Source organism: Notamacropus eugenii, chromosome 1 (assembly GCF_028372415.1).
Source record: "Notamacropus eugenii isolate mMacEug1 chromosome 1, mMacEug1.pri_v2, whole genome shotgun sequence".
Lineage (NCBI taxonomy): Eukaryota > Metazoa > Chordata > Mammalia > Diprotodontia > Macropodidae > Notamacropus > Notamacropus eugenii.
In genome coordinates, this window is record NC_092872.1 from 722,670,179 (window position 1) to 722,803,136 (window position 132,958).

Here is a 132,958-nt window from a genome sequence, read left to right on the forward strand (position 1 = left end):
CAGAGAGGGATGATAGAAGAGAGAGCAGATTGGTCATAGGGGCAATTAGAATGCTTGGCGTTTGGGGGGGGAGGGGATAAAAGGGGAGAAAATTTGTAACCCAAAATTTTGTGAAAATAAATGTTAAAAGTTAAATAAAAAAAAAAAGAAAAAAAGAAAACAGATCAAAAACAGATTGCAGAGGATTCTTTGCAGGTGCCCAGATGAAACTCCAGGTCACAGTTTAAGCCACAAGGGAGCTTGGCCCTGGTCACAGTTCTTTTTTTTTTTTTTTTTTTCCTAAATATTTTATTTTTTCCAGTTACATGTAAAAACAACGTTTACCACTTATTGGGTTATTCTCTTCCTCCCTGAGATGGCAAGCAGTTTGATATAGGTTACACATATTCAGTCATACAAAATATATTTCCATATTAGTCATATTGTGAAAGAAAACATAGACTTGGTCTCAGTTCTAAGTCAGAAAGGACCACTAGTACTTGCCACTGCAGGAGAGCAGGGGACCTGCACAGTTTCAGGGCCAAGAGGAGTGCCTGAACTTGTGGTGTTAGGAGTATAAGCTCCTTCCCTGGGTACAGAGTACAGGCTGGGAGAACAGTGGCCACACCTCTCTTTAGACTATACTATCTTGGAAGAACTGAAAAGTTACAGAGGTTCAGAACTAGCTCTGAAAACAGCACAAAAAAGCCTGAAGCTTGGGACAGAGCCCCCTCCACTTCAGAGGAGAGCCCAAATGGAATATAAAATCAAAAGTCAAGAAGTAGACTGGAAAAATCAGCAAATAACTAAAAAAGAACATTGTACACAGTAACAGCAACATTGTGCAATGATCAGCTTTGATAGACGTGGCTCTTCTCAGTAACACCGTGATCTAAGACAATTCTAAAAGACTCATGATAGAAAATGCTATCCACATCCAGAGAAAGAACTATGGAGTCTGAGTGCAGATCAAAGCATGCTATTTTTATTTTTAGTTTTTTATTGCTTTTTCCCTTTTCTTCTGTTTCTTCTTTCACAATATGATTAATGTGGAAAATGTTTCACATGATAGCACATGTGTAAGGTATATCAGATTACTTGCTATCTTGGGGAGGGGAGAGGAGAGGGAGGAAGAAAAATTTAAAACTAAAAATCTTATAAAAATGAATATTAAAAATTATACGTATTACTAAAAATAAAATACCATTTACAAAAAATTAAAATAGAGAAGATAAAAAACTTTTTAAAAAAGAAATGAGAGTGGTGCAAGAAAATTATGAAAGGATAGTCAGCAGTTTAGTAAGAAATCCAAAAAATACTGAAGAAAATAATACCTTAAAATAGAATTGGCCAAATGGAAAAAGAGGCATAAAAACTCACTAAAGAAAATAATTCCTTAAAAATTAGAATTAGGGAAATGGAAGCTAATGACTCCATGAGACATTAAGAAACAAAACAAAGTAAAACAAATGAAAGAATGAAGAAAAATGTGAATAGAATCTCCGCAGGCTCAGGCTAGACACATAGTTGTGGTTTGCCCACCACTGAGACCAATCTAGAGCTATGAAAACTGTACCCAAGTGAATCAATACTGTATGCTTGTTGAAAATCCACCCCATGCTATTATCAAGTAAACCTCCTTTTATTAACTTCCATATAGTTTAGGAATATTTTATGAACAGGTAACTGGGAAAACAATCTTTGTAACAAGTTTCTGTTAAAGGTCTTATGTATAAGAAATAAGAAGGGATTCAAATGTATAAGATTAGGAATAATTCCCTAGTTGATAAATGGTCTAAGGTTATGAACAGGCAATTTTCAAAAGAAAACCATGTTATCAGCAAGCATTTGAAAAAATGCTCTAAATGACCCCAAATTGGAAAAATACAGATTAAACCATCTCTAAAGTTCCACCTCACACCTATCAGATTAGCAACAATGGCAAATGTTGGAGGGACTAGGGGAAAACAATTATGTTAATCCAGTGTTGGGGTAGCTGTGAATTGGTCTAGCCATTCTGGGAAACAATTTGGAACTATGCCCCAAAAGTTACTGTCATGAGTAAAATTTAACAAGAAGGGTAAATTGAGGCAGTTCTCTGAGCAAGATAACATTGGGCATACTGCCTGTCCACAAATGGGTCAATGGATTGCCTCCATTTTATGCAGAAGCCCCCAAGCAAAAGGAGAGTTCCTTTTTTTTATAGGTTTTGGGGAATATGGAACAAAGGAAAAACAGGGCAGTTGATATCACAGGATTGAGGACAACATGATTAGTTACAGAGCCAAGGTACAGAAAACAATACAACTTTTTGGAAGTCTGGTAATGAAGGCTGGCAACGATCCCTTCGTTCTCTTCTGAGAGTCCAGGTACAAGACAGTGGGCCAAACTTCTGGACAGGAATCCAGGCATCTCTGAAGGATAGCTTGGTGGTGTCAAGACATTAGACCCAATTCTTTTGTGTTCATACAAATTCCCCAAAGTCAGCTAAAGTCCTTGAGGCAAGGAACAGAATAGGAGCAGATTCTCATTGGTCAGTTCAAAAAACACAGAACCCTGATGCCTTTGAAGTGTGTAGAACCCAAGGCAGTTCTCCATAGGCTTAAAGAGATTTTTTTAAAGACCTCCTTACCTTTAGTGGGCTCAGGGTTTAAGAAAAAATGCCACGTGGATATTCCAATGCAGTCCATGCACTGGATTCTCTGCCAATGTACCAAATTATCTATTTTTTTGGGTAGGGGGGCCACATTTCATGATCTAAGGTTACCAGAGGAAACTTTAATTAGAAACACATAAACTACAGTCAATACTCAAGAAGGAATTCTTTCTTTACCCCATTCCCTCAAACACCAAACCAAGCCTACAATAAGCAGTAATCTCCAATAAACTTTGTAATATGTTCTCTGCTGGATTGATATAACTCTGGGTTTGGGGGCAATTGAGATTTTTACCTGTACATGTGGACTTGTATAAGATCCATGCCTTATATTTATTAATTTTTTCCTTGGTGATATTAGGCGAGAAAATGAAAGAGCAATTCTTAGACCTACCCAGTACCCCAGAGAATAGTTCTGAATTGGGTATATGGACAAGGTGTTTTTAAAAGTTCATTATGACTAATTTGATGAGGTCAGCATATTTTTTAATAGGAGAAAATACAATGAGGAAATAGCCTCTCAAAAGAGTAAAGTCCATCTGGCTTTTGTTTCAAACTAGATCCCTTGCTGCCTACCAGATATTGCACTCCCCAAATAAATAATGCTTCAGAACTTGGAGGATGGACTATTTACCTTCAAAGTCTATTTTCTAGAAGTAAGTAGCCATGTACATCTTGTACACAGGGATGAATTTTCACCCTTGGACTCAGATCCAACAAGCAGTGGGCAAGAAAACATTCCACCATTCTGTTTTCTATTTTAGTATTTCTGGCTTGGATCCCACCTTCTACAAGAAGACTTTCCTTCCTTCATGCTGGTGCTGCTTTCCCTCTATTGATTACCTCCAACTTATCCTATATATGTCTAGTTTGTACATAGCTGTTTGCATGTTATCTCTCCCATTACACTGTGAGCTCCTTGAGAGCAAGGACTGGGTAGTTACCTGATTTTTTTTTTGGGGGGGGGGTCCTTTCTTTTATCCCCAGCACTTAATTCAGTGCCTGATACATCATAGGCACTTAGCAAATGCTTGTTCTTGACTTTCCATTTCCTACCTGGATGCACTCCTGGACTTTTTCTATCTTGCCCCAGGAACTTCTTTATCCTGCAAGATCACATCAGCCTTGGAACTCACCCCTCTTCAGTAAACTCTCCTCAGGGGACCTTCCTCCTCTGATTGGAGGCTGGAGACCTCTCCTCCTTGAACCGCCATTTAGAAGGAAGCCCAAGTCAGCCAGCTCTTTGTTTCCCACCTGGCTACACTCCTCCTCTGACATGCCCCCACACTGAGTATTTTCTTCCCCTCCTTCTCCCTATTGCTTTTATGTGTTCTTTTGTATTGTTTTCCTCCCCATAAGATTGTAAACATCTAGAGGGCAAGGACTTGTCTTTTGCCTTTTTACGTATCTCCAGTGCTAGCACATAGTAGGTGCTTAATGTCTAGTGACTAATTTGACTTTCCAAAAAGTACTATAAGACTTTTAAATAAATAGTTCATGTTAAAAGTAATGTTGTTTGACCCGATTTAAAAAAGCAAAACCCTTTCACTCTATTAGTAACACCAGAGCCTATTCCAAAGTTGCTGTTGAAATCAGGGGTACTTCTGAGAATAGATGCAAAAGGAAAAAAAGTGGTTCCTTCAGTCATCACAGTAAGCAGGGGCTTCATTGTGCAGTTTGTTACCCTGTGTTTAATCTTAAGTTGAAAAGAGAAGCATAAGAAAGTTGTCGTTATTAAAGAAAAGAATAGCTATTTGCAAGTAACTGCAAAAGTTGAGAATAGGTATGATCTGATGCAATAATCCAGTGCTGGCTCATCCACAACTGGATATAATGGCCTAGAAGGACACATGCTCAAATCATCTGCTAATTCTCAGTCAAATAAAGTGACTGAATGGCCCTGGTCTACCCTGGAGCCAAAACAGTCAGACTGTGCTGGATGTTTATGGTTTTGGTTAAAGCAGTCGGACAGGGCCCCTGTTTCTGGCTCAATGTTTATTGTGAAGGTGAGAGAATTGAGGAAGCAAATACAGCTGGTGGAGGAGACTCGACTAACTAGACAGATGAGGTGAAACAAAAAAACAAAATCTGACCAAGAAGCGGTAGAAAGACTTATGGGTTTTTAAACATTTAATTGCTAAGGGTGACCTTCTGAAGTATGTACAATGCTGACGAAGCAGTCCTGTCCTGGACACGTTTGCCAAATGGTGTCCTTCCAGAAGCCAGTGAATCTAGAAAGAATCAATAAAGGTACACCAAGTTGCAATGTTGGGCATAAAGCTCTACCATCTGGTGACTGGAGCATGAAGTCCTGAAGCTTTCAAAGAAAATAAATGCTTATTTATGGTGTATAAGCTATGGACGTATATGAAAAAGCTCCTTTTCACGTGTCTGTTATATAATAATAGCAGTGCTAGTTAACATTTGTATAGAGCTCTCAGGTCTGCAAAGTTATTTGCATTTATTATCTCATTTTATCCTCACAACAACCCTGGAAGGCAGATGCTTTTATTATCAACCTCATTTTACAGATGAGGAAAATGAGGCAGGCTGAGGTTAAGTGACTTGCCCAAGGTCACACAGCTAGAAAGTGTCTGAGGATGGATCTGAACCCAGGTCTTCCTGATTCTACTCTGCTACTTAGCTGCCTCATTACATTCACTTTAAAAAAAAGGGATGTTAATGGTTTTGATCAATAATAAAATAAATATTATAACATAAACAAATAAAAAATAATAAAATAAACATTAAAACTATTATTTCAACATTTTAAATTTATACTTTGTATATGGTTTATAATAATCATAATACATTTATTTTTGTTCATCAGTCATCTTTCAGTCTGTGACCCCGTTTGGAGTTTTCTTGACAAAGATACTAGAGTAGTCTGCCATTTCCTTCTCCAGATCAATTTACAGATGAGGAAACTGAGGCAAACAGGGTGAAGTGACTTGTCCAGGGTCACACAGCTAGGAAGTGTCTGAGGTCAGATTTGAACTCAGGAAGATGAAGTCTTCTTGACTTCAGGCCCAGCACTCTATGCACTGTGGCGCCACCGAGCTGCCCTAAATATATTTGTACAAGTGTATTCTTAAGAAGTAAATACTCATATATTAGGATGTGTACTTAATTTTTTTTTTTTACTGATAGGGGTGCACCATCAAAAATGTTTAGAGACCACTGCTTTAAAGAATATATTTAAGTGGGAGAGGAGAAACCAGGGATGGGTAAACTGTGAAGCGGGTGCTATTGCAATGACAATAATAGCTGCCATTTATATAGGGCTAGGTGGGATTCACTACAAGAAAGCTAATTCAGATTCTTATGAAGGAGACAAAAACTTCCAACACACAAAGACCTTAACGAGGGGAAAAAAGTCTTACATATTAACATAGCCACGTACAAAGGTATTCATGCATGTACATACTTTATAGCAAGCAAAATGAATTCATTTACAGTTCTGAAAGTGGAGTCATAGCCCTTTCAAAGTAAACATATCCTTACACGTATCATAAGAAAGGCTCATGGATACCACAAAGCAGCTGCCATGAAATGAATTGGAGCTTTCACGGTTCAACATGCCCTACGATAGCAGGCAATGGCAAAGATTTGTCAGGGGTGCAGAGAATTTAGACAGGATGTTCTTGGAGTGACAAATTTGTGGGAGGTTGATGGAGCCAGGTTCTGGAGTCAGAGGGTCAGCCTGGGATTAAATCTTGCCTCTGATACTTAATACCAAGGAGAATTTGGACACATTCCAACATCTCCCTGGGCTTCAGTCTCCTCCAAAGTAAAATAAAGAAGCTGGACTTGAAGGCTTCTTAGATTCCTTCTAGTTCTAGGGCCCTAAGTGACATTAGAAGTGAAGACAAGGCTTCCATAAGCAGAGGGCGGCAAGAAAGCCCAAGGTGGCTTAAAGAATGTTTTCAAAGTGAAGGAACATATGAGACAAAGGTTCAAAATAAAAAGCCATTTGTCTTGAATGGTTTGTAGTTCCCAAGAGGTATAGTGGCAGTAAAGTAAGGCAGAAGGGAGGGTGGGTGTGCATTGGTGTGGGGCTATCTCTACTACCAACACCATCATGTAGGCCCCCAAGATCACCAATTTGGACTGTGGCAATAAGTTATTAACTAGTTCTTTCTCTAATGCCTTCTCCAATCCATCACAAAGACAGGTCAATTGGTGGCACAGACATAGAAAGACCTGAGTTCAAATTTGACCTCAAACATGTATTGTGTGACTTTCAAGTCATTGAACTTTTCCTCAGTTTCCTTATTTGTAAAACGGAGATAATAATAGCACTTACCTCACAGGTTGTATCAAATAAAGTTATGCATATACATATACATATGTATACAAATTAGGCTATACATATTTGTGATTGTATATACATAGACTTTTACATAAATAACTTTGTAAGCCTTAAGGTGCTACATAAATACTGGTTATTAACATATTCATTATGTTTATGCTTAAATCTGATCATTTCCCTTCCTCTGTTCAAAACCTTTCAGTGACTTTCAATTGCCTATCAAAAAAGTTCAAACTTTCCAGCCTTGGCAATCAGAGTCCTACCCAAATTGGTATCACCACACCTTTTGATCTCATCCTACTGACAGCCTCATCATTGAATTGTTAAAGCATTTCTATGAAATGCTTTTTAAATGAAAAGCACTGCCCTATGTGCTGGGTATTAGAAGATAAAAGTAAAATGGCATCTTCGTGGAAAGAGCTGAAAGGAACTTTGTGCTAAATGTGAGATCTCCTCAGTCTGGGAAAACTCTCTGTGGAAACTCCTTCCACCAATGAAGACTAGTCACTAAAACTTAGAGAGTTGCCTGATGGATTACGGGATTTGCCTATGGTCAAACAGCCAATATGTGTCAGAGATAAGAAAAGAAATCAGATTGACTTGACTCAAGGCATACTTTCTATTGATTACACCACACTGCCTCTCAGAAACAACCCTAGATGGTTTCTAATTTACATTTTACAGATGAGGAGTTCAACACCCAGAGAGGTTAAATGACTTGCCCAAAGGCACACTGGTAGTGAATTACCATTCTGGGTTTGGTCTGGGATTGGAGCCCAGTAGCTGACTCAGGAAGAAGTGCTGCCTTCTATACTCTAATTACTTTTCATACATGTACTATCTTCCAGACAAACCAGATTATTGACCAAGTCCTCCTAAAGCCCCATTCGATCCTGCCTCCAGGATGTTTCCCATGGTATTCCCTAGCCCAGTAACATCCTTCTCACTGCCATCTATGTTAATAAAATCCTGCGGTTTCTTTACATCACTGCACAAATAGCCTCTCCTCCATGAAGACTTCACCAATCCCTCACTGCCCTCATCCCCCAGATATTCTATTTCCCTGCTTAGACTTCACACACTTCTCATTGTATATCTCATACAATTATATATATATGTATACATTTATATATCTATATGTATGTATATTAGTTATGTCATATTTTCCGCTCCCTTTTACCCCTATGTAAGCTATAAATCAAGAATTATCTTTGATTTAATCTTCTCAAGTACTGAATACAATGTAATTTTAATTGCACCTAATAGCATTTAATAGGTATAAACAAGAAGGACAGAAAGGATAGAGTCATTTTCCACTCTCAAAGAAACAATGATGATGTAGTTGGTGAAAAAAAAATCTAACACCTTGATTTTCAGTATTTAATAAATGATGAATTTATGACATCTCCTCATTATAACAACCCTACAGTTCACCTCTAACATGAAGTCTCTGATGAGGGATGAGCTATATTCTTCACATTAATGGAGACTGTCCTCAGAAACAATTATTTGATCTGCAACGTATTCCTCTGAAAACTTTCCCAAACACATTATATCCAAAGGGTTTAGCTCCAGGACAAATTGTCTTATGGTCAGCTAGGTATGCAGGTCATTTGAAAGCTATCCCACACTCATTGCACTGGAAAGGCTTCTCTCCAGTATGAATTCTATTATGTGCATTAAGGTTTCCCTTCCGGCTGAAGGATTTCCCACATTCATTACATTTATAGGGTTTCACTCCAGTATGAGTTTTCTCATGTGTATTGAGGTTTCCCTTCCATCTGAAGGCTTTCCCACACTCTTTACACTTATATGGTTTCTCTCCAGTATGAATTCTTTGATGTATGTTAAGGCTTCCCTTCTGGTTGAAGGCTTTCCCACATTCATGACATTCAAATGGTTTCTCTCCAGTATGAATTATTTTATGTGTTTTAAGATGTTCCTTCCGGTTGAAAGAGTTTCCACATTCATTACACTTATAAGGTTTTTCTCCATTATGAATCCTTTGATGTTGCATAAGGGATGAGGTCTTCCTCAAACCTTTCCCACACTGATTACATTCAAGGTGTTTCTCACCAGTATGAATTTTCTTATGTTCCTTAAGGTATCTACGCCATTTGAAAGATATTCCACATTCATTGCACTGAAAAGGTTTTTCTCCAGTATGAATTCTGGTATGAGCAATAAGGCTCCCCTTCCTGCTAAAGACTTTTCCACATTCATCACATATATATGGTTTCTCTCCAGTATGAATTTTCTTATGTGTATTCAGGTTTCCCATCCAGTTGAAGGCTTGCCCACATTCTTTACATTTATAGGGTTTCTCTCCAGTGTGAATTCTCTGGTGTGCATTAAGGCTTCCCTTCTGGCTGAATGCTTTGCCACACTCATTGCATTCAAATGGTTTCTCTCCAGTATGAATTCTTTGATGTTGTATAAGGGATGAGCTTTTCCTGAAGCCTTTCCCACATTCATTACATTCAAAATATTTCTCTCCAGTATTTGTTTGATGTTGAATTAAGTATTGATTATTCCTGAAGGCTTTTTCATATTCATTACATTCAAATGGTTTCTCTCCAGTATGAATAATCTTGTGTACTTTAAGGTTTCCCTTTCGACTGAAGGCTTTCCCACATTCTTTACATTTACAGGGCTTCTCTGCAGAATGAATTCTTTGGTTTGCAGTAAGGCATGAGTTAATGTTGGAAGCTTTGCCACATTCATTACATTTACATGCTTTCCCTTGAGAATGTATTCTATGGTAATAAATAAGGTTTGAGTGGTAGCTGAAGGGCTTTCTGCATTTATTATACTTAGACATTTTCTTGCCCAAGGAGATTCGATTATGTTTAATTAGGTCTGAAAATTGTTTAAAGTTCTTTCCAAGTGTATCACATTTATAGGGACATTTTCTTACAGAAACTCTCTGTTGTGTATCAAAAACTGAGCCTGGGTTGAGCTTTCTCCACAAGGAGAAACTTGTTCCTTCATGAACACTTGGTTCATTTGAAGTTTTTTTGTGAGTGACTATTACTTGCCTGGACTGTCTCTTTTGGTTGCCTTTCTGCCTCTCTAACCTGATATCATAATGCCAAGTTTCTACTAATTTAGAATCATGGGGATCATTCTTTGTAAGTCTCTCACTGGATGTAAGTCTCTCATGTGTAGAAATACACTGCTTTAATGCTGACTCAGTGGTTTCATATCTTGTCTTCTGACCAAAGGAATCTGAAAGAAACAAAAACATGTCAATACTCACTGACTGCTGTACTGGAAAAAAAAATCAGTGGCTTCTTCCAAATTCTAGATTTTGTCTCCTCATTCATGGAGAATCAGTGACTGATCTGGAACAATCAGAAGATCTTTAAAATTGCCAGAAGAAGAAGAAGTCCTTAGCAAGTGAAGTTAGGATACCTAGACACCTAAGTGCCTAAATTTTCAAAAAATTCTGGAAATTAAAGACAGTTAAACTTGAAGCCAATTTCTGACAAAATTTAGGTACCTCTTTCTTATCAAATAGATGTCTTGTATGCCATCAGAAAACAAAGCATGGATTCGTAATACTTAGGACAATTTTTTCAAAAATAAGTTTTATTGATACCTTTTGTTTTTAACAACACAGACATTTCTGAGAATGCACCCTCCCTTGCCAATTACCACACACAAACTGAATCCTCCTTCATAACAAAGAAAAACAGTGAAGCCAAACCAACTGATACAGTGACCAAATCTGAAAGAGTATGTAACATCCTGTCCTCCTGCCTCTTTACTGAGAGTAGAGGGGTAGGATTCCTTATCTGTTCTCTGGAACCGAGATTGATCATTACAATTACTGTGAATCTGGCTTCATTTTAGTGCTCCTTTCATTTGCATTATTACAGACACTGTATATTTTTTTCCTGGTTCTGCTCATTTTACTGCGTGTTCATTAATATGTGTCTTACCATATTTCTGTGAATTCCTCCTCTTTGTCATTTCTTACAGAATAATGATAAAATTCCTCTGCACTCACAGAACACAATTTCTTCCACTGTTGCCCAACTGAAGTACAGTCAGTTTTAGTTTTTTGATAAAGCATCACAAAGTCATGCTATGGATATTTTAGCATACATAGGGTTTTTCTTTCTTTGACCTCCATGGGATCTCAGGGTCAATTTTATAGGAAGAGATAATGCAAAACCAAGTTCATTTCTTCTTGGCTGGTGAATAAGAGATGCAGAAATCAAGTGACTAGGTCAAAGGATATGAAATGGAAGTTTTCAAATGAAGAAATCCACACTATCAATTGCTATTAAAAATGCTCCAAATCACTAGTGATCAGAGAAATGAAAATTAAAGCAAGAAAAAAATGATCAGTGTGGGAGGGAGCTGAGAGAAAATAGGCACACTAATATACAGCTGGTGGAGTTGTGCACTGGTCAAGTCCCTCTAAGGAGCAATTTGGAATTCTGCCCTAAAAGTGATTAAATGGTGCATTTCCTCTGAACCAACAATACCACTCCTAGATCTATATCCCAAAGAGATCAAAGAAAGAAGAAAAGGACCTATATGTACCACAATACTATGTACCACAGTAGCAATTTTTGTAGTGGCAAGGAAGTAGTAATTAAAGGGTGTCCATCAATTGGGGAATATTTGAACAAATCATTGCAAATGTAATGGAGTAGTATGGTGCTGCAGGAAATGTTAAATGTTAAAGGGGATGGTTTCAGGGAAACCTAGGAAGGCTTGTATGAACTGATGTAGAGTTAAGAGTAAAGTAAACAGAACCGGGAGAACAATTCATACTACAATAACAATGTAAAGTGAACAATTTTGAAAGATTTAAGGGACTTTGATCAACACAATTATCAACCACAATTCCACAGGAGCAATAATAAAAAATAGAGGTGAGAGACTTGGTGCAGAATGAGACATATGTTTTTTAGACATGGACAACATGGGAACTGTTTTGCTTGACTATGCATATTTGTTTGAAGGTTTTTTGTTTTTTTCAAAGTGGGGGATGAAGGTGGAAGGGAGAGAAACTAGATTGTGGCTAATGGAAAAATAATTAAAATAATTTTCAAAAAAGAAATCAAGAACCTGCTTTTTATTGATTCATTTAACAAAATCTCTCAACATCTCTTTGTGGACCCTGACGAATAAATACATGTTGGCAGACAGCATAGTCCAGAGGATTTGCAGCCAGTTATTTATTATGTGTTAATTTTTTTAATGAATTAATCAAGAGTCTTGTCTAAAGGATTTTGATGATTTGGATTAAGTTCTCTAATTTTATTCCTCAGACATCTGTAGCTAAACACGTTCTTTCTAGTATTTTAATCAACACTTTTAATGAAATCAAAAACTTGTCAGTTCTGCTACTGATGTAAAGGTATGTGGGATGCTTCTTCTATAATAATAATTGTCATTACTGAAAGGCAGCCCAGAAGGCCGGCCTCAGATTATAGGAGATCTGGGTTCAAGTCCTATCTCTGACATATGCTGGCTGTGTGATCCCAGGCAAGCTAATTAATCTCTCAGTGCTTCAGGAAATTCCCTGAGACCATAAATGCAGAGAAGTTTGGAAGAAGGTGTTAGACCTGGGGTCAAGGCACTATATAAATGCTGGCTATAATTATCATTATTTGACAATGTTTAGGTTACAGAATGTAAAAATCTAACTCTATACTAGCAGGTCTTTTTGGTTTAGGCCATGACAATTTAAGGGAGACTCTGACAAACTGTACATACAGAGAAGTGAGTCCTAGGCTCTTGCAGGAAGCCACTAATTGCTATTCAAAATCAGCCTGAGGAAAAAAACGTGAACATCTGTGTAGAAGCATTCAGGAAGGTGGGACCAATAGGCAACTTGTCCTTACAGCCTCCTGCAAGTGCTGGAGAAAAGAACATCTCACGTGACAGAACAAGGACTCAATGTGCTGTTCCAGCAAGTGTGGGAAGCAGTAAGTGCTCTGCCGAGATTGACCTGGAGTGTCTGCTGAGGGCTCCTGGCCAAAGCCAAGAGCTCAAGGGAAGGCTGCTGACCCTCCTGGAAAAGAAGGAGAAGAGGCAAAAGAAGCCCTTCAAGTAAAAGGGCAGGGTGAAGGAAGCATTCCTTAAAAAGTTGGAAGAGAGGCTTTGAGATTTTTTTCTCAAAAGGAAAAGGATATAAAGATCCCAACCAAAATCCTTGTCTGTGTCAGGAGACTAGAAGATGGCAGACTTTAGAAGGGAAAGGTGCAAGGAAAGGAACAATGAACAGAGAGTCTGGAAGACATTGCTAAACAAGGAGAAGTTCTGGGCAAGAACTCAAAGGTCTTGGGGGCAGAGGTGACATCTCCACTAGGGCAGCCAGGAGATGGTAAGAGATCCAAGAGAAAGGGGCAGACTGGGGAGATAAAGAGCTGGTGAAGAAGGCAGGCTGCAGCTCTTCTTGCTTTTTCTCTTTAACATGTACTTAGCATCAACCTTGGCACAAAGTAAGCACTTAAGTGGTTGTTGATTTAACTTCTGGATCCCAGATTAAAAGTTACCACAGGCTTCCTTGCCAGAGAAGACAAGTACTTCAAGTTAGAAAGTTAGAAAGTATTTGCCCCAAGTCTTCAGACTCTAACCAAGGAGGACAGGGGGTGGTAGAGCACACTGGGTAGCTAAACCTAGATGCCTTTTAGGAGAATAGTTACCATAGCAGAAGAAAAAAAGCAGCCATGTTAAAAAGCAAATCTAAGACAGAAGCCAGAAATAAAATCCATGGTCTCAGATATTTATATAGGTACAAGCAATAAACAGGGTGACCAGAGACAAATGATATCACAGCTATCACCAAGAGTTGATGGGGTGGACCCCACAACTGGAAAATGGCTTTGGATCAAAAGATGAGTGCCTCTGCACCAGAAAAATGATCTGCTGAAGGGGAAAGACAGGGCAGCAGCTCTAGGGAGGAGCACAAGCTGAATCCCCATGCCCAAGGGCCTTGAAGGACAGCCCCCATCCAGCATTTCTGCTGCATGGCTTTTATTTACTTACCCAGGTAAGTGCTCAGTGAACCTTTTCCCTCTGCAATCCAAGGTGTTTCTCTCCTCTCCAACTGGGAAATTGTATTGGGTTTGGAAATGGGAAGACCTGTTCAGTGAAAAAGAAATGGGAATACGCTGAATATTTACTCTTAGACTTTTTTCCTTTAGGCCAAAGAACCTATGTCACATGGACCCAGAACACGGTATCAAGGAGCATAAAAGGCTATACCCTGTAATATTTCTCAGAAGTATGGGGGTCAGAGTTGACTTCATCTTGGGCTCAGAAAATTCCCTGTTAAAGAGAGGGGAACCTTTCCTTTTGTGCCTTCAGGGGCCTACCCTGGGGCTCTGGTGGAGAGTATCTGACCTAGACAAAAGGCAGGCAGGAAGTCATGGCTTCAGAGGTAGAGTCATGAGCTGCATGGAGCTTCACCAGGGAAGAGGGAACAGACAGACTCTATAGACTTTGCAACCAGCCAGAACTTGGCAGAGCAGCTCAGACATCATACAGCCTTTAGGAAGAAAAAATACAGACAGGGGCAACGGCCACATGATGATTCATGAGAAAGAAGCCATCCGTACCGAGGGAGACAAAGTTCTCATAGTTTTCCAGCATCACGTCCCTGTACAGGGTTTTCTGGGCAGGCGCCAACAGCCCCCATTCCTCCGGGGAGAAGTCCACAGCCACATCTTGGAACGTCAATGATACCTGTCAATGTCACAGTGTCAAATGTCAATGATCACAACATGTTGCTCACCCAGCAACCAGTGCTGAGTGTGGAGAAACATGAGGCAGGCAGAATGCGGAGGGACAGGGAGGGACGGGCTCTCATGGCAACAAGGGTTCTGAGTGCTCTGTGTCAGGTATTTCCTAAGGACTCAAGTACTCTGATCATCACTTTAAACTATATTCTGCATTGTACACATAACTATACCCCAGTAAATTCAAGAGTAAAGTAAGGGTAAATATGATGGATAATTGATAGAATTTATAGGGAATCAATATAAGTTTATAAGACAATAATTACTGTCCAATAGACAAAGGATATGCCTGGCTCACATAAGACAACAGAGTAAATTAGTGCTTTGAAAATTATCCAGCATCACCAATCATACTCAAATGGATCTGTGATCTCATCAGTCTGGAATTAATTTTTCCCACAATGCACATCCTACCTATCCAGGCTGCCCGGTCTGGGACCCTTCTCCAAGCTCTACCCAAAGCCCTCCCAAGGGGATTCAGCCAATGTGCTGATGGCTTTCTTTGATCTCTCCCACCGTACTCCAAGGGCAACAAACAGTACTCTGGCTGCCCACTTGCTCTGCCCACTGCACAAATGCACATTAGGAACACCAGTGCCACAGGAAACCTGTACAAATTCAGGTAGGTTCTTTAGTGCTCCATATATAACTAATCCCCAATGTAGGGGTATGACTACCAGACTTCTTGAAGGCAATACTGAAATATCTTAGGTATATTCATCAACAGGGATTGGAAAGTCTGTCTCCATAGCCAACAGCCCTACCATGGTTTCTCAGTGGGCAGGGAGACCTACATTAATGTCTATCAATAAGAAAATGCCCTTTAACCCTACAGGAAAGGTCTGTCTTGGGTCCCACTGACCGCTGACACTGGAAGGGTCTGTCCCAGGTCCCGCTGGCTGCTGATACCACTGGGACCACAGACACAGCTCATGCATCCTGCAGTCCAGAACTGCCCACTAGACCTCCACTCTTCAGTTTCCTGCCACAGAACACCACAGCCCTTAAGAACTAGTGGAAAGACTCCCTGGCAGCTGTCCTTCCATGTGGCCCTCACACCTCCCCAGAAGACACATGCTCAAGAGGAAAGTAGAGCAGGAGATGTGCCTCTCTCCTCCTGCCTGCACTGTTGACGCTCCCTATGGTGTCGGTGGGGATTCCACTGGCAGACAGGTGTGGGGTCGTGCCTGGCTTCTGAGACACTCAATAACTCATCTTCCAACACTCCTGGCCCCTCTCTCTGGCTTACTTCACCAGTGGGAATCCCTCCTACTGTAAATGTGGCTTCAAATAAGACCTTTGGGGTCTCCTGGGATCTGGCCCCCAAATCCTATCCTTGTACTATTGGCCTAGAGACACTCAGATTTGTAGAATACATCACAAGACCACAAACTTAAAGCTAGAAGGGAGAGCAGAGGCCCATGAGTCTAGATCCTTCATTTTATATATAAGGAAGCTGGAAGACATAGAAATTAAGAAAATAAGCTCAGGGCCACATAGGATTTGAAGCCAGGTCCTCCGACTCCCAAGTCCCATAGTGTACCCACTGCACCACATTGCCTCAAAGTGGTAATTCTTATCCTCTGCCCACCTTGAGCCTCACAAGGAATTTGAATTCTTAAGCCTTAGCAAGACTGCATCCTGGCTGGGCCTCTGGTTACAAACAGAAGGAATGAACAAGGGCTTGAAAACACCTTTGTTTTTCCTCCTTGCTCATCCACAAAAGGCCTATGACTCTAAAAAAATCACTGACCTCTCACATGACCCCTTCTTTGGACTGGTTATCTCCTTCCTCTCTGACAGCTCAGGAAGGCTCTTCTAGTGCATCAATGAACCCCCAGACCAAATATCCTGTCGCCTAGAGGATCCTCCCAGAAGGACCCTGGGTCAGGAGATGGTGCTGACTGAACAAAACCTGTCTCCATGACCCCCCATGCACACATGGCTCTGCCCAGGTCAGGGGTACTGTCTATGCACTTGGAAGCCTTAGCTGGGCCTTTCCTCTCCAATATCCACTTTTGCTATTGGCCAGAAGTGCAGTACGGACAGTTCCCCAGCAATTATACTTCTGAGGCACCTCTTTGTCGATGGAAAGATGTCCTCAAAACTCTTAGTGCAGTTAAGCCAGTGTGAGGCTATAGGAAGAGCCAAAGTGGGGAGCAAAGAGGCCTGAGCAGACAGGTCTGTGTGTAAACGTCTAGTAGGCTTTCACTTATTTTGTGGTCCTCAGCAAGGATAATTCTTTTTTGTCCTTGGTATTAATGTCCTTTGACCTTAGCACAGAAAGACCTGCTTGTATACTGTAAAACACATTGGATTTGGAGGGAGGGTGGCTAGGTCTGAATCTGATCTATTATTATTAGCTGTGTGATCCTGCATACGTCACTTGGCCTTGCTGGGACTCTCTACTCTGAAAACTGACCACGTTAGAGTAGATGACTCCAATGTGCCTTCGAAATCCTCATGCATAAAAAGAGACAGGATATTCTATGAAAAAACAGACTGAGGTTTAGGTCCATTGATATGAATAGTATGAATAAAGATGAAGGAAAAGGGAAAGAAATGCATCCACATTTTGAGAAATAAGATGGAATCTCAGGAAAGACAGGAAATCTGAACTCACCTGGGATCTGGCCATCAGGAATCCAGAAGCCACTCCTTTCTCTGTAATTCTACTTCCCTGGGGAAGGGCAGAGTCTTGAGAAGACAGAACTGAGGGAGGAGAAAGAAGTTACAAGGGGAACCAACCCTGCCTCATGACTGCCTGCCTGCCATGAACATCAAGGACGTGGGAGTCATGTAGAGCCCACATGGCATCATTCTGGAGAGGGTGACCCGACTGGTAGATTAGGAGAGTGCCAGGGATGCAGTTTAATTCATGCTCTTCTTGTGGACAGGATGGAGATCTGGGTTGGATAATAATAGGTGAGTTAAAAAATGGTTCAGTGGCTACACACAAAGAACCACTGTAAAGCACTCGGAGCATCAAGTACAGGATTTTCAGCCCCCTATAGTCACAGAGGGGAGGAGGATATCTTGTACATACATGCACATATATGCACCATGCATGCTGACACAAGATATGTATACCTATATGTATGTTTTAGGTCTTTTCTTGTTTGTTTTTTTTTAAAAGGTAAATTGGATTCTTGCCATATTCTTTTCTTGTTTTATTAGTCTGAATTTCCAAACAGCCGTTCAAGCAGGGACAGTTACATGGCAAGCTCATTAGGTATAATTTATTCTTGAAGCTTCTTTTTGATACCGATTTTCTACTAACAGATTTAAAGTGTCATATAAATGATGGTTATTATTAAGGGAAGAATGCTCCCCAGAATGAGAGAAGTGAGAGCCCTCACTTCTGATCAAGCCTCATCTGCAGTGTCAAGTTCCATCCCGAACACCGTATTTTAGGAAGGACGTTGGTAAACAGAGACACTGATGAGGATGTTGATGACAGAACATGAATAAGGTGTCTACAGGGGAGAAGATGGGATTCCTGTTCAGGTGCAACTTTGACAGGACGGATTCCGATGTCCCTTCAAACTCTGAGATTCTCAGATAATAGAGAGCCTCAAAATTATGCCACGTGAGGACCAGCTCAGGCAATGAGGGATGTTTAACATGGAAAAGAGAAGGCTTGGGGGACAAGGTGTGCCTGACAGTGCCTGTCTTCAGGTGCGTGAGGAGTTATGCTATAAAAGACAGATGAGTCTGATGCCGCTCGCCTGCAAGGGCAGACCCAGAACAGTGGGTGAACCTTGCAGCTGGGAGCAGAGGGTCACAGATTTAGAATGAGAAGGGACCTTGGAGGCCACTGATTCTGACTCCCTCAGTTTACTACTAAAGAAATAGTCTCAGGTGGCAAATGACCTGCTGTAGGTCACACAGAGGGGAGTGTCAGAAGCGGGATGAGAGGTCTTACTTCCTGCAAGTAGGCTGGACAAGATGACCTCACTGAGATTCTGTGATGTCATGCCAGAGCCATGTCACTCTATTTCTGACAGAGCTCTTGATAAAGCCCTGCTAGCTTTCTAAATGTTCACTAACCATTCTTTAATGAGCTAGGATGTTTAATGGGGCTCAAAGTGAAGCCTTCTGGCCTGTATTTTGCCAACTGTATTCACTTCTCATTTCAGAAAACTGGGACCAATTTGCCAATCCTGTAGTACCATCTCCTGTTTATAGGGTACGTGGGTTTGGGGGAGGGGGAGGAAGGAGATAAACACTGCAGTTGGCTTTATAAAGTGATCCCTTCTCTCTCTACCACTTCCTTGCACATCATCTCCTCAGAAATACCCCACACTAGGCACCTGCACTTCTCACCTCTCCCCTGAAGCATTAGGCCCAAGTCCTTCATAGGTAGAACCTCCTTGATAGGCTTTCCCAGGTTGAGTCTCCTCAGTCAGAGGGGCTGAACTACTTTGGTATCAGCAGCTCCTTCTCATCCGCATCTGCACAAAAACTCTGGTGAAAGGTTTCGGGGCAGGTATGTTTCCTCCTAGGATGACCTCTTGCATCCTCAAGCTTGTCCTCTAACACCTTTGCCTTCCTACGAAGCAGGGACTTGGGGGCTCCAGACTGGGCGTCTGTAGACTCCATCAAGGGCTGCTGGGACCACAGAAACAAGGAAGAGTCACCAGGAGGAAAGCAGCACCACTCATCCCACCTCCAGGCCTTGTACCTACATACAGCCAAACCCCATCAGCTTAGACATAAACATGTGGCTCATTTCACTGATTAGCCAGGGAACAAATATGTAATGGATATAATTACCAATCTTGGGCATGGAAAAGAGGTGAAACAATTTCTTCCTCTCAATGAAGTGGTTGAGGGGGAAGAATAAGGGAGGGGTGTATGGTTGAACCGGTTAACTAGGCTTAACTAACAAAGCCAAGCTAATTAAGCAGCAAAGCAAGGCCTGCGCAGCTATAATGCATTGAGAGCGTGGTAGACACAAAGGATAGGCTGAGGGGGAGTAAAGCATAAAGACAGGTGGGAGGATGGGAGGCTGTGTTCTCCTAGAAGGTTCTGGATCATGGAGGGGACCATGTGCGGGTGGAGTCAAGGCACTGATGCTAGGAGCTGAGGAAGCCCATGAAGTTGGAGGGCAGTGTGTTTGAGGGCACAGCAACAGCTGTGTTGATGCTTGAGAAGAAAATGGCAGAGACTGGGGTAGAACAAAAGATGATGAGCCCGTGCAGCACTGCCAGAGGTCGAATCCAGCCACAGGCACTTCCTAGCTGTGAGACCTTGGCCAAGTCACTTCACTCTGCCTCAGTTTCCTCATCTGTAAAATGAGCTGGAGAAGGAAAGGACAGACCAAGGAAACCCCAACAACACAAATGCAGGGGCTAAGCACTTTTCACAAGCATCACTTCATCGGATCCCCACAACAACCCTGGGAGGCAAGGCCTTTAGGATTTCACAGTTGAGGACACGGAGGCGGAGGGGAAGTGACTGGCCCAGGGTCACACATGTACAGGGTCTGCCTGACTCTAGGCCGGCGTTTCATCCGCCGCACCACAGCTGCCTCAGTTTCCCCATTTGTACCCCGCTGGCCCAGTGGTCAAGAGGCTGGAACGCTGCGGCGCTCTGCAGACCCGAGACCTCGGAGCCGGGCTGCGGGCTGCGGGGGGTCTGCGGGGGGTCTGCGGGGGGAGGACTCGCGCAAGGTCACATGGCAGGGGCTGCATTCGAACCCACGGCCCGGACCGCGGAGAAGGAGGGTAAAGGGACCCTTGGTCAACACCCCCTACCCTGCCCGCCCCGCCCCCCGAAACATACACCCTGCGCCACCCCGCCCTCGCCGCCCGGAGCCGAACACACGCGCACGCACACACGCGCTCACACGCACGCACGCACACACACACTCACCCACCCACACACTCACCCACCTGCTCGCCCTCCTACGTCCAGCTCCCTCTGAGTTACACTGAAAACAAAGGGATGAAAGCAAGACCCGCTGCGAGCTGCGCCTGCGCACACATAGCTCCGAACTACGATTCCCAGAATTCTTCGCCGGAAGTAGCGTGAGGGGCCGCGCACAGGCTTCCGGGAATTGGAGTCCTCCCAGTGGGCTCCTTTAAGGGGGGGGGGGGGGGGGGGCATTCTGTTAACCCTTTACTCACCGCCCTCCTCGACCTAACCCCTGAGTTCCCTGAACTTGAAAGAATGGACCTAGAGAGTGAAAATTGCACACTTAGATCTGCATTTTCCATAACAGGTCGAGGTAAGGGATATGATTGCGGCCTAGGATCAAGAAACCTCGTCCTCCTTTTAGACCAAGCCTCGCGAGAATATGTGCGTGATCCGCTCTGACGTCACAGCATCTGTCCCAGAAGAGACCCCTCCCCCCCATGTTTGCCGAGGGCTGTGTTTCTGGCTCCCGGGTCCACACGGCCGGCAGCGGTCCCTTTGTGGGGGAGGGGGTGTGTGGGTGTGTCAATGTGTCATTTTTACCACCATGAACGAGCACGAACATTTCCTGATGCAAAGAACGAAAAGAATACATTCGCACGTTAGGAAGTTGGAGTTATGTCAATTGCCCGATAGGAACACGTGGTGTCAATTTCAACCATGTGCTGGGGGGACTCATCCTTCCAACTGCTCGGACTTGATGGCGCCGGGAACAGCTTCCCTGGCATATTATTTTTAAGTCTATGAAACTGAGTCGCTCAACAAGCGTTTATTCATCAAAAATGGCCCGCCCGGTTCCTGCCCTCAAGAAGCTCCCAGTCTAACGGAGGAGACACCTAAGTTACACCCCAGGCTTCTTTATAATAGGAGGTTGGGGAAGGGATTTGGAGGCATTTTCCAGATTCTTCCAAGGGTGCTTCGAGTGTAAGTTGGCCAAGAAAATAAATGTATTTTTTAAAAGATTAACGACGTAATTTTGTTGACTAAAAAAAGAATAATTTGGTGAATTTATGTATTTAAAATTAGAAAAGACCAAATTGTTCCCTTTGTTCAAAAAATCAATAGAAAAACATGCAGCATTATTCCCCACCTCCCTGGAGGCTGGAGATCTTGAGCCCCTGGGTGTTGGGATAGAATATGAAGAATGGTCTGGGGCCAGCTAGATGTGAATTAGCTGCGTTCACCTCACCAATTAAAACAGCCCAACCTTAGAGGTGAGTGTATTACATGTTCCAGAGGATGGAGTCATATTTTTTTCTGGCAGTTCAGCCCAGAGTTGTTGGCTCAGGCAGGAAGAAGCAGGATATTAGTGCTAGAGTGGATGGTAAAACAGCTGAAATGGATAACAGAGTGTCAGCTGAAGCATGGTCTGCAGGGTCTGAGGAAGTTACTCTTCCACCTGTAACTTCCTTCTCGATTCTTTCTGTTCTTTTATTAACTACTGGTTTTGTCCCCATTCCCCACAACCCAAAATGTAGAATCTTAGAGGAGAGTATACATTTTAGTCCATGGAATACCAATTCTTCCTCTAACCCTAATTCCTCTTCTGTCTCTTACTTAGGTTCTTGAAGTTCCAGATAAATCTTTTGCCTGTAGATCTTTGTCCCTTGATTGCTCTTTGTCCTTTCTTCTAAACTTTGATCAGGTATCTTTATTTTAAGAAATAGCCTTTTTTTTTTTTGTCCTGGAGGCATGACAATAACTTATTTCATTATTTTGTCCTGATTTTATGTTTCTTATGTTTGTCTTGTTCAGAATGTTTATGATAGAATGCCTCCATTATCTCTGGTTTCTTTTGCAGGAGTCAGTCAATAAATCTTTATTATTCACTGACTTTGACTGAAATTCCTGTCTTTTATTGAAGGGACATAAGTTTCAGGAGTAATCTGTTTTGGAAGATATGTTACAGGCATATGTATGTGTGTGTGCATGTGTCTGCGTGTGTGCATGTGCCTGTGCGTGTGCCCGTGTGTGTGTGTGTGTGTGTGTGTGTGTGTGCATAGGGAATCTCATTTTCTTTGGTTTTTAGAATAGCTTTATCAAAAATCTCCTCTTGAGCTTTTCAAGTTGAATTTCTTTCTGTGGCTGAAATTCAAGCACGTATGACTTAAGTGTTTTAAGAACTGGGTATGGTAGAGATCTGTGGATGCTAGTAATTAGCATTTGACCATGTTTTCAAAACTTCTGGCTAGTTTTTTTTGTATTATCTCATGCAGTATAGAATTCAGGATTTTAAAATTCATCATTTTTCCCCCGGGTAATTTATTCTAGGTAGCTAACAGACAGGAGTGCTTATAAACTCAGATTGTTAGAACAGGATAAATAGTCCAACACAAGGAAGAATAAAAGTAGATTATCAGGTCTAAGACAGATCAACACAGCACACAGGATGGCTGCTAGGACAGGTTCACTCTTGATCTGGTCAGACAGGACACTAAAAAGCGGTTAATAATCTTACTTTATTCTAGTCTAGTTTTCTCAGAAGAGGATTGCTGATAACAGGAGCATAACTCCTACAGCATTCCCTAATCACCCTTCTCACAGGGGCTGGCGAGAAATGGGAGCAATTACCCCTGAGTCTCCATGGGGTCAATCGAGACAGGCACAACTTGTGCTTCCCAAAGTCCCCTCAAGCCTCGATGGGGGACAGTTGAGGCAAACACAGATTGCCCCCCAGCCTTGATGGGGGTCAATCAAGGCACACACAGCATTTGTGCGTTCAATACTAAGGGTTCCCCATTCACTGACCAGTGACCACCTGTTTTATAGGGCAACAGACAAAGAAGGCATATTGCCAGCAATAGCCTCACAAGTTTACATCACCTCATCCCTGCATCTCACTGCGCAGTTGCAGTGGAAGTTTGTATTATTTATTATTATAGAATGCTGCACAAGCATGGTGGAGATGTTTTGAACCATAATTGTGGGAACTCATATCTATCCTGGGAAACTGAACTCCAAGAAATAATAACAAAAATTCACTTTACATACACTAAAATCCACCTTACATATGATAGTTTTCAAAGACACAGTTGCCATGCACAGATCATGGAGATATGCTGGTACTGATGGTGACTTCCTGACTTTCCCTTGTCTTCCTGTCACCTGAGGAGGCCTGCCCATAATAGTATTGGGTAAGGAAGCAGGACCAGGTCTCCCTCACATCCCCCTCAGCCTCAGTCCATAGCTTCTGCCTCCAACCCCTGGTGGTCCCACATAGACAATGTCCTCTGCCCTGTCTCCGTCTCCTCCTCTGTTCAGTCACTCATTGGCAGTTGGCTTCATTCCATGTTCTGTCATGCTAAGCTTTGTCAGGTCTCCTGGTTTCAGGCTTCTAGGGCCCCTAGTATAAGTTGAGTGGGCATCTGCTTCATGCCTCCAGAGGTCAGCGCTCAACGTGGGGCACACACTGTTGCTAGCCATCCACCTATCTCCATGAGCACTTACCTACCTGTGTCTGGTCTTGTCCCCCACCAGCTCCTGGCTGCATCAAGTCCCCTCTACATGTGCTACTGACTAGAACTCCTACATAACTCTGACTACCCCAGGACTCTTCTAGTCCTGGACTAGATGGAAGACCTATCCTTTCGCTTTTATTCCTCACTTCCTTATCTAGAACCTTTTAAAAACCTTGTCTTGGGGAATCCTATTGTAGGGCAGATAGGCTTTGCCTTCACCTTATGAAACCAACAGAAGGTGCTGATGCTTCACCAGGCCCTACTGGGAAGCAAGATACTGGAGTATTTAAAATAAGAAATAAACTAATTGGATCATTTATTGAAGTAAAAATTCTTTAAAAGGTCAACGATTGTCCTTGGGATGTTGAGAGTCCAAAGCCCCAGAGCCTGGGGCACAAGACCCCTTCTTGACATGATAAAAAGACTAATAAAAGGCACCCTGCCCCACTTCTGGTGTTCTTGGAACCTTTAGGGTTAAATAAAGTCAAGTCCAAAGCACAGAAGACTGAAGACCAACCTATTCACTCATCAGCTGACAATCAGGAAGGCACCTTTTCGGGAATGGGCAACGTGAGAAGGTAGTTTTCTTGCCTTGGCGAGTTTATATTATGGATCTGGTTTATAGTTTTTTGTCAGCTCTTTGGCAGATTTTTGTTCAATGGGACTGTGGGTGCTGGGAGGCACAGGCTTGAAAACACTGGATAGTCAGTCAGTAAACACTTATTAAGCCCCTACTCTTCCGTTAAATAGTGCAAAGAAATGTAAAAGATAGTCCGTGTTTTCAAGGAGTTTACAGTCTAAGGAGGGCGACCATATACCAACAACTAAACACAACTAAGACTGTCTACTTTGTATGTGTGTATCTGTATGTCTATATATACATATATATGTGTGTGTGTATACATGTATTAATATGTACATGTGTGTATTGCATGATATATATCTATATATGATAAATTGGAAATAACAGAGGAAAGGCATTAGAGTTAAGGGAGAGATTGAAGACTAGTGAGAATAGGGATGAGAGAAGGGGTAATCTGTGGGAGAAGATAGGATGAAATGAAATCAATTGTGCATGTAGAGGGTTAAGCCTTGGCAAGGAGAAGGTCTACTTCTTCATGCAAGAAAGGTAAAGGAAGGGACAGTGATGGAAAGCATCAGTGATGTGAGATGTGGAGGTGGTAAGAGGATTCTCTTGGTGAATGACCTCAAAGTTTTCAAGGAAACATAAAGCAAGATTCTCTGCTGAGAAGGAAAATAATAGCTCCCTTCTCTCAGGGCTGTTATGAGGATCAAATGATATAGTAATTGTAAAGTACCTAGTAGGTGCTATATTTTTGTTATTCAGTTGTGTCTGACTCTTTCATGATCCCATTTGGGGTTTTATTGACAAAGGTACTGGAGTGGTGTGCCATTTTCTTCTCCAGCTCATTTTAGAGATGAGGAAACTCAAGGAATATGACACAAATTAAAGATACAAAATTATGCAAAACATATCTCCATATTAGCCATGTTGCCAAAAATAAAGCAAGAAATAGAAAGTAAAAAATATGTTTCAATTTTTGCTTGCAGAGGTTATAATTTTTCTCTTAGGAGATGGATAACATTTTTTGATCATGAATCCTTTGGGTCTATGTCAGATCATTACATTGATTGGAGTAGCTAAGTCTTTCACAGCTGATCGTTATTAAAACATACCGTTATTTTTTAGTTGTATCTGACTCCTCATGACCCCATTTGGGGTTTTCTTGGCAAAGATACTAAAGTGGCTTGCCATTTCCTTCTCCAGCTCATTTTACAGATGAGGAAACTGAGGCAAACAAAGGTGAAGTGACTTGCCACATTTGAACTTAGCACATTATCCATTGTGCCACTAAGCTGCTAAATATGCTGTTACTTTGTATAGTGTTCTCCTGATTCTGCTTACTTCACTTTGCATCAGTTTCCCATGTTTTTCTGAAAACATCCCTCTCGTCATTTCTTATACCACCATAGTATTTCATCGCAATCACATGCCACAACTTGTTCAGTCATTCCCCAACTGATGGGCATCCCCTCAACTTCCATTTCTTGGCCACCACAAAAAAGAGCTGCTACGAAGATTTTTGTACATACAGATCGTTTTCCTTTTATTTCTTTGGAATACATACCTAGTAGTGGTATTGCTGGTTCAAAGGGTAGGCACAGCTTTATAGTCCTTTAGGCATAGTTCCAAATTGTTCTCTAGAATGACTGGACTCTTTCACAACTCCATCAACAATGCATTAGTGTCCCAATTTTTCCACATCCCCTCCAGCATTTGTCATTTTCCTTTTCTGTCATGTTAGCCAATACGATAGGTGTGATGTGGTATGTCAGAGTTGTTTTCATTTGTATTTATTTAATCAATAGAGATTTAGAGCATTTTTATATGACAATTGATAACTTTGAACTTCTGCTTATATTATTTGACCATATCAATTGGAGAATGGCTCTTATTTTTATAAATTTTATTTCACTCCCTACAGTTTTTAATAATGAGACCTTTATTAGAGAAACTTGCTGTAAATTTTTTCCCCCTAGTTTCTTGCCTTCCGTCTAGTTTTAGCTTCATTGGTTTTGTTTGTGCAAAATCTTTTACATTTCATGTAATAAAATTATCCATTATTCTTCCCACAATCTTCTCTGTCACTTTTTTGGTCATAAACGTTTCCCTCATCCATGGATCTGACAGGTAAATTTTAAATGCACTCCTAATTTGCATATGATATTACTCCTTACGTCCAATTCATGTACCCATTTTGACTTTATCTTGGTATATGGTATGTGATGTTCTCTGTGCTAAATTCCTACCAAACTCTTTTCCGGTTTTCCCGACAAATTTTGTTAAATAGTGAGTTCTTGTTCCCAAAGCTTAGATCTTTGGATTTATCAAATGCTAGATTATTATGGTCACTTAAAACTGTGTATTGTGTACCTAATCTAATCTATTCCACTGATTCATCACTCTATTTCTTAACCAGTACCAGACTGGTTTGATTACCACTTTATAATGTGGTTTGAAATCTGATATTGCTAGATTGCCTTCCTTCATATTTTTTTCATTCATCCCTTTTATTCTTCCAGATGGATTTTGTTATTATTTGTTTGCTAGATCTATGAGATAATTCTTTGGTAATTTGATTAGTATGGCACTGAAAAATTAATTAATTTAGGTAGAATTGTTATTTTTGTTATATTGGCTCAACCTACCTACCTATCAGCAATTAATATATCTCCATTTGTTTAGATCTGTCTTTACATATGTGAAAAGTGTTTGGTAATTGTGTTCATATAGTCCCTGGCCTTGTCCTGCCAGGTAGACTCTCAAGTATTTCATATTGTCCACAGATATTTTCAATGGAATTTCCCTTTCTATCTCTTTTTGCTGGGTTTTGTTGGTAATATATAGAAATGATTATGGTTTTTGTGGATTAATTTTATGTACTACAACTTTTGCTAAAGTTATTAATTCTGTCAACTAGTTTTTTAACTGATTCTCTGAAAGTTCTCTAAATATACCATTATATCATCTGCAAAGAGTGATTTTTGTTTCCTCTTTGCCTATTCTTAGTCCTTTGATTTCTTTTCCTTGACTTGTTATGACTAGCATTTCAATTACAATATTGAATAATAGTGGTGATAATGGAGACCATTACTTCACCTCAGATCATATTGGGAAGGCTACTAGTTATGCCCATTACATTATATATGCTTGCTCTTGGTTTTAGGTAGATTCTACTTATTTCAAGAAAAGCTCCATTTATTCCTATGCTTTCTAGTATTTTTAGTAGGAATGGGTGTTGTATTTTGTCAAGAGCTTTTTCTGCATCAGTTGATATAATCATATGACTTTGGGGGGTTTTGTTACTGACATAGCTAATTATGCTGATAGTTTCCCTAATACTGAATGAGTCCTGAATTCTTGGTATAAATCCCACGTGGTCATTGTGTATGATCTTTGTGATATATTTCTGTATTCACCTTGCTAATGTTACTTAATATTTTTGCACCAGTATTCATCAGGGATGCTAGTCTATAGTTTTCTTTCTGTTTTTGATCTCCTTGTTTAAGGTATCAAAACCATATTTGTGATATAAAAGGAATTTGGTAGAACTCTTTTATGTATTTTTTCCAAATAGTTCATATAGGATGGGAATTTATTGTTCTTGAAGTGTTTGGCAGAATTCACTTGTAAATCTATTTGGTCCTGGGGATTTTCTTTCTTTTTTTCTTTTTCCTTAGGAGTTCATTTACAGTTTATTCAATTTTGTTTTCTAAGATTTAAGTATTCTAATTCCTCATCTCTTCATCTGTTCAATTTATATTTTTGTAAATATTCATCCATTTTTGATAGATTTTTGGCAAATAACTGGGTAAAATTGCTCCTAAAATTGCTTTAATTTTATCTTCATTGGTGGTGGCATTCACTCATTTCATTTTTGATATTGGTAATTTGGCTTTCTTCTTTTAAAAATAAAATTAACCAATGATTCATCTATTTTTATATTTTTTCATAAAACCAGTTTCTAGTTTTGCTTATTAGTTCAATGTTTTTTCTTTTACTTTCAGTTTTATTAATCTCTCCTTTGATTTTCAGGATTTTCTATTTTGGTGTTTAATTGGGGATTTTTAATTTGTTCTTTTTCTAGTTTTTTTTTAACTGAATTTCCAATTCATTGATCTGCCTTTTCTCTTTTAAAAAGAAATGTAAGAGATGTAAATTTTCCCCTAAGCATTGTTTTGTCCTCATCCCACAAATTTTGGTATATTGTCTCGCTGTCATTATTTTTAATGAAATTATTGTTTCTATTATTTGTTCTTTGGCCCACTCATTCTTTAGGATTAGATTATTTAGTTTCCAATTAGTTTTTAATCTATGTTTCCAATGTCCTTTGTTGAATATAATTTTATTGCAGTATGGTCTGAAAAGAGTACATTTAATATTTTTGTTTTTCCACATTTGGTTGTGAGGGTTTTTATGCCCTAGTTAATTTTTGTGAAGGTGCCATGTACAGTTGAGTCAAAGTTATATCCTTTCTATTTCCATTCAATTTCGTCCAAAGGGCTATCTTATCTAACTTTTCTAAAATTCTATTCATTTCAGAAATCCCCCACTTTTATAGTTTGATTGTTTCATTTTTCCTATATCTAATTTTACATATACATTTGACATTGACATCACCTCACTGTCTATAGTAATTAAATGCAGTTTCCACGCTTATCTCTTTTGATTAGGTCTATTTTGAGTTTCGCTTTGTCTGAGATATGATTGCTACCTCTGCCTTTTTTATCTTAGCTGAAGCATAGTTGATTGTGTTACAGCCTTTTATTTTAACTGTGCGTGTGTGTGTGTGTGTGTATTTCTGTTTTGAGCATTTTGTTTGTAAAACAGCATATTATAGAATTCTGGGTTTTTAATCCACTCTGTGATCTGCTTCCATTTTATGGGTCCCATTCATATTCACAGTTAGGATTACTAATTGTATTTCCCTTCATCTCAATTTCTCCTTTAATCCTTCTTTTTCTCTTTTTGACCATCTCTCCTGAAAAGTCTGTTTTGTTCCTGACCACTGCCCCCTTTACTCTGTACTCCCTTTTTATCACATTCCCCCTATTTTCTTATCCCTTTCCCCTTCTACTTCCCAGTAGGGTAAGGTAGATTTCTATATCTAACTGAGTGTGTATATGGACCCCTATGGGGGGGCAGTGGATAGAGTGCCCCTTCTGGAGTCAGGAAGACTCATCTTCATGAGTTCAAACTTAGCCTCAGACACTTACTAGCTTTCCCAAGGCAAGTCGCTTCATCCTGCTTGCCTTGGTTTCCTCATCTTTAAAATGAGCTAGAGAAGAAAATGGCAAACCGCTCCAGTACTATTACCCTATGGAGTCATGAAGTTAGACATGACTGACACAACTGAACAACAAACATGCATATAAAAATTCTTCCCTTTGTGAACCCATTCTTATGACTTACCCTGCTAGCCCCCCATTTCCCCCTCCACTGTAAAAGCTCTTCCTTGTGCATCTCTTTCACCTACAACAATTTCTCCCACTCTACCCCTCCCTTCCCCTTCTCCCAGTGCATCTCTCACCTTCCATTTTTTTAGATCGACTCCCATCTGTGCCTTCTATTATCCTGTGTGTGTATCTTGTTTGCACAGTTGTTTCCGCCATTAGATTGAATTCTTTGAACACAGAGACAGTTTTTGTTTTCTCTAGTACTTAGCATAGTGACCAGCACATTTGTTATGGGAGAAATACATCCTTTATGAGTTCACGTAGTAGTTAACTGAGGTAGAAATAGGTCTATTATAGTGAAAAAATAATTAAGGAAAAACACAGGCTTTCTTATCTTCAAGCACAGATTCAGGCTTTAGAGGGAAAAAAAATCAACCTGAACAAGGTTAGGATTCTCAAGAAGCTTTTTTACAGACAAAAGAATGCCAGAGTGACAGAGAAACAATTTGTTTACATATTGCAATCTCCCACATTTTTAGGCTATGAAAGTCAAAAAAGACAAGTTCATAACCCCATGTTTCTTTGAACATCATAAAAAGTGAAGTTACTTAAATAGAATCATATCTCACACGTGTGTGTTCGTCCTTCGTTGCTGGAGAAGACCATGCCACCAGAGACATGATGACATGACTTGCACTTGACTTTGTTTTGAGTGAGGGAGGGCTGTGCAGGTCACCAGCCTCACTTCTCCTCCAGAGCCATCTGAATCCAGTGACCAGATACTCATCAGGATGACTGGAGATGACCCAGGATGAGGCAGCTGGGGTTAAGTGACTTGCCCAAGGTCACCCAGCCAGTGAGTGCCAAGTGTCTGAGGTGAGATCTGAACTCAGGCCCTCCTGACTCCCGCACTGGTGCTCTCTCCACCGCACCACCTAGCTGCTTTTAAGAAGATTCTATAAATAAGGTTACAGATTACATTTAGAACCTTTAGGGGGTTCTCAATGGGCTGACTGAAGGGGAAGACAAGCAGGAGTCAGGAACAGCTGTAAAATGAGCTGGAGAAGGAGTTGTCAAACCCCTCCAGCGTCTCTGCCAAGAAATCCCCAAGTGGGGGCACCAAGAGTTGGTCAGGACTGAACAAAGTTTCCGCGTCGTCTCTCTCAAGCACGTCCCCTTCTCCTGGGGCCTGGTCTGGTGGCATGGCTGCTACCCTGGGTTGTCTTGGGCTCATCTGTAGCAAGCGGGGAGGGTCGGACTGGTTCCCGGATTTCACAGGCACATGCAGGGCCCGCTCCGCCAGGGGGCGCTCTGCAGGCCGGCAGGAGGCACGGAGCGCAAGCGGCCTTCGGGGCCCTGCCCATCCGGGTCGTGCGTTCAGGGCCCGCTCCGCCAGGGGGCGCTCTGCAGGCCAGCCGGAAGCCCGGAGCGCAAGCGGCCTTCAGGGCCCGCTGTCTCATCTCTGAAAAGGAAGCTGCCCCTGAGCCGGCTCATCGGTAGCGCAGTGCCCTGGGCGCCTGCTTAACTTAATTTTCTGTGGGCCTTTATGTTCCAACTGTTTCTAGTAAAAATAAAATTTCCCCCTTTAAAACATATTTGAAGTATTTTCCTAATTTAAAATAGAAGCTCCTACAAGGAACCACAGTTCTCGCACCTGTAAAGAAGGGGTTGACGCCTGCCCAGAAACCCTAGGCTGGAGTCACGCAGCGGGAGGGGAGGGGGGCCGGCTACCTGGGGACAGAAGTGACACATGCGTGGACGTGCCGCCATGGCCTACCACGTGGTGGGAGTACGCTCTTTCCATTGGCTGCGCCGCCGAAACTGCCTGCGTCATTTAATCTACTTCATATAAATTTCTTTTTTTAAGAATCACTCAGTATCGCATGACCTACTCTAAAAATTTAAAAAAACAAAAACTTTCCCTTTTCATAAATAAAGCGAAAGCTGGCCACTTCAACGGAGACATGGTCTGTCAATTCTCCGTCAAGACTTCCTGAACACGCAGCGACACCCAGGAGAGGACCCGCAGGCAGCCATTTTCCAGCCTCGCTTCTAAGATAAAAGTCGTAGGTGGTCCGGCTTTTTCGAGCCCTGATTGGACGAGGCCTGAGGAATTGTGGGAAATGTAGTTCTGGGAGAGCTCAGCGCACCCGCAGTTCTTGAAGTGAGTGAGGCAAAGCGGGTTTGATTATTCCTGCTTTTAGTTCCTGGCGGGCCTTTGTGCTGGTAGGTGAGTCAGGATGTGTGTGTGTGTGTGCGTGTGTGTGTGTGTGTGTGTGTGTGTGTCTGTGTGTCTGTGCGCGCATGTGGGCAGGGGCGTATGTGTGCAGGTGTGCCTGTGTGCAGGTGTGTGTGTGTGCGCAGCGGTGTGCGTGTGCAGGTGTTGTGTAGATGTGCATGTGGGCGTGCGTGCGTGCGTGGTGTGTGCGTGGTGTTGGGGAACTCAGGGAGGCTCCCCCTGGGACTGGGGGAGAAGGGGAAGATGTGCGAGAAGGGAAAGGGGGGTGTCCTGCCTGCAAGTGCGGGGCGGGAATTGGAACCCAGGACCCGGCACCCCAAACGAGTACGCCCTAAAGGAGCAGAAGGAGACCACCTCGCGTCAGCCGGACGGGTGCCAGGCGGGCTGCCTGTGACAGCCGGCTGGCCATTGGAGCGCGGGCCAGCCGCGGCCGGAGAGCCTCCGGGCTTCTCCTTCTGCCAGGGAAAGGTCCGCGTGCCTCGGGGGGCAGCGGGGCGCCTGCTGGGACAGAGGAGGGGGAAAGAAATGGGGACAGACTGCCTGAGCCACTTGGCAGAGATGGCACCGGTGTGTGTGTGTGTGTGTGTCTGTGTGTGTGTGTGTGTCTGTGTGTCTGTGTCTGTGTGTGTGTGTGTGTAATTACACTCTCTTCTGACTTTGGCAGCTTCTAGGAGGACTGGTCTCCTTCCTGACTTCATCTCATCCTTCAGGTCTGGCTTTTCAGTCCTCTGGAAGGAGGAGAAAAGCAGGGGATGACTTCTGTGCTCCTCACAGCCAGGTCCCAGGTGAGTTAGACTTTCTCCTTCCTGAAATGCCATCCCTTTTCTCAAAGTGTGGATACTTCTCTTTGCCTTGTCTTTTGTCTTTTGCATTCGGGAGCCAGAACTCTTTTTCGCACCCCCAAAGACTTTGGGCCATTTTGAGAGACAAAATAGAGTTCATAGATTTTTTGAGCGTGAAGGAATGTAATCCCCCTAATTTCATAATTCAGAAAACCATAACCTCTGGCAGTTTTCTGGGGAAAGCAGGAGTGGGTTTGGTTTCTAAGTTAGTAGCAAATATTGTCCAGTATTCATCAATTGAGTTAGAGCTACAAGGAATATTACAAGTCAATTAATTATCTAGTCCGATGACTTCACGTAATATATGAGGTAACAGACCAGAAGAGGCTAAGATGATTTGCCAAAGGTCACACAGTAACTAACTGGTGGAGCCAGAATTTGAACTCCAAACCCAACACAACTAGCCATGATTTATACTGCTATTTGAAGTGATTCTTACTCATGTTGCTGCAGTAATTGTGTATATTAGTTACTCTTATATCCCTCTCTGTTCGCTCTATCCTACTTCTTATAAATCTTACTCTGTTTCTTTGAAATCTTCATATTTGTCATTCCTTAGATCACAGTAACCAGTCAGTTCTTTGGAAATACGATTGCCTTTTTTTTTCCGTTGCAAATATCACTGCTACAATTTTTCTTGCATATACGTTTTTTCATTTTGTCAGTAAACTCCTTGATGGTAAAAAACAAACTAACTAATTGTGGGAGTGGTTAACTGGGTCAGAGAGTGTAAAGAGGTTTGTATATCTTGTGGAATTGCAAAGTGTTTTCTAAAATGGTTGGACCATCTTGCAGCTCCCGGGTCAGGGAATGTTTACCAGTGTTTTCATATCCCCCAAACACTAAATTATTCATCTTTGCCAGTTTGGTAGGTGTGAACAAAAAGGGCAGGGTCTGCATTTGTCTGATTATCAACCCTAAGGAGCTGGTATCTTTTAGGTGGCTTTCGAATGTCTGTGTTAAATCTTTTCAGAATTTCTTGCCGATGTCTTTTCCTACTTTTCTACTGAGGACAGGGGATTTAGGTGAACTCTTTGTAGACATTATATTTCAAACTTTTATCATTTACTCTGCACAGAGATTTTCTTGTCTGTATCTTTATTTAGGATCAGAGATTTTGAGCTAAAAGGGACCTCAGAGGTCATGTCCAAGCTTCTCAAGTTGAGGAAACTGAGGCCCAGAGAGAATAAGTGACCTGTCTAAGATCACACAGGTATTATCAGCCTCAGAGGTGGAATTTGAACCCAGGTCTTTGACTCCAGAGCAAATACTCTTTCCCCTGTACTGCTGTACCTTTTCTTAGTCTATACATGTACATTTTATTTGAGCAAAAAACATTTTATTCTCATTGAATTCAAGTAATTTAATGCCTTTTGTGACATGGTCTTCTCATTATGTCTGATTAAAAACTTATGCCCTCTTTGACCCTATGCTTCTCTTTCAACCCCAGTATCCTTAAGCATTTAAATACAGTAAGAAGATCCCTACCTGCCCACATATTCATATTACTACTTCTCTTTTTGTGGTAGTGAAGAACTGTAAATCAGGTAGGTTCTCATTAGTTGGGAAATGACTGAACAAATTGTGGTGTATAAAAGAATATTGATCTTTAAGTCATAATGAAATATAAGTATGAAGATTTTGGAGAAACATTGGAAGACTTGTAAGACTTGTATGCATTGATAAAGATAAAAAATATCAGAACTTGAGAGTTGGAAGGGACCTCATTGACCACCTGTTATTCTAATTTATTCCCCCCTTAGACTGTGAGTTCTTAAAGAGCAGGAAGTGTTTTGGTTTTTTTTTTTGTCTTTCTTTGTGTTCTGAGTATTTAGCACAGTGGCTGGAACATAGCAGGCATTTAAATGTTTGTTGACTGGACATCACTATAACATTTATAGCATAATGTAACATAATCCCCACATATAAAATTGCAGGTGGCCATCCTGCCTCTATTGGGAGATGCCCAAAGCAGGAGCAGTCACTGCCTCTTGAGGTTGCCCATTCCACTCTCGTACAACTCTCATTGTTGAATGGTTTTCCTGAGATCCTATTTTTGCTACTTCTTACCAGCATGCCCCTGGTTTCGTCCCAATGTTTCTTTCAGGAAACAGGCCTTAAAATGCCAGGAGACATCTATCATGTCCCTCTTTAGTTTTCTCATCTCCAATTTAGACAGACTCATTTCCTTCACCTGATTCACAGGACCTTGATTCAGGGTCCTTCATCATTGTGGCTGCCCTCCTGAGGATGCCCTCCAGCTTATCAATGACCTTCTTAAACTGTGGCTTCCCAAATGAAGATCTCTTTGCAAAAGGGAAAAATGTAGTGAATTTATCTTTTCCCTATTCCTGGAAGTGATACCCTATTAAATACAGCCTAGGAACTCCTTAGATTTTCTGACAGCTATATCCTGTTGCCATTTCCAGTTGGCCTCTCCTCCAATAAAACTCCCAGATTTTTTAGAACAATAACTGTCCTATTGTGCCTCCCTAATCTTGTACCTGTGAAATTGACTTTTTTGTACATAGGTATAAAACTTCAAGAACCCGCCAGACAAACTACTTGTCAGGTAACGAATGGGATGGACTCTGTCCGGGATAAGTGAGGTCCCTTCCAAGTCTCATATTCTGTGGTTTTGTGATTACCTTCTCCCCTATGGAACTTCATCTTATTAGGTTTGGTATTGCAAAGGCAATGAAAAATGTGATGAATACAGAGAAGCATGAAAAGATCTACATGAATTGATGCAGTGAAGTAGAGCCAAGAAAACAATATACACTAAAATAACATACACAGTAGACAATATATGCAATAATGCAAATAGATAGAACCACAAAAAAGGATGTTGCACAATTAAACAGAAATTTGTTCCATGGCTGGAAAGAAGAGCTATGAGAAGACAACCCTGCCCCTTTGCAGAGAGGTAGGAGATGAATAAATGTTGGACCCTAACGTAGTTCGGGCTCTAATAGTGTCCCTACCTCAAGACTCTCCTCCCTCTATCCATCTTACACATTGAGGACACAGGAATGATCACTCCCTATTCGTGAGGATTACACCTCATATAGTTAAGTTTGCAGTTTTTTGGGAACTGTTTATATCCTTTGTCTACTTATCTGTCGGGGAATAGTTTTTGGTCATATATATATATATATACACCCTTTTTTGTAAATCAGGACAGTATTTACCCTTCTGTAATTTTATGGCTCCTCTCCCATTTTCTCTGCTCTTTTAAACTGAATTTTTATTGGCACCTTTTGTTTCTATTTTGCTTACATTTCCCTTTGTATCTCACCCAACCCTTTGCAGAAATCTATCTCTTATATAATAAAGAATTAAAAAAGAAAAAGAAAAAAAGTAAAATTAACCAACCTACAGAACAAGTCTTTATTATACATTCTGTATGGCACCCTTTATTTTGCAGATTCTGCTCTTTTTCCATTTGGTGCGAATCAGGACAGTATTTTCTATTATCTCAGTGTGTGGTTCCTCGTCCATTTTTCGTGATGACTCAGCAGTTGCACTTCCCAGCTCTCTCAGCCCAAAGCAGGTGGTTTATCTGGGCCAGATGATTTAAATTCACAAAGGTAACTTGAAGGCAGAACAGGAGAGTAGAATACACAGTGCATATTATCTGAGGGAACTGTATTGTAAGAAGCATTGTGGACTTCTGGGAAAGGCTTGATGCTTCTGGCTAGACCATAAGAGGTTCTAGTCAAAGCTAGCTCTCCTTCTGGCTAAGTCACTTAACCACTCAGTGTTCTTGGGGAACTTTCTAAGGTGATTATGGTTATAGGAAAGGTACTGATTCTGAATTGATAGAGGGAGTTTTCTTGCCAGGAAGCTCCACTTAGAAGCAAAATCACAGGCTAGTATCAGTCCTTAGCCTTTGGTACTCACAACAAGGCTATAAAGCAGGTGTTATTTTTATGATGAGGATGAGGTTGCAAGTTTATTAATTAATAGGAAAATATTAGCCTAAATCCCTAAATTTTGGCACTCGGGATGATTAGATGATAAACTACAATCAAGTAGCTGATTGATGCTTCACTAACTAGTGTGTGGTCTGCACAGACCTGATTATACATGTAACATTTACAAACCTTGAAGGGAGCCAGCGATGTTATTGCTCTCAGTTTATCAATTGTGCAGTTTGGGAGTTTTCAAGCAACATGGATGATTCATTTTGGGTTCAGTAGGGAAGCTCATTTGTAAGGATGACTTTGAGTGGTAAACTTTTTGATCATATTGAGTACTGAGTGAGGTAAACAATAAATAATCCCACCAGAAATAGTAAAAATGGAATATTTAAAACCTTTAGTTCTTTGAGAAACAGTGCCTTTACCTTCTGCCAACTCCACGTCTTCCACTTATTCTGATTGAGGGCTGGTCCCCAAGTGAGCAGGTGTCTTGTTTGCTATTTCAGATACCACTGACATTCCAAGATGTGGCTGTGGACTTCACCTGGGAGGAATGGGGGCTGTTGGAACCTTCTCAGAAGGACATGTATTGGGATGTGATGTTGGAGAACTATGAGAATTTTGTCTCCCTTGGTAAGGTTGGCTCTCCCCGAGCCAGATTATCAGCTTTTCTCAGGTTGTTTCTGCATTTTCATTTCCTGTTGGCTAACTGCTATCTGAAGTACCTCCCTTCTCTGGAGGGATAGTGTCCTGAATGCATGTGATGGAGTGATTTCACAGTTGTTTAGTACTCAGGGCACTGGTGTTTCTGCTCTCTCTACTTAAGTGAAAGGTATTTGTGTTGCATGATGGGAAATTGGTCATTTTACTGGGCTTCTCCTAAGCTTGTACTTTATTCAGGTCAAAGAGTCTTTGCCAAAGACCCAGTGTAGATGCTTGAAGACTTAAAAAGTTGTATCTTCCTAAGAACAAATGGGATAAAGTCATTTCCTCTGAGCCAGTGACCCATTCCCCATGCTTCATGGGAGCATAAGCTACCATCTGGGTCATGGCAGCATCCTTTCAATTCTCTAGTGAGTAAGAGGGTAAAATTGAATTCTGAATTTTCTCTCTGATCTAAGCATTTTATCATTTATTTTCTAATAAGGAGGCCTTCCCATTTCCATACCAGATGTGATTTCCCAGATGGAAAGAATAGAAGCACCATGGATGGCAGAAGGAGGAATCCTGATTAGCACTTTCCTAGGTGAGTGCATGAAAAATAAACAGATGGGAAACAAGTAAGCATCATCCCAGCCAGTGAGTAAAAGTGTTGGACAGAGAGCTTTCCTTAGGCCTTTTGAGAAAGGCTGTGTCATAGTGTGTGAGAGGAGAAGGAAAGTGTGTGATGTCCTCACAGAGCAGCGAGTTCTCTGTTAAAGTGAGAAGTTAACAGCATTGCTGGCTGTGTGAGAGTTTTTTGGGCAAGATAATGAAGACTTTCAAAAGCAATAGGTTTTCTCAGAAAGTAACCTGAGTATGTGCAATATAATGTTGCCACTAGTAGAATTTTGAGAGTTCAAAAGACCAGGCAATTAAGGATGAGTGATTTGGTAAAGCTTTATTAAGAACTGGGTAAATATGCAGAAGACCCAGTTGGAATTTGATTAGGTAGAGAGGAAAGGAAGCAGGCATTCTTGGCTGGGGAAGCATCTTGTGAAAGGTATGCCAGGCAAGAGAGAGATTTGTTTAATTGGAACAGAAGATGCTTTACGGGGTCCTTGTGCTACTTTCTTGAGGAATTGAATTATAGGCAGGGAAGTGGTCTGATGAAATGAATGCTTTGAGAAAGTTAACTTCACCTGGGAGGAATGGGGGCTCTTGGAATTTTCTCAGAAGGACATAGATTGGGATGTGATGCTAGAGAACTTATTGTAAAGGGCTGGTTAAAAGAGAGAAATGTTGCAGATTTTTTTTTTTGTTAATTACCTGTTTCCCTTCTAGTTATTGCTGCATTGGTTTTGTTTGCGCAAAAACTTATGTAATTAAAGTTGTCCATTTTATTTTCTGTGATCCTCTTTTTAATCCTTTGTCTGGTCATGAACTTTTCCCCCATCCATATAGAGGAAAAGTAATTTATTTCTGTCTCCTCAAATTTATGTAGAACATGACCTTTTATATTTAATTTATGTATCCATTTGGAACTTATCTCGGTGTAAAGTGTTTTAAACCTAGTTTCTGCTCAGTCCACTTTTCTAGTTTTTCAAGCATAGTATCCCCTTCCCCACAAATAGTGAGCTTTTACTTCAGCAGTTGAGGTATTTGGATCTACTAGGTTCATTTGATTCTGTATGTTAGATATCTTATCTGTTTCACTCATTAACTTCTCTTTTTTGTAGTTTTGAAGATTTTTGTTTTGTGGTGGTATTTGAGAACTACTGTTGCTAGGTTCCTTTCCTTGCACTTTCAAAAAATTTCCCTTTAGGTTTTCGAGCTTTTGTTCCAGCAGATGAAATATATTATTATTTTTTTCTAGCTCTTGAAAGTAATGTTTTGTTAGTTTTGTTAGTATGGCAAACACTTTATTACAAAGTGATTATTGGTTTGATAGGCTTTCTCCTGAATTTTTCTGGAGATTACTTTTATGAGTATCAGTCTTTAGTTTACAAAATTAATCTGTTTCTTCTTTCTGAAAACAGAGACATTATCCCCAGCTGTTATGAATCAGGATCTTCTGATGATATTTATAAATGCTTTAAGTACCCTGGAATGTAATTCCTTAAATTTTGGGCAGCTAGTCACTCTGATAAAATATTTCCTTAATTATGTTGGGCTTCAGTTTCTTGGTAACAATGACTAACTTTTCCAAGGGTAATCATCATTGTCTTTGAAGGAAAAGAATCTACACTTAGTATAAAATCCCTTTGCTTTCTTCCACTACAGAGAATAATGGTTATTTATATATTTGTGTTGCTTTCAGGTTCCCTTAGTCAGAAGACAAGATGTGAAATCCAGGAGCCGACTCTGCAGCAGGATATTTTTGTGAGAGAAACATTCCAAGGAGTACTTACAAAGGATGGCCCCTGGCAATCTACTTTGGAAGAAACCTGGGCTCATGATGTTGAGTTAGCTAGGCAGAAGGAAAAGCAAGAGAAACAGTCTAGGGAGGAAAAAATCACTAATGAATCTTCTAGTGAATGTACTATATTTGGGAGAAAGCTCATCCTGGGGTCCGTTGTCATTCCTCAGCAGAGAGTTCCTGTAGGAGAAAGTCTCTATAAATGTGATACACTTGGAAAGAACTTAAAACAGATTTTAGATCCATTTAAACATAAAAGAATTTCCTTTGGGAAAAAACTTTGTAAGGATAGTAAATGCAAAAAGCCTTTTAATTACCAGTCAAATGTTATTCATTACCATAGAAAACATGCTCAAGGGAAACTCTATAAGTGTAATGAATGTAGCATAAACTTCAGCAACATTTCATGCCTTACTGTTCATCAAAAAAATCACAGTGGGGTAAAACCCTATAAGTGTGACGATTGTGGGAAAGCCTTCAGCAAGAAAGGAATCCTTAATAAACATAAGATAATTCATACTAAAGAGAGACAACTGAAATGCAATACATGTGGGAGAACCTTTAGATATTACTCATGTCTTATGAGACATCAGAGAATGCATGCTAATGAGAAACCCTATAAATGTAATGAATGTGGGAAATGCTTTAGGCAGAGGGGAATCCTTAAGACACATCAAATAAGTCATACTAGAGAAAATCATTTGGAATGTAATCTATGTGGGAAAGGCTTCAGATACCGTGCATCTCTTAGGGTACACAAGAAACTACATAGTGGAGAAAAACCTTACATATGTAATGAATGTGGAAAAGCCTTTAGCCTCAAGGGAAACCTTAAAAGTCATGAGAGAATCCATACAGGTGAGATGTCTTTTGAATGTAATGAATGTGGAAGGGCATTTATCCTGAGGAGAGCTCTCAACAGACATAAGAGAGTTCATAGTGCAGAGAAACCCTATATATGTAATGAATGTGGGAAAGCATTCAGGTGGTGTACAAACCTTAAAACACATAAGAGGACTCATACTGGAGAGAAACCTTATAAATGTAATGAATGTGGGAAAGCATACACTGATCATCAAAGCTTAATTCGTCATCAACTATTTCATGCCGGAGATAAAACCTTTCAGTGTGATGAATGTGGGAAAGTCTTTACCCATAAGGCAAACCTTAAACGACATAAGAGATCTCATTCTGGAGAAAAACCCTACATATGCAATCAATGTGGGAAAGCTTTCATTGCAATGGAAAACCTTAAAAGACATATGAGAATTCATACTGGAGAGAAACCCTACAAATGTAATGATTGTGGGAAAGCCTTCACCAGTCATCAGAGCCTAAATAATCATCAGGTATTTCATACTGGAAAAAAAACCTTTCAGTGCAATGAATGTGATAAAGCCTTTACCACGAGAGCAAACCTTATTATACATAAGAGAGTGCATACTGGAGAGAAACCTTATGTTTGTAATGAATGTGGAAAATCATTCAGTGTGAAGAGATCCCTAACACTACATAAAATAACTCATACTGGAGAGAAACCCTTTGAATGTAATGAATGTGGGAAAGCCTTTCGCCAGAAGGGAAGCCTTAAGAGACATAAAAGAATTCATACGGGAGAGAAACCCTATAAATGTAATGATTGTGGGAAAGCTTTCACCAATCAGGAAAGCTTAACTTACCATCATAACCGGGAGAGACCCTTTCAATGTAGTAAATGTGGGAAAGCCTTCATCCGAAAGGGAAAACTTAACAAAGATGCAATAACAGATACAGAAACGAAACCTAATATCTGTTATAAATGTGAAAGAGCCTTTAACCAGAAGGGAAACCTTAACACGCATAAAATAACCATAGAGAAACATTCTGAACATAATTAACATCTTAGTGGATCTTAGGAGGAAGATGAGATGAGCCTTAAAATCTCATTCTGCTACATAACTCCAGTTGGAGCTTGGGAGCCATTATGTTAGAAATGCTTGAACAGGTACAGCCTAATGATCAGGGTTATAACAGGAGCTATAAGGAGTTTTCTAACCCAAAGTCATACAATTAACTACCATCATGGACTTGAAATCATCAGACTCCAGGATTCCAAAGAAAAATTTAAAGTCTGAGGGAATTCAAGTGACTTTTGTTAGTTCCCCAGATGGTTGCGCTGTGTTATGATCCCAAACTGTACACTACAAGAGCATCAACCTGACCTCTCCAGGGAAGGGCTTCTGAACTCTGTGCTCCAGGAGATGGGAAGAGAATGGTAGGTAGTTCTTAGTGATTGAAGTTCAGAGTGCACCTCAGTAGCCCTAAGGTGTCAGAGACAACACAGCTCAGACCTGAAATGATAACCAGTGGAGGTGGTATGGTGCATGGTGGAGGGCACACTTCACACAGCAGATAACTGTTTGCTTTAAATTACCACAGAATGTCAGCCATTCTAGAATATTGGAGATGTGAGTCACTCCAGCATCACATGTGATATGTCCACGTGTGTTTCCCTTAACATGTTCTCTAGGCAAATATTCACTACATGTCTTTGATATGTTTCTTGGTCATATGTATGGATAGAACGGTGGGTCTATGCTCAGGAAATCTGGCCTCATTCACTGGTGGCGTGACCCTGGGCATTGCTTAACTTCTGTCTGCCTCAGTTTCCTCACCTGCAAAATGCAGATAATAATTGCACCTACCTCCCAGGGTTATTGTGAAGATCAAAAGAGATAATAATTGTTAAGTGTTTAGTACAGTGCCTGGCACATAGTAAGTACTAGATAAACATTTCTTATTATTATTTATTATAATTGTTATATGTTCTCTGCTTGTGTGTTCTTGCCAACTACTACTGTGGCAACCTGTGGGGAAATGTACCCCATATGCGCATGGGGGTATCTTATTGCATTATTTACCATGCAATTTGATTAAATATCTTTTTAAAAAATGTGTCTTCAGATTTACTGGTAAATATAAAACAGTTTGGGGGCAGGGGCCCTACAAACTAGGATAAGGTTTTTGGGGCCCATATCATCCTGACAGAAGAATTTTGCAAAAGTGTATTAGACCCCAGGAGCTTAGGTTCCTCACCACTGATAGTTTTAAGTTTTAAGATAATTCCTGTCCGATGTTACAGAAGATACTCCTATTCAAGTATGAGTTGGACCAGATAATCTCAAGGCACTTCCTAACTTGTGTCAAATAAAATACTTAGGTCTTGAAATACATGTAACTTGGATTAAGTGAGATAACATTTGTAAAAAACAAAACGAAGCAGCACAGTGCCTGACACAAAGTAGACACTGTCTTGGTTTGATCATTGATTAGTACATTGTGGATAAAGTTGCTGCTTTAATACCAATGTCTGGATGGGGGTGACAGCTTTCCCTGTGACAAAATTTCATACAAAAAACTCAAGCTGAGAAAGAAAGTCCTATTAAAAATACTGGACACATCAAATGGTTATGTGGGGGTATCCAATGTTCCTGGTGCCAGCCCTTTTATAAATCAACCTTTAAAAATAGAAATAGGAGCTCATGTGGAAAAGAAAAAAAAACTTTCAAGTACTTGAATTACTGCAGTAATGGAAAGTCCCTGAGGAGTCATTCAGAATGGTCACTGTAAGGTAATGATGTCAGCCATGTGGAGATGGCATATTGACTAAGAAAAACAAGTTCACATCGGCTATGTTGCATATTTTGTTAAACATTTACCAATTTTTTTTTTTTCTGGGGAAGGGGTTGCTGTTTGACCCTTCTGCTCTTAAGTAAAGGAGAAAATGCTTTTGGCACCTTCTGTTCTGGTTTTTCTTGTCTTCGAAGCAGCACATATCATAGACACAATGGGGGGAAATGGTCTGTACTGGAGAACAATAGTAAGGCAAAATATATGCAGCAGTTCTTAGCAGCTCATAAAGTTAGTTTTAAATGATCCAGGTACCACCTAAGAGCTGATAGTAGTAAACAAAATATGTGGGAAGGGAGGAGAGAGGAAAAGATTTCTGTGTACCTGTTCCTCTCAATCATGATCTATAAATGGAAGAGTAAATGAGCCATGAGGTTGTTCAAACGGCTGTGAAGGCTTTGTTCAAATTGAGATTGTACAAACTGCGCTTTGCTGAGTATTGACATGTTTCAGTCATCAATACCATTCTAATTGCTAAGATAGAGCATTCCTTATTTTGATAGGCCTGGAAAATTTGACACAGTGCCAGGAACTATCTATAAGTTATTGAGTGAATTGAAAAGGGATGAATTTGATAAATTAGAGACAGCATGGAGTGGTAGCTTAACCCCCTGAGAAGGAACTGTTTGGGGAGGATGGTAAGGAGATGCCTCAGCTTCAGCTTTGGAAAAGCCTCCTTCACTTTCCCCTCCACACCCACTCTCCCTTGAATTTCCATGTAGAAGGGCTGGGGACCCACTCCTTAGTGGAAATGATAGCTAGAGAGAATGTGAAGAAATGGTAGAATGTTAAGTCCTAAATTCTCCAACAAATACCAGAGTAAATTAATTGCACCAGATTAAAAAAAATTTGATGGTAACTAGGTAATGAGTAGAGCACAGGGCTTGGAATCAGGAAGACTCTTCTTCCTGAATTCAAATTTCACCTGACACTTACTAGCTATGTAAAGTCACTTAACCCTGTTTGCCTCAGTTCCTCATCTGTAAAATGAGCTACAGAAGGAAATGGCAAGCCACTCTAGTGCCTTTGCCAAGATAACTGGGGTCACAAAGAGTCAGACATGACTGAAATGACTCAAGAACAATAAACGCTGGACAGAAGCAGCTATGATCTCTTCCACCTACTCCAAGACTACACAAAACACACTGCCAGAATTCTGTGGAAACCCTAAATTAAGGTAAGCCAACGTAGGTTGGGCCCTTTATAAATCAACCGTTAAAAATAGAAATAGGAACTTGTGTGGAAAAGAAAAAAAAACTTTCAAGTGCTTGAATTACTGCAGTAATGGAAAGTCCTTCCAGGCATGCACAATGCCACTGGAGAAATGCCCCTAGCAGAGGGGCCTCAGAGAAGAGGCAGTTCTGTAGCAAAGGAATAAAGGGAAAGAAAGAGCTAGGTAGCAGGAGAGCCCCAGAACCCCATGGCAATGGGAGAAAGTTGGTGCCCCTGAGAGTTAGGCTAGTTTTTCCTTGATTGGCTGAGATAACTAAAGGCTCAAGCTGTCAACATCACTTCCTGGTCACCTAAGTACCAAAAAACTCCAAGGTGCTCCAGGGAGCCACAAAGGGCAACGTAACTTTGCTCAGCTGAATTATCTTGGGGTGTCCTCAGTGCATATCCTTGCTGAATATTCTTTTCCTCCTCCTTTTGTTAACTATAGAATTGACCTGTCAATGTCTCATTTTGTTCCAATGTTGAATCTAAACTACCAAGAGACTGGCTTAAGTCAGGCCCAGCTCAGTGCAGAACTTAAGCTCAAAGAGCTCTTGCAGAATGTGGTGCCTACTAAGGGCAGCCTGGTAATGCTATGGATATTATAAGTTCTGAGTGCTGGGCCTGGGGTCAGACCAGAAAGACCTGGATTCAGATCTGGCCTCAGATACTTTCTAGCTGTGTTACCCTGGGCAAGTCCCTTAAGCTCTGTATGCCTCAATTTTCTCATCTGTAAAATGGGGATAGTAATAGCACTTGCCTGCCAGGCTTCCTGTGAGGATCAAATGATATAACTGTAAAGTGCTTAACACAGTGCCTGGCACATAGTAGGTGCTATATAAATGTTAGCTATCATCATCATCATTATTATTCTTAGCCACTGTACTCAGGACCATGCAGGACCTGCCCACACCATCCAGGAGTACAAGAGCAGAGTTTAAGCAGAGTGCAAACCTCCAACCCACTGAATTGAGCATGAGCAGCAAACCAAAATCACACTAAATACTGTGAACAAAGACCCACAATTGGGTCATTCAGCTCATTGTCTGTCCTCTATTTTCGAAGAGGACCAATGACATCACAGGGTGATGCCTTGACTTGCCCATTGTACAAAGTTATCAGCCTCACTATCTTTTCTAGAGTCATTGAAGTCCAGTAGCAAGACAAAAGTCAAGATGAATGGTGATGGCCTGGGATGTGATGCGTGACGTTGGCGTCCTCTAGGTCTGCCCAGACTCGAAGTGCCCTACGATGACTGCTCCAGTTGTCTTCATGGCTGTTGGAACCCTATCCATTATGGTTCAGCTGAACACAAAAAAGTAGGGGTAGCAATTTTGATTTTATATAGCAGCAAAAATTGACATAATGAAAAGCGATAAAGAAGGAAGCTACACTTTGCATAAGGATAACATAGACAATAAATTGATTTCAATATTTAATCTGTACTCAGTGGCATAACTTCTAGATATGTAAAGAAAAACTAAAATAATTACAAAGAGAAATAGACAATAAAAATATAATCATGAGGGACCTTAATTTAAAACTATCGGCTCTATATAAATCTACCAAAAAAAAACCCCCAAGAAAGAAGAACTTGAACTTTTAAAAATTAGATATAATATTCCTCTGGCAATTAGTGAATAGAAAGAGAAAAATATACACATATTTTCTCAACTGTGCATGACATCTTTAAAAACTGATCATGTCTTAAGACATAAAAACCTCACTAAGAAATACAGGAAAAAAATACACACATATACACATATACAATATGTATGTATATCCTTTACTGATCACATTGCCATAAAATTATACTAAATATGTGGCCACTGAAAAAGGTATTAAAATTAACTGAAAACAAAATAACAATCCTAAAGAATTGGTTGGTCAAAGAATAAATCATAGAAATGTGAAATAATTTCATTTGAGATTATAACAGTGAGACAACAGATCAAAATTTTGGGGATGTAGCCAAAGCAGTACTTGGGGGAAAATTTATATCTCGAAACTCTTTTATTAATAAAAAGAGAAAACATAGCTCAATGAATTGAGAACACAACTAAAAGTACTAGAAAATCAACACATCGTACAAAAATTAAACCCCAAATTGTAAATCCTCCGAAATGAAAGAATTTGTAAAATTGGAAAAAATTCAAATTAATGAGTAAAACTAGAAACTGCTTTTGGAGAGAGCACAATAAAATAGAGAAATGATTAGCAACTTATTAAAAAGAAAAGGAAAACTAGTATCAAAAATTAAAAAGAATAATTCACAATAAATGAAGAAATAAAATATCATATTAGAGACTTTTTTTTTTACTCAGCTCTCTGCTAACAAAACCTGCAATTTAAAATGAAATTGATGAATATTTACAAAAACATAAACTACTAAAATTAGCTTCTAAGGGGCAGTGGAAGTCAAGATTCAGAGGTCCATTCGCCCTCAAAGTCTATTTATTAAATATAAATTTTATTGTATTGTGGTCAAGAATCTCAAAATAAACAATTAAAAAGAATGGAAAGGAATGAGAGCTAGCAGTATAAGGTCTCAAAACTATACTACAAAGCAGTAATTATCAAAATTATTTGATAAACAGTTAAAATAGAGAGGTCAGTCAATGGAACAGATTAGATACTATGTACAAAGCAAATGAACACAGTAGCATATTGTTTGATACAAAACATGCGAAATCCTAGGGTAAAGATTCACTGACCAAAATTGGAAAGCAAGTTGGCAAAAGTTAGGGATAGAAAAATATCTCACACCATATTCAAAATTAAGCTCCAAATGGATATGACTTAGATATAAATGGTCACATCAAGGAAAGACAGTGACCAAATGGCAGGGATCACACAAGACACAATTCTGATTACATAAAATTTAAAAAAAAACTTTTGCATAAACAAAACCAATATAGTTAAAATTACAATGGAGATAATGGGTGAGGGGGAAGGGAAATCTGAAACATAATTCTCTGATAAAGGTCTCATATTTAAGATATATAAAAAACTGATTCAAATATATATGAGCAAAACCCAATAGATAAGTGGTCAAAGAATATGAACAGGCAGTTTTTAGAGAAAGAAATCCAAGCCACAAAACCTATATGAAAAAGTGTTCCGAATCATTGATTTAAACAATACTGAGGTTCTACCTCACAACTGTCAGATTAGCAAAGTTGATAAAAAAGGAAAATCAATGTTGTTCAACATTCAAACAAGGCTTTGGGAAAATAAGTACACCAATTCATTGTTGTTTGAGCTATGAACTGGCCTAGCCATTCTGGAAAGCAATTTGGAATGATTCCCAAAATGTCACTAACTTGCACTAACCTTTTAACTCAGCAATAAGACTATTAGGCTTGTTCTCCAAAGAAATAAGAGAACTAGAAATTAAGGACATATCCATCAAGTGGTAAACAGCTGAATAGGAAGGTAATAGAATATTATGAAGGTAAAAGAAATGATTAAAGCCATGGTTTCAGAAAAATCTGGGAAGACGGGTATAAACAGTGAGGTGAACAGAAGCAGAACAATGTATTTAATTCAAAAGACAGAATGGAAAGCACATTCTTCTCCCAAATAAAAAGGAAAAAGTAGATAAGAAAAGGAAATGGAAAAAAGAGAGTTATTAAAGCATTTTTAAAATGCACAGAAGGGAATGGATTTTTTGACTTACAAACAAGCTGAAGAACTTAGACAACTTACATGCTGAATTTATTATATGAGTAAAAAGAAACACAAGCTGTACATAATTGAGAGGATCATTTCTATGTACAATCTTCTTTTTCTGGTTCACTGAATATATAGAAGTGCTCAATTTATTTGTTCCCGATTAAGTTCAACATTTGAAACAACACAACAAGGATAAAAAGAATAAATACACTACCCTCTTGCTTATGCTTTTTAAAATCATAAATTTGTCAGCTTTGTGCCCCAGATTTGGTGATCTGGCATATCAGAGTAAAAAGCAGATAGTCATGGCAAATCCTACTAATTGACTCATGTTATGCATTAGCCTGGTGCAGCTGGTTTCTTCTAGTATTCCTGATGGTTCTTTTTTGGTTTTAAAATTATTTCCACAGCCTCTTACTGTTGGTTTTACACTCATTGGTTTCTTATTTTTGAATGTATTGACATTCAATGACATCATTTTCTTTCCCTTTCTCTCCCTCCATAGCCAAATGTTTTATGAGCCAGGCTCTGGAAGTGTTAGACTTTGCACAAATAACACACTTTTTATAACTAACTTTTAACATGATGCAAATGGTAGCTGATGTAAACCTGAACTATATTTGAATTTTACTTCAAACTCAGATCTTCTAGGGCTAAGAGCTGGTATGGAGTGGATTTTTCTTTTAGGAAATGAAAGCCTCTTTGTTTAGTAGGAAATACGCTGGGGGATAGGCCCTAAAGGCAAGGTGAAGAGATTATTAAACTTAGCACATGCAGAAAAGAAGCTGATACTGAGGTACTCCAGCGAAATTCAAGCTGAAAAAAGCCATGAATGAGTAAAGCCAATGGAGGTCATCATTATGGTCCACTTCTTTTGAAGAAGTCCTGACTCTGCTAAGGAAAACTCCATGTGGACGGATAACGGGAAATTCTCTAGGCATGTTCACACAGACCTTTGACCTGATGGGGATAAATCATGATGCTTCCCTTCCCAGTGTGACCTGGGGATGACACACACATCAGTCACTATCATTTTCCACAAATCCTATCTTATATACGCTACCTAACATAGCTTTCCTCCTACCACTCCACAAACATTCAGTTCCATATTCATAACCAAGGAAATCAAGAGATTTAAGTATGAGGTAAGATAAAGACACAACTGATATAAATCCTACTTACTGTCTCACATATGCTTTCACTTGATGTAGGATATCTGTTCTTTTCTATTTGAAAGGATGTTTTGCAGTCTTTGATCTATGGCATTTTTTAAAACAACCATATTGATATAACACAACACTTCATAAAACTCAAACAAACTTCCTTACAAAACAGTTCATTAGTTGCTAACAGAAAGGGCAGACAGCTAAGTGGTGTAGTGGAAAGTGCTGGGCCCGAGGTCAGAAAGACTCATCTTCCTGAGTTCACATCTGGTCTCAGACACTTAAATGAGCCTGAACAAGTTACTTAACCCCATTTGCCTCAGTTTCCTCATCTGTACAATGACCCAGAGAAGGAAATGACAAATCAATCTGTCATCTTTGTCAAGAAAAACCCAAATGGGATCACAACGAGTTGGGCACACTGACTCAACAACAAAACAGAAAGGAGAGCCTTTAATGGCATGGTACTATCACTATTACATTTCACCACTTTGCTATGTCTCCATGTTACTTTTAATTATATTTTCTTTTGCTACAATAGCATATATCCACATGCACTACTACTTTCTTTAGGATCTTCTAGTTTCTGGAAGAGTAAGATCTATTCTGGCCAAGGCTTCAGGTCCACAATCAAATTCATGGGATGTAAAAATAGAAAAACGACCTTAGCAGACATCTAGTCCAACCTATAACAAAAATGAATTGCCAATCTGACTCTTGGTTGAAATTTGTATCCTGGGGGGTCCCCCTCCAGTACCAGCTCATGACTAGGGTATTATTAGGGCTTAGTCTACAGAATCTCTTATTAACTTTTCTTCCAATTATGGGCACTTGGCTACTTATTCACTTTTCCTCCTAAGTCATCGGTCTCCATAATGGGTTTAACCCATTCTTCCCAATTTTACCATCCCATTTTGCTTCTATTACATATTATCTTTGCCCTTAGGGTTTTCCTACTTGAGTATTTTCCTAGTCTAACTATTCATAGCCAACTAAAAGGATCTAAGTTGGGAAAGACCTCACAGGTTTTGTGGTCTAATTATTGTACCTAAATAGGATTACCTTCTGTAATGTCTTGACAAGTAGTTAGGTGACACAGTGAATGACACAATGGACCTGGAGTGAGGAAGACATGAGTTCAACTCCCACCTGAGAAACTTGCAAGTTGTCATCCCGGGCAAGTCACTTGAGATCTGTCTGCCTCAGTCTCCTTATCTGCAAAATGGACATATTAAAAGCACCTACATCTCTGGGTTGTGAGGGTAAAATGACATATTTGTAAAGTGCTTTGAAAACCTTAAAGTGCTATATAAGTGGTATCTTTTATAATTATTAGCTAGCTATGATCATCCATCTACCACGTAAGTCTACCAATGTTGGGGAAACGATTAACTCTACTCTGCTTTTGGATAGGTCTATTGTCATAATGCTTTCCCCTAAAATAATGTCTCCTTCAATGTGAGCTACTAGAAAATCTACCCCAGATTTGAATTTATTGATGGATGAGTGCTCACTTGAAAATACAGCCCACATGTCCGAACAAGTGTTTACTTTTATCAGACAAACATAAGACACACTAATTCAAAAAAAAGGTATTTAATCAAACAGCATAGCAAATAAATCAACAAAATGTACACCCCTCCTCCCTCCTCCCTCCATGCACACATGGGGTATATATCTCACAGGTTACAATATCATTTGGAAAGAACATTCACAGAATACTCACATGAGCTAGGGAAACAAACGGAAGACACACACACAGAAAGGAACACGTTAAGAGAAACAAGTCAGGTACTGATGTAGCCATGGCACATGTGTGGCTGGGGCAATGCATCTCCAAATGGCAGAAATGCTTACATCTTCTGGTAATTATTACATTCCAGTTCTATTGTGTTGCTGCTAATGATTTCATGGTCACTGAGCTTCTAGCTCATGTTCAGGGCTTCTAGCATTAAGGACTACACTTCTGCTCTCTTAACTTAAGGGTACTGTTTAGAAGGCCTTAACTTACAAAGGGCAGGCCAATATTGTTAAGTGCACAGTTTGGAAATATTATATACACGACATTCATCTGGGGAACTAACAAAAGTCTACAGAATGCATTCATGTCAAATATTTTCTTTTGAATCCTATTGTCTGACCTTGACTTTAAGCCCATGCTACTCATCACCATCTGACTTTGGGTTAGACCATTTCTCATAACTCCCATTATATGTTATGAGCCTGTGTCCTCAAAAGGCATTATCTTAGACTATATCTCTTAAGGTCCCATGGGAGTTACATGTAGGAAAACAAGACCTAGTTGAAACATGTGGGTTCCATAATCCTGTCTTTATTATTATGCCTGACTGCTGTTTTCCAGCTACACTAAAGCCTTCCAGACTTCCTTACTTATAATGAACTGAAAACTGCCTCTTTATGACTTCTACTCTTAATCTTCTCTCTAGGAACAAGTACAGTAAGTTAATCCATCTTCTATATGAATTCATCTTGGCTTTCTCCCCACCTCTCTAAATAGTCTTCTAAGAAGGTATATTAGGTTCTCAGAACTCTGCTTCCTCTCTATCAACCACTCATTTGACTCATGGTGAGGTTACTGTGTCCATCAGTTACCTTGAAAGGGCTTGCTTCCAAATAACTCTGAACAAATTTATGGATGAGAATCCTCTCAATATTCAGATGTAGAGTTATTACACTTTTTCTAAAGGCTTTCCCAGTTTCCTTAAATTTAAATGGATTTTTCTCCAGTACAAATTATCTGATATGACCTGGACCTGAACACTTTCCTACATTGTTTATATTCAAAGGGAGGAGGATGTAGATCTACTATGAATTTCACTATATACAATAAATTTTGGACATGACATTTATCTCCACTAAGAATTCTGATGTTCTTTAAGTACATTCATCACACTGGAATGGCTTCCCTTCAATATAAAATGAATTGGGCCTTGAATTTTGGTCAGTTTTCCCATATTAATTAAATTGAAAAGGCACCTCACTGAGTGAATTCTCTTCCATGAATTAACAGCTTCCTTCTAGTTGAAAGTTTTCCAACATTCATTATACAGAAATACTTTCTCATCAGTATGAAAGATTGATGGTAATTTGGGTTTTGATACTTGAAGGCTTTCATATTTATTTATTTATATGGATTCTTTCCAATATGGATTCTTTTATATATTTTATGGCTTCCTAGAATTAAGTAATTCAAATTGTTTCTCTCCAGTATGAGTTACTTTATGTGTATTAAGATTTCCCATCTGGTTAAAGGCTTTTCCACATTCATTACAGATGTAGAATTTCATTCCCTTATGAGTTATTGAATGTCTATTAAGTTTTCCTTTCTGGATGAAGGTTTTCCCACATTCATTACACTGAAAGGGTCTCTCCCGGGAATGGCAGACTTGATGGTAAGTTAAACTTTGTTGATTGGTAAAAGCTTTTCCACATTCATTACATTTATAGGGTTTCTCTCCAGTATGAATTCTCTTATGTCTTTTAAGACTTCCCTTCTGGCTGAAAGCTTTCCCACAGTCATTACATTCAAAGGGTTTCTCTCCAGTATGTGTTATTTTATGCATAGTCAGGGTTCTCTTCACGTTAAATGACTTGCCACATTCATTACATACATAGGGTTTCTCTCCAGTATGGACCCGCTTATGTATATTAAGGTTTCCTTTTGTGGTGAAGGCTTTCTCACATTCATTACATTGAAAGGTTTTCTCTCCTGTATGAAATATTTGATGATGAATTAGGCTTTGGTGATTGGTGAAAGCTTTTCCACATTCATTACATTTATAGGGTTTCTCTCCCGTATGAATTCTCATATGTCTTTTAAGGTTTCCCATCACAATAAAGGCCTTCCCACAATGATTACATACATAGGGCTTCTCTCCAGTATGAATTCTCTTATGTCGATTAAGGTTTGCCCTCTGGGTGAATGCTTTCTCACATTCACTACACTGAAAGGTTTTCTCTCCAGTATGAAATATTTGATGATGAGTTAGACTTTGATAATTGGTGAATGCTTTCCCACATTCATTACATACATAGGGTTTCTCTCCAGTATGAATTCTCTTATGTGATTTAAGACTTCCATTCCACCTGAAGGCTTTCCCACATTCATTACATATGTAGGGTTTCTCACCAGTATGAATTCTCTTGTGTTTGTTGAGATCTCTTCTCAGGATGAAAGCTTTCCCACATTCATTACACTGAAAAGGCATCTCACCCGTATGAAATCTCTTATGAGTTCTAAGGTTTCCCTTCAGGCTGAAGGCTTTTCCACATTCATTACATATATGTGGTTTCTCTCCAGTATGGATTTTCTTGTGTACCCTAAGGGATGCTCGGTATCTGAAGCCTTTCCCACACACATTACATTCCATGTGGTTTTCTCTAGTATGACTGATTTTATGTGTCTTAAGGATTCCTCTCTGGCTAAAATCTTTCCCACATTCACTGCATTTATAGGGTTTCTCACCAGTATGAATTATTTGATGTTGCTTAAGGGATGAATGGTATCTGAAACCTCTCCCACAGGTACTACATTCAAATCGTTTCTCTCCAGTATGAATTAATTTATGTGCATTAAGGCTTCCTTTCTTGCTGAAAGATTTGTTACATTCATTACATTTATGGGGTTTCCCTCGAGAATGGATTCTATGGTAATGAATAAGGTTTGATTGATAACTGAAGGGTTTCCTGCATTTACTATACTTGAGTTTCTTCCCAATGGAGATTCTCTTAGGTTTAAGTGGGTCAAAAAACTGCTTTAAACTCCTTCCAAGAGTACTGTATTTAGGAAGACTTTCTCCCATATGAACTCTCTGTTGTGGAATAAGTGACCCCAGGTTGAGTTTTCTCCCAAATAGATTACATTCACGAATAGATTCATTAGTGATTGCTATCTCCTGAGACTGTGTTTCTTGGTTTCCTTTCTGCCTATCTAACCTGTCACCACAATCCCAAGTTTCTCCCAGTGTGGAAGGCCAGGGCCCTTTCTTTATGAATCTCTCTTTAAATGGTTCTCCCACAAAAATATCATGCTTCCCAGTTGTCTCCTTGGTTTCACATCTTGTCTTCTGACTAAGAGAATCTGAAAACAACAAAAACATGTCAATATCCATTTCACCCCTATGCTTGGAACTTTAAGAACTCTGATCAATGCATTATATTCTAGATTGTGCTTTTACTGAAAGGACAATGATAACAAATGAGGAAAAAGTAGAATAATTATTGTTACTGGAAATTTAAGCCTCATGTGGTTAAGGAAATAGTAACAGTGCATTTAGCAGCACAGGAGTTAATTTAGTGATGGATACCTCTCAAGACTGCATCTCTTGGTTTCCCTTCTGCTAATCTGACAATATCACAATCCTAAGTTTTTCCCAATGTGGAATGCAAAGAACCTTCCTTTATGATTCTCTCTATATGTTCAGAAAGAAGAAATAATTTGATTTTGGAAATTAGTGACCAAATAGGTTGCAAAATACAGGGGTAAACCTACCAAACCAATGATTTGTAATCATTTAGAAAAAAAGTGTTGTTTCTACATTGTAGCATAAATTCAATAAGATGAGATTATGCAAACCAACAACATATGCTATTTATAAGATGCATCACCCAGTGGATGAGGTGTTACTATAGGCATCAAGATAGCTAGATTTCAACAACTTGTTTGGAAAAATTCATCTCTCAAGATGCCCTTGATGATCAGATTAAACAAATGTGGGTTGGATGAGAATACAACTCATTGAATTGTCGATGTTCAAATAACATTTCCCCAAGTATTAAATATGGAGCTGTTGTGAACCTGCAACATGTTCTCTAGTTTTATGCCTTAGATCTGTGAATCCAGCCTTGCCCCACTGACCATTTTTGATGAAACAATAGGTGGCACTCTCATTTACACAAAGAGAGGCATTCTATCTTGGTTGTTAGAGAACCTGAAAGACCTAGCTTCAATTTCCCCTATGGCATACATTATGTAGGCAAGTCATTTAACTTCTGTGTGTTAGGAAATTCTCTCAGCCTAGGAGCAGTAGAAAAAGGGCCACCACGCATTGGTAAAGGTAGTTTCTTCACCTTATCCCTATTCAATAGTTTTATAAAAAAACTTTAATGAAATCACAGAGAGTACTCTTACCAATATTGCTGAGATGAAGGTACATGAGATAACTAATATATTAGAGAAATGAATTAGGATTTAAAAAAACTCAAGGAGATGGAAATATTGGCTAGAAAAAACAATTTGTTATTTAATAAAGATAAATGCAAATTCCTGTACTCAAGACATTGATTATACAAATGAAGGATTGTAGAGATATGTTAAATAGTAGGTTCAAAAGACCTGGGGTTTTTAGTTGACCCCAGGGTAAATATGGACTACCAAAAAGTAGAGATTCACGTTATCCTTAAGCTACTCTTATGAACAAGGAGAGGTATTGGCCAGACAACAGAAAATTAAGGTAGACACTGCACTTGTAGCATGATAGGACCTAATGAGGAGTCATTATTATCCAAATGTCAGCTTGGACAGAAGTTGCTGGAGGGATCTATCCTTGGCTCTGAATTTAACATTTTAATCAGTGACTTGGAAGAAGGCACAAATGGCAGGTTTATCAAATGTGTGGAAAGAGTAAAATGGAAAAACTGCCCAATACCATAGAATATGGGGTTAGCTTGATAAAAGGTCCTGACAGAATAGAACATTGGGCTCAATATAATATGCTTTAAACTTATTATGGTTAAATGTAAAGTTCTACACTTAGGTCACAAAACATCACAAATACACACTTTAAAGGAGCAGGGCCTCCCCCACTAAAGTTCACTAAAAAGATCCTGATGCTTTAATGGAGTGTAACATCAAAACATGTCAATAGTTTGTTTCAACAGACAAAGCACCAAATGTGATTTTAGGACAATTCAGGTGAGAGTTTTGCTCTGTTCTACCCCAACACATTAGCAAACCAGCTAACATGACCTTAGGGTGCACAAAGTGGTCTGGGGGCCCGGACAAGGGAAGTGACTCTGTTCTGAGCACACCACATCTGGAGTGTTCACTTCTGAGTAGGAGAGGGCAGAATTCATCTAGATGTGTGTACCTGGGAGATGGAGAGGGTTACTGAAGGAAAAGAGGAAAGGAAATGGGAATAAGTATAAAAGTCAGAAAACAAGGAAGGATTAGCAGAAGTGACTTAGGATCAGATTCAGGTCTTTCATACCACAACTGAGTTACCCAACTATTCAACATGTTCATAGTTATTTCTTCTTCCAATCCACCCCCTTGATAGATGCCATATTTTTTGTTCCCAAAACAAACTTCATCATAGCACTTCCCTTTCTGACATTTGCCATTTCCTCTATTACCTCTACCCTATAACATAGTCAGTTCCCCTAGGAAGCACTGAAAGGACCTCACAAGGCACATCTCCTCCAGTCAAACTGTCACTGCTCCCTAGCATGCTTTTCACATGATTCTTCCCTATCAAAAATGCTTCCTCACTCTTCTCTCCACCTAATAAAATTCCACTTGTGCCTTCTGGGGGACATAAAAAATGGAGATGTTTGGAGAGTTGATGGAGATGTCTGGAGATGTCCAGGCATCATGCAATATGGACTTGGCACCTCCTACAAGAAGAGACATGAGAGATAAGAGAGAATAGAAAGGAAACCAGAAGGATGGAAGAGAGTGGAGACAGGGGAAGAGGAACAGGAGAAAGAGGGGGGAAAAGGAGGAGAAAGAGATGAAGGAGATGAAAAAGGAAATAGAAAGAGAAGATTCTGTACATTTTAAATCTAAGAAAAGTAGATTTCTAAAAAGAGGGATTAAAGCTGCAAGGAAAAATTAAACAGGAAGAGATAGGAAATTATGGGATCCAGAGTACAAGTAGAGGGGTTAGTATCAGAAGAAGAAAAACCTTTCTCAAAGAGATGAGGAATGAGTAGAGGAAAGTCAGCAAAGTGATGTTTTAAGTGAAAGATGAGTTCATGGGAGAGTACTCAAGTGAAATAGAAAGAAGCAATCTGCAAGGACCTTGGAGAGCTCCCTGTCTAACATCCACAATGACCATTTGGTATGGTACTTATGATGTTTTCCATCAGTTAATTCTTCACTCACTCATTCACTCACTCACCTAGGAAAGTGCTAATCAGGACTCCTCCCTCTGCCATCCATGGAGCTTCTATTCTTTCCATCTGGGAAATCACATCTGGTAGGGAAACAGGAACACCTCCTTGTGGGGAAATAAATGGGAGAATGCTGAGGTCAGAGGTATAACCCAGGATTTAATCTTGCTCTCTTTCTCAGTAGGGAATAAAGGGAAGGCCAATATGACCCAAATAGGAGTTCAAAGGATTCATTAAGTATTCTCCATATTGTGTTCCCAGAAAGCGTGGGGGATGGGTTACCAGCTCAAAATAAATGACTTTATCCTCACACACTCTCTGCTAGGGAATACAAACTGTTCAAGTCTTCCAAGTATCTACACTGACTCTTTGGGGTAACTCATTGAATTGAATGAACAGCCAGTAATGGAGGTATGCAGCACAAAAAAACTACTGAGTTTCCATTGTACCACACAAACACCTTTCACTTAAGTACAGAGAGCAGGAACACCAGTGATCCTGGGTACCAAACAACTGTGAAATCACTCCCTATCACATGCATCCAAGACATTAACCCTCCATAAGAAGGGAAGCACTTCAGGCATCAGTCAGCCAAGAGGAAATGCAAAGACAACCCAAAGGAAGGTGACAATCTATCTGGGGGAGAGCTGACCTTACCAAGGGAGACAAAATTCTCATAGTTCTCCAACATCACATCCCAATACATGTCCTTTTGAGAGGGTTCCAAGAGTCCCCATTCCTCCCAGGTGAAGTCCACAGCCACATCTTGGAATGTCAGTGGTATCTGAAATAGCAAACAAGACACCTGCTCACTTGGGGACCAGCCCTCAATAAGAATAAGTGGAAGACATGCAGTCGGCAGGAGGTAAAGGTGCTGTTCCTCAAAGCAGTAAGCAGAATTTTAATATTTCTGGAGAAAATCACTTTACATCACTTTATACTAGCCTCAATATTGCACAAAAGTCTTCTGCTTGAAGTCAGGCTTACAAATGAGCTGCCACAGTGAGCCCAAAGTAAGTCATGCTTGTAAAACCCCTGCCCCCACCCAAGTCAGGCCAGTTTTTCCTTTAAAGGTATTGAAACCAACCTAGAGAATTAGTTGGCCCAGGGAATGAAAGGTTCAGGCTGTTGACCTCACCTCCTGGTCATCTGAGTACAAAATTACCTTGAGCAAGTCCAGGTATCTTTCCTGATGCTTGGCTAGTGTAACTGATGGGCATGTCAGTCAGCTGAATCCTAGATGCCCATCTTTTCTGAATAGTCTTCTCCTGCTAAAGCTAAGTAAACCTTTTTTTAACTGCTGAAGGACCGTGGAGTGTCTCATTTTGTATCAATATCAAACCTAAACTACCAGATCACTGGCTTTAAGTTGGTCCAACCACAAGACCCCAAAAACACATCAGAGTAAAACTGAGAGCCAGGTGATGGTAACTCACACACCTACAACAGGCTTCAAGGTTTTCAGATGTACCAAACATCATCACATCTTCATAGACCAGAGTCTCCTTTTGGTCACTCATCAGCGGACTATTGACTTGTGCCCATATTTCATCTAATGTCAAGCTCCAGAATGATACTTTCTTATTAACAGATTTACAGCCTCTTTTCTCATCTGAGGATTCAGGGCTCTAGGTACAAAAATGGGCAGGTCAAGGACAGTGGGACCTTTGCCACATCACAGCCTCTCTGGACATGCTTCCTTATCCATAAAATGAGGCACTTGGACCAGAGGGATGAATGGAACGTCCCTTCTACCTCTAAATCAATAAAAACTGAACAAAATTCTCTTTAGCAAACAGAAAACTAACAAGGTTTTATAATACTTTAACTACAAAACATTACTGGTGCAACAGTAAGCACCCTGACATACACAGGGGGGCCTGCTATCACAGGTTCTAAGATCTGCATTCAAAAAAGGAAAGGCAACTTTTGAGGTGTTAACAAATCTCCTTTAATCAAGAACATGTATTGTAGAAAATACAGAAAAATCTAAATCAACAGACAGCACTTCCAAACTGTCTGACATACATCACAGATCGACAGATAACTGTCTGACCATACATATATAGTTACCAGAGAGGGAAGCACCAACATCTGGGTTTTCAAAGCCAGGGGGGTCCTTAGCAGCTTACCAGAGTCTCATCTGGCCAAACAAAACACTTCCAGTCAGTAAGCTCCAAAGTAAAACCTCCACTCAGAATATATATACTCTTTTCAGAGCTAGATGGCATGACCCTTTGTGACCTAGTGTCCCATTAGAAAATTAACAAAAGGTGTGGGCCTTCCTATAAATCTTCCCTAATCAAACTCCGCTTAATGGGTGGGGAAGATCTTCCCATTAAGAAGCAAAATTATATTAACAACAAGCAAAAAAGGCATTATCAATACATTCAGGCCCAAGATCTTTCATAGTCATTACATGGGCAACTTGTAACTGAATAGGCATTAACATTTCTTAAATAAATTACAACACAGTTCCCATGAAATAAACATATCGTGAACATTTACAAAATACATGACAACTCATTTCCATGATGACCATATGGTTTCAAACAAACACAAAGGTATGTGTATAACATAACATCATTTGGCGGGGGTCAGGGGGAGGGGGGTGGGTTTCAGTCTTTGGGGAGTGAGCAACCAGCTCCTCCTTCCTCAATACCAAACAACAATGTCCAAGCAAAGTCCTCCTGGAGGTGTGTAGGAGAGGCTGAACTTTGTTAACAAGCAATGGAATAGCATGACTGACCCTATATCTACCCTTCTTCTAGTTATTGTCTCCTTGTTTCTTTTTTGGCTTTTTGTGTGTTCACTTTGTTTGTCAGATTTATTTTCTGCAGGCCTAGTACCTTCCTCTGGTTAATGCCTGATTGCTTAAGCCGGATGTTACCCCCTGTCCAATGAGCTGTCACCCCTGGACCTGGAGTCGACCAACTCCAGATGCCAGCTAAGAAAATGACCCCTAGAATGGGACATCTTGGGGCAGGGACAACTCTATGTCCAATCTCAGCAGGAAGTAGCTATGGAAGAAGAGATCTTCACCCCTTACCCCAAGATTTTGGGCCCCATTCATTTGAGGTGATAGTGATGGGGTACTTGTACTCAAGTCCCACCCTAAGTTATTGTTTTATGTGCTCATTTTGCATGATCTCTGTTATACTGTTATAAAGTTCTGTTGATACCAGTAGCCTAAGATATTGTTTTATATGCTTAATTACTGTTATCCCTGTTAAAGTTCTGTTCATACAAGATACCCCACAGACCTGTGTAATGAATATGAAAAATCTTGGGGTCAAATGTAATGGTAATTGAAATTGGAAAATCTTTCCCATTCATTAATAGTCCCATTAAGTCACATGGAACCTGTGGTGGGAGGAGTTTGCTGAACAGGTGGAACAGGAAAGATGGAGTAGAACTCAGAGGAAGTTAGTCTTGAGAGCAGTCAGAGCTAGGAAGGATGCAGGCTGCTGGCTAGTGTGAATGAAAGGGCTTGTTTGTGATTTTGTTTAAGAGGGATGGCTTAAGATTTGTTTAATGGAGCTGGTTTGTGGGAAGCCTAGCAGGGAGAAGGGTTGGGGATGGTGTTGTTCTCTGCATTGTTCTTGTGTATATATTTTTGTTGCTGTGATAGATTTGGGTCTGAATAAATGTTTTGGTTCTCTCTTCCATGTGGAGAGTCTGTTGTATTTCATGATTCTGAATTGTGCCGTGATATTCATGACTGCTGTTGGTGCTGTGAATTTTGCATTCTGCTACAACCAGCCAGAATCACTCATTTATTTTGTTTACCCGTATGTTTTCTGTAACTGTACAGTATATGGGATTCAAATGACAGTAATATGAGGGTTTACATAATGTATCAAAGCTTTAAAAAAACAACTACTTCTGGTGAGTATGTCTTGCTGTCTCTGTAGACTGAGGATAGGAATTAGGTTTTAGGCTTATTTAGCTCAAGACTGACTACACATTAGGGTGAACAAACCAATAATTAGTCCAAAGGGGCAGTCAGAATGAAGACATTAGGTAAGTAGAGCAACAAAACAAATAATTAGACAGTATCTCTGAAAGCCCAAGTTCTGTCACAGGTGAGCTTGAGTAAGACAATCCATCTGTCATCAACCCAAGGGGCCTCAGCTTCTTGACTGATTAAACTAGGGCATTAGACTAATCTTTCCAATTCTAAAGATCTCTAGACTGACTCTATTTTCTGTCAGAATCGCCAAAGTCTTCAGTGGACAAAAACTAAGGTTCAGACCCCTACATGTTGAAGAGAAGGGAAAGAGAAGATTCCACACTTTGAGAAAAAGGATTTCAGGAGATGGAAAAAATCCTAACTCACCTGGGACCTGGTTGTTAGGAGCACAGAAGTCATTCCCTTTTTCCTTGGGGAATTCTTCTTTCTTGGGGAAGAACGGAGCACTGAGAAGCCAGAACTGAAGGAAAAGAAAAAATCAGGAGGGAGACTAATGTTACCTTGTTGTTCCTCAACCTCTTAGGGGGTAATTTCCCCTCTCCCCACATGCCACTATTCTTACAAAGGAAGGACCACTTAGCTGGGCCTACTGTACGCATGAAACTGGAGAGTGATACATGAGTTAAAGCATTCAATCAGAAATTCAGACTATGAACAAACAAGGGCTTTGTCCTTTAAATAAATGAGCTCATGACCATCTGCGTTGGTGAGAGATCCTAAGATGTCCAACCAAGGCTCTTTTCCCTGAGAACACATCTGAAGAGCCCAGCATCAGTCAGATTCTCTCCTCTACTTCCCTCTTCCCTTCCTTGGTCCCATCAACCAGTTACAGTGCTCAAAAACCCAAAAGTATAGACCTAGAAGTAGGGATAACTGCCCAACCAATAACTACATTAAGAACCCCTTAAAATGAGAGATTATTCCTAACATAGGTAAAGATGGAATGTTTCCAGTGCAGAAAGGGAAAACTGGGAAATATCACTTGAGTTGTCCTGGCAACCACATTTTTTGGGCCAGGAGAATCTCAGCTTTCTTCTTATCTGCAGATGATTTTAAAACATGTTGTTTAATAAAACTGTTTTGGACACATTAAGTGGTTGTTTTGTTGTGTGTGTGTGTGTGTGTGTTGCCTCTTCCTCCCTTTCTAGTGTGAACTCTGATTTAATATATAATCACTCATTTGGAGAGGACTTTTACACCAAGAGTAGCAAATGACCAGAAGCAACTGATCAAGCCTCCGTGGAAAACAAAAATTCACCTAACAGCTTGCCTTCAAACTGCTGCACTGAGTGGCCCTCATTCACCAAGCTATTTAAAGTCATGGGAGAGGTGATTTTTTGGAGTCATTCTCAGGGAACTCAGAAACACTGTAGACAACAGGAGAGGTCCCAAAGAACTGGGTAAAAGTAAAAGTTATTCCAGCTTTGAAAAAAGGAAAAGAAAGAGGAGGTCTATATATGCCAGTGAGCCTTTGATTCCTGGCAAAACTCTAGACACTGTCTAACTTTAATGACTATTCAAAACTATTCATGACTAATTATCGAAAATTCAATGACTATTAAAAACTGTTAGGAGACATCTAGAAGAGGGAGCAAGGATCCTGGAGGGGCAGCAGGGCCTTATCAAGAACAGGTTATATTAGAATAATTTCATTTCTTTGGGTAAAAGGATGACTAGACTGGGAGATCTGATTAGAGGCACAGCCTCCCTCTGCCATATCATCTGGGAGCCTCTGATGTTGCTCAGCTTTCTCCTTCTGGACATTCTCTAGGTTTCATGACCCTTTTCTGTCTGGGTTCTCCTCCTGCCTGTCTGACCTCTCCTGGATCTTCATCTAGATCATGCCCACTGATCATGGGTGACCCCAGGCTTTGTCCTGTGCCCTGTGCTCATTTCTCTCCACATGATCTGGCTTGGTGAACTCATTAATTCCCATGGGGGAATGATCATGCTTGAGCAAATGCTTCCTGGGTTTGTAGATCTAGTCTCTCTCTTGAACTACAGACCCATGTCATCTACTGCTTTTTGATGTACCAACTGTGTCTCAGGCACATCCAATTCAACCTGTCCAAGTCAGGACTTACCCTGAGACCTTTCCTAATCCCCAATTTCCCCTACTTGTCCTGGGCATCACCATCCTCCTGTCACTCAGGCTCAGACTTTGAGGTCATTCTTGGGTCCTCCCTCTCACTTATCCCCCTTCCCCATCTCTCATCTGTTGTGAAATCTCATCATTTCTACCTTCCCATCTCATCCATAAAGCCCCTTCTCCACTCACACAGCCACTGTCCTGGCACAGGCTCCTGCCTGGACTCCGGTCTCCCTGCCTCCAGCCTCGCTTCCCTTCAATCCATCTTCCACTCAGCTTCCAGAGCGACTGTCCTAAACTCTGCTCTGACCTGGTCCCTGTCCTACTCTATACACAAGAACGGCTGCCTCTAGGACCCAACAGGAAGTCCTCTGCTGTTTACACCTGGCCCCTTTCCTGCTACTCCCCTCCCAGCACTGGACCCTCTGACTACACTGGGCTCCCTGCAGCTCCTCCCCACAACCCTCCACCTCCCCACTATGTGGGCTATGCCCCAGATTCGGTAGCATCTCCCTGGCCTTCCGTCCCGGGTTCCCCAGCTCCCCCCAAGACTCAGCTCAAACCCCACCGTCTGCAGGAGGCCTACCCCTGGGATGACCTTTCACACCCTCTACAGGCACCTGCCGGTGAGTGTTTAACACCTGTACTCTGCCTCGTACTAGTGTCTCCACCACTTTGGTAAGTGTAGACAAGCAGCAATACCACGGCTGGACCCTACCTTGGGGCAATGAAATGTACCAATGTCAATATCCGCTCCGCGCGGGTACCTGAAATCTACATGCACCCCCACCCCCCAGCGGGGGGTCCTAGGATAACCCCGCCCCAGGCTAGCACACAGGAGGCGCCTAATCAATGCTGGCTGACTGGCTCGGCCTGAGCAGACCCCCTTCTCCACTATGTGGCCTCCCCAGCTCCTCTCCTGGGTCAGCTCCCCATCCTTCATGGTGCAGGGCCTTGGGTTCGAATCCCGACCCCTCTTCCCCTTCTCCACTTCTGTAGACACACACTTTCACACTCTCACACATTTACACCCTCGAGCGGGAGCTTCCATTCTCAGAAACTCCGTTTCCTGCGGGAGCGCCTGGACGCGCACACGCACGACAGAAACACGCACACAGGCGCACCCCCACCAAACACACCCAGATTTCACCTGAGCGCAAACTGAAACTCACTTTCACTCACGCATCCTTTCACTCACGCATCACATCACGACAAACACACGCCCTCCTCCCTTCCCCTCCCCTCACCCGCCAGCGGCGTCAAGGCTCGCCCAGGACTCGGGTCTCTGAAAACCGGGCCGCTTCCTCATCTAAGTAGTGCGCCTGCGCGGAATCTGCCCGGAACTACAATTCCCAGCATGCCTCACGATCCGGGGGCGGGGCGGGGACGACCGGACCGACTGGAGACCCGGGAGACCCTAGGCCCTGGCAGGAGCATTTTTCTCCAGGTGGATGTTGGGAAATGGATGCCGGTCTGGCTTCCCCCGTCATTCCTAACTCCTCGGGAAATTTTACCGGGAAGGGGCTCTCCCGAGGCTGCTCCTGCACCGGCGAAGAGCCCCGGGACCAGAGGCGTGGTTCCAAAGCGGAGAGAAAGGGGATAGTGGGGGTGGGGGAGGGGGGGGGTGGGCGTCACGTATGAGTGAACACTGGTCGGAGGCGCCGGCTCAGGCTCAGCTGACCAACCCGAGCAGTAGCACCGAGGAAACGCGAAAGTGTCTGAGCGTGCACGACTCGCGTGAAAGTTCACTAGTGAGCTTGAGCCCGCGGGAAAAGGCCTGTCCTCTGCTGTCCTCTCGTTGTAGACCACGCGGAGGGCAACGGACTTGTTGCTTATTTTAGTTAAGCTCATTCCTGCAAAAAGAAGGGGGGACAGGGCTCCCTGCATCCTTCCAGCTGCACTGGAAGACGTGTGTGTGTGTGTGTGTGTGTGTGCGCGCGTGTGTGTGTGCGTGCGTGCGTGCGTGAGAGAGAGAGAGAGAGAGAGTGACAGAAAGACAGAGGAAGAGAGAGTCTTGTGTAAGTTCCATGTAACTGATGGGAAGTGGCGAGTGGACACAGCGAGGAGGGAACTGATGCAGCCCAGCGCCTCTGGGACCCTCTGACAGTGGGTTCCAGGGTCAGTGTGACCCTGTCTCCTGATCCCCATGCTCTGTGTTTGTAGGACCGGGTATCACTCACTGGTCCTGAGAAAGGAGTGCTGAGAATGAGTTGAGGACAAAGAAGACTGATAAGGAAAAGGTAAACCCTGGAGATCATGAAATTATATTGGTGAAAAGAGGATCAAAAGAAGGCACACAACTGCTAGTGGGATAGAAGGAACAATGATAATGGAGGTCAGAAAGATGGCAAAGGTCCTCCTTGATATCTTTCTCTGCATAGGAGCATAAATTTTGGAATGGAAGGAACATAATAACCAAGGCTAAGGGGGAGTTCAGACCCCAAATAAATGTCTCCAGTGGTATTGAGGGCTAAGCGGTTCTTGCTGAGTTCAAGACACCAGACACCAGTGACTGCTGGGCTTTTCAAAGTACACTGGTGAATGTGATTGCTGAGAAGCTGATTTTTGAAAGACCATGAGAACAAGGGATTATTGCTGCCCAAATAATCATCCTAATACTGCTTTCTAATCACATTACTGCCACATTGCCTACTATGTGAAATTTAAACTTATTGTACTGACATTTATAGGGGCTTCATAATCTGGCTCACATTTGCCTTCCAGCCTTACCTCATTCCAGTCTTCATGTACACAATATTCTAATCAAACTGGGTAGAAAGAGATGAAAACTTAGGCTTAATGTAAGAAAAATCTAGTGCTGGGAAACTGCGTACTGAACACACTTGGTGGAACTTTTATTCTGGAAAGCAGTTGGAATTGTACCCCCAAAAAGTAAAGTTAATTGTGTATGTACTTTGACCCATAGATACTATTACTACTATGGGGTGTTCAGAAAGGACCAGCACCTCTGCTGCCAAGCCCTTTTCAGGGTTGCTCATCCACCTTTAATGTCCACCTCTCAACCAATTCTCAGCTGTAGCTCCAAGAAACTGTAACATATGCAGTGTCCTCAGCAGATGGGCCAGACCAGGTCTCATACTTGTCAATGAGTTAGGGAGATGTCTACTGTAAGTACGTGCCCTCTCAGAATGGGCAGATGAGAACAATTTGTTCCAATGGTCATGAAGATGACTGAAGTAGGCACTGCGGAGTGCTTAGAGTTTGGTCAGGATTCAAAGAACCCAAGGTCATCCATTGCATCCTGAACCATTGCCAGTCATCCCTACTTTTGGCCTGCCATTGGACTTTGATGATTCTGGAAGAGAGAGGCTGAAGACTTTGTACGACTCTGCTTCACTTAAATCTAATTCACAGGAGGCAAGACATCACCCTGTGATGTCATTGGTCTTCTTTGAAACAAAGGACAGAATTTAAAAAAAATCCCAGGGCAGAGCCAAGATGTCAGAGTAGAAGCAGGGACCTGCCTGAGCTCTCCCCACAAACCCCTCAAAATGCCTATTAAAAATGACTAAACAAATTCTAGAGCAGCAGAAGCCACAAAATGATAGAGTAAACCAAATTTCCAGCCCAAGACAATCTGGAAGGCTGACAGGAAGGGTCTATTGCACCGGCTCAGAGTAGAGTGCAGTCCAACCCTCTCCAGCACAAACAAGACTGGAGCAGGCCTCAGAGCACTGAATAACTGGCAGCTGTAATGGTTTCCAAATTTCTCAACCCACAAATGCCAAAGACAGCTTCAAAGGTTGGGGGGAAAGCACTCTCACTTGGGTAGAGATAATTTTAAAAGTATTAGTCTACCTGAAAACTATGATCAAAAAAAGAACCTAGACATCATCTTTCAAGAAATTATCAAGGAAAGCTGTCCTGATGTTCTAGAACCAGAGGGTAAAATAGAAATGGAAAGAATCCACCAATCACCTCCTGAAAGAGTCCCCCAAAAGAAAACTCCTAGGAATATTGTAATCAAATTCCAGAGTTCCCAGGTCAAGAAGAAACAATTCAAGTATTGTGGAAACACAATGAGGATAACACAGGACTTAGAAACTTTTACACTATGGGATCAGTGGGCTTGGAATATGATATTCCAGAGGTCAAAGGAGCTAGGATTAAAACCAAGAATCACCTACCCAGCAAAACTGAGTATAATACTTAAGGGAAAAAAATGGAATTTCAATGAAATAGAGGACTTCCAAGCATTCTTGTTGAAAAGATCAGAGCTGAATAGAAAATCTGACTTTCAAATTCAAGAATCAAGAAAAATATAAAAAGATAAATAGGAAAGAGAAGCCATAAAGGACTCATTAAAGTGGAATTGTTTACATTCCTACATGAAAAGATGATATTTGTAATTCATGAGACCTTTCTCAGTATTAGGGTGTATATATATTCCCTCATATATGTGTGTGTGTGTGTGTGTGTGTGTGTGTATGTATGTGTGTATGTGTATATAGAGAGAAATGGGGGAGAGGGGGGGGGAGAGAGAGAGAGAGAGAGAGAAGGGGGGGCACAGAGTGAGCTGAATATGAAGGGAGAGAGAATACCTAAAAAATAAAATTAAGTGTTGAGAGAAATGTATTGGGAGAAAGGGAGAGGTAGAATGTAGTAAATCATCTCACATAAAAGAGGCAAGAAAGAGCTTTTACAGTGGAGGGGAAGTGAGAGGGAATAACTGAGCCTTACTTTCATTGTATATGGCTTAAGGAGGGAATGACACATTCAACTGGGTGTGGAAATCTATTTTACCCTTCAGGAAGGCAGGGGGAAAGGGGATAGGAGAGGGAGGAAAATAGAAGAGAGGCAGGATTGGGGGAAGCGCTAATCAGAAGCAAACACTATTGTGGGGGGGACAGGTCAAGAGATAGAATGGAATAAATGGAGGGCAGGACAGGATAGAGGGAAATGTGGTTAATCTTTTGCAACATGACTTATGAAAGTATTTTGCATGGCTACATATGTATGACCTATATCAAATTTCTTGCTTTCTCAGTGAGGGTGGGTGGGTGGGCAGGGAGGAATGGAGAGAATGTGGAATTCAAAGCTTTAAAAATAAATGTTAAAAAATTTTTTTGCATGCAACTGAGAATAAGTTGTATAGGGGGGTATAGAAATCTATCTTGCCCTACAGGAAAAAGAGGGGAGGGAGATGGGAGAAGGGAAGGTGATAGAAGGGAGGGCAGATTGGGAAAAGGGGTGGTGGGAGTACATGCTGTCCTGGGGTGGGGGGAGGGGAGAGATAGGGAAAAATTTTGGAATTCAAAATCTTGTGGAAGTGAATGTTGAAAATTGAAAATACATTATATTTAAAAAAGGATCACAGGACAAACCCTCCCCCACAAAAAACAATACCAAAAAGTAACACTGTTAGGCATGTACCCCAGACAGAAAAGAGGAAAAGAATTCATGGGGTCAAAAATATTCACAGCAGTTCTTTTGTAGTAGTAAAAAAATAAAACCAAAGGGGATGCTCAGTCATGCTATATAAACATGAAACAAAATCACGTACAGGGACCAGAGAAGTTTTGATCTATTCTGTTTTCTGAACTAACTAGGCTCAGCCTTCTTTAAGCAACTTGGTGGCTTCCTGTGGAGATGGCACGGGGTTCACCACATTGACAATATACTTAGTGTTTAGCTTACTTTCACTAGGGATCTGTTAGCCTCAGCATGGGTGGCTAGGATTACAGGTGTATATCAATAAACTATTAATGTTCCACAAGAAATTAGGAAATGCATGAGTTCAGAGAAACCTAGGAAAACCAATAAGCCCTTATGCGGAGGGAAGTGAGCAAAACCAAGAGAACAAAGTTATACAATGGCTAAAACATGGTAAAGAAAAACAGTTTTGAAAGACTCAAGGGAGTGTATTGATGAAGGGCAACTCCAGAAGACGCATGACAAACCTTGCATCATCAGACCTATATATATGTGTGTGATATATGAATTGTGGAATGAGAGAAAAACTAGTAGCAATGCAGAAAAAAGTGTCAATTAAGTATTTTTATATGTAAAAAAAGTATAGAGCCTCAGAGAAATAGACAAAAGGGGCATCTAAGATGCTGACAGTATCCATGTATATGTTATATATAATATATACATTGTAAACATACACACGTTCTTTTATGTGTGTATATATGTCTATGTATCTATCTTGTAACCAATAGCCCTACACAAAGAGCCCGAGGTTCTGTCTGGCCTGCTTCTCTATCTTTTTTCTCTCTCCTTTTCTCCTCCTCCTGTCCCCCCCCTTTTCTGTTTTTTCCATCTCTCCCTTTCTCCAGTCATCTAGCTGTTTCCTCCTCCTCTCCCCTCCCTCTTTCTCCTTTTCTCTGTCTCTCTTTTTGTCTTTTCTTTTCTCTTTTTTCTCTCTCCTTTTCTCCTCCTCCTCTCCCCTCCCTCTTTCTCCTTTTCTCTGTCTCTCTTTTTGTCTTTTCTTTTCTCTTTTTTCTCTCTCCTTTTCTCCTCCTCTCCCCCCTTTCTCTTTTTCTCTCTCCTTTTCTCCTCCTCCTCTCCCCTCCCTCCTTCTCCTTTTCTCTGTCTCTCTTTTTGTCTTTTCTTTTCTCTTTTTTCTCTCTCCTTTTCTCCTCCTCTCCCCCCTTTCTCTTTTTCTCTCTCCTTTTCTCCTCCTCTCCCCCCTTTCTCTTTTTCTCTTTTTTCTCTCTCCTTTTCTCCTCCTCCTCCCCCCTTTCTCTCTTTCTCTTTTTTCTCTCTCCTTTTCTCCTCTGTCCTCTAGCTCTTTCCTCCTCCTCCTCTCCCCACCCCCCTTTCTCTTCTATCTCTCCCTTTCTCCTTTGCCTCTGTCTCTTAAGCCCTGCCCTCTCTCCCAGTGCCCTCTCCCCTCCAAGGCCCTCACGGACATGCTGCCAGTGTCTCAGGCTCCCGAACCCGTCTGCGCCCCGTGCCCTCACTCCCTCTTAACTCAGCATCTCTCGCCTCTAGCCCGAGGTCATTTCCCAGAATCCTTCTCGAAGCGGGCCCCGCATCTCCCAGGGCTCGGCCCTATCCGCCCTGGTTACAAGGCACGCTGGGAATTGTAGTTCCATTCTGAATCTGCGCAGGCGTAGCTCGGGTTCGGAAGCGGCCGGGTTTGGAGCCTGGAGGACTTTTGTGGGGGGGGCTTTCGCCGCCGGCGGGTGAGTGGGAGCGAGGTAGTAGGGTGGGTTAGTGTTGACACGAACGCGCGTGCCGAAATATCTGAGTGTGTGTTCGCGCGCGTGCGAAAGTGCGAGTGTCTGCACCCAGGTATGAAACTGAGTTTCTGTAGGCACTAGTGTGTGAGTCTGAGTGCGTGAAAGTGAGTTGTGAGTGTGAGTGTGAGCGTGAGTGTGAGTGTGTGAGTGTGAGTGTGTGTGAGTGTGAGTGTGAGTGTGTGAGTGTGTGTGTGAGTGTGAGTGTGTGAGTGAGTGTGTGAGTGTGAGTGTGAGTGTGTGTGACTGTGTGTGTGAGTGTCAGCGTGAGTGTGTGTGTGTGAGTGTGAGTGTGTGTGAGTGTGAGTGTGTGTGTGTGTGAGTGTGAGTGTGAGTGTGTGAGTGAGTGTGTGAGTGTGAGTGTGTGAGTGTGAGTGTGTGTGTGAGTGTGTGAGTGTGAGTGTGTGTGTGAGTGTGAGTGTGTGTGTGTGTGAGTGTGAGTGTGAGTGTGTGAGTGAGTGTGTGAGTGTGAGTGTGAGTGTGTGTGACTGTGTGTGTGAGTGTCAGCGTGAGTGTGTGTGTGTGAGTGTGTGTGTGAGTGTCAGCGTGAGTGTGAGTGTGTGAGTGTGCAGAAACGGAACGGGCGGCGGGAGTGGATAAAGGGAAGAGGGGTCGGCATTCGAGCTCAAGACCCGGCACCAGAAAGGATGGGGGGCTGGTCCTGGAGAGGAGCTGGGGGGTCCCCCTGCAGAGGTGATCGAGAGGAGAAGGGGGTCCGCCCAGGCCCGAGGGCATCTCCTGTCTTCGAGGTTCGGGGCCGGGGAGGTGGGGCGGTGTCCCAGGACAGGCGGGAGCCCCCCTGCTGGGCTCCTCAGGGACCTGCGCAGAGCGGGGTGCTGGGGGCACGGCCGTGACGTCGTCCTTGTTTGTTTCCCTCGAGGAGGCTCCACCTGCGGCTTTGCCGCTTGTCTACACTTACCAAAGTGGTGGAGACCCTAGCAAGGAGGCAGAGTAAAGGTTCCTGCAGAGGATGTGAAAGGTCATCTTGGGGAAGGCCCGGAGAAAGGGGAGGGCCAGGATGGGACGGGGAAAGGGAGGGGGCAGGGAAAGGTCTCCTACAGGAGGTGGGGTTTGAGCAGTCTTGGGGGGGGGCTGGGGAAGCCAGGAGGGCCACGCAGAGGCTACCAGATCTGGGGGAGAGCCCATGTAGTTGGGAGGTAGAGGGCTGTGGAGAGCAGAGTGCCCAGTACAGCCAGACGGTCCAGTGCTGGGAGGGGAGTAGCAGGAAAGGGGAAGGGATACTAGTTAGACAGGTCTGCAGGGGCCAGGCATAAATACCACAGGACTTCCTATACGGTCCTGGAGGCAGCAGCGAACCATTGTTGTTTATAGGGGAGGGACCAGGTCAGAGCAGAGTTTAGGACAATCCCTCTGGAGGCTGAGTGGAAGATGGATTGGAGTGAAAAGAGGCTGGAGGCAGGGAGACTGGAGTCCAGGCAGGAGCCTGTGCCAGGACAGTGGCTGTGTGAATGGAAAAGGGGCTGAATGGATGAGATGGGAAGGTAGAAATGATGAGATTTCACAACAGATGAGAGGTGGGGGAGAGAGGTGAGTGAGAGGGAAGAGTTGAGTGATCGGAGGATGATGATGCCCAGGACAAGTAGGGGGAAAGTTGGGGATTAGGAAGGGTCTCAGGGAAGAGAATAAATCCTGACTTGGACAGGTTGAGTTGGATGTGCCCCTCAGGCTGGTGAGATGCACACAGCTGGTGCATCAAAAGGCAGTGAATGATGTGGGTCTGTAGTTTAAGACAGACTACATCTACAGACCCAGGAAGCATCTGCTCAAACATGATCATTCCCCCATGGAAGTTAATGAGGTCACCAAGCCAGTGCATGTGGAGAGAAAGGAGCAGAGGGCACAGGACAAAGCCTGGGGTCACCCATGGTCAATGGGCATGATCTAGATGAAGACCCAGGAGAGATCGGACAGGCAGGAGGAGAACTGGGATAGAAGAGGGTCATGAAACCTAAAGAGGAGAGTTTCCAAGAGGAAACAGCTGAGCAACATCAGAGACCCCCCCAGATGATATGGCAGAGGGGGGCTGTGCCTCTCCCAGATCTCCCAGTCTAGTCATCCTTCCACCCAAAGAAATGAGATCAATGTCTGTTCTTGATGAGGCCCTGCTGCCCCTCCAGGATCCCTGCTCCCTCTTCTAGATGTCTCCTAATAGTTTTAAATAGTCATTGAATTTTCAGTAATTAGCAGGGTGATAATTAGTCATTAATAATTATTAATAGTAATTAAATTAATAGTTTTTATAATTAGTATAATGATAGTCATTTATAGTTTTTAATGACAGAGGCTAGAATTTTGCTGGGAAAGAAAGTCAAGCTCATTGGCTCGTAGTTTATAGATTCTTCTTTCCTTTTTTGAAAGCTGGGACAACCTTTGCCCTTACCCAGTTCTCTGGGTCTTTTTGAGTTCCCTGAGAATGATTCCAAGAAATTACCTCTCCCATGACTCAATAGCCTGGTGAATAGCCACTCAGTGCAGCAGTTTGGAGGCAGACCATTTGGGTGAGTTTTTTCATTTTCCAGAGGCTTGATCATCTTCTTCTGCTGGTTTCATTTGCTACTTTTTGGCAGTGCTTTGGTGTTTTGGGAATGACAGGCAGGATTGATCTTCCTCCTGACTTCTTTCTCCTTTTTCAGTTCTGGCTTCTCAGAGCTCTGCTCTTCTCCAAGAAAGAAAAATTAAGGAAGAAAAGGGAATGACTTCTGTCCTCCTAACAGCCAGATCCCAGGTGAGTTAGAATTCTCTCTCTCTCTCTCTCTCTCTCTCTCTCTCTCTCTCTCTCTCTCCCCCCCCTCCACTCCTCCTCATTCTCCCTGCCTTTCTGTCTCCCTCTCCCTCTTTGCTTCTCTTTTTCTCCCCTCTGAAGTGCCATCTTTTTCTCAATGTGTACAACCTTCTCTTTCTCTTGTTTTCTGCTGTCTTTGATTAAGTTGCCTCTAGAGGCCTGAATCTCAGTTTGTATTGATTTTGTTGATTTTGACTGATGATACAGGGTAAGGGGAAAGGACACTGGGCTAAGAGCTGATCTCCCCTTTGAACATTCACGTACTTGTTCAGCCTTTTGTGGAGCCAGTACTGACCCAAGTTCTTTGAGGTAAAGAAACCTAAAGCCTAGTTGTGTCCTCAAACAGTGTTACTGAGGCAGCAAACCATACTCACCAGAAGCAATTTTTAAAAGTGGTTCTTTGGTTCTTGTATCAATGAATCTTGTCTTGATACAAAGCTCCATGTTGCTCTCATTTGATTCTCCTATCATGTATAATTCCAGGAAGCTTATATGTGGAGCAAGATAAGTTTGTGATTATGACTGCAACCACCCTGGTACTGATGCCCATTACCTTACCTCTGAACTATTGAAATAGTGCTACTGGTTAGTATACCTGCCTCAAATAGTCCTCCATTCATCTAAATCATCTTCCTAAAGCCCAGGTCTGCGCCCCCCCCCCACTCAGTAAACTCCAATGATTCCCTGTAACCTCCAGGATCAACTATAAAATCCTGTTTGGCATTCAGAGCCTGCCCCCTACCTTTCCAGGCTATCTACCCCTTATACTCTCAACAAGTATTTTATGGTCCAGTGAATCAGGCTTTCTTGCTGTTTCTTGAATAACACTCCATCTATGCTTTGGGAGGCTCTCCCTTCTCACCTCTACCTCCTAGATTTTCTGGATTCCTTGGAGTCCCAGCTAAAATGTCACCATCTACAGGAAGCCTTTCCTCATCTCTGTTAATTCTAATGCCTTTGCTCCTTTGCTGTGTATCATTTGTTTGTGCTTCATTCTTTACAGTTTGTCTCCTCCATTAAACTATGAGAGTTGGGAGTCTGTCTTTTGATTTTCTGTGTATCTCTCGCCAGTGCTTAGCACAGTGCCTGGTACTTAGTAGATTTTTAATAAATATTTATTAACTGACTGTTAATAAATGCTACACCGAGTTATCTGTGTGTTAAAAGTAAGGCTGGGTCACCCAATATAAATTTGTAGCAATGCTGTCCAGTGTTATCAGTTTAGAGGTGGAAGGGACATTCCATGTCATCTCCCTAATCCAAGGGCCTCATTTTATAGATGAGGAAGTATGTCCAGAGAGGCTATGATGTGGCAGAGGTCATACAGATAATAATTGGCAGAGCTAATGTGTGAACCCAGGCTCTCTTACCACACAGCCATCACCTCCTACAAGCTGGGCTGTTGTTGATCTGATTTTTGTTGCCAATTAAAGTTGTTTTTGTTCACTTAGCTGTTGTAATTGTGTATATTATTAAAAATCCATGTGAGTTTTTTTTCCTGTTGTCAATAAATAGCTTAGGATATAAAACCTAATTAATTGTGGGAACAGTTAGCCTGGGCAGAAAATATGAACAGCTTTGTAACTTTTCTTGTGGAATTCCAAAGGATTTTCTAACATAGTGGAACCATCTTGCATCCCCAGGACTAGGGAATGTTTGCCTGTGTTTTTGCATCCCTAAAAACATTGAGTTTTTCTGTCTTTGGCATTTTGATAGACGTGGAGTAAAACGGCAAAGTTTGCATTTGTCTGGTTATTAGCTTGACTGAGTTGGTATTGTTTGGGTGGTTCTTGAATGTCTGCATTAAATCTTTTGAGAATTTTTCTTTCTTTTTTTGTACTTTTCTTTTTTTAATGTAATTTCTTTATTTTCAGTTTTCAACATTCACTTCCATAAGATTTTGAATTCCGAACAAAACCAAAAGAATGAAAAAATAGAAGACAGTGTTAAATATCTCATTGGAAAACAACTGACCTAGAAAATAGATCCAGGAGAGATAATTTAAAAATTATTGGTCTACCTGAGAAACCATGATCAAAAAAAAAGAACCTAGACATCATCTTTCAAGAAATTATCAAGGGAAGCTGCCCTGATATTCTAGAACCAGAGGGTAAAATAGAAATGGAAAGAATCCACTGATTACCTCCTAAAACAGATCCCAAAAGGAAAACTCCTAGAAATATTGTAGCCAAATTCCAGAGTTCCCAGGTCAAGGAGAAGCAGCCAGAAAGAAACAATTCAAGAATTGTGGAAACACAATCAGGGTAACACAGAATTTAGCAGCTTCTGCACTAAGGGATTGGAGGGTTTGGAATATGATATTCCAGAGGTCAAAGGAGCTAGAATTAAAACCAAGAATCACCTACCCAGCAAAACTGAGCATAATACTTCAAAGAAAAAAAATGGAAGTTCACTGAAATAGAGAATTTTTCACTAATATCCTTTCCCACTTATGTACTGGGGGCAGGAGGTTGGTCTAAATTCTTTGTGGACTTTGGATGTCATGTGTTTATCAGTTGCAGTGGACTGGATCTATTTGAAGACATTAAAGGAGGTAACAACCCCCTCCCACGCAATGCAGCCCATTTATCTTTTATATGGCTCCAATTGTTAGGACTTTTTTTTTTTGATATGAAGCCCGATTTTACCTCTCTGTCCCTTACATCCCTCTCTCCTGATTTTGTCCTCTGGAGAGAAAACAGAACAAGACTGATACCTCTTGGGGAGGATCAGCTTTGCAGTACCAGAATTCCTGCTCCCTGAGTCTTCTCTGGGTCAAACCTGCCCAGTTCTTTAGCTGATTCTCATATGATGTTGACTCAAGGCTCTTTGTCATTCTGGTCACTCCTCCCTGGAAACCCGTCAGCTTATTTTCAATGCCCTTTTAAAATGGTGTTGCTCCCTCTTCAAGAAGGCCGATTACAGTGGGACTGTGTCTTCCCTATTTCTGGAAAGGATCCCTTCTCTAACATAGACAGATTCCATTTGATTTTTTGACTGTTCTATCCTACTGCTCACGTGTGTTGGTTGAACTTGCTATCTACTAAAATCCTGTCCTTTCCGAAAACAACTATATTGCTATTCTTCCTGTGTCTTATAGTTATACAGTTTATTAGACTATATGTCATATATGTCATATACATGGTAGTGAGAAGTCTTTTGGTGTATGGTTTCAGCTCTTTCTATGGAGTTCTATGACTACATTTTTCCCTACTGAATTTCCTTTTATTAGTTTTGGTTCAGTTCTCTAGCCTATCAATAACTCAGACTTCAAGTGGATGAACCTGCCATATGTCATCTCTAATTCTATCCAGATAATCCACAGAAAACTTAAAATGTCACAGTATCAAACGTTGATCTCTTGGGCACGCCATTGGACATGTCCTGGTAAGTGGTTGTTGAATCATCAACAACCACTCCAAATTAGATCATCCAACAATTTTGAATCTATTTAGTTCTTTTGTCAAGTAGTTCACAATTCTCAGTCTTCTTTAAATATATATTGAGAAATTTTATCCAAAGCTTCACTGAAACTTCCCTTTCATGCAGAAGACGCTCTTTGTCTTCTTTAGCACACTGTCCCCCAATCATCCCTCCCTTGATATTTTTCAATCCCTGTCTACTGGTTGCTTTCTTGCTTCCTACAGACAAGCCTGTGTCTCCCCCATCCTCAGAAAACACCTTACTTGATATGTCCTTCTCTGCCAGCTATCGTCCTTTGTTCCCTTTTGTGGCTTAATTGTTTAAGAAGGCTAGCTAACGTTCTTGCTTTCCATTTCTTTCCTCTCTTTTTTCCTGAACTCTTTTCATTCTGACTGCCTACATTGGCAAATGGAGGTTCCTTACCAGGGAGCTCCATAGAGGTGTAAAAATCAGGGCTGCAGCATCTAGTCCTATGCCCTGTTATTGCTATCCAGTGGACTGTTATTTTTGTCCCCATTTTACAGATAAGAAAGAGGTTGTAAATCTGTTAATAAAAAAGTATCATTCTGGAGCTTGATGTTAGATGAAATATGGGTACAAGTCAAGTAGCCAACTGATGGGTAACTGACAAGAGACTTGGCACATTTGTAAGCCTTGAGGCCCATTATAAGTGTGTGATGGGTAGTTTTTCCTCTTTCTATCACTTGCCTCTCAGTTTCACCCTAATGTGTTTTTGGGGTGTTGTGGACTGGGCTAGCCTCAGGCCAGTGCCTTGGTAGTTTGTTCAGAAAGGATGGGCATCCAGAACTCAGCTGAATGGCATAGCAGTCAGTTCTACCAGGCAAACATCAGAGAGTATGCCTGGACTTGCTCAAGGTAATTTTGTATTCAGATGATCGGAGGTGATGTCAACAGCCTGAGCCTTTCATTCCCTGAGCCAACCAATTCTCTAGGTTGGTCTCAATATCTTTTCAGAAAAAACTAGCTTGACTTGAGTGGGACCAGGTGTTAGGAAACCACTCTTATAGCTGGGAAAAGGGGACAGCGGGGAGTGTTGCAAGTATGACTCACTTTGGGTACTCATTTGTAAAGCTAATTTTGAATAATAAACTTTTTCTGCAATATTGAATCTAGTATAAAGTGATGTATCCAGTAAGGAATTTCTCCAGAAAGTTAAAATTTTGCTTACTGCTTTGAGAAACAGTGCCTTTCCATTTTGCCAGCTCCACATCTTCTGCTTATTCTCATTGAGGGCTGGTCCCCAAGTGAGCAGGTGTCTTGTTTGCTATTTCAGATACCACTGACATTCCAAGATGTGGCTGTGGACTTCACCTGGGAGGAATGGGGACTCTTGGAACCCTCTCAGAAGGACATGTATTGGGATGTGATGTTGGAGAACTATGAGAATTTTGTCTCCCTTGGTAAGGTTGGCTCTCCCCCAGATAGATTATTAACTTCCTTTGGGTTGTCTTTGCATTTCCTCTTGACTGACTGATACCTGAAGTGTTCCTTTCTCATGGAGGGTTAATGTCCTGGATGTATGTAATGGGGAGTGGTTTCACAGTTGTTTGGTACCCGGGGTCACTACTGTTTCTGCTCTCTGTATTTAAGTGAAAGGTGTTTGTGTGGTACAATGGGAAATCAGTAGTTTAATTGTGCTGCCCCTAAGGCTGTATACCCCTATTACTGGCTGTTCATTCAATTCATTGAGTTACCCCAAAGAATCAGTGTAGATTCTTTGAAGATTTGAACAGTTTGCGTCCTCCTAGCAGAGAGTGTGTGAGGATAAAGTCATTTCCTTTGAGTTGGTGACTCATCCCCCATGCTTCCTGGGAACACAATATGGAGAATACTTCATGAGTCCTTTGAACTCTTATCTGTGTCTTATTGGCCTTCCCTTTATTCCCTACTGAGAAAGAGAAGAAGATTGACCTCAGCATTCTCCCATTTATTTTCCCACAAGGAGGTGTTCCTGTTTCCCCACCAGATGTGATTTCCCAAATGGAAAGAATAGAAGCCCCATGGATGGCAGAGGGAGGAGTCCTGATTAGCACTTTCCTAGGTGAGTGAGTGAAGAATTAACATCAAGAAAACATTTTAAGCACCATCACAAATGGTCATTGTACTGTTCAACAAGGAGCTCTCCAAGGTTCTTGCAGAAGCACTATTTCTATTTCACTGGAGTACTCTCCCATGAACTCATCTTTCATTTAAAACAACACTTTGCTGACCTTCCTCCACTCATTCTTCATCTCTTTGAGAAAGATTTTTCTTTTTCTGATGCTAACCCCTCTACTTGTACTTTGGATCCCATAATTTTCTGCTGCCTCCTATGTTTATTTGTTTTCTACTTCTTTAATCTCTTTTGAAATCTTTCTGTTTTCAGATATGTCTAACTGTACATATACATACAAATATGTATTTATATATATACACACAAATATAAGTCCAACTTGAATTTAAAACAAAGTCCTTTCTTATATTCCTTGTCTTATATTTCTTGAATTTTTTAATCTTTCCTTTCTGTGTGAGACCCTATTACCACCACCCAGAATATCATTTGCAGTCTTTTCCCCCCATTCTCCCTCTCTGTCACTTCCCTCTTCCTGTCTCTTCTTCTCTCCTCTCCCCCTTCTCCTGAAGTCTCTCCCTCTGTCTCATCTTTCATCTCTCCCTGTGCTAGGAGACAGCCAGTCCATAGCATTATGACCACCAGGAATGGTCATATAATTTTATTTTTTTAAAATATGCTTTACATTATACTTATACTTTAATATGCTTCTACTTATATACAGACATACATACATACATATGTATACATATATACATATATATACACACATATATATGTGTATATATATATGTATATATATATATATGAGACGTATGTACTTGTACTATACTTACACTTTACTATGCTTTCTACCACTTCCTCCAATTAACCACCTCTACTCCCATCTCTTTCCCTTGAAATGCTACAGTCTGGCTTCTATCTCACCACTTTATGGAAAATGATCTTCTAAATTCTCCTTTTGATTTTGTGATAGTATCAATAGTTTACATACAAAGATCATTTTCTGTCTTACTATGTACTTCTCCAGCATGTGAGTCATGTATATATTATTATCTGCATTTTATGGTTGCAGCTGCTGAAACTCAGGGAAGTTTATTACTTGCCCAGTAGCTGTAGTTACTAGGACTCCACTTGAGGTTTGTTTTGTTGCTCTTTCTAATTCAGTGTTTTTCCTGTTGCTTCTCTTCTATCTTCCAAGGATAATTTCTCAATTTTTAATCTTATTCCACTCTCTGGCACATTTCAGCTATAACCAGCCCTTAATGGCACTTCTTGGGGATGATGCCTATGGGACCCTCAATCTTATGTAGGTTTTACTAGATAGATGGCTGCTGGGGTGTTTTCTTACTCAAAGGTTCTTTGGGAATCCCATTATTCTCTGCCCTACCTGAAATATTGTGGTGTGCCATCATTTAGGAAATGTATTGGCATAGGGGAGAAGATAGATATAGCCAAAGGTGGGTGAAAGAGGAAGATTTAGGCAGGGACTGGAGTCTCAAAAATGTCAGAAGGATGACCTGGGAGTCAGTAGATGATGGTCATGAGAATGAGAGACAGTGGTACACCCAGAGTGAATGGACTGTCAAAGGGGAGAAACTCTTAAGAAATGGTGGTAGAGCAGGGATCTGAATTGGATAACAGATCAAGAAATGGCGGGAATACTAGAAGAAGTCAGTGTGTGATGTAATCTCTGCACGAAACTCAGAATTATTGTGGATATAAAATCGTGATGGTTTCAATTTGCTGAATGTTGAGTTCAAAGCCAAGGATAGATCCCTCAGGCATTTTCGGAATTCTTTTTAAAAAAAATTCTTTTAATTTCAAAATACCCTTTAAGTAAGAGGTTTTTTTTTTTAAATAAGTAATTTGTTTTTAGTTTTCAACATTCACTTCCATAGTTTTAAATTTTTTCTGCCTCCTTCCCTTCTCCCTTCCCCAAGACAGCATGCAGTCTAATATAGGTTCTACATATACATTCCTATTAAACATATTTTCGCATTAGTCATGCTGTATAGAAGAATTAGAATGAATGGGAGTAACCATGAGAAATAAGAAAACAAAACAAAAAAGAAAATAGTCTGCTTTCCTCTGCATTCAGACTCCATATTTCTTTCTCTGGATGTGTATGGCATTTTCTATCATGAGTCTTTTGGAATTGTTGTAAATTCTTACATTGCTGAGAAGAGCTAAGTCTATAAAAGTAAGTCATCGCACAGCATGGCTGTTACTGTGTACAATGTTCTCCTGGTTCTGCTCACTTTACTCAGCATCAATTCATATAAGTCTTTTCAGAATTTTCTGAAGTCTACCTTTTTATCATTTCCTATAGCACAAAAGTATTCCATTACATTCATATACCACAACTTATTTGACCGTTCCCCAATTGATAGGCATCCCCTCTATTTCCACTTCTCAATCACCACAGAAAAAGCTACTATAAATATTTTTTGTACATGTGGGTCCTTTTCCCATTTTTGTGATCTCCTTTGGACTACAGCCCTAGAAGCTGTATTGTGGGGTGAAAGGATCCTTTAGGAACTCTTAACAAATTAACATCTAGATATTAATGACTCCTTATTGGCCAGTCATGCTACCTTCCTTTTCTGCTGTCTAGCCCATCCCTCTTCTTGTCCATCAGAATAGCTTGAGGGTAACCTGAATCAGTGCTTACAGTTGGCCCATACTCAGCTTTGGGTCATTTAAAATTTTCAGGCCTTTTCAAAATGATTTGCTGTTCAACTATGTCTCTACAATTCTGTATTTCTATTACACATTGTTTATGCAACCATTTCTCTATCTGAGTTTTTTATCTTGATTTATTCATCTAATATATTTGGTATGTCAAATACACTTGTGTTATCAACAATAATGGTAAGCAAACTCTTTATGATTTCCTTAAATTTTTGGATAAAAATATTGAATAGGAATAAGGGGAAGAAATTACCTTTACCAATGCTTATTGGCCCCTTATGTGCTGCTTATATGTTTAAAGAGTTTCCTGGAAAACTGAGAGGTTAAATAGCTTGCCCAGACAGTGTGTCTCAAGAGGAGGGACACCCAATCTGGCTCTAATAGATAGGCTTCCTTTCTTTGTGTCAATAGCAGTTTTTGTACAAGTGCCATGTGGGATTCATCAAAAATGGTAAATGTGGCTAGGGTTAGATCCACAGTTCTAAGGCATAAGAGAACATACTGTAGGTTCACAAAAACTCCATATTCTGGACTTTTGGGGGACTTATTTGAGCAGTTCAAAATTCACTGAGTTGTACTCTCATCTAACCCACATTTGTTTTTATCTCATTATGAAAGATGTCTTGAGAGTCTTTTCTAAATGGGTTGCTGAAATCTAGGTGCCTTGATGTCTACAGAAACACTTCATGCACTGGCCCATTCATCTTATAAATAAATGAAGTATGATTGGTTTGCATAATCTTTTCTTATTGAATTTATTCTGTGATTTAGAAATCAATATTTTTTCCCCTAAGTGATTATAAGTCATTGATTTGGTAAGCTTTCCTTTATATTTTCCTAGAGATCATTTTGAAGCTTTTACTAGTTTCTAAAATTAAACTCTTTTTTCTTTCTAAACAGGTAGACATCTCCCCAAGTATTACCACTATTGAAATTCTGATGCTATCTACAAATGCTTTCAGTATTTTGTAATTAATTCAGTTAACTCCTAGACAGCTAGTTGCTGTTACTATTTCCTCACCTGTTTTGGTTTAAATTTCCTGGTAACAATGATCATTCTGTTTTTTTCCATATTGACAGAAAAGATGTAATCTGAACATGGCATGAATATCCTTACTTTGTTCAGAATTTTACAGTTCCTAGTTTGGAGGAAAACAGATATTGACATGTCTTTGTTATTTTCAGATTCTCCTAATCAGAAGACAAGATGTGAAAGCAAGGAGTCAACTGTGAAGCATAATATTTTTATGGGACAGTCATTGAAAGAGAGATTCCTAAAGGAAGGCACCTGGCATTCCACATTGGGAGAAACTTGGGATTGTGATATCAGGTTAAAAAGGCAGAAAGAAAACCAAGAAACCCAGTCTCAGGAGGTAATATTCACTAATGAATCTGTTCATGAATGTCATCTATTTGGGAGAAAACTGAACTTGGGGTCAGTTATTATTCCACAACAGAAAGCTCATATAGGAGAAAATCTTCCTAAATACAGTACCCTTGGAAAGAGTTTGAAGCAGTTTTTTGATCCATTTAAACCCAAGAGAATCTCTATTGGGAAGAAACTCAAGTATAAGAAATGCAGGAAACCCTTCAATTACCAGTCAGACCTTATTCTTTACCATAGACAACATTCTCAAGGGAAACCCCATAACTGTAATGAATGTAACAAGTCCTTCAGCAAGAAAGAAAGCCTTAATGCACATAAACTAATTCATACTGAAGAGAAGCATTTTAAATGTAATACTTGTGGGAGAGACTTCAGATACCATTCATCCCTTAAGCAACATCAGATAATTCACAGTGGTGAGAAACCTTATAAATGCAATGAATGTGGGAAAGGCTTTAGCCGGAGGGGAATCCTTAAGACACATAAATTAAGTCATACTAGAGAAAAACACCTGAAATGTAATGTATGTGGGAAAGGCTTCAGGTACCCAACATCCCTTAGGGTACATAAGAAAATGCATACTGGAGAGAAACCACATATTTGTAATGAATGTGGGAAAACTTTCATCCTGAAGGGAAACTTTATGAACCATAAGAGATTTCATTCAGGTGAGATGCCGTTTGAATGTAATGAATGTGGGAAAGCCTTCATGCTAAGAAGAGATTTTAATAAACACAAGAGAATTCATACTGGTGAGAAACCCTATATATGCAATGAATGTGGGAAAGCCTTCAGGTGGAATGGAAGTCTTAAATCACATAAGAGAATTCATACTGGAGAGAAACCCTATGTATGTAATGAATGTGGGAAAGCATTCACCAATTATCAAAGCCTAACTTATCACCAGATATTTCATCCAGGAGAGAAAATTTTTCAGTGTAATGAATGTGAGAAAGCATTCACACAGAGGGCAAACCTTAATCGACATAAGAGAATTCATACTGGAGAGAAGCCCTATGTATGTAATCATTGTGGGAAGGCCTTTATTGTGATGGGAAACCTTAAAAGACATATGAGAATTCATACAGGAGAGAAACCCTATAAATGTAATGATTGTGGAAAAGCTTTCACCAATCATCAAAGCCTAATCCATCATCAAACAACTCATACTGGAGAGAAAACCTTTCAGTGCAATGAATGTAAGAAAGTCTTTGCCACAAGAGGAAACCTTAACATACATAAGAAAGTTCATACTGGAGAGAAGCCTTATGTGTGTAATGAATGTGGAAAAGCATTCAACCTCAAGGGAAATCTGAATATACATAAAAAAATTCATACTGGAGAGAAGCCCTTTGAATGTAGTGATTGTGGAAAAGCCTTCAGACAAAATGGGAGTCTTAAAAGACATAAAAGAATTCATACTGGAGAGAAACCCTATGAATGTAATGAATGTGGAAAAGCCTTCACCAATCAACAAAGTCTAATTTATCATCAAGTATATCATACTAGAGAGAGACCATTTCAATGCAGTGAGTGTGGGAAAACCTTCATCCAAAAAGGAAAACTTAATAGACATTCAAGAACTCATAAGGGAAGCCTTTGATCAGATAGGGAAAAGTAATACACATAAAATAACTCTTACTTGCAAAAACACATTGAATTTAATGTTGCAAAACCTGAAGGGAAAATATCAAATATATTTTAGAGAAACCCTCTAAATATAATTATGAATGTCTAAATTCCCAGCAACATTTCTTTGCAATGAGAAGTTATCAGTATGAGAAATGACTCATACTGGAGAGAAAACCTTTCATGCAATGAATGTAAGAAAAGTCTTGCCACAGGAGGAAACCTTAATGTACATATAAGAAAGTTCATACTGGAGAGAAACTTTATGTATGTAATGAATATGGGTAAGCCTTCAATTGGAAGGGAAGCCTTAATTCATGTAAGAGAATTCACTCAGTGAGATGATCTTTGAATTTTAGTAATGTGGGAAGACTTTCACCGGTAATCAAAGTCCAACCCAACATTAAATGTTTTTCATGCTTAAGAGAAATCCTTCCAGCATGATGAATGTCAAAAAGCTTTCAAATGGAGTGGAAACCTTTAAGAACATTACAATTCTTATTAGTGATAAATTTTTTGATTGTAATGAATATAGAAGAATCTGGTCCAAACTTTATTTTACATAACAAAATTCATAGTAGAAGAACCCTTTGAATATAAACAATACAGGGAGATGTTTAGCTCTAGCCCATTTTTAGGGGAACAATGAGAAAAACTCACTGAAACTTAAGGAAATTGAAAAAGCCTTCAGAAAAAGTAGAGTATTATTGCACATCAGTGAATTCATACTGGACGTTTCAGGATAACTAAAGTAAAGACAGAGTAATGTCAGCATAGCCTAAGGGAGCAGCTGCTGCTGGAAGTGAAAGGAGGCAGAATTCAGACAAGCTAATGTGCCTTCTTTGAGAATGATATTCTTAGAAACAAAAGGGAAAGCCAGGATGAATTCATATAGAGGAATGAATTATATATTCTGCTTTGACCTAGAGAGACAAACAAGAGTAGAAGTTGTAGAGGCATATTTCACTTCATTAATATAAGCTAAGGAAGCCTGAGTCTAACTGAAAAGAAGCAGTTAAAGCAGAATAAGGTAGAATTGTGGGACTTATGTGTTTCACTTAGCTATTATTCTGATTTCTAGTTTCAGTTACGTGCCACTGATAGAAGTTCTTAGGTATAAGATAGACCTTAGTGCTTCAACCTATACAAAACTCCTATGGGGCATTAGGAGTAATTATATAAGAAATGCTTGGGAGGACACAGGCTCAGGATCTGTAATATAATGGGAGTTATGAGGAATTTTCTAACTGAAAGTCAGATAGTGACTAGTACCATGAACTTGAAATTTGGACACTAGGAATCAAGAGAGACTTGGATTGGGGGCATTTTCCTGGTGTTCAGTAGTTCCCCAGATGGATGGATGTCATGTCATAATTCCAAGATATGTATTAAAGCACCAACCTTCCCTTTATAGGGAAAGGCATTTTAAACACTGCATTACGATAGATGGAAACAGAGAACAATAGGTAGCTTTTAATGCCTAAAGCCCTGCACAAGGTAGTAGAGTATAGTTCAGTAGTCAGGAGGTCATTTTAGAGGCAACATTGGAGAGCTGAAATGAAACATCCAGCAAAAGTGGTGTGATGCATCTAGCAAAGAACGCTTCATTGACATCACCAGAAGATTTTAGAAGTCCTGCAGTTTGGAGATACATCACCCCAGTCACACATGTGCCATGGCTGTATCAGTTCTTGATATATTTCATTGACAGTGGTGTGTGCCTCTTCCATATTGGTCCCCAGGTCATGTGTGTACTCTCCATACATGTTCTTTCCATCTGATCTTCTGATAACCTGTTGGAAAATGTACCCCATGTGTGCATGGGGGTATTTTGTTACTTTATTTGTTATGCTGTTAGAGTAAATATCCTTTGTTTTGAGTTATTTTTTCTTATCCCCATCTGGAAAAAGTAAAAGTGCTTTATGGAACATGAAAGCTATGTTTTTGAGATGATTCGGAAGACTCGACTCACCCAAACCTGGTGTTGATTTTTTGGGTGCCTACATTTGGAGAGGCAGGTATTATATTAGGGGCAATCATTCTGACTACAGACCTGTGAAAAAAGTGGGTTAGACTGTTTCATGAGTTAGTGGTTTCCCTACCACTGGTAGTTTTAAGTGGTAAATACTATTTTTCAGAGATGTTACAGAGGGTATTCCTCTTTAGATTCAAATTGGACCACATCACCTCTGACTTCCTTCCCAACTCTTAGATCCTTTGAATTGATTCTTAGCGACTGAACTAGAAAAATGCTCCTGTAGGAATATTTAAGAGCACAGATAGTAGATTATAGAAGCAAAATGATATGGGAAATATCTAAGGATTAGGAAGATGGGTTAAATCCAACGTGGAGATAGACGACTTAATAGGAAAAGTAAGAGGCTGAATGACTCATTGAGTGACATGTTAATAAGGGACTCTGTAAACTAAACCTTAAAAAGACTCTAGCATGAGTTGGTACTGGAGGGGACTCCCAGGACAGAAATTTCATGTAAGAACTAAAAGTAGGGATTCTTTTTGCGTGTATAAGTTAGAATAGATATTTGCTGAGGTAATTTTCTAGTTTAAAATCCCATTTTTCTGGTTATGCACTTGAAGCCTACATGAGAATGTATCTTATTCTTCCAGATACCTAAAGACCCTGAAGGAAATAGCTTTGACTTGAATTGGCACATGGATATTTGCTGTATTAGAAAAAAAAACCAGAATGAAAACAAAAACAGCAACATACAACACAAAAAAACCCAAACAAAAAACAAAAACAAAATACCTCTACAAAACGAAAACTTATAGTAACAAAATAAAGTTAATATGGAGAGGTAGCAAATCTGAAGAACTATGATGATTCACAAGGCCCTCTATTCTGTTAGCAATTGATAAACATTATTTTTAGAGGACTGTATTTTTAAGGAGGCTTGTTTGGCTATTTGTTATGAAATATTGTGTCAAAACAATATATTAATACATTAAAAAATGCCATGGGTCGAAGACTACAAGATATACTTTAAACTAGAAAAGAACAATGATAAGGAATACTAGAAGAGACTTACATCAAGTAAAAATATGTGACATAGTAGTAAGTAAGATTTACTTCAGTTGTATCTTTGTTTTTCACCTTGTACTTAAATCTCTAGATCACAAAATCTTTCTTGGTCATGAATGTGGAACAGAATATTTGTGGAATGTTAAGAGAAAGCTGAGGACATAGGGTGGTGCTTTGAAGATGGGATTTGTAGAGCATGACTGACGTGTGTAATCACCAGGTCACACTGGGAAAAGAAGCATCTTAATTATCCCCATTTAGTCAAAGGTCTATGTGAGCATGCCTAGAAAATTACCTGTTATGCAGTTTTCCAGCAACTCATGTCCCTTCTCTTAGCAGAATCAGGACCTTTTCAAAACAAGTGGACCAAAATGTCAACCCCTATTGACTTGGCTCACTTGTGAAACTTTAGCTTGAATTTTGCTGGGAGTACCTTAATGCTGACTTGTTTGCTATGTGATCAAAGTTTACTAGTTTACCTCTGGCCTCTACTTTGGTTTTAAGATCTGGTCCTTATGATAGTCCCCACTGAACAAATAGGTTTAGGTCTCCTGAAAGGAAAACCCACCTCATACTCCCTGTCTTAGCTCTGAGTACTTAGTCTGAGTACTAAGTAAAATCCAAAAGCAACTCAGGTTTATGTTGGTTGACATTTTCATCATGTTAAAAGTTTGGTTACAAAAATGTGCCTTTTGAGCAAAGTCTAAGGCTTCCAGAGCCCTATGGAAAGAGAGAAGGGAAGGGAAGAAGAAGATATCACAGTTAATACCTTAAAAAACAAAAATAAAATGCAATGTCAAGAGTGAACAACTGAAAAAGAAGCTTTTAAGCTAGAAAAGGACAACAATAATCAGGAGTACTTGAAGAGACTGTGTATTCTTTATTCCTGCATCAAACCAATGCACAATGTGATTCAATTAGTGTGTTTTACCTTAATGATTTGCTTTTAACCCTCTATCTGAAGCACCATGTCACAAAATCTTTGACATTAATGTGAGGAAAACTATGCTTTTAGGAAGCTGAGAGAAGAGGGTAGCACATTTTTTAATCCTTTATTTTGTGGTTTTTTAATAATAGATTTTTAAAATAAATTGAGCACTTCTGTATATATAGATCGGAAAAAGAGGATTGTATATAGTACTGATGACTTTCAAATGCAATTTGCTTTTCTTTTGCGTATAATAAATTCGGCATGTAATTCAAAGTTCTGCTTGTCTGTGATTTTCTTCTGGTGTTCCATTCTCTTCTCTTCATTTTAAAAATCCTTTAAGGATTTTTCTTTTCCCTTTTCCCTCTTTTCCCATTTCCCCTTATTCTTCTTGTCTTCCTTTTGTGTGGAGTCAACACTACCGCCTTTCCTACACTCCCACCCACATCTCCAGCTTCCACTACCTTTTGGAAAAGAAAAACAAAACTCTTGTAGCAAGCAGGCATAATTAAGCAAAATGTATTCTATTGGCTATGTTTTAAAATGTGTGATTCACTTTATATCATGATTCTATTACCTCTTTATCAGGAGGTGGATAGCATGTCTGATTAAACCATCATCATTCCTCTAGAATTATGGTTGATCTTGGGATTGCTTGTTGTTCTCGACTTTCAAAAGCATTTTTCTTTATGTTTATTGAAGAAATTGGTCCTTTCATTTGCACTGTATTAGTTCACACAAGTCATTCCAGGTTTCACTGAAACCATGCCTTTTGTAATTTCTTACATCTCAATATAATATTCCATTGCCTTCAAATCCAGTCAGTCTAATTGATGGACAGCCCTTTAATTTCTAGTTCTTTAATTTCTTTGGAGAATAAGCCTGATAATAATATCAGGTCAAATGGCTAGCACAATTAAGTGACATTTTGGAAATCATTTCAAATTACTCTTCTGAATGGTTAGACCACCTAATGTACCAGTTTCCCCCCTGATAATTTTTTTCTTCCTCTTTTTGGGGGGCGGGGTCAGTTTTGCCAACTGAAGATTGTGAAGTGGAACCTCTGTTGTTTCAATGAGTGATTTGTAACATCTTTTTCATATGGATTTTATAGTTTGGATTTCTTTCTTTGAAAACTTCCTGTTCATATCTTTTGACCATTTATCTATTGGAGAAATGATGTTCATTCATTAACATTTCAGTTAGTTCCTTATATATTTTGGATGTGAGTCCTTTATCAGAAAAACTTTTTTTCAAAGGTTTTCCCCCAGGTATATATTTTGCTTCTAATTTTTAATATATGGTTTTGTTTGTGTAAAATCTTTTAAATTTTATTTAATAAAAATTATCCATTTTATCTTCTGTGGTCTCCTCCACTCCTAGTTGGGTTATTAGCTCTTTCCTTGGTGTGACTTTTATATGTAAAGCATATCCATTTGGAGCTTATCTTTGTACGTGATGTGAGATATTTTTCTATACCTAACATCTGCCACCCCGCTTTCCAGTTTTTGTCAGATAGTCAGTCCTTACCACAGGTTTGGGATCTTTTGGTTTATAAAGCTTTATGTTGCTATGGTGGTTGGCTTTGTATATTGTAAACTTAATCTGTTCCATTGTTTGATCTCTCTCTTTTTAATCTAATACTAAATAGTAACTTTGAAATACATGAATTTTTCATTAAAGTACAAAAGAAATTCTTCCTCCTTGGTAAAAGGAAAGAAAAAAACACACAAGACTTCAGCAGAGGATGCATGTTGGCTTTGTTGGCCACTTACTCTCCCTTTTTTACCTACTGTCCTACTATCTCCCTCAAATACCCTCTCTTTGGTGATAGAAGCACTCCAGAGATGCAGTAGTTGATTCATTTCCTCCCAAAATTTATACCATCACATGAGCCTGCTCCTGAAAAGCAAAAAAACCCCTCCCTGACCAGAACAAAAACAATTTTTATTTACACTCTTACCGCACATAAGAGAAGAAAGGATTTAGTTGATTTTCTGTTGGAATCTGTAGTTCTTGTGAACAAATTGAGTGCTGGAAAAAGATATGTCCATTTCACTCCAGATACCTAGTCAATTCTATTGCTAAACTGTTTCCACAATAGTGAGGGACTTTTACTAAAACATTGGATTAAATTTTCAGTGGGAGATGAGGAAAGATTTTTTTAAAGAATGAAAACACAAAGTCTAGGCAGGAAAGGAATGAGAATTTTTCTGCTGAAAATTTCAAAGCTTTCAGAAGATATAGTCTCATCTCCCTGTTCCTAATTCTGGATAGATTGAGAGCACAGAAAGAGAGGCAGATAAAAGGGAAGGAGATCCTTTCTGCATTTGCCGAAATTCATAGCATTGCAGACTAATTAGAGACTAAATTTGTCTAATTAGAGATTAAATCTATTTACTGAGCATTTCCAAATTATGATGAAAATGTCATTTGATTTTTTAAATATATATTAAAATTGTAGTAGGTTCTTAAGGAGGAGACTCCTCTAAGATTTTAAGAGTAGAAACTTTTTTGAACTCTATATACAAATAGCACCTAGACCCTTCTATCACTTTCTTTCTTCCCTGGGTGGTGAAAGATTTATTGTTAGTGTAGGGGAGAAAGGTGATTTTACCAACTGGAGAATGCTCAGTTTTGTCTCTAGTGATTCCGAAAGTAGGAAAACAAAACAAAACCCAAGCAAACACTTTTGCATTTTGAGGTTTTGAAGCTTTAATCTGTTGCATCAGAATTACCTAGTGCAACTATCAATTATTTTTTCAAGCTTGGAAAGAAAGGTTTGTTTAAATCAAAAAGCAATCATTTCAGGAATAGGCAACAATTCATTTTAATAGAATGTTTTACCATCTTAATGTGTTATGTGAATGATTTAGTAGAACTTGATTGCGTAGACAAATTAGAGGCAAATCACCAAAAAAAAAAAAAATTGGAATGCACTATTCATTTTCAAGCTCTTAATAAACCAATTTGGAAACAGTTTACTTGATCAAATAAGGAACTATCTGTAAATCTTGAGGTTTATATTTTTATCAGGAAAAGTAAAAAAAATTGCATGAATTGGTAACGTGAGAAAACATGTTAATTTGCAAAGGAGAGATTCAACGGAGTAAAGATGTGTAAAGTGAAGAAGAATTGAGATTGAATTAGGAAATAAAGATGTGAGGGATTAAGAAAATAATAGTGAAGGAAAGGTTGAATCAGTGTGGAGAGGCAAAATTTTGAAGTTAACAGAGTTTTTAACGAAGTTCATAGGAATAAAAGGAAAGAAAGTTCAAAGAAGTTTGAGATATTTTGTACTATCACAAAGAGGATGGCAAGCTCAATTGGGGCAATGTGAAGTAAAGTTTTGATTTGTCAAAGAGCAGGAAAATAGAACTAATGTTTTCATGCAAGTTGGAATAATGCAAGATTCTCATCTTTGTCAACTATCAAAATGTTCAACATAGACCAAAAGAAAAGCTCAGGCATGGGTAAAACATTGTAGAAAAGATTAAGGAAGTTTTAGATATCATTGAGAGTAGAGGAGAGAAAGATTTCCATGCCTGTAAAATTATAAGCTCTTTTGAGGAAATGCTTGTTTTTTGTTTTTTTGCAGAAAGTTTAATAGTTTTTAGTTTTCTTATTTTTCATGATTTCTAATCTTGCTTCCATAGATTTGTATGTTTTCAAGGATGTAAAACATTAGTTGGAGTGATATAGCACTATTGAGAAAATTAAAATTTGGATTTAATTTGGGTTTTGATAAATTAGTTGGGGAAAATTATTATTCATAGCATAGTTGATCTGTGCTGTGAATGTCAACTACTTGTGCTCCCTTTGTGATTTTTCACATTGGGATGTGTTTAAACTAGAAGAGAAAAAAATGAGAAAAGCCTTTGTATAGGCCTTATATGTATTTAATAAATATTATGAGTAAATATTTTTATGAGTTATTTATTGTCAACTAAATTTTATTGCAACATGAAAAATAATTGTAACTGCTCTACATTGTAAGTGGTAGAACTTGCTAGGTGAGTCAGAACCTCTTGGAACTGTAACGTGATTTGCTCCAAGTTTCAAATTCAGGTTTAACTGTTTAAATTGTTGTTAAACGAATGCTCCATCATTAAAGAGAAAATGCTAAGAGCTGTTCAGATGGAGTACTGTATGAAAATGTTACAGGTGGATATAGATGACTGGAAAGGTAGAGAAGACAGTCATATGAAGGTAATGCAGGAGCCTCTTGACTCATTTTCCCCACTATATTATTTACTTTCTGAACAGGAAAATTTTCCATTTGCTAGATCAGGTTCCTTTGTGCGGTAGAACTCTGTTGCATGATTGGCTTTCCAAAAGGTATTTCTAACTTTTACCTGAAGTCAAACAGAGAAAAGGGACTTTTGTCCTGGTATACCTATGATAGGTCAGTCTGTGTCTTTAGGCTTAGGCCTGAAGGAATAGTTTTGATATGGTTTCAGCCATGTTTCTTCTTATTTTCATAGGAAATTTCTCTGATCATGGAAGAAGAACTGCAAATGTTTTATAATGAATCTTCTTGTTTACCATCACCTAGCATCTCTGAGTCTACTGTGATGGAATGCAAGTAGAAAGGAGTCTGTTGCTTCAATTTTTGCTGGTCTGAATTTGTGACCATTGCTTTTTTCAACTTCCTAGTTAAGGTTTAGTAGGACAGCTCGGTTCTTGGACTTGATATCTCTCTGCTCATTGGTTTAATAATTATTTATTCATTATGTTGTTAGTGTGTGTGTGTGTGTGTGTGTGTGTGTGTTAGTCCTTCATTGCCGAAGAAGACCATGCTATCGGAGATCTAACGACATGACTTGCACTTGACTTTGTTTTGACTGAGGGAGGGTGTGAAGGTCACCAGCCTCACTTCTCCTCCAGAGCCATCTGAATCCAGTGACCAGATATTCATCAGGATGACTGGAGATGACCCAGGATGAAGCAATTAGGGTTAAGTGACTTGCCCAAGGTCACCCAGCTAGTGAGTGTCAAGTGTCTGAGGTGAGATTTGAACTCAGGTCCTCCTGACTCCCGCACTGGTGCTCTATCCTCTGTACCACCTAGCTTTCTTTTTGAATGATATGAGGATAACATATATCCTCAAAGGGAGAAATGACAATGATAATAATAAATAAGCTAATTGAATAGTAACATATTTTGAGAAAAACAAGTTCAGATTATTTCCACTTGAGGATTAAGATTTATATGGCTTCCAAATGTTTTTATTTATTTATTTTTTAAAAAATTTATTTAACTTTTAACATTCATTTTCACAAAATTTTGGGTTCCAAATTTTCTCCCCATTTGCCCCCTCCCCCACCCCAAAACACTGAGCATTCTAATTGCCCCTAACACCAATCTGCCCTCTCTTCTATCATCCCTCCCTTCCCTTGTCCCCATCTTTTCTTTTGTCCCCAAATGTTTTTTAATGGGTTAAGAAAATACACAAAAAATTGATAAAAGCTCCTCAAAACTTGGTCTCTTTCTACTTTTTCAGTCTTCTTAGACTTTACTCTTCTCCATGTACTCTATGATCCAGTGCCATTGGCCTCTTAATCTTCTATGATGCTGCAAGTCTACTTCTTTACCATGCCTTTTCCTTCCTTCCTTCCTTCCTTCCTTCCTTCCTTCCTTCCTTCCTTCCTTCCTTCCTTCCTTCCTTCCTTCCTTCCTTCCTTCCTTCCTTCCTTCCTTCCTTTTCTTCTTCCTTTCTTCCTTCTTTACTTCCTTTCCCTTTCCCTCTTTTCTCTTTCTTTTGAGATGTTTTTACTGTTTTTTTTTCACCTGAAAATTCTTTTTCTCCTTACCTTCTCCCCGACCTGATGACAAGGTAAGAAAAAGAAAGCCTATTACAAATGTGTATAGTCATGTAAAACAAATTTCCACATTGGCTGTATCTCCCTGCCTCTCTCCAAAAAAAGAAAAGAAAAAAGTTTGCTTCAGTCTGTTCTCTGAGTCTATCAGTTCTTTATGTAGAGATAAATAGCATGTTTCATCATGAGTCCTTTGGCATTCTGGTGTGTCATTTTGTTGATTAGAGTTACTAAAGTCTTTCAAAATTAATTATATTTACAATCTCGAGGCTCCTATTTAGAGCATTTTCCTGATTCTACTCACTTCGCTTTGCATCTGTTCATACAAGTCTCCGCAAGTTTTTTTGAAACCATTCTTTTCATCATTTCTTATAGCACAAGAGTATTTCATCACATTCATATACAAGAACTTGCTGAACCATTCCTCAATGGATGAGCATCCCCACAATGTCCAATTCTTTGCCACAATACAGATTTGCTGTAAATATTTCTGTAGGTACGGGTCCTCTTCCTCTTTCTTTGATTGCTTTGAAGTCATACATAGCCTTAGTAGCAACATTGCTGGATCAAAAAGTATGCACAGTTTAATAGTCTTTGGGGCATAGTTCCAAATTGCCTTCCAGAATGGCTAGACTAGTCCATAGCTCCTCCAGTAGTGCATTGATATACTTGTTTTTTCACTTTCCCTCCACCATTGCTCATTTTTCTTTTCTGTCATCTTATCCAGTCTGATGAGTATGAGGTAATACCTTAGTATGGTTTAAACTTTGTTTCTCTAATTATTAATGATTAATATTCATATGACTATTGATAGCTTTGCTTTCTTCCTCTGAAATTACTTGTTCATATCCTTTGATCATTTATAAACTGGGGAATATCTCTTATTAGTATCGATTTGATTTGTTCCCTATTTATTTTGTAAATGAGATCTTTAGACTTAAGATGAAAAATGTTATCTGTCTCCAAAGAAAGAACTTATGGAGTCTAAATGCAGATTTAAGCATACTTTTTCTTTATTTTATTTGGGGGTTTTTAGTCTGTGTTTTCTTTCACAACATGACTTACATGGAAATATGTTTTGCATGACGGCATATGTGTAGCCTATGTCAAATTGCTTGCCTTCTCAATGAGGGGGGAGGAGAGGAAGGGAGAGAGAGAATTTGGAAATCATAATTTGAAAAAAGTGAATGTTAGAATTGTTTTTTTTACATACAATTAGGACAAAAATATTAAATTAAACTTTAGAAAAAGAAATGAGACCTTTATCAGAGAAACTTAGTTCTGACAAACGATATTTCTTTCTGATAGTATCTTAATGGCAGTATTCCTGCACTCACTAGGGATGACTTACTTGAAGACAAGGTTTTTTTTTTGCTTTTGTTTGTTTGGTTTACTATGTTTGAGGTTGAGGCTGACATTCATTCCTAGCTACATTTCCATTTCCCAAAGTTGACTTTCTAAAAATTCAACTTTGCACATGCCAAAACTTATAGTTTTCCTCTGTCCTTCTAAGTCATATTTGTAACACAAGGCTTCTCTGTTACTCTTTGTTTACACTCGGTGGGTAAGTGATCTTACCCAAGAAGGTCTGGGCCTTTGGGACTTTGTTCTTTGGTTGCACTAACTACAATGGTCTGTTCTGTTGTTCCCTCTGATATCAGAGTATTGATACATTCCAGCTCTTGAATCTCTGTAATTTGAAAAGTTTTTCTTGATTTCTATAGCAGATACATATTTTGATGCCCTATGAAGGATGAACACACATGTTTTGATGTTCTACAACTGGTGTTAGCTGATTTTTCACCAGGTTTAAATTGATGAACTATTTCCAATAAATTATCAAATTTTGGCATCTTTTCTCCCATTCAAGTGAAATTAAATGTGCCTTTAACCCTATAGAGTGCTGGGCCTGGAGTCAGGAAGACTCCTCTTCCTGTGTTCAAATCCAGCCTCAGACACTTACTAGCTGTGTGCCCCTGAGGAAGTCACTTAACCCTATCTGCCTCAGTTTCTTCATTTGTACAATGAATTGGAGAAGGAAATGACAAACCACTCCAATATCTTTGCCAAGAAAATCCTAAAATGGTGTCATGAAGAGTTGGACACAACTGAAATAACTGAACAACAATATTGACATCACCCTTTCTCTAGTAATGCCATCTCCAGTAATGGCATCTTATTCTTCAAGTTTTACTGCTTTCCTTGTTATTAGTCTTTGAAGCTGACTGTCCACTCTAGGTACAAATTTTAATGGTATTTTATCTTTTTGCTGGACAGTATATTGAATACATTCTGCATAATTGTTGAGATATCTCCCCCCCCTCCCTGTGTCCCCCCGCACCAGTTGCCTTTCTCATCTCTGAAAACATCCTTGCCAAGTAAAATTAGGTATTAAAGGTTTTATACTTTGCATCATTACAAATGCTCTATCTTTAAGACTTTCTAATAATCTACTATTTTTTCTCCATTTCATGTACTTTGCACTGTGGGAATGTTTCAGTCAAATTTCTAACCCATATGTACCATATTTCCTTTGTTTTGTGAGGGGTTTTATAATCAGGTAACAATCACTTCCCAAAATCCCTAAAATTCTTAGAAGGGTCCACATCCTCTGGTAATTTATAGAAAATGGATTAAGTTTTATTTTTATCTTCACACCCCTTATTTAATATTTCACACTTTACTATATGTTCTATAATATTTTATAAAATATATTCAATATCCTTATTACTTGGGCCAGATGGTGTTCCTTTAACTAAGAGTCCTCTGTATGGTTCTGTTGGGTTACCAAACCCCAGTGTTCTAAACACCTAAGATCTACAAAAACAAATTCCATCTGTTGACTGAGCATTTTCTATGATGGTGCCCTATGTCTGGAATGCTCTCCTTTCTCATCTTGTGGCTTCCTGAGCTTCCTTAAAGTTCCAGGTAAAGTCGTAATGTCCGAAAGTAAGCTTTCCTGATCCTACATAATGCTAGTTATAGCTTCTCTTTGTGCTTATCTCCAATTTATTTTGTCTGTACCCAACTGCATGTCATCTCCTCATTAGATTGTGGGCTTTTCCAGAAGCCTATATATTTTGTGCCTATATTTTTGTCCTCAGTGCTTAGCACAATGCCTGACACATCCTAGGCACTTGAGAAATGCTTGTCGACTTGACTTCATTTGACTATTCAAATCCTTCCCAAAGAGGTCCAGTCTTGGCCCCTCAGAACTTGCCCTCCCCACCTTAAATCAATTCTACATGTCTTGTTATGAATCATCTTTGATAGATTTAGACTGTGGTGTGGCCTGACTTGCTCCAGTTTTTACTGTTTCTCCGTAGTCCTCAGGAATGGCCTGCTTTTCTGAATCATCCCTTGATTATGGGGAGCCTTTAGACATCCAGTGATGTTCCTTTTCTGCCTTCATCCTAGCTGCGCCCAAGATAGAAGCCCTATTGCTTAATTACTCTTGTCAAGTCACTTTTCCTTTCTGGATCTCATTTTCCTCGTTGTTAAAATGAGGGCATTGGGCTCAGTGACCTCTAAGGTCCCTTCCAGCTGTAAATCTATGATCTATGATCAGTCTGATGAGTTTTCATCTTGATGGTCACGATAAAGGTTCAGGGCTGGTCATAGGGCATATAGGGCAGATGACTTCTCAATTCTTGATTTTTTCTCTTTATTTACTTCCTTATTTAGACAGTTCTTTTACTCTCCTGGCTTTAGATATCACCTCTCAATTGATGATTATCTAACCTATAGTTAGATAGATGCTCTGAGTTCCACAGCAGAATTTCTAACTGCCTATTGGACATCACCACATGAGTTTGGTTGCCACCTCAAGGTCAATACACCAAAAACCAAACCATCATCTTTTCTCCCCCCAGACCATATTCCCTTCCTGACTTTCCCAATTATATCAGTGGTATCACCACTCCTTACTTCCAAAGGAAGGAAAGCTCCTTCTTTATTATCTAACCAGTGTCACTTTTGGCATGGTTCAGGGACCACTGGTATAGGTCAGATTTCACTCTTGTCATCATCGGTGTGAAAGCTTCGGATAACACATTGTCATAGTCCAGTGTTAACTGGGAACTACCTACATTCCTCCATAACTTACACCCCAGACAGAATCCTTGCTAAGCTACTCAGATACTGTATATGAGGGAACCAGGTGCATCTTCCTTTGTTTTAAGGTCAAAGACTTTGATTGTAAGACGAGGACATTACTTGGCCTCCTGACTCTAAACTCAGTGTTCTATCCATTCCACCACCAAGCCCACCCCATTGAATCCTCAAGACAGTCATGTGAGGTGCTATTACCAGTATTTAATTTCATGCCCACAGTCATACAGCTAGTAAGTACCAGAGGCAGAATTTGAACCCAGACTTTTCCTAACTCTAGGTATGGACTTTTTATTTTTTGAACTAAAGAAACTACCTCAAACCTCTGCAATTATTGAGATGCTGGTGGGTCCTTGGCCATAATACCTTTTTCCCTTTTTATATTCCTACTGACACTTTTCCTGTGCTTGATAACCAGACATATATACACATATATGCATGTACATATGTACATATACATATATGTATGTACATACATATATAATATATATGATGTTAAGATAAACCAAAGATTTACAATATCTCCATATTCTGTTTTTGACCATACTATTGTCTCACTGAAGGCTCTTTATACAGAATCAAGAAAGAAACTTGTCAACGACCAATGGCTCTCTTCTTTTACCTGTTACATGGAAAGAACACTTTTGATTCCATTTTAGAGACAATCAATCAAACCAATCAGTACCCACTTGGGTATTCCTGCTGGAGTTTCTGACTCCTGCAGATAGTGCTAACAGTGTATATCTCCAGGAGACAGTTACCATCTCTCCCAAGCCATCTGTGTGAGCTCAGGTTTCTTCCATTGTCATCAACAGAAACACTGAGCTCCCTGTTTCTTATATAAGGTCCATCTGTTTGCCACCTCCCTTCTGCCCCTCCACTTTACTTTCAGTTTAGTTTTCTAGGATTGAGAATTATGTAGAAGAGATGAGTTTACCTAACTGCTTTACTAGTTCACCTAACTCTGGCTAGCAACTATGAGAAGCAGCCTTGTAGAAGGGAAAATGACTAGTCTACCCCTCTCACCACTACCGAGGAGCAGAGAGTAGGACTTCAGGTTCATTGACTCATCCCATCCCCCTACTATTCCTATAATGCTCAAAATCAGGCATCTTGCCTTTCCCCTCTCCAAGTGTCACTTAAACAAAGGTCTGGGATGTTCCACCTTGGCTGTTTGTTACCATCATTGTAATATCATTGCATGAGAACTCTGCACATGCTCAGTTTAAGCTTTGGGGAGCCACTGACCTCAAAGGTTCTTGCCAGCCCTAGCTGAGCCTTTATTGTTCTGGTACCAGTCCTCTTACTTCACCATAGTGCTCTGGTTGTCCTGATTGGTTCCCAATAGCTGCCATTCTCGTTGGCTTCTGGAGAATAGCCACCCTTCTAATGATGCTCCATTGAGTCTTACTTATAGCTCACTTTCAAGGATTATTTCTTGTCAGCTCCTACATTTCTTGAGTTAAAATGCTTGCCCAATAACAAGGATAGACAGTTCTAAAGGTGTTCTAAAGTAACGAAGGTTAGTTAGATGCTAGAACTATAGAATTTCAAATCTGACAATACTATATTAAAGTCTTAGGCTGAAGTCATCTAATCCCACCCCACCCCCTTCCCAACACATATTTTTGGTTTCCAAAACTTCCTCTGTAGGTTAACCCCTCAGCTACTGAGAGGGGGTTGGTGTTGAGTCAAAAAATAAATTATCTGATCTCATTCAAAGTGACGAAATGCTATATCTTTGAATACCTTTGCTGGGGCAATAATCAATCAGGGATGTGAACTAGATGCAAACCAAGTGTAAACACTTCTACTGAATCAATCATTCAAATCAATCAAACTCAGACAGTTTGCAAGGTCCTTGAGCCACTGGATGAATTGGAATGACCTTGCACAGGAAGGGTGTTTGGATTGGTTGAAGAGACAGGTCATGCTAGCATTTGTATAGTGCCTGAAGGTTTGCAAAGTGTATGTACATTTGTGTTCGTCCCTTGGTTTTGAAGAAGACCATAATGTCAGAGAAATGATGACATGACTTGCACTTGACTTTGTTTTGAGTGAGGGAGGGCTGTTCAAGGTTACCAGCCTCACTTTCTCCTCCTGAGCCACGTGGGCCCAGTGACCAGATATTCATCAGGATGACTGGAGATGGCCCAGGATTCTGGCTGCTGCTTTATCCCCATTTTGTAGAGAAGTTAAATGATTTATCCAGGTGCACATGACTAGTAAGGCTCTGAAGGGTGATTAGAACTCAGATCTCGCCCTAGTCCTCAGTCTCAGCCTCTTCTCTTCCCACTTCTCCAGGGGAAGGTTGGAGAATTGGGACTTGCCATGGATTCTTAGCACTGTCGCTAGATGGCAGTAGTGTCCAAGGAAAGGGAGCTTCAAGACTGCAAGAAGTCTAGAAAGATTTGCTGTTCAGTTGTGTCCAGCTCCTTGTGATCCCATTTGGGGTTTTCTTGGCAGAGATACTGGAATGGCTTGTTATTTTCCTTCTCCAGTTCATTTTACAGATGAGGAAACTAAGGCAAACAGGGTTAAGTGACTTGCCCAGGGTCACATGGCTAGTGTCTGGAACTGGATTTGAACTCACTAGCAGGAGTTTTTGTGACTCCAGACCTGGAGTCCACTGTACCACATAACTATATTAGAAATATTAGAAAGCTACAACATGCTTAAAGGAAGTGCCATAAATACTTCACCCAAGGGAGAAAAATGACTTCCCACAATTAGAAACTGCCATGTGCTCTCCAAGTCCAAGTCCACTTTACTTTTGATTCTCCATATATGTGTTTGAGAGCCACTGTTCTTTTTATACAACCTTAGTAAGAAGCCCTCTCTAATTAAGTTTGGCTGACTAATAGGTATTAGTCAACAAACATGTAAGTGCCTACCATGTGCCAAGGACTGTGCTAAGCATTGGGGATAAAAGAAAGGCACAAACTCCATCCTTGCCTACAAGTCTACATATTTTAATGGGGGAGACAATATGCCCTAAATTGCACACATGATATACACAGGGTAAATTGGAGATAGTTTTTGGGAAGGTACTAGCAGCAGGGGTTGTGGGAGTCTGGGAAAGTCCCCCTGCAAAAGGTGGAATTTGAGTGCAATTCTAGAGGAAGCTGGCAGGTCGTGATAAGGAAGAGGAGAGCATTTCAGGCATGGGGGCCAGCCAGTGGAAAGGCCCAGGGGATGGAGATTGAGTATTGTGTTGGAGAGACAGCAGGAAAGTCAGTGCCCCAGATTGCAGAGTGAGTAAAAGGGTGAAGACTGGCAAGATAGGAAAGGGTCAGATTGTGAAGGACTTTAAAATCAAAGACATGTTTTATATTTGATCTTGGAGGTAATAGGGAGCCCCCAGCCTTTAGTGCATGGAGGGAAGTGGTTATGCCATCAGATCTATGCCTTAGGTGGATCTCTGATAGTTTAATAGAGAAGGGTTTGGAATGGGGGGACACTTGAGGTAGGAAGACCAGCCTTCACCAGGGTGGCAGGTCTATGAGTGAAGAAAGGGGAAAGTATATGAAATGTTATGAAGGTAGGAAGGATATGATTTGGCAACAGAATGGACATATGGGGTGAGTACAGGTAAAGAGTTGAGGATGATACCAAGGTTCTCAGCAGAGGTGACTGGAAGGATGATGGTACTCTTGAGTGGAAGTGAGACATCCATTCTGAGAGGTCCAAAAGGCAGTTGGTGATGTGGGACTCTAACTCAGGAAAAAGATTAGGGTTGGATATATAGACTGAGGAATCATCTGCGTAGAGATGTTAATTGAACCTATGAGAGCTCATAAGATATTGCATTAGAAAAATAACCTTCCAATCCCTCAGGGATACCTTAGATTCTGAGGACATTAGTATTCCCTCAGAGATCTCAACAGCCAGTGCAACTGACACAGGAACAGTAAATCCAAACCATGTACTACTACATTACCCTAACTCCTTGGCTACGTCCATTATGTCCCTTATTGTTTGTCAATAAGCTCCAAAGTTCTTTGGTATGGGACTTTTTCTTTACTAGTGAACCTCAATCCCTCCTCTTGCCTGTGTGAGGCACAGGAGTAGGGTTGTCCAGAGTAGGAGAGAAGAAAGATTTAGTTTTTTGAATCTCTTTGAGGTTTTCTGCCTTCCAGCTTCAAGAGAGAAAATGCACAGAATTCCAGCCTCTCTTCAGAGCCAGGAAGAGAGTAAGACTCTGGGAGAAGCTGACAATAATCATGTCCTTATTCTTGTGCTGCTGCTACACTACAGACTTCAGTGAAGTTTCCATTTGGACAAGACCTGGGACTTTCTTGGTTGAGCTGAGATATCTCTCTCCCAATGGAAGAGCTCCTTCAATCTGTATTTTCTTTAATATATATGTGTATGTGTATGTGTATATATTTATGTATATATATGTATATATACACACATACACATGTATATGTAAGTGTGTGTATATGATATATGTGTGTACGTATACATTTTTATAAATGCATACTTTCTCTGATTTCTGTTTTCCTTCTATTTGGATTTCTATGCTATTTACTATGTGTGCTCATTGTGGAACTGGCATTTGGTAAGAAATGGAGTCAGGCCTTGGATCTAAAGCTTGGGGACCTTCTTTCCCATTAAGAAATAACTGTCAGAGGTTTAGCTTGAACCTTAAAATTATATCCCCTAGACTAACAATATTTACGGGAGCAGATACATATAATTTCATCCTATACCCCTTCTTTCTGAGGAATATATCCTTTCCTTTCTGGCAGGGATTGAAATCTCTTTTAGAGAAGGGTGGGAGAAGGGGGCACTAGAGATTTATGTATTAATACTACCCTTCAAGATACATGTGACACCCCATGCCTATATGTGGGAGGCAGTCTTGCTATAAAAGGTTGATCCTCTAATGATGTAACAATTTTGTTTTCTAACAATAGCAATAATAACTGTGTTTATAGAGTTATTTAAGATTTGCCAAGTGCTTTACAAATCTCATTTTATCCTCACAATAACTTTCTTAGATACATGTTATTACTATTCTCATTTTACAAAGGACAAAACAGACTCTGAGAATTTTTGAGGGTCACACAGGTAGTAGGTGTCTGAGGTATGATTGAAATTCATGTCACCCTGACCCTCAAGTCTAGCACTAATAACACAAGGAAGAATTAACAGGCCCCTTTCTATGAGACAGTAAAGAATAATTAGTAGGAGGGCATTTTCAGCCTGTTGATGAGATTTGGTTATGCTACTTTCTGCACTCCCTCTTTTGTGCCAATGTGGCTCCTCCTGTAAGCACCCACAGGGAAGCTGCTTTTATCCACCATGATGATGATCCAGCAGTACTAGCCTACTTGTTGTCCTTCCCACTTGCTCTATCTCCCATCTCTGTGCCTAGAATGCTCTTCTCTTTCCTCCTCTCTACCTCTTTGAATCTCTAGTTTCTTTCAAGAATACATTCAAGAGCTGAATTCCACAGGAGGCCTTTTCTGCTCCCCTTCTCCTTTCCTGTCTCTCCCTCTTCTGATAAATGACTCACTTCCCGAGGGTTGGGGAGAAGGAGTCTCTAGTTCATCTTGCTTATTTTTTTGTACAAACTTGGCATATTTTGTCTATAGACATCTCAAACCACAGTTTTTACTACTGGCTCCATTCTTAAAATTTGTCTTGTCAGGGGCAGAGCCAAGATGACAGAGCAGAAGGATGGACCTGCTCTAGTTCTACCCCCATAGCCCATAAAATACCTGTAAAATGACTCTAAACAAATTCCAGAGCAGCAGAAGCCACACAACAACAGAGTGAAAGAGATTTCCAGCCCAAAACAGCATGGAAGGCTGAAAGGAAAGGTTTATCACACTGGGCTCAGAGTGGAGTACAGCTCAGCCTTGGCCACTCAGCACCACACAGACAGGACTGGAGTAGACTTCAGGGTGCAGAATCACGGGCATCAGCTGTGGTTCCCAGATTTCTCAACCCACAAATGCCAAAGACAGCTTCAAAGGTCAGTGAGAAAACTCTTTCACCTAGGTGAGTAGGGTGTGCAATCTGGTCCTGGCCCTAGGGCAGTGGCAGCATCCATTTTTGGAGCCCTGAGCCTAAAGATTCTGAGGGAATCGAGCAGCTGATCTGGGTCTCTGTCCTCAGTGGTAGTACTGGGGTGAGGAGGAGCACTGGTATGGTGGAGCTGGTGGTGACTGTGGAGAGGGAACCCTACTCGCAGATCCTGGGAAGAACAGAGTGCTTGTGATTGCTCATAGACCAGAGCACAGGCCAGGAGAGGAGTAAACTTTTCTCTCTTGATTGTGCCACCTTAGAGCAACTGAGAACTTACAGGTCCCTAAAGTATACTCTCCACTTGACAAAGGACTCAAAAGTCGAGTAACCGTCTGGAAAAATGCCACAGAAAAAGGGAAAAAATAAGACTATAGAAGGTTACTTTCTTGGTGAACAGGTATTTTCTTCCATCCTTTTGGATGAGGAAGAACAAAGCATATAATCAGAGGAAGACATCAAAGTCAAGCCTTCTACATCCAAAACCTCCAAAAAATATGCAATGGTCTCAGGCCTTGGAAGAGTTCAAAAAGGATTTTGAAAATCAAATAAGAGAGGTGGAGGAAAAAATTGGGAAGAAATGAGAGCAATGCAAGCATGAAGAACTAGTCAACAGCTTGCTAAAGGAGACCCAAACAAATGTGGAAGAAAATAGCACTTTTAAAAATAGACTAACCCAAATGGTAAAAGAGATCCAAAAAGCCAGTGAGGAGAAGAATCCTTTAAAAAGGAGAATACTGTTCAGAGATACTAGGCGTTTCAGCTACCCTAGATACAAACATGCCAGCAACTTTTGGACACTTGGCAGGAGGCTATGATGCCCAGTATTATGGATACTTGTGGAGTGAAGTGTTTTCCATGGACATATTTTATAACTGCTTTAAAAAAGAAGGGATTATGAATCCAGAGGCTGGAATGAAATACGGAAATCTTATCCTGAAGCCTGGGGGATTACAGGATGGCATGGACATGCTCTGAAGTTTCTTGGAACATGAGCCAAACCAAAAGGCATTCCTAATAAGTAAAGGCCTGCACACTCTGTAAAACTGGGAATCTTTTGTAGCAGTCATGTCTCCAAGACAAATTGATGTTTCTTGGTGTTTTTGGACATTAAAACAGGAGAGGATATCACACTTGCAAATATGTAGAGTTCTGTCAGTCTCATTTTATTTAAAAAACACAAACTTAACGACTGAATTCTCTATCCCCTCCCCGCCCCAGAAAATGTAATTGTAGGAACAACCCATTAGAAAAAATCATAGTGATAAAATATCATTTCAGTACATATGCATACTTCTTTTTATAAAAATTTCATAATATTTATAATTTGCTTTTTTATTGTAATCTAGGTAATGTACATGTGAGAAACCTGACAATTTTTAAATTGAAACTAATGTACATTGTTCAACAGTTAATTTAATCCATTCTTACATTTTGAAGTTTTATACATGTGGTTTTTGTGAATACAAATGAATTTTCACATAATTCTTTTATGTTGTAAATATTTCCTTGAGGCTTTAGATCAACTTTGACTGGATGTTTACCAGAACAGAGGTATGACCATTACCTTGGCTCTCATTCAGAGCCAAAAGTATCTGCCTCAGTGACATATTAGTCACCTTTGCACACCAGACCTCATCTTTTCCAACTTTCTGCTGCACTTGTTTGGATATGTACTATGATTTGTGTTTGGCCACAACTTAGATCCTCTCATCTCTTCTCTTCCCTGTCCTTTTTTGTCTGAATTTACTTTAGTCAGGATATGCCAGGTAATACTTGAGTTATGTCATCTTGGGTCAAATACAGATCACAAACTCATGTCCAATATGTCTTTGCCAAACTGCTATAACACAAGATTTGTAATTTTGTTCTGTGATTGTAAAAGTAGCAACAAGTCCAAATAAGTTTTTCTCTAATAAGAGGAGGTGAAAAGGGACAGACTCTAAGAAACCCTGCAATGTGGCAGATGAACCCATCTTGATTTAGATGTGGTAAAAGGAAGAAAATGATGTCCAGGTAAAGATTTTCAAGAGCCCTAGAGGAGGAAGAGAAACAATGGACCAAAGAGTTTGAGAACTACTACTCCAGTGCTGTCCTTTTGTACACAAACAGAAGAGGAATCAGAGAGGCTTTAAAAATCTGCCTTATCTCTTGATTTTTATCACCACTCTTCAAGGTCTTTCCTTTGATTAACTTTACCCAACTCCATTACTTCTACAGGCACACAGTACTTTTTTCCTATACCCAAAGGAAAGACTGCTCATTATATGCATGATTCTTGACTGGAAATTGAATGTGAACTCATACCACACATTCTCTCCACTGGGTACTGTCCTCAGTACCCTCAGACTGAATTTGTAATCTAATGAGCTAGATGAGCTCTTGGGGTCATTTTCCTCAGCTACTTATGAAAGAAGTTCCCATGGAAAGAGTTCTAGATTTGGAGGCATAAACCTAGAGGACCTGGATTCAAATCCTGCCTCTTCTACTTTCTGTGACTGAGTCATTTAATGTCTCTTGGCCTCAGCTCATAATTTGTCAGATGAAGGGTCTGGACTAAGTGGCCTGTTGAGGTCCCTCCCAGCTCTAAATCTAAGGTCCTTTGAACCTATAAACTAACATTAAAATATCATATTTGTTCCAATGGCTTCCCCACCTGAACTGAAGAATGAGATATCCTCCTGGTTCAGGACAAAAATGAGCAATAACCCTTTTGTCCTTCAATCCCAATGTTACCTCCTCACCAGAAAGAAAAATTCCTGTCAAGAAACATGGAAGAGCAAATGTTGCAGAGTTCCAGAAGGTAGTAACAGGTTTGTTAAAGGCAAGCTAATGCTTAGCTCTTGTAACCCTAACCTCTCCTTTTCTTTCCACTGTACGCAGGCAGCCAGAATGCTACCACTTTTCAAAGTTTGGCCCCTCTGGAGGCCATTTTTGCCACAGCCTGGGATTTCCTAGTATCCTTTTTTTACATTTCAGCTGAAAACTCTCTTCACTCTTTTCTGTCCTCAAATGTATTTTCCCTCTGCTTATGAAAGAGCTTGCACCCGATGAAATTGTATCATGACACACAAGAAAGAATCATCCCTAGAACTGTCTCTTTATAAATATGTGAGATGAGAGCATGTAGGACCATAATCCCGTATGTTGCATTTATCATGCTGGATCTGTGTTTGATTTCAAAAGCTTAAAAAAAGACAGTTTATGAAACCACATCCTCACAGAAAGTATTCTTTAACATGATTTAGGGACAATAGAATTAAAGGTTTATTTTGTAAGACCGTTTACAATACAACAGTCCATCTGTTCATTCTTATTTCCAGATCAGAGTATATAGTGTCCTGGAGGCCCTCTGAATAGTAGATAAACATAGAAATTGCAATTTGGCAAACAGATTTACGAACTGAGCCACATATAACAAAGTCTCTTTTGGTTACCTATTCAGACAATTCCAGCCTGATCTAGGTCTTCAAGGGTCTTATGTTGTCTAAGAACAGGGCCTAAGCCAGCACATTTATTAGTGGGAGTCTAACTGCAGTGGCTGAAGAGTTCATTTTAAGGTGCCAAAGAAAAAAAAAAGTCTAATGTTATGCCCAGTGGTACAGGTTTTTTCCTCCAGAATAGATGTCAGCTCTGTAAGAATAATAGAAGAGTTACTCCTTAAAGTGTTCTCACCTGAGCTGTTTACAGCCAAGGATTTTCATCTTTTTAGAACAATTAGAATGAAAATCATAGACCCTGAACTCTTTGGTCCTAACATATAGCACCATGTAATAAATGAAAATAGAGTGGATGGTGTGACTGATGGAAAAATAAAATATTTATATGTTCCTCTCAAAAAAAATAAATAAAAAGCAGAATGGGCCAAATGGAAAAGGAGGTTCAAAAGCTCACTGAAGAAAATAGTTCTTTAAAAATTAGAATGGAGAAGATGGAAGCTAATGACTTTATGAGAAACCAGGAAATTACAAAACAATACCAAATGAATGAAAAAATAGAAGACAATGTGAAATAACTCATTGGAAAAACAACTGACCTGAAAAATAGATCCAGGAGAGATAATTTAAAAATTAGTGGTCTACCTGAAAACCATGATCAAAAAGAGCCTAGGCATCATCTTCCAAGAAATTATCAAGGAAAACTGCCCTGATATTCTAGAATCAGAGGGTAAAATAGAAATGGAAAGAATTCACCAATCACTTCCTGAAAAATATCCCAAAAGGAAAACTCCTAGGAATATTATAGCCAAATTCCAGAGTTCCCAGGTCCAGGAGAAAATATTACAAGCAGCCAGAAAGAAACAATTCAAGTATTGTGAACATACAATCAGGATAACAAAGGATTTAGAAGCTTCTACACTAAGGAATCAAAGGGCTTGAAATATGATATTCCAGAGGTCAAAGGAGCTAGGATTAAAACCAAGAATCATGTACCCAGTAAAACTGAGTATAACACTTCAGGGGAAAAAAATGGAATTTCAATGAAATAGAGGACTTGCAAGTATTCTTGTTGAAAAGACCAGAGCTTAGTAGAAAATTTGACTTTCAAATACAAGAATCAAGAAATACATGAAATGATAAACAGGAAATAGAAGTCTTAAGGAACTCATTAAAGTTAAACTTTTTACATTTCTACATGGAAAGATATTATTTGTAACTCATGAGACCTTTTTCAGTATTAGGGTAATTAGAGGGAATATATATAGATATATATTCCCTCTAATATCTATCTATCTATCTATCTATCTATCTATCTATCTATCTATCTATCTATCTATCTATCTATATATGTAGATGTAGATGTGTATGGGTTGGTATGTATGTGTATATTATATGTGTGTAGGTATGCATAGGTACATGGGAGTATGTATGTATGTGTGTGTATATAGACAGAAGACACAGGGTGAGCTGAATATGAAGGGAGAATACCTAAAAATACATAAAATTTACTGTTGAATGGAATGTACCAGGAGTAAGAGAAAGGGAGAGATAGAATATAGCAAATCATCTCACATAAAAGAGGGAAGAAAGAGCTTTTTACAATGGAGGGGAAGAGAGGGGAGATGAAAGGAAATAATTGAGCCTTACTCTCATGGGATTCTTAAGGAGGGAATAACACACACTCAATTGGATATGGAAATCTATTTTACCCTGCAGGAAGGCAAGGGGGAAGGTGATAGGAGAGGGAAGATAATAGAAGAGACAGCAAATTGGGGAAAGGGATAATCAGAAGCAAACACTATTGTGGGAGGACAGGTCAAGGGAGAGAAAGGAATAAATGGAGGGCAGGATAGGACTGAGGGAAATGTGGTTAGTCTTTTACATCATAACTATTATGGAAGTGCTTTGCATTGTTACACATGTATGACCTATATTGAATTGCTTGTTTTCTCAACGAGGGTGGATGGGGAGGGAGGGAAAGAATATGGAACTCAAAGCCTTAAGAATGAATGTTAGGAGCCAAGATGGTGGAGTAGAAAGGTACACATACTCTAGCTCTTCCCCCACAGCCCATAAAATACCTGTCAAAATGACTCTCAACAAATTATAGAGCAGCAGAAGCCACAGAATGACAGAATGAAAGAGATTTCCAGACCAAGGTAACCTGGAAGGTTGACAGGAAAGGTCTATTGCACAGGGCATGAAACAGAGCCCAGCCCAGCCTTGGCTTCATGGCACTGGTAAGAACAGGACCAGAACAGGCGTCGGAGGGAGAATTTCCAGCAGCAGTGGAGGTTCTCAGATCCTTCAAACCACAAACAACAAAGACAGCTTCAAAGGTTAGTGAGGGGGCTTGTTCAACTGAGTGAGAAGGGAGCAGGGTCCTCCCCTAGTCCCGGCCCCAGGCAGCTGCAGTGGAGGCAGCAGCAGCAGCATCCATTTGTAGAGTCCTTGACCTAAAGCCCCTGAGGGAACTGAGCAGCTGATTTGAACCTCAGCCCTGAGCACGGTCCTGGGCATGGCAGAGCTGGAGGCACTTTTGGAGAGGAAATTCTACTACTCACAGATTCTGGGCACAAATGTTTTTGGCTGCTCCCAGACCAGTGTGCAGGCCAGGAGAGGAGTAAACTCCTCTCCTTTGATTGTACCACCTTGGAGGAACTGAGAATTTATATGTGCTCAGAGTAAACCCTCCTCTTGACAAAGGACTAAAAAGTCAAATAACTGACTGGGAAAATGCCCCCAAAAAGGGAAAAAATAAGACTATCAAAGGTTACTTTTTTGATGAACAGGTATTTTCCTTCATTCTTTTGGATGAGGAAGAACAATACTTACCATCAGAGGCCTCCAAAATAAATATGCAATGGTCTCAGGCCATAGAAGAGCTCAAAAAGGATTTTGAAAATCAAGTAAGAGAGTTGGAGGAAAAACTGGGAAGAGAAATGAGAGAGATGAAAGAAAATTATGAAAAGTGAGTCAACAGTTTGCTAAAGGAGACCCCAAAAAAATGCTGAAGAAAATAGCACCTTGAAAAATAGGCTAACTGAATTGGCAAAAGAGGTTCAAAAAGCCAATGAGGAGAAGAATGCTTTAAAAAGCAGAATCAGCCAAGTAGAAAAGGAGGTTCAGAAGCTCACTGAAGAGAATACTTCTTTAAAAATGAGAATGGAGCAGATGGAAGCTAATGACTTTATGAGAAACCAAGGAATTGCAAAACAAAACCAAAAGAATGAAAAAATGGAAGATAATGTGAAATATCACATTGGAAAAACAACTGACCTGGAAAATAGATCCAGGAGAGACAATTTAAAAATTATGGGACTGCCTGAAAGCCATGGTCAAAAAAAAGAGCATAGACATCATCTTTCATGAAATTATCAAGGAAAACTGCCCTGATATTCTAGAATATTGAAAGAATCCACTGATCACCTCCTGAAAGAGATCCAAAAAGGGAAACTCCTAGGAATATTATAGCCAAATTTCAGAATTCCCAGGTCAAGGAGAAAATATTGTAAGGAGCTAGAAAGAAACAATTCTAGCATTGTGGAAACACAATCAGGATAACACAAGATCTGGCAGCTTCTACATTAAGGGATCAAAGGGCGTGGAATATGATATTCCAGAAGTCAAAGGAACTGAGATTAAAACTAAGAATCACCTACCCAGCAAAACTGAGTACAATACTTCAGGGAAAAAATGGTCATTCAATGATATAGAGGACTTTCAAGGATTCTTGATGAAAAGACCAGAACTGAATAGAAAATTTGACTTTCAAACACAAGAATCAAGAGAAGCATGAAAAGGTAAACTGGAAAGAGAAATCATAAAGGGCTTTCTAAAGTTGAACTGTTTACATTCCTACATGGAAAGATAATATTTGTAACTCTTGAGACTTTTCTCAGTATTTGGGTAGTTGGAGGGATTATACACACACACACACACACACACACACACACATACACACAAACACATGCGTATATATAAAGAGCACAGATTGAGTTGAATAAGAAGAGATGATATCTAAAAAAATAAAATTAAGGGGTGAGAGAGGAATATATTGGGAGGATAAAGGGAGAAATGGAATGGGGCATAAAAGTGGCAAGAAAAAGCTTTTCCAGTGGAGGGAAAAAGAGGGGAGGTGAGAGAAAAACATGAAGCTTACTCTCACCATATTCTACTAAAGGAAGGAATAAAATGCGCACTCATTTTGGTATGAAAACCTATCATACAATACAGGAAAGTGGGAGAGAAGGGGATAAGCAGGGTGGGGGGATGATGGAAGGGAGGGCAATGGGAGGAGGGAGCAATTTGAAGTCAAAACTGTTGGAGAGGGACAGGATCTAAAGAGAGAACAGAAGCAATGGGGGGCAGGATAGGATGGAGGGAAATATAGGTAGTCTTACACAACATGACTATTATGAAAGTCATTTGCAAAACTACACAGATATGGCCTATATTGAATTGCTTGCCTTCCCAAAGGAAATGGGTGGGGAGGGAAGGATGAAGAGAAGTTGGAAGTCAAAGTTTTAGGAACAACTGTCAAGTATTGTTCTTGCTACTAGGAAATAAGAAATACAGGTAATGAGGTATAGAAAGTTATCTGGCCCTACAGGACAAAAGAGAAGATGGGGACAAAGGAAGGGAGGGATGTTAGAAGAGAGAAGATAGGGGCAATTAGAATGGTCAGTGTTTTGGGGTGGGGGGAGGGGAGAAATGGGGAGAAAATTTGGAACCCAAAATTTTGTGAAAATGAATGTTAAAAGTTAATAAATAAATAAAACAATTTTAAAAAAAGAAAAAAAAGGAAAATTTATCTTATGCTACAGGAAAGTAGGGGAGAAGGGGACAAGTGGGATGAGGGGGATGACAGAAGAGAGGGCAAATGGGAGAAGGGAGTAATTAGAAGTAAACACTTTTGGAGAGGGACAAGGTCAAAAGAGACAATAGAATAAATGGGGGCAACGATAGGAGGGAGAGAAATATAGTCTTACACAATATGACCATTATGGAAGTCTTTTGCAAAGCTACACATATATAGCCTATAATGAATTGCTTGCCTTCTCAGTGGGGATGCGTGGGGAGGGAGGAAGGGAGAGAAGTAGGAATTCAAAGTATTAGAATCGAATGTTTTTGCATGCAACTGGGAAATAAGAAATACAGGTAATGGAATATAGAAATCTATCTTGCCCTACAAGAAAAGAGAGAAGATGGGGATAAGGGAAGGGTGGGGTGTGATAGAAGGGAGAGCATATTGAGGGAAGGGGCAATCACAATGCAAGGAATTATGGGATGGGGAGGGGAGAGATGGGGAGAAAATTTGCAACTCAATATTTTGTGGAAATGAATGCCAAAAACTAAAAACAAATAAATAAACATTAAAAAATAAAATAAAAAATTTAAAATTTAAAAAAAGAATGAATGTTAAAAAAAATGTCTTGTCATATTTCTATTACTCTTCTTTACTGGTTCATAACTCACTCCCTAAAGCAGGGGATTCATAACATTTTTGTGTTATGGACATCATTGGAAGTCTGGTGAAGCCTATAGACCCCCTTTCTTTGTTACCTACATTCATAACTGAATGAAATGCTGAATTTTCATTAGAAGTTATTGAAAATGAAGATGTAATTTTTCCACCACCCAAATTACCAGATGCCCTGAAATCTCTCTAGTTTAAGAACCTCAACTCAGATAATCTACTTGTCCTCCTCCTATATATATGTATGTATTTATATATATATACACACACACACACATATACATATATGCATATATGTGTGTATGTGTGTGTGTGTGTGTGTGTGTGTGTGTGTGTGTATAGTATAAAGCTCTCCATGACCAAGAGATGAGAAGATATAAGGTTGAAAACTGGAAGAGACTTTACGTCACTGGTGTCAAACACCCTGTGGTGGGCCTCAGGATTAGGATTAGAGTTAACCCTGACTCCCCATGATTCCCCTCCCCTCCAAACCAGATTAATATGTAATTGAAGTCTATTTAACAAGCCAAATAAAATATAATAAAATATAATAGCTCATAGATAAATTAATCATGGTTTTCTAAATAAGAGATTCTTATGTATAAATAGTTTAATGGCTTCCCATTTTCTATTTGAGTTCAACACCACTGCCTTTAAATAATCACCCATTCTCAACCCTGTTCCCTCATTTTACACAGGAAGAAAATGAATCCCAGAGCAGTGATAAGCCTTTACAAAATTTCACTCCCAGCCTACTCAGCATGGCTGTAATTGCCGATCTGAATAGAATCTGTGGGTTTACAAAGCCTTGTGCTTCAGATGACTGACCTGAGAAAAGCCGTTGTCATGGCATCCAGGCAGGAGGGAAGGGAAGGCTGTTCTTCTGAGACCCAGGCTGCTGTCAAGAGTCCTAAAGAGGGAAATGGGGGACAGACAAGAGGCAGGGGAATGGAAAGGAAAGGAAACATGATCAGGGAGATGTGGAGGGCAGGTGCTCTTGTTTATTCTCTGAAACCCTTGCTAAGCTCTCTGAGCTTTAGGGAGAATGGAAGGAGATGGCTAACGATGATTTGGAATGGGGGGAAAGCTTTACCTGGGAGGATAAATGTCCGCTTTCTTCTGACCAGGAGACTGCAGGAGGAAAGTAGCCAGTATCTGGGGTGTGAAAGACAAAACCAGCTGTGTAGCCCCGAGTTCAGACCCTTCTGGGGCAGTGGAAAGAACTCCAACTTGGAGTCAGAGGACTTGGGTTTCACCCCCAGCTGTGTTATTGACCGCCTTTGTGACCTTGGGCAAATAACTGTTTCCTACATCCCACTTTTACCATGTGTAATATAGTAACAGCTAACATTTTTATATCTCTTTCAAGTTTGTGAAAGAATTTTAAATGTATTGTCTCATTTAATTCTCACAAAACTCAAACATTCCCCACTTGTAAGTGATGGAAAGATTAGACTGATTGGTCTCTAAGGTTCTGGCCAGTTCTAGATCTGTAATTCTGAATTTCCCTTCTTCCTTCCATTCAGAGTCCTAATCATTCCCCTGGGCACTGTCAGTGTCAGGAAGGAGCTGGAGTTTGGAAATGCTATCACCAACTCAGTCTCTCTGCCTCCTGTGGTCCTGGTTCCCAGGTGAGGAAGGAGGCAAGAGGGTATCTGATGTCTGATGGGACTTGGTGGCTATTCTATGTCACTCTGGGTAAGTCACTTCATGAAGAAGTCTTTGTAAAAGAGGGATCATAATATTTTTCCTCCCAACTCACTTATGAGTGTGTTCCTGTGCATGTAAATACAAAGAAGTCATCATTAAGGAGAAAAATGTTATTTATAAATTCTACTAATTTTCATTAGGTTCTTTTTTGTCCACTGATGTCAAGTATTTCTGCTTTCTCCATTTAGTCACAGCAGGCACCTTGTACTAACTCATTATCCAGCTTCCCTGTCATTGTCTCCAGGAGAGACAGTCACTATGTGGATTACAGGGTCAGGAAGGGTATAGGAACTGATGGTTTCAGATACAAACTCCATCCTGTGGGTATATCCTACATGGCTTCTGGGGTCACAGTCAGCTTCAGTGCCTGTGGATCAGGGGTAGAGTTAACTCTTAGCCTCATCAGCCTTCCTGTTCTTCCATCAGCATCCATCAATCCCTTGGAAGCTGTAAATGGTGACTGTCAGCAATGACTTTCTTCCAGACTCCTCAGACTCCTCTCTATTCTTTCATTCCAAGTAAGCAATGACATCTTTCAGAATCCAAGGGTCAGAGCCTCCTTATTTTCATTGCAGAACTTCTCTGGACCCCCTGTATCCACAGGGGTAGATTGGAGGGAAGGACCACAGGTACAGAGCCAGGATGGAGCCTGGAGATCTCCCAATCCAGCCCCATTTTGTAAATGAGGAAATAGATGTAGAGAGAAAAGAATGTAAGGAGGGAGATCTGATCAGTTAAGGAGTGTTGTGGCTTCAAAGGTTAAACTTGGGAGAATTTTGTGACCCTTTTTAGATACTTCTGCAGATGAAGGAATTAATCAATAAGCATTTATTAAGCACCTACTGTGTGTCAGGCACAATGTTAGGTGCTGGAGATACAAGGGCAACATAAAACAGTCTCTGTCAGTAAGGTGCTTCTCAGGGGAAGCAATATGTACACAGGAAAGTAAAGAAACCCTGGGTCCTGGTGGGAGAGCAAAGAGCTGTGGAAGAAGCAGGGTCAATGGGGTGGATAGCCTATGTAAGGAGAGAAGAGGCAGGACGTGGGAAGGAGGACACCCTGGACAGCATAATACAGCCATGAGGATGAGATAAGGACGCTAGGGTGCCAGGAGAGGAGCTGGAGCCAGGTGGAGGGTGAGGGGTACGGAGGAAGCAGGATGTCCAGGCATCGGGTGAAGCCATAGATGGAGTGCTGGATGTGGAGTAAGAGAGCTCAGAGTTCAGATGCTGACTCAGACACTTACCAGCTGGGAGCCATTTCACTTTTCTTAGACAGTAGCTTAATCTGTCAAATGAGGATAACAACACCTGTAATATCTCACAGGTCGTTGTAAAGATCAATGACATCATGTATGTAAAACACTTTGCAAACTTTAAAGCACCCTATAAATCCCTTCTCTTCCCTTGCAATGCTTTGCCTTTCCTTCCCCTCCCCTCCCCTCCCCTCCCCTCCCCTCCCCTTCCCTTCCCTTCCCTTCCCTTCCCTTCCCTTCCCTTCCCTTCCCTTCCCTTCCCTTCCCTTCCCTTCCCTTCCCTTCCCTTCCTTTCTCATAGAACACTAGCCCTAGAGTGAGGAAGACCTAATAGTGTGATCCTAAGTCACTTAATTTTTCCCTGTCTCAGTTTCCTAAGCTGTAAAATGGGGATAGTAATAGCATCTTTCTCACAAAGTTGTTGCGAGGATCAAACAAGATAATACAAAGCACTTAACACAGTGCCTGGCACTTCATAAATGCTTGTTCCCTTCCCCCTTCCTTCTCTGCGCAATAGAATATAAGACCTTAAGAAAGAGACTATTTTGGTTTTGTTTTGGCATCCCCAACATCCAGCACAGTACCTGCAATGTGGTAGGTAGTTAATAAGTGTTTGTTGAATTTAATGGAATGAATTTGAGGTCCTTCACCCTCTTGGTTGCCTTGTCTGGATGTTCCCCTCCTTGTCAATTGTCCTTCCAAAATGTTTTAGTTGTGATCTGACCAAGATAGAATCTAGTGGGATTATTACTTCCTCATTCCTGGAAGCTCTGCCTATCAGTCATACCATGATCAAATTAACTTTCTTGGCTGCTTTATCTTTGTTGACTTATACTGGTCCCATGGTCCACTAAAACCCTCAGATCATTTTCAGATTGCTGTAGAACTACATCTCACACATCTTGTACTTGAGTAATCAGTTTTTTGGATCCAAGTATACAACTATGTTTATCTCAATTAAATTTCATTTTATTGAATTCAGACCAATGATTTCGCCTGTCAAGACCATTTTGGTTCCTGGTTCCATCATCCAGTATGCTAGCTACTCCACCCAGCTTAGATGGTCAATCTCCTGAGGTCCTCTTCTCATCCCTCTCATCCCCTTAGAACCCAACTACTTGACCCTTACAGGTCAGATTTCCATAGTCAATGTGGAACAGAGGATCAACACAGCTACCTATATTATCCAAGGAAAAAAAGAAAAAAAACTTTCTTTGCGTATTTTAGGTAATTGGAGTGGATGAGGGCCTGGCTTAAGAACTCTTCAACATAGACTCCAAACTCTCCTGAGAGTAGTGGTTCTTAATGTGGGGTCCACAGCCCCCTCCAAGAGGTCCATGGATTAATTTTAATGAGTCCTCGAACTTGGATAAGAAAAAAGTTTTCACTAACCTTTAAATAGAATTTAAATTCCCTTCAATTATTTAAAAGCATTTTTATGAGAAAGGGTCAGCATCTTTCTTTTTTCTTATAGGTTTCACCAGACTGCCAAAGGGTCTATAGGGCACAAAAGTTAAGAACTCCTATCCTATAGTTTCTGTTAAATTCACTGCTGTTCTAAAGGATGAGGCAACTGCATTCCCAGAATGGTTCCTAGTCTGACTCCAATCAACCACTCAATCAATCATTTAAGGACCATTTAGGTCCATTTTTTTCTTTCTTTACTCTCTCTGTGAAAATAGTGGAAATCTGAAGAAGCTGTTTCTTCTCCACCTACTGAGAAGTGATTAGGTGATCCTTACTTAGCCCTTTCAAATTGTTCAGATGAATTTACCTTTCTTAGATCTCCTGTCTCCTGTGTGGTCAATTAGCATTTATTAAACATTCACATATGTGCCAGACATTATGCTAAGTGCTGGGGACACAAAAATAGCAAAACCAATACCTGGCCTCAGAGAGCTTACGTTCTAAATTGGGAGACCACATGTGTATAATTAGGTACAGCAAATCCATTAAGCCTCTGATTAGGTGCCTGCTATGAGCAAGGCACTGAAGGTGGTCAGCACTAACCACTCACCTCTTCCAAAACTCTCTCAGAGATATCCCTAAAGATGAAGAGGCATTACAACTTAGGAAAATGAGCTTCAAGGAATTTTTCCATTGAAAAATCCTGGAAAATTCCTTGTTAGGATGTTGTCTGGGTTGGAAGTCACTGGAGGCTGTGTTCCAAGCTGCAGAACAGAAATGCTAAGGATCATAGATTTAGACCTGGAAGGGGCCCCAGAAGCCATCTAATTTTACAAATGAAGAAACTAAGACTCACTCAGAGAGGGGAAATAATAATAAAGAGAACAGCTAACATTTCTATGGTGCTTACATGCCAGGCGCCGTGCTGAGTACTTTACAATTTTCATCTCTTTTGATTCCCACAACAACCCAACTAGGTAGGTGTTATTATTATCGAAATTATGTGAATGAGGAAATGAACACAGGTAAAGTGATTTATTTGCCCAGACTCACACAGCTAGTAAGTGTCTGAGGCTGGATTTGAACTGAGGTCCTCCTGGCTCCTGGCCCAGCACTTTCTAACTGCCCTATGACTTAGGATCAAAGATTTAAGGGACCTTAAAAGTTTTCTAGTCAGACCCTCTGGTTTTTACAGATCAAGAAAATGAAGCTCTGAGAAGCCTCAAAGGTCACACAGGCACTATGTGGCAGAGTCCTAGTACAAGTCCAAATTACCTGATTCCAAATCCAGTGATTTTTTTTTTTGCATGTTACCTGGTCTGGAGCCCATCAGTGTCAAGCTCCTGATTCTCCCCACCCAAGTGAAGATAACCAGGGGAAGCCTGTGCCAAATTGGAAAGTATCCAAAGTAGGTCCCCTGGGCTCAGGCTCCTGCCTGCCCCTTAGCCCCATGGATACATCATCATCCCCACAGACACTCAAAGAATGTTTAGGGCAGCTAGGTGGTGCAGTGGATAGAGCACTAGTGCAGGAGTCAGGAGGACCTGAGTTCAAATCTCAGCTCAGACACTTGACACTCACTAGCTATGTGACCTTGGGCAAGTCACTTAACCCCAATTGCCTCATCCTGGGCCATCTCCAGTCATCCTGATGAATCTCTGGTTATTGAATTCAGATGGCTCTGGAGGAGAATTGAGGCTGGTGACCTGCACAGCCCTTCCTCACTCAAAACAAAGTCAAGTGCAAGTCATATTATCTATCTGATGGCATGGTCTTCTTTGGCAATGAAAGAGGAACACACACAAAGAATGCTTTACAGAAAACTTTACAGGGCAGTGGGGATTTTTCGGAGGTATAAGACACGATTGCCCAGTTGAATTAGGGAGACAACACAGCTGCATAAAACTGGAGGGCCTTGAATAGATTCTCAAGTAAAAGTCATGACTGGCATTAATATAATGCTCTGCATACATGATTTCATTTGATCCTTATAACAACTCAGTGAAATGGACTTAGTAGCTATTACTTTTGTTTTAGAGATAAGAAAACTGAGGCTCAGAAAAGTTTGTAATTTCTCCACTGCCATATACTTAGTAAATTTCAGAGGGAGAATATGAATGAAGGTCTCTATTAATAGACTCCAATTTTCAGCAATTTTGCCACTGAATCATGTTTTTTCTCCCTAAACTTAATCTACTTAAGAGGAGCAGCTCTATCCCAGATAAATGCGAAAGGTCTTAAGGACTCAAAGCTACATGTGACTTTATAGTACTAGGGTTCTTAATGGAGATTTGGAGAACTTATGTTAAATTTTAAAAAATAACTATTTAGAGATAATTGGTTTTCTTGTATTTATTTTATGCCCTTAAAAACCAGCATGGGATCCAGCGCTGGGTCTAGAGTCAGGAAGATCTGAGTTCAAATTTGATGGGAGACACTAATTAGTTACCATCCTACGTAAATTACTTAACCTCTGTCTGCCTCAGTTCATTCAACTGTAAAATGAGGATAATAGCAACCTACCTCTCAGGGTGGTTGTGAGGATCAAATGAGATAATATGTATAGAGTGCCTGGAGCATATGGTCTTCTCCAGCCTGACTTTCGCGTCATCTGTGACACACAAAAAAGTTAGAAATCTCTCCTTTAGCATTTAAGAGAGAATAAATGGATGATGAAAGGAGGTGTCAGAAAATGAAGGGTATTTGACCCATCCTGGAGTTCTGATGACTCTGGACCCTAGAAGCAGGCTATGTGTGTGCCTGTATGTCTCTCAGTGTTTCTGTTCTTGTAAGTGCGTCTGACCTGTGTCTGCCTACCTGTGTCTGTATCAATCACGGAGTTAGTCTCTCACTTGATTTAGTACGAATTAAGTTTGAGAGACCAGTGATACAAGTAGTGATGCTTCATAGGCAGCTAAAGATGCAGGAAATGTAGGGAGGACAGGACTGGGGGCTGAGATCTAGGTGTTCAGCTGTGTGAAGTTAATGAGCCCAGAGCCTTGGCAACGAGCGACGTTGGCAAAGGTAGGCAGAGCAGAGACACACGATAAGAGCGCGTCAAAGCGACGCATTTCCATCAGCGGGCTAGGAGGGGTTGTTGCGAGGGGCACCGTGGAGACACATGTGACAGCATCCCCCCCTTCAGCCCCTCATTATCCCTGAGTCACATGAGCTCCAGAATTCAGTGTTGGGGCGGAGAGGCTGGTGCAGAGCAGGGTCAGCTGACGGCGCTGCGGCCCCTCGGCTTCATTCTCCCGCTCAGTCTGCAGAGCTGCTGTCCAGTCCCACCCCGAAAGAAATGGATCCCATGGACGAGAAAAAGCTACGGGCCCTGCAGATGCTACAGCCACCGGGCCTGGGGAAGGGGCGAGCGCTGCTGGCCACGCTGCGGACTCTCATGCTTTTCACGGCCGCGATGATCACCTTGCCCATCGGTCTCTACTTCGTGTCTAAGACGTACCTCTTCGAAGGCATGCTGGGCTTGCCGGCCATAGACAGCTACTTCTACTCCGCGATCGTGGCCGTAGTCTCCGTACATATAGTGTTGGCCCTCTTCGTCTACATGGCCTGGAACGAGGGGACCCGGCAGTGGCAGGAGGCGAGCAAGCTAGAATAGGACAGCAGCCCCGCCCCGACGGCCCTCTCTCACATCCACCCCCACATCCCCCAGCTGGAAAGGGGGGCCCAGCGAAAAGATCCGGGGATTGGGCATGAGTGGGCAGGGCCGATGGTGGCGGACGCTGCTTTCCACCCGACTGGTGAAAGTTTGAGGAGGTAAGCGCGGTTGCCTTTCGTTCATTCCGACTTCATGCTTCTGGGAAGGTGGATGGTGGGGTGAATGGAGTTTAATGTTTTACGATTGAAAATAGGTTTGGGACATGTTTTCAGTATGCTGGCAGAATCCACTCCTTTTAGGAAATCAGCTGCGCTCCCTAGAATCTATGCTAATATTAACTAGGGGTGAGGCTCTAATTCGGGCACATTGAAATGAATCGACATGTCCCTGTGCTCACGGTACCATAGATCTTATCCATAGAGCTGGACGGGACCTTAGTGGAGCGCATTGATCTAAATATTCGAGCGTCATGGTGAATTTTTCAGTAGGATATCTTGAGTGGAAGGGGAGGAGTTGTTAAATCACAACTTCTCCCCCTTACTGTGAAGTGCTTTGATCACTTAGGACACTTAATAAGTGTTTCCTGAATAGAAAGGAATTGAATTTGAGGAACCTTAATATGGATAGTCTAGGAGCTTGGGGGAGGGAGGTGGAATGACGTCAGGGATGGAGATAAGAGATTCAGGAGTCGATAGTGCAGACGTAAAAGCTGTTACCATGGCAGCAAATGAAATTGCAGAGAGAGAGAGAGAGAGAGAGAGAGAGAGAGGAGAAGGGAAAAGGAGAGGGGATGGAGAGAGGGAAGAAGGAAAGGAGAAAGAAAGACAGTGAGGCTAAAGCCAGATGCTTGCTTCTCTTTACGGTGAAACAAATATAAAAAGGGCCCCGTGAGGCAGCCTTGAATGAAATTCTTGCTTCAGTTTTCACTATGATAAATTAGTCAACTGAGTTTAGCATTAACTCAGAAGAATTCCAGCATTATGTATTTCACGTATTCTTCTTGTGAATTATGATTTTCTTATAGTGCTCAGCTCACTCCTTCTGTCATATGCCAGTCAACAGACATTTATTAAGATCTTACTGTATGCCAGGCACTGTGCTGAGCACTGGGGGTATAAAGAGAGGCAAAAATTGAGGAGACAACATGAAAACAACTGTAATTACAAAGACACACACACATATATACTTGCCTTCCGTTTACACTATGTATGTGTTTGTGTATATTACACCCAACACACACACACACACACACACACAGTGTAAATGGAAGGTAATCGCAGAAGGAAGGCACTAACATGTGTGGAAGGATGTTAGGGGTTGAGGGGGGGGGAAATATCACTTAACCCTCTTCCAGAAGGGGGATGATGTAGATTCTAGGTATGAATCAATCATGCTGAGGATACAAAGGAAGGCAAAAACCTTCATTGCACTGGGGGAAACAATGTGAAAAAATTGTATATATACAACATACCTACACAAATATACATTACACATATATACACATGGTGTAAGTGAAAGTGGTCATGATAATTCATTTTTGCATGTTAAGAGTACAAAAAAATCCAAAGCTAGATGATTTTAGTCATCTAGTGAGTAATTGCCTTGAAACACTCAGGCTTACAGGGAAGCAATTTACCAGGGTGAATAGAATGATACTCCTGGAATCAGGAAGTCCTGAGTTCAGCACTCACCTCTGACACTTAGGATCATATATTTGGAGAGCTCCTAAGCCCATCCCTTAATTTTACAGAGAAGTAAACTGAGACCCTGAGAAGTGAAGTGACTTGTCCAGGGTCATACAAATAGTACTTGGTAAAGCTGGGATTCAAACCCAGACCCCTTCACTGTTTTCCTCTGCACCTTACTGTGAGATTATTTGCAAATTGCTTGATTTCTCTGAGGCTTCATTGCCTTGGCTATAAAATAGGATTCATGATGTCACTAGTACCCACAATTAATAACTTTCATTTATTATAGTACTTTAAGTTTTGCAGACCGATTCATATAACTATCTCATTTGATTGTCTCACTGTATGAGGTTAATATTCCCACTCACAGGTGACTGAGGCTCAGAACATTTAAGTCACTTGCCCAGAGTCATGTAACTAGGAAGATGAATGTGCCCCCCATCAATGCAGGTGACACCTCCCCTCTCCTCCATGCTTTAGTAGTTATGAGTTACTGTGGTTGAAAAAAAATCAAGTATTTGGTGGCTAACCTGTTGGTGATTAAACTATTCAGATTGAGTATGCAGGACTCCATGTAAGAAATGTACAGTCCTTCCTCAGTCCTATATTCAGGCTCTTGCTGACAGAGCCTTCAAGGGTCACAATCACAAAAAGATGAGATATCAGAATAGCCTTTAAAAATAACAACAAAACCCAAGTTTTTATGGATAGATTGTTTTTCTTTTTTACATTGCCATATTTCCCTCAGTATCCCTTCCCTTCCCCTACCAAAGAGCCATGCCATATAAAATATATTATTTTATAGACAAGAAAAAAAGGGGGGGGAAGGAGCATAACTGAGAAATACATTGAAAAAGTCTGTAAATATGTGCAATGTCCAACACTTGTGGACTTCCCACCTCTTTTTTCCAGTCACAGTTTTTTTCTTTGTAATTTTGCAACGTTAACTTTTTATTTTTTTGGTGGTTGCCCTTTATGTTTATATTATCATAATCACATACATACATATTGTTTTTGGATCTGCTTTGCATCAATTCACGTGCATCTTCCCACGCTTCTCTCTGTTCATCACATTCATCATTTCTTATGCCATGATAACGTCCCATTACATTCATGTACCACAATTTGTTGAGCCTCTACACACTCATAGGACATCTTCTTTTTCCCATTATTTGCAATCACAAAAAGTGTTGCGATACATATTTTTATTGTCTAAGGGGACTTTCTTTTACCAGTGATCTCCTAGTAATGGAATCTCTGGGTCAAAGGATATGAACATTTTAGCCACTTTCTTTGCGTAATTTTAAATTGCATTTCTAAATAGGTGTAATAATTGTATTGACTCACAGCTCCACCAACAATGCACTAGTGTTATTTTCTACACAGTCCTTCCAATGTTGACAATTCCTATCTTTTGTCCCCTTTGCTAATTTTCAGAATTTAAGGTGAAACCTCAACTTTGTTTTGATTTACACTTTTACAGTTAGTGATCACAAGTATTCTTTCATATGATTATTAATAATTTGCAATTCTTTTGAGAACTGTTTGTTTACATCTTGTGACCACACAACCAATTGAGGAATGGATTTATGGTTACAAACACACATACACACATTTACATATATATGTATATATACTATTTGTATCTATCTGTTGTTTATATATCTTTGATACCAACCTTTTATCCAAGAAATGTTTGATCTTTTGTAATTGCCTCTATTCCTTGTTTGGTTAAGAATATGTCTCTTACCCATAGTTATGAAAGGTATAATTTTTTTAAATAGTATACTCTTAAATTAAGATCACACATCAATTTAAAATGTATTGAGAAATATGGTATAAGGTGTTGGTCTAAGCCTGATTTCTGCCAGAATGCTTTCCAGTTTCCCCAGAAGTTTTACTAAGTAGAGAGTATTTTTTTTAAAAAAGAAATTTGTGTTTTCTGGCTTATTGAATAACTTCTGTTTTTTACATTCTTGCATCAGTTGTTCATGGAAGAGCAATTGTGGTCTGTAGTAGCTTAACCGAAATCTCTTGTTTCTAACATCAGAATCAAGTCCCAAACATATTTGATAAAATTTTTATAAAATTCACCATTTGTGACAATTCAATTCTATCCAGTTTGATTTAGTAAGTGCTCATCCAGTGCCACAACGTGACAGACATGTTCAAGGTGCTGGGAATATGAAGACAAAGAAGAAACTGACCCTACCCTTGAGAAGAAATAGGAAGATGATACTTGTAACTCTTAATTGTATCAGTAAGAGTACAGGTAAAAAGAATAACATAGACAGAGGGTATGGATATAAGGTGTATTTGAGGGAATGATGTAAAAAATAGCTTCTCTTTTGGTTCTGGCTCTTAGACCCTAGGATCGTAGATCTCATTTTACAGATGAGGAAACTGAGTCCCAGACAGATGAGATGACTTGTCCAAAGTCATGGAAGTAGTAAATGAACAGATTCAAGTCCTTTGAATCCAAATCCAGTTTTCTTTCAGTTTGTAATGCTTAAGAGTCAGGGGCAGAGAGTAGAGAGGAATATTGTTTTCTAAGAGTGATCCACATTTTCTCTATCAGTTGAGGAAAATAAGGGATTGGATAGATACTAGAAAATTAAAGTGTTGGTGAAATAACAACCTATATACTGTGATAAAAACGAAAGGAAAGTTTGAGAAGCAAAACACACACTATTGACTTTATGACTTTAAATGTGTGTCTCATTATTCATTTCAGACTCCAGTGTGGATATTGTGCTTTACTACGTCTCCATTTCCCCTGATTACGGCACCAGGAGAAGAAAGTTGTCATCACCTTACAAAGCCAATCAGACTCCACATATTCTGTGATAAAAAACACCTGCTTGTCCTGATACCAATGAATACCAAGAAAACTACCTAGTTCTTCATTTATTTGGTTTCCATTCTGTGCTCTGAGAGGTCCAGCCTAATTCACTGGTGGTAGATGTGGGATTCATTTTCAAAATCAGAAGCTGGAAAGCTGAAGATTTTGCAGATTATTACTCACAATCTTTGTACCTACCATAGTATTCCAGACCCTATTATAGCCTTCCCCCACCTCACTGGACCTGTTTGGTCCTTTAGCTCAGAGGATCACCTGCTTCATCATGAAGCTTAGGTCCAGAGTAGCCACTGTTCTCATATCAAGATAATGCTTGACTCAGCCCTATGCTTTGGGGTCTATTTCCTCCAAAATCTACATTATTATTCCAAAGGCAGTACAGAGTAATGGAAGGAGCATCAAGTTCAAACTCAGAAGACTTGAGTTTGAATCCTACCTCTACCACTAATTAGATGCAATTTACTTCAATATTCTGACTCTCAGTTTACCCATCCAATAAATGAGTTTAAATGGGGTAATTAAAAAAAATCATGCCACCTCCAGCATAGATTAACTTTGTGCAAACTGGGTCAAATCCAGTCGTTCTTCTCAATTTCATCATCTCAAAGGCCACCAATAAATCTGGTCCTGAGGGATTAAGAGTCTAAATGTGCCAGGTCCACTTTTATTCCCTCCTCAGAACCAGTCATTGTAAATCACTGAAAGATATGCTTCAATTCACATTTATTGGATGTCTTTCTGGTTTTTAGATATAGATGTTCTCGATATGATATAACTTACCTGGATCTCACACCAAGATCTTTGTATTCATTCACTGCTTTTGTAATCACTCTATGTATTCATTCACTGCTTTTCTTGTCTTTTGCAGCAATGACACTGGAGTTTTGTACTCCTCTATATAATTTTACAGATGAGCTCACATTCTAACTGCTATGGCTGTTATGTCTCTGCTATGCAAAACTGAGTGTTTGCCACTTGTGGAAGTTTGTGGACTCTTTTGGTCTCTTTGTCATGACAACTAGTCAGCATTTTCTAGGAAATGGTGGTAAAAGCACTTTTTTTGCCCATTTCTTGTTTTTGTGGAACACCTCCCTCAACAATTTGATTCTTGTTTTAATTTTTGCTCTAATCAGTAATTGATCTGATTGTATAACATCAGCTGGTTCCAAAAGTCACTGCTAAAGTGGACCCATGGTTTCCTATCTTTTAATGTAAGTTAGATATTTAGCCCATGAAGTGCTTTTTAATACTTCTGTTGAAAATATTTGTGATTTATTGATGTGAGAGTTCTGAGTGGTCCACAAGCCTTTGACCCCTTTCATTTCTTGGTCCTGAACCATATTCTCCAAAATAGTTTTTTTTATCATTCTCACATGACAACTTAAGCATCAAAATTGTTGATTTAGTTTAGAGAATTTCATCACGTTTTTTTCAAAAATATTTTCTATCCTTTCCCCTGAATGATTTTTGGCATATAAGCTTTATTCAACTTTGCAGTGGCTTGTGAAATTGGTGAAATCTGCAAGATAAGATAAAAAAGCACAACATGAAATGATATTTCTTGTTGCATATGATAAAAACAACTTGAACATCTCACTTATTACTTCTCTGAAGGAGATCTACAAGCTATTCTTGCACTTTGCTGTGGCTTTGTGACTGCTTCTAGTTTTATTTATAGCTAGAATAGGGCTGAGTAATTCAATATAGTAGAACAAATTCAATTCAGTATGGCAGTGGTCCTTTACAGAGTCTAAGTAAAAGGATTTCCTTTTGAAGGCAAAGTTCTCCAAATGCTCCTGTGTACAAGTGACTTGCATCAAGCTCAGGAATACACTTGATATTTAGTATAGTGCCTGGTATCTAGTAAGCACTTGAATGCTTACTGGCTTACTGATAGTGAAATATTCAGAAATGTGAAAGTGTTTAGTGTATCTAATATGGAAGAACAAAGTGGATGAAAAATAAACATTCCTAAAATTATGTCATGTGAGTAGCAATCCAACTAGATACTCCATTGATAGATGTTTTATGGGCAATGAGAAGGATCCAGAATTTCAGGGGAAAAGTTTAGGTTGAATTGAACATAGTGAATTCTGTAATGCTTTGCTTTTAGTGATCCCAAACTGCATTGTTGTGAAAACCCAATTCTTTAACGCTGTATTTTCTGAGTGACATTATAAGGCTATTGATCACGGAACACCGAATTCTCAGAAGATCCAATTAAAGATAACATAGTGGACAAAGGAAAGATGCATGGCAGTAGTGAATTGTTTTCACTGATGGCTTGTTCATAAGATGTAGCTCCAAAGGCATCAAAGTGGGGACTAGCCCAGAAAAGGATGTGGGCTCCTCTTGTAGTGAGAATGAGAAAACAGATGGATAGTTTAAGTGTTACATGGACTAACAAGATCCAAAGGTCTGAACATTGGTTGGATTATCTATGAAGGATTCATGGAAAAATTTGTGCAAGACCAAAAGAAGGATGAAAAGGCATCAAAGAGTTATAAAGTAAAGAATTGCCAACCAAGTGGGGCTGCCATTTTGTGGGAATGGCAACTTTCTGGGTACCCCTTAAATTATGCCTGGCTGGCAGCTACCTTCTTGCCTAAGTCCCCGCATTTAAAAGTCTGGTATTTTGGGAGAGAAGTAGATGAGAGCAGAGACTAAGGGTTTGTCTCTCTCAAACCTCAAGGGAAAAGAGGGAAAGATTAAAGTAAAATAATAAAGATTAGTGAGAAAGAAGTGAACTATACCTAGATGTTATATGTCTAAATCATGCTCTAAATGTTATGATCTTTCAAATAAATTATTTAGTAATACCATGTAAGGTTACTGTGTTTGGCTATTTCAATCAAGTTATTATTTATTTACAGAATATATTCTGTAAAATGTGAAGAGTATTGTGCTTTGCACTGAATTTATCATAAACCTACTATTAGGTCCATGGACCATCCAGTGGAATTATCACTGCCTTCTTATAGCCACTTACCCTAATTCCAGGCAAAGTTGCTAAGAAGAAATAATTAATTGTGGAGTCCGTACCTAAAACATGCAAAACAACGTTAGGGTCAGAAATCATAGGATCATAGATCTAGAGCTGAAGGGATATAAAAGTCATCTTAATCCCTTACTTTATAGATGAGGAAACTGAGAAGTGATTTGCCTAAGGTCATATACATAGTAAATCTGAGGCAGGATTTGAATTCAGGTCCTCTGGCTTTTGTGCCAGTTCTCTTTCCAGTGGACCATTTTTATCTAGAGAAAAAACAGGTGCACATTCCACATATACATTATGGAAGCATTGGGCCTGGAGTCAGGAAGACCTGAGTTCAAATCTGACCTCAGACACTAGCTGTGTGACCCTAGACCAATCACTTAACCTCGTTTGCCTTAATTTCTTCATTTGTAAAATGAGCTAGAGAAGGAAATGGCAAATTGTGCTGCCAAGAAAACCCCAAATGGCGTCATGTTGGATAGGACTGAAATTAATTCAACAACAATGACACTAACAGCAACATCAAATTGTTCATCAACTCTCTCTCCCTGCATCACCCCACCCTCACTTCTCCACTCCACAAACTGAGAGTGGGTAGGAAAGAGGTGATGGACTGAGCCAGGGAGAGAGTTGGGGAGTTTGGAAAGCAAAGTCACAGAGGCTCTGCATTTTGGAGGGCACCAAGATGTAATACATTGAATAAAAATGTGTTATATATACATGTGTGTATATATATATATATATATGCATATGTATGCATATGTGTATATGATAACACATGCTATTTTCTATCGATATGGGGAGTATCAGTGACTTAATCAAGGTAGGAAACTCACGGTACGGTGACTTCCTCCACCTGTGACAGATTACAACTGGATGATTTTGCCACTAAGTCCAGGGAAATTCCCTATTGAGTCCCAGAGAAGCTAAATGATTTGTTCAAAGTTACATAGCTCCTAAGTGTGAAAGTTATGATTGGATGCTGTCTTGTCCCAAGCCCAACACCCTTATCTATTAGACTTGCTTTTTGTAAAGTACATTGAAGGAATAAATCCCAAAGGACACCAAGGGAAGGGAAAATAAAGTTTACTTTAAGAAGTAAATTCTGTTCTTGTATTAGTTCTAAAGGAAAGAGAGGTAGTGAACTCATATGGAGTATAGTCTGATAAATCTAGGACTGAAAGGGATCTTAGAGACCATGTAATCCAACCCCTTCATTTTTATAGGTGAGATAGCTGAGGCCCAAAGGAGCTCTGGTGATCATAAGGATAATAGGTAGGATTTGAATTCAGACTATGGACTCGGTAGCAGTCTTTTCACTGTGCAAAATGGACATCATGAAGTGGGAAAATGATTTGCTTTCACTTTTGAATGTTCTTTGGCCTTTATCATTATTGACAATCCATTGAGTTACTGACTGAAATCATGTTCTCCCTGGTGGCCATAGGGCCATGGGGAGGGAGGACATCTAGCCCTAAAGGGAAATCACTGCATTTCTTAATTTGAGGTCTTCAGGAGTCTGAGTCAGATAGCCAAATACCATTGAGTTTCTGATAAGGAAGGAAATGAATGAGAGCTGGAAGTTGTCCTGGCTGTCAGGACCTGAGGAGGGAGCAGGGTGACTCTGGGTCCACAACTGTCAATCTGACTTGAAAACCCTCTATGGGAGAGGAGTTCACCTGTATATTCAGTCTGGGTCTGATTTTCAGGGCAAACATTCCTGCATATTCTATAAAGCAGTTGCCCTCAGAGGGGGCCTGTAGACTATATTTGGAATCAGGGATGGTAAAGAGAAGGATGTCCCTGTAATTCATCATGCTTTCCATTCTCACACTCCAGTCAAAATTTCTCACTGCTGACACTCACTTACTTGCTCTGTCTCAGTTTCCCCTTCTATAAATTGAGGGGGTTGGAGTAGATGGCTAGTGATGTTCCTTCCAGCTGTAAATCTAGGATCCTATGATTTTTCTAGGACATTTCAGAGCCAGGGAAGATGCATTTTTTAAAATGAGGAATGCACTTTTTAGGCAGGGGACTCCTAAAGACTTCTACAGTTATGCTTGGCTTACAGGAAATCAAAAAAGTGAGTCTTTTTCTTTTAAGCCCTATAAAAGAAGGCTGTATAATCTCCCTGAGAGTCAATGAGCAGCCCTGTCCTAACGTGGGACACATGAAACTGTCCCTGTTTTAAGCCCCGGAGACAATCCATTTCTACAACTCTAAACCCAGAACTTCCTCCCTTTCAAGACAGGCTACTTAGCATGTTTCTTCTAAGGTCATTATTAAGTGATTTTTCTAACTTCTAAGGTCATTATTAAGTGATTTTTCTAACTTCTAAGGTCATTATTAAGTGATTTTTCTAACTTCTAAGGTCATTATTAAGCGATTTTTTTCACCCTCATCTTTCTCCCACATGATTCCCATTCTTAAGCCTTCTCCAACAAAACCTTCCCTTACGTAGTACTTTAACTGACAATTTATTTTCCCCTATTAAGGGTTTCCCCTTAACTGTGGAATGAAAAGTTCTGCCCCTTTGTAAAAGACTGTCAGCTATCAGCAGGTGGGGAGGCATTTCTTTTGGTGTGGACATCCTTAAAATCACCCTAGCCTTCCTCTGCCGGCTCAGAAAGGGAATGTGATTTACCCCTTTTAGCACAACTGGAGGAGTGTCTATTAGGGAAGGTCCATGGTCTCAGAATTTTTGCCACCCTTAAAAGAGCATGAGAGGCTGATGGGAGACAGAAAAGTCTAAGACTTGATAAGAATGAAGAGGCTGGCTCCTTTTCCTAAGCAGCTTCTTTCTGACAATTGGAACCTCCTTTTTTCCCTTCACAGAAACATCCATCCACTCAGATCATCTCCCTTTTCTTCCCCTTCAATGCACAAGCTTTATAAACATGCTTTGTTCACTTCTAGCTTTGATGTAAGCCCTGCCTTCTCCTTTTTGGTGTAGCTATTTCTTTTTTGGAGGGAGGAGGGTCCAACCACAGATAGAAGGGCGTGGTATGCAGGTAGAAAACAGAGCTTCTGTGCTGAACATCAGTGGGGTCTGGCTCGGGAGCGACCCCTATTATTCTAGCCTGAATGAGACAGGGAGATGTAATCTCAAAAAAAAGTCGACTTCGCAAGTACAAGATGGGTGAGGCATCTCTAGAGTAGCATTAATGAGAAAACGATATATCTATAGCTGTACATCAGATATAAGGCACAGGCATACTCAGCCTGTGTCACTGAAGGGACTGGGGCTCTTTGTTGTTGTCAAGTCATTCAGTCATGTCCAACTCTTCCTGACCCCATAGACCACAGCATAGCAGGCCC

The 132,958-nt window shown here is 40.2% G+C and overlaps 3 protein-coding genes, 1 long non-coding RNA gene and 1 pseudogene across 8 annotated transcripts; 3 read left to right on the plus strand and 2 right to left on the minus strand.

Moving 5' to 3' along the window:
- Positions 1-8,313: 8,313 nt before the first annotated feature.
- LOC140521633 (uncharacterized) lies at positions 8,314-65,400 on the minus strand. The gene is given in 6 exon segments (XM_072636873.1): positions 8,314-9,584; positions 53,215-54,948; positions 57,989-58,087; positions 58,638-58,764; positions 62,320-62,413; positions 65,290-65,400. Coding segments are annotated over 6 exon segments (3,144 nt in total). The 5' UTR covers positions 65,352-65,400; the 3' UTR covers positions 8,314-8,556.
- On the minus strand, positions 17,432-20,791 carry LOC140521636 (uncharacterized). The gene is made up of 3 exons (XR_011973011.1): positions 20,608-20,791; positions 19,037-19,321; positions 17,432-17,616 (listed from the first exon to the last, which is right to left on the minus strand). It is a non-coding gene; the product is annotated as an uncharacterized lncRNA (long non-coding RNA).
- On the plus strand, positions 28,665-44,124 carry LOC140521619 (uncharacterized). 4 transcript variants are annotated; one of them, XM_072636862.1, is made up of 6 exons: positions 28,665-32,296; positions 32,970-33,090; positions 36,575-36,737; positions 37,577-37,703; positions 38,218-38,316; positions 40,030-44,124. In XM_072636862.1, the coding sequence occupies exons 4-6, from the start codon at positions 37,655-37,657 to the stop codon at positions 42,003-42,005; spliced, it is 2,124 nt and encodes a 707-aa protein (XP_072492963.1). In that variant the 5' UTR covers positions 28,665-32,296; positions 32,970-33,090; positions 36,575-36,737; positions 37,577-37,654; the 3' UTR covers positions 42,006-44,124. The 4 variants fall into 4 exon arrangements, with proteins under 4 accessions (XP_072492963.1, XP_072492960.1, XP_072492961.1 ...); XM_072636859.1 differs by lacking the exon at positions 36,575-36,737 and having other exon boundaries at positions 40,030-44,122; XM_072636860.1 differs by lacking the exon at positions 36,575-36,737 and having other exon boundaries at positions 28,665-32,292; positions 40,030-44,122.
- A 5,701-nt stretch (positions 65,401-71,101) lies between the features above and the next one.
- LOC140521614 (uncharacterized) lies at positions 71,102-87,189 on the plus strand. Of its 2 annotated transcripts, XM_072636851.1 has the most exons (6): positions 71,113-71,193; positions 73,627-73,766; positions 73,902-73,993; positions 78,768-78,894; positions 79,437-79,535; positions 83,424-87,189. In XM_072636851.1, the coding sequence occupies exons 3-6, from the start codon at positions 73,961-73,963 to the stop codon at positions 85,226-85,228; spliced, it is 2,064 nt and encodes a 687-aa protein (XP_072492952.1). In that variant the 5' UTR covers positions 71,113-71,193; positions 73,627-73,766; positions 73,902-73,960; the 3' UTR covers positions 85,229-87,189. The 2 variants fall into 2 exon arrangements, with proteins under 2 accessions (XP_072492953.1, XP_072492952.1); XM_072636852.1 differs by lacking the exon at positions 73,627-73,766 and having other exon boundaries at positions 71,102-71,193.
- Positions 87,190-121,687: 34,498 nt separating this feature from the next.
- Positions 121,688-126,918, plus strand: LOC140521615 (vacuolar ATPase assembly integral membrane protein Vma21 pseudogene; annotated as a pseudogene).
- The last annotated feature ends 6,040 nt before the right edge of the window (positions 126,919-132,958 follow it).

Bases quoted from the DNA above. Each gene is read 5' to 3' on its own strand.
- LOC140521619 (XM_072636859.1), top strand. From the start codon at position 33,058: ATGACTTCTGTGCTCCTCACAGCCAGGTCCCAG. The intron at 33,091-37,576 runs GTGAGTTAGACT...TTGCTATTTCAG, and splicing joins TCCTCACAGCCAGGTCCCAG to ATACCACTGACATTCCAAGA. The intron at 38,317-40,029 runs GTGAGTGCATGA...TGTTGCTTTCAG, and splicing joins CCTGATTAGCACTTTCCTAG to GTTCCCTTAGTCAGAAGACA.
- LOC140521614 (XM_072636852.1), top strand. From the start codon at position 73,961: ATGACTTCTGTCCTCCTAACAGCCAGATCCCAG. The intron at 78,895-79,436 runs GTAAGGTTGGCT...TTTTCCCACAAG, and splicing joins TGAGAATTTTGTCTCCCTTG to GAGGTGTTCCTGTTTCCCCA. The intron at 79,536-83,423 runs GTGAGTGAGTGA...TGTTATTTTCAG, and splicing joins CCTGATTAGCACTTTCCTAG to ATTCTCCTAATCAGAAGACA.